This window comes from Bos taurus, chromosome 2 (assembly GCF_002263795.3).
Source record: "Bos taurus isolate L1 Dominette 01449 registration number 42190680 breed Hereford chromosome 2, ARS-UCD2.0, whole genome shotgun sequence".
NCBI lineage: Eukaryota > Metazoa > Chordata > Mammalia > Artiodactyla > Bovidae > Bos > Bos taurus.
This window is the reverse complement of record NC_037329.1, coordinates 75,590,883-75,735,061: the sequence shown is the minus strand read 5'-3', so window position 1 is coordinate 75,735,061 and position 144,179 is coordinate 75,590,883.

The following is a 144,179-nucleotide window of genomic DNA, read 5'->3' as shown; positions in this document are numbered from 1 at the left end:
TCACCAAAAGTCAATCTAATTCATTTTCAGAAATCTAATTAAGAGAAAAAGTCAGTGGGACCACCAATTGGCTTAATGTCACAAAAGCCAGATGTGCCCAGTGACACTGCATTGAATTATGCTGATGTTTAAAAAAAAAGTATATTGCTAGAAAATTTCAGGCATTGTAAAGATAAGTGAAGTCGCTCAGTCATGTCCAACTCTTTGTGACCCTGTGGACTGTAGCCGACCAGGCTCCTCCATCCATGGGATTCTCCTGGCAAGGATACTGGAGTGGGTTGCCATTTCCTTCTCCAGGGGATCTTCCTGACCTAGGGATCGAACCCGGTCTCCCACATTGCAGGCAGACGCTTTAACCTCTGAGCCACCAGGGAAGCCCGAAAAGATAATAGATAAGGAGCTGATTGTTATGGAATAGATAGTTTTCTGAGCTTAAAAATCTTACAAGAAGAAGGATATATCATGTCATGATTGGGGGGAGGCAGGAGGCAATTGGGGAATTTCCAGGGTTGTTTCTGAGGCAGATAGAATGGGAACATTTATGGGCAAGAGCCTTTATTGTAATTTCCACGGCAGAGGTAAGGGAAACAGATGAGATAAGATAAGAAAACTCAGGATCAACTAATTTGGATAATGGCACAGGCTCTCTGGCCATAAGGGTTGCCTCGAGTTGTCTGGTACCTTGGCCTAGGTGATCAGTTAAGGTGTATAGTGGCTGGAGTTTGAGAGCCTAACAGAGGAGGTGGTTGGGGATGTGGAGTCCAGTTAAATGCTTTTATTTGAATATCATGCCCTCTTGTGGAAGGCTCCTCCAAAAGAGAAAGGGAGCCCTAAGGGAGCCAAGCCAGCTGACTTAATATAACACCAGGTTTTCCCTGAACATGTGTGTCTGGCATATGCTTGTACAGCAGATGCTAGAGCATCTAGTTGACAAAATAGAGATAAGGCTCATATCCTATTGTTTACTAGGAATGAAGCAAGTTGGTTGAAGGACTACTGAGACATAATACCCAGATTCAATCAACTGAAAGTTTCCCTTTATATTTGCATGACAGTCATGGAAACCACTTCAAACTTTTCATTTACTTTTTAAAACATTCACAAAACTATATACGGTGGAGAAAAGAAACATAATTATATTTTTATTTCTTCACCTTACTTAGTTTTTACAACATTCAGTTCAATTCAGTCGCTCAGTCATGTCCGACTCTTTGCGACCCCATGAATCGCAGCACACCAGGCCTCCCTGTGCATTACCAACTCCCGGAGTTCACTCAGACTCACGTCCATCGAGTCAGTGATGCCATCCAGCCACCTCATCCTTTGTCGTCCCTTTCTCCTCCTGCCCCCAATCCCTCCCAGCATCAGAGTCTTTTCCAATGAGTCAACTCTTCACATGAGGTGGCCAAAGTACTCGAGTTTCTGCTTTAGCATCATTCCTTCCAAAGAAATCCCAGGGCTGACCTCCTTCAGAATGGACTGGATGGATCTCCTTGCAGTCCAAGGGACTCTCAAGAGTCTTCTCCAACACCATAGTTCAAAAGCATCAATTCTTCAGTGCTCAGCTTTCTTCACAGTCCAACTCTCACATCCATACATGACCACTGGAAAAACCACGGCCTTGACTAGATGGACCTTTGTTGGCAAAGTAATGTCTTTGCTTTTGAATATGCTATCTACTTTGGTCATAACTTTCCTTCCAAGGAGTAAGCATCTTTTAATTTCATGGCTGCTATCACATTCTACAGTGATTTTGGAGCACAAAAAAATAAAGTCTGACACTGTTTCCACTGTTTCCCCATCTATTTCCCATGAAGTGATGGGACCGGATGCCATGATCTTCGTTTTCTGAATGTTGAGCTTTAAGCCAACCTTGCACTCTCCTCTTTCACTTTCATCAAGAGGCTTTTTAGTTCCTCTTCACTTTCTGCCATAAGAGTGGTGTCATCTGCATATCTGAGGTTATTGATATTTCTCCCAGCAATCTTGATTCCAGCTTGTACTTCTTCCAGTCCAGCATTTCTCATGATGTACTCTGCATGTAAGTTAAATAAGCAGGGTGACAATATACAGCCTTGACGTATTCCTTTTCCTATTTGGAACCAGTCTGTTGTTCCATGTCCAGTTCTAACTGTTGCTTCCTGGCCTGCATATAGGTTTCTCAGGAAGCAGGTCAGGTGGTCTGGTATTCCCATCTCTTGAAGAATTTTCCGTAGTTTATTGTGATCCATACAGTCAAAGGCTTTGGCATAATCAATAAAGCAGAAATATATGTTTTTCTGGAACTCTCTTGCTTTTTCCATGATCCAGTGGATGTTGGCAATTTGATCTCTGGTTCCTCTGCCTTTTCTAAAACCAGCTTGAACATCTGGAAATTCACGGTTCACATATTGCTAAAGCCTGGCTTGGAGAATTTTGAGCATTACTTAACTAGTGTGTGAGATGAGTGCAATTGTGGGGTAGTTTGAGCATTCTTTGGCATTGCCTTTCTTTGGGATTGGAATGAAAACTGACCTTTTCCAGTCCTGTGGCCACGGCTGAGTTTTCCAAATTTGCCAGCATATTGAGTGCAGCACTTTTACAGCATCATCTTTCAGGATTTGAAATAGCTCAACTGGAATTCCATCACCTCCACTGGCTTTGTTCATAGTGATGCTTTCTAAGGCCCACTTGACTTCACATTCCAGGATGTCTGGCTCTAAGTCAGTGATCACATCATCGTGATTATCTGGGTCGTGAAGCTCTTTTTTGTACAGTTCTCATGTGTATTCTTGCCACCTCTTCTTAATATCTTCTGCTTCTGTTAGGTCCATGCCATTTCTGTCCTTTATCAAGCCCATGTTTGCATAAAATGTTCCCTTGGTATCTCTAATTTTCTTGAAGAGGTGTCTAGTCTTTCCCATTCTGTTGTTTTCCTCTATTTCTTGGCATTGATCACTGAGGAAGGCTTTCTAATCTCTTTTTGTTATTCTTTGGAACTCTGCATTCAGATGCTTATATCTTTTCTTTTCTCCTTTGCTTTTCGCTTCTCTTCTTTTCACAGCTATTTGTAAGGCCTCCCCAGACAGCCATTTTGCTTTTGTGCATTTCTTTTCCATGGGGACGGTCTTGATCCCTGTCTCCTGTACAATGTCACGAACCTCAGTCCATAGTTCATCAGGCACTCTATCTATCAGATCTAGGCCCTTAAATCTATTTCTCACTTCCACTGTATAATCATAAGGGATTTGATTTAGGCCATATCTGAATGGTCTAGTGGTTTTCCCTACTTTCTTCAATTTAAGTCTGAATTTGGTAATAAGGAGATCATGATCTGAGCCACAGTCAGCTCCCGGTCTTTTTTTTGTTGACTGTATAGAGCTTCTCCATCTTTGGCTGCAACATAATCAATCTGATTTTGGTGATGACCATCTGGTGATGTCCATGTGTAGAGTCTTCTCTTGTGTTGTTGGAAGAGGGTCTTTGCTATGACCAATGCATTTTCTTCGCAAAACTCTATTAGTCTTTGTCCTGCTTCATTCCGTATTCCAAGGCCAAATTTTCCTGTTACTCCAGGTGTTTCTTGACTTCCTACTTTTGCATTCCAGTCCCCTATAATGAGAAGGACATCTTTTTTTGGGTGTTAGTTCTAAAAGGTCTTGTAGGTCTTCATCGAACCGTTTAACTTCAGCTTCTTCAGCGTTACTGGTTGAGGCATAAACTTGGATTACTGTGATATTGAATGGTTTGCCTTGGAAATGAACAGAGATCATTCTGTCGTTTTTGAGATTGCATCCAAGTACTGCATTATGGACTCTTTTGTTGACCATGATGGATACTCCATTTCTTCCGAGGGATTCCTGCCCGCAGTAGTAGATATAATGATAATCTGTGTTAAATTCACCCATTCCAGTTCATTTGAGTTCACTGATTCCTAGAATGTCGACATTCACTCTTGCCATCTCTTGTTTGACCACTTCCAATTTGCTTTGATTCATGGACCTGACAGTCCAGGTCCCTATGCAATATTGATTGTTACAGCATCAGACCTTGCTTCTATCACCAGTCACATCCACAGTTGGGTATTGTTTTTGCGTTGGCTCCATCCCTTCATTCTTTCTGGAGTTGTTTCTCCACTGATCTCCAGTAGCATATTGGGTACCTACTGACCTGGGGAGTTCCTCTTTCAGTATCCTATCATTTTGCCTTTTCATACTGTTGATGGGGTTCTCAAGGCAAGAATACTGAAGTGGTTTGCCATTCCCTTCTCCAGTGGACCACATTCTGTCAGATCTCCCCACCATGACCGGCCCATCTTGGGTTGCCCCACGGGCATGGCTTTGTTTCACTGAGTTAGACAAGGCTGTGGTCCTAGTGTGATTAGATTGACTAGTTTCCTTTGAGTGTGGTTTCAGTGTGTCTGCCCTCTGATGCCCTCTTGCAACACCTACCGTCTTACTTGGGTTTCTCTTACCTTGGACGAGGGGTATCTCCTCACCGTCGCCCTTCTTGACCTTCAACATTGGATACCTCCTCTAGGTCCTCCTGCGCTGAGGCAGCCACCACTTCTTGGACGTGGGGTTGTTCCTCCCAGCCTCCACCCCTGGCCTCAGGTGTGGGGGCGTGGGGTAGCTCCTCCTGGCCGCCACCCCTGACCTCGAACGCAGGGTAGCTCCTCTTGGCTGCCGCCCCTGACCTCGGACTTGGTAGCTCTTCTCGGCTGTTGCAGCGCCCTTGCAGCCTGGCACACTCGGCCGCTGACCCTGACCTCGGACTTGGGGTAGCTCCTTTTGGCCGCCACCCTTCGGGCATGGGGTCCTCCCAGCTTCTGCCCCTGACCTCGGATGTGGGGTAGCTTCCCTCGGCCGCGCAGCCGCCCGCGCTGAAGTGCGCGGGTCGCAGCCGCCCGCGCTGAAGTGCGCCGGTCGCAGCCGCCGCGCTGAAGTGCGCCGGTCGCAGCCGCCCGCGCTTAAGGTGATTTACAACATTACTATGACATATAAAATCAGTTTTGCAAATGAAGACACTAAAACTCAGTATGATTAATTGATGTACCCCAATTCATATGGTGAGCAGTAACAGAGTCTAGCAAGAAAATCTGACTTTCTGTAGCATTCTGTCTCCTGCATTCTACTGTTGCAACCAAAAGAGCAACATATGGTCTCTTAGCTTGCAGAACATCCTCTGCCTTCCATGAGTAGTATGTTTAGAGTGCTATCTTAGGTGAAAGAGAGAATTCAAAGGAATTTAAAATAAAAATTTCATTCACAAAGAAAATAGAGTCCATATGGAGGACAAGGTATACATGTGACTTTTATTGTTAAATCACCTGATTTTTTTCATATAGTGTAGAAAAGTAAAGCTATATATCATCTTGAATTAATGTTCAGAATGTCTTTCTGTTTTAGAAATATGATTAAATGATGCTTGGAGAAAGAGGTACAACTTTAAGTACATAAATTATCTCTCATCTGGACAAGGAAACAAATAAAGATTAATAAAAGAATAAATCATCTGCATGAGAAATGAACAGGTACTGGAGCCGGGGAGTTAAGAGAGAAGATTAAAATATGGAAGGAGAGAAGAGGACATGCAAAAAATCTATAGTCCAAATTTAGGAAGTGAGACTGGATTTTTACTCATAAAATGACTGATATTTACTTTAAATTTTTTTGGCATTGCTGCAGTATAATTTCTCATATCCAGAACTAAAAAGAAGGACTGATTGGAAAGGAGCCATTTGGGACCTAACCTTGACCTTACACTCAAGTTCTGGATCCAGCAGAAACAAAACTCAGAACAGGATGAATGCAGAAACAGAAACTTATTGGAAACTATGGAAATGAAGGAAACTTTCCTAGTACCTCGGATGGTAAAGAATCTGCCTGCAATGCAGGAGATGTGGGTTCAATCCCTGGGTTGGGAAGATCTCCTGGAGAAGGAAATGGCAATGCACTCTAGTATTCTGGCCTGGAGAATCCCACAGACAGAGTCTGGCGGGCTACAGTCCATGGGGTCCCAAAAAGTTGGACACAACTGAGCAACTAACACACATGGAAACTAGGAACTTTTCTACAATGTATAGAATGGGGACAAAAACATCAGAGTTACCTTGTTTCACTATAACCTTGGCAATACATTCCAACAGTTCTATGATGAATTTTAAATGCTTTTCAGATGAATTAAGTCTTCAGTTGCCCTCTGTATTGCTGAATTTCCCCAAAATCAAAATGCTAGATGAAAGTGATTAGTAATAGTACAATATAAAATTTCAGGTCATCTCAGCAGCCCATCCTCATTCATGGTCTATGAATATTTTGATCCTCCTTCACTAATGAAAATATTAGATGTAAGGAAAATCTTCACAGTTATTCTCACAGACTAGAGGCTCTGCCTGGAGAAGGTAATGGCAATCCACTCCAGTACTCTTACCTGGAAAATCCCATGGACGGAGGAGCCTGGTAGGCTACAGTCCATTGGGGTCTCTAAGAGTAGGACAGGACTGAGTTACTTCACTTTCATTTTTCACTTTAATGCTTTGGAGAAGGAAATTCTCCAGTATTCTTGCCTGGAGAATGCCAGGGACAGAGGAGCCTGTTGGGCTGCCATCTATGGGGTTGCACAGAGTTGAACACGACTGAGCAGCAGCAGCAGCAGAGACTCTGCCAGACCAGGCTGCTTCCTGAGGATAATGGAGGTATCTTAGTCACTGCTGAGTTCTCATTGCAGAGCAGAATGGCAGATACCTGGCATAAAAGAGTGGTCGTGAGAAAGAAAATAAGATTCCTTTTGATTAACACGCAAAACTTAATCTTCCTTTTTGGCACTTTTATTCAAAAGATTATTTTAAAACTTAATTAGGGATAGGCCAGAATCTATTTTTCAAAGCTGTTTTTGCTGTTTTTAATTTAATTTAAATAAAAGATTGCAATTGTTTACTACTGTAATTGCAAAATTTCACAACCTAGTCCTTGTTAGTACATGAAGTGGGCTGTCAGTAATTATGCAATATTCACTTCATCAAGCAGTCTCAGCATTAGAAAGAAAATGTTATTTTATGAATGCTACTATTTTCAGTGACTGCAGCCACGAAATTAAAAGATGCTTGCTCCTTGGAAGAAAAGCTATGACAAACCTAGACAGTGTAATAAAAAGCAAAGACATCACTTTGCCAACAAGGTATGCATAGCAAAAGTTATGTATATTTTAGTAGTCATGTACGGATGTGAGAGTTGGACCATAAGAAGGCTGAGTACTGCGGAATTGATGCTTTTGAATTGTGGTGCTGGAGAACACTTTTGAGAGCCGCTGCTAGGTGGTAAAACCAGTGAGTCCTAAAGGAAATCAACCTTGAATATTCACTGGAAGGACTGATGCTAAAGCTCCAATACTTTGGCCACTGGATTCAAAGAGCCGACTCATTCAAAAGACCCTGATACTGGGAAAGATTGAGGGCAAGAGGAGAAGGCGGCAACAGAGGATGAGATGGTTGGATGGCATCACTACCTTAATGGACATGAGTTTGAGCTAACGCTGGGAGATAGTGAAGGGCAGGAAAACCCGGTGTGTTGCAGTCCACGGGGTCACAGTGTTGGACACAACTTAGTGACTGATCAAGAAAAACAACAGAGCAGGAGGTTAGAATAACAGAGAAAGAAAACAGGTATTTATTAACTATTGTGAAATGAAAATATCTTCTGCCATCTTAATAAAGAAGAAATGTCACAGACATCAGTGATTTCTGGCTTTCAAATGTGAAAGAAAGTGAAGTCTCTCAGTTGTGTGCAACTCTTTGCGACCCCATGGACTGTAACCTACCAGGCTCCTCCGTCTATGGGATTTTCCAGGTAAGAGTACTGGAATGGGTTGCCCTTTCCTTCCCCAGGGGATCTTCCCGACCCAGGGATCGAATCCGTGTCTCCCGAATTGCAGGCAGATGCTTTACCTTCTGAGCCACCAGGGAATGAGGGATCCCTGGGATACAGCAGATGCTGCCAGCCCCCAAAGTGATTGTTGAGGGAGTGGGGGAATGCAAGAGGCAAGGGGAACAAGGAAACAAGATTGGCCCCAGATAGTGCTTAGGAAAGGAATGAATTCAGTGAGTCCAGAGGTTGCATCTCCCCTACAGAGAATGCTAAATTCTTTATCTTGATACCTAATCTTTGATGTTCAGACTGCGTGCTCCTTTTGTCACAGCCTTGCATATAGCCTGACTTCCCATCCTGCCTTCTTTGAGCAGTTTTCTCAGAGCCACTGAGATGCTGTCTCCTAGGCTTAGAGCCCAAACATTCCCACCAAATAAAATAACTCTCTACTTTCAGGTTGTGACTATATTTTTTAGTCAACACTGTTGACTCCATACAGACCTCTTATTTTAAATACTAAATATTTTAAATGCATCTTCATTATGTTTATCAAAAATGAGTCTATGTTGGATATTCATAATGGTACTATATTTCTTATTTCATTGACTTCTCATATAATCTTTTTGTCTCTTTTTCAGATGAGGAAACTAAAGACCGATGCAATTAAATTTAGTTCAGTCACTCAGTCCTGTCTGACTCTTTGTGACCCCAGGGATTGCAGCATGCCAGGCTTCCCTGTCTATCACCAACTCCCAGAGCTTGCTCAAACTCATGTCCATTGAGTCGGTGATGCCATAAAACCATCTCATCCTGTGTCGTTCCCTTCTCCTCCTGCCTTCAATATTTCCCAGTATCAGAGTCTTTTCCAATGAGTCAGTTCTTCACATCAGGTGGCCAAAATATTGGAGTTTCAGCTTCAGCATCAGTCCTTCCAATGAATAATTAGTAGGAAGTAAATTTGGAGTCTTAACCAAATCTATCAGATTTGAAAACAATTATAATTAATACAGCTAGAATTTTACTGAGACCTTCCTTTCTGTCAAGCACATTTCTAAGTATTTTACGTGAATTATTCACTGGTCTCTTGTAAAAATTCCTTTGATCTAATTACTATTGATATGCACTTAACTTACAGGTGAAGAAAATAAGGTACAGAGAAGGGAAGCAACATTTCTAAAGCCACACATTAGGTCAGGGAGTCAATCTCAGTCTGATTTCAAAACTAAAAATCAAGCAACACTGACTTCTTGGGGAAAGAAGTTAGCTTTAATACGTTACATTGTGAAGGCTTTTCTGCCCATCAGTTCAGTTCAGTCATGTCCAACTCTTTGCAACCCCATGGACTGCAGCACACCAGGCCCTCCTGTCCATCACCAACTCCCGGACCTTGCTCAAACTCATGTCCATCGAGTCAGTGATACCATCCAACCATCTTGTCCTCTGTTGTTCCCTTCTCATCCTGCCTTCAATCTTTTCCAGCATCAGGATCTTTTCTAATGAGTCGGGTCTTCTCATCAGGTGGCCAAAGTATTGGAGCTTCAGCTTCAGCATCAGTGCTTCCAATGAATATTCAGGACTGATTTCATTTAGGATTGACTGGTTTGATCTCCTTTCTGCCCATAAATCTCTCCAAACCTATGCTGTCTATAATCCCCAAAACGGAATGATTAGATTTTTGTACTTTTTTTCTTCTTAAAGCATGAAAGTGTTTTCAAGAGCTATGTACTAACAAGAACTATGTCTCTAATGACTTAGCAAATAAGATCTCAAGTATAAAGAAAGGAATACAGATGATAATGTGAAACCTGTCCAGGAACTCTGCAAAGCAAAGCAGTGTCTATAAGCTTAAATTTACATCAGAATTATGTCTTATTTGCATGAGAATTTTGGCATAGGTGATGAGGGTAAGCAAGGACAGTGTTGAGGGGAGAAGGACTTTCTGTAACAATGAGGGATGCCAAAGATTGCAGACAGATGTGGATCAAATCAAGAAATACATTTACAGTAATTCTGATGGGTGAGATAGGGTAGAAAGGGGTAAGGAGCATGCTGTTTCTCTAAAGATTTTTCTAAAATCAAAACAAATAAGAGCAAGGGGCAAAAAACCATGATGTCTTCGTTTTGGACATCACTTCAAACAGCCATCTTTACAACCTTGACTTATTTTCTTTTTTTTTTTTAATTTAATTTTATTTTATTTTTGAACTTTACACTATTGTATTGGTTTTGCCAAATATCAAAATGAATCCGCCACAGGTATACATGTGTTCCCCATCATCTTTACAACCTTGACTTATTTTCTGAAGCAGACAGGAAGCGGGATTACTAAGGTCCTTTCCACAATAGCCTCATCAGTACACTGCAAGTGTCATTGTAGTTAAGTATCAACTATAAAGGGAGTCCTATAATTTTCTTTATTAATACACAAAGAAATAGGCAGAGTAAGTTTAAAATCTCTACTTGAAGGATGGTAGAACCAAGTGAATAGTGGAACAATTCTATTAATGCTTGAATTTTTCTCATGAGTTTAATTTTAAAGCTTTTACACAAAGACCCTTTAAACCATAAACACTGAAAAATGTCTCTTTATGTCACATTATTATTCCTACAGAGCTACCTATGTAAGCCCAGAATGGAGGAAGAGAGAGCAGGGTTTATGTTGAACCTTTTTCACATTAAAGGGTTTCAGAATGATTTCGGAAACTGTCAGTTTAGAGCTTAAGTCTTTAACTACAGAGAAACAGGATGAGCTGTCAAGGAATTGAATCAGGCATGGATGCCAAGAAGTGACTGTACAAATGGAATTCTATATATTCAATCCAATACATATTACCTGACCATCTAGAAAAAGACTGCTTTGCACTGCACCAGATACAGAGGAGAGAAGGTTGGACAATCCATCAAGACACAGTGGTAGAGCCCAGCCTGCCACTTGATACATTCAGAAGACACATTCTCCCTCACCCCCTGCAACTAATCACATGCACACTGTTCACATTTATTTTTTATTTCTCTCTCTTTTTAAAATACAAGTCTAGACTAGTGGGCTTAAATTTAAGACTTGTGAGTTGAATCTAGTCCACTGAATTTATTTAGCTGATACAGGGTTTGATTGTTTCAGTTGGAATTCTGTTAAGTGGGAAACCCATTCTTCATTTATAACATCATCCTATAGTTCAATTATGTTTTTTCTTTCTTTTTAAATTTTAACGGAAGGCTAATTACTTTACAATATTGCAGTGGTTTTTGCCATACGTTGACATGAATCAACCACGGGTGTACATGTGTCTCCCTGTCCTGAACCCCCCTCCCACCTCCCTCCCCATCCCAACCCTCTGAGTTGTCCCAGTGCTCCTGCACTGAGTGCCCTGTTTCATGCATTGAACTTGGAATGGTCATCTATTTCACATATTGTAATATACATGTTTCAATGCTATTCTCTCAAATCAACACACCCTCACCTTCTCTCAGAGTCCAAAAATCTATTCTTTATATCTGTATCTTTTTTCCTGTCTTGCATATAAGGTCGTCGTTATCATCTTTCTAAATTCCATATATATGCATTAATATACTGTATTGTTGTTCTTCTTTCTGACTTACTTCACTCTGTATATGGGACTCCAGTTTCATCCACCTCATTAAAACGGACTAAAACACATTCTTTTTAATAGCTGAGTAATATTCCCTTGTGTATACGCACCACAGCTTTCTTATCCATTTGTCTGCCAATGAAAATCTAGGTTGCTTCCATGTCCTAGCTATTGTAAACAGTGCTGTGATGAACACTGGGGTACATGTGTCTCTTTCAATTCTGATTTCCTCAGTGCATATGCCCAGCAGTGGGATTGCTAGGTCATATGGCAGTTCTATTTCCAGTTTTTTTAAGGAACCTCCACACTGTTCTCCATAGTGGCTGCACTAGTTTGCATTCCCATCAACAGTGTTAGAGGGTTCTCTTCTGCACACCCTCTCCAGCATTTATTATTTGTAGACTTTTTGATAGTAGCCATTCTGACCAGTGTGAGACAGTACCTCATTGTGGTTTTGACTTGTATTTCTCTGATAAAAAGTGATGTTGAGCATCTTTTCATGTGTTTGTTAGCCATCTGTATGTTTTCTTTGGAGAAATGTCTGTTTAGTTCTTTGGCCCATTTTTTGATTGGGTCATTTATTGAGCTGCATGAGCTGCTTGCATATATTGAGATTAATTCTTTGTCAGTTGCTTCATTTGCTATTACTTTTCCCCATTCTGAATGCTGTCTTTTCACCTTGCTTATAGTTTCCTTCATTGTGCAAAAGCTTTTAAGTCCCATTTGTTTATTTTTGCTTTTATTTCCATTATTTTAGGAGGTGGGTCATAGAGGAGCCTGCTGTGATTCATGTCAGAGAGTGTTCTGCCTATGTTTTCCTCTAGGAGTTTTATAGTTTCTGGTCTTATATTTAGATCTTTAATCCATTTTGAGTTTATTTTTGTGTACAGTGTTAGAAAGTGCTGTCTGTTCAGTTCAGTCACTCAGTCGTGTCCGACTCTTTGCCACCCCATGAATCGCAGCATGCCAGGCCTCCCTGTCCATCACCAACTCCTGGAGTTCACTCAGACTCACATCCATCAAGTCAGTGATGCCATCCAGCCATCTCATCGTCTGTCTTCCCGTTCTCCTCCTGCCCCCCAATCCCTCCCAGCATCAGAGTCTTTTCCAATGAGTCAACTCTTCTTATGCGGTGGCCAAAGTACTGGAGTTTCAGCTTTAGCATCATTCCTTCCAAAGAAATCCCAGGGCTGATCTCCTTCAGAATGGACTGGTTGGATCTCCTTGCAGTCCAAGGGACTCTCAAGAGTCTTCTCCAACACCACAGTTCAAAAGCATCAATTCTTCAATGCTCAGCTTTCTTCACAGTCCAACTCTCACATCCATACATGACCACAGGAAAAACCATAGCCTTGACTAGATGGACCAATAGTGCTCTAGTTTCATTCTGTTACAGGTGGTTGACCAGTTTTCCCAGCACTATTTGTTAAAAAGATTGTCTTTTCTCCATTATATATTTTTGCCTCCTTTGTCAAAGATAAGATATACATCGGTCCTTGGATTTATCTCTGGGCTTTCTATTTTGTTCCATTGATCTGAAAAATGTCTTTGTGCCAGTACCATACTGTCTGGATGATAGTAGCTTTGAAGTAAACCCTGAAGTCAGACAGATTGATTCCTCCAGTTTCATTCTTTTTTCTCAAGATTGTTTTGGCTATTTTCCATTTTCTGTATTTCCATATAAATTGTGAAATTATTTGTTCTAGTTCTCTGAAAAATACTGTTGGTAGCTTAATGGGGATTGCATTGAATCTATAGACTTCTTTGGGTAGTATACTCATTTTCACTATATTGATTCTTCCAATCCATGAACGTGGTGTATTTCTCCATCTGTTTGTGTCCTCTTTTATTTCTTTCACCAGTGTTTTATAGTTTTCTGTATATAGGTCTTTTGTTTCTTTAGGTAAAGAAACTGGCTGCAGTAACCATTTGCAGTGATTTTGGAATCCAAGAAAAGAAAACCTATCACTGCTTCTACTTTTTCCCCTCATTTGCCATGAAGTGATGGGACCAGATGCCATGATCTTATTAATTTTTTTAATGGTGAGTTTTAAGCCAGCTTTTTTACTCTCCTCTTTCAACTCTTATCAAGAGGCTCTTTAGTTCCTCTTTGTTTCTGCCATTAGAGTGGTATCATTTGCATATCTGAAGTTGTTGAAGCTTTTCCCAGCAATTTTGATTCCACCATGTGACATATCCAGCAGGGCATTTCACATGATGTACTCTATATATAAGTTAAATAAACAGGATGACAATATGCAGCCTTGTTATACTCCTTTGCCATCTGTGAACCAGTCTGATGTTCCATGTAAGGTTCTAACTCCTGCTTCTTGACTCGCATACAAGTTTCTCAGAAGACAGGTAAAATGGTCTGGCATTTCCATCTTTTTAAGAATTTTCCACAATTTGTTATGATCCACGTGGTCAAAGACTTTTTCATAGTCAATGAAGCAGAAGTAGATGTTTCTCTGGAATTCCCCTGCTTTCTCTATGATACAACAGTGTCGGCAATTTGATCTCTGGTAACTCTTCCTTTAAGCCAGCTTGCACATTTGGAATTTGTCAGTACATTTACAGATGTAGTCTAGCTTGAAGGACTTTGAGCATGATGTTACTATGTCAAAAAGCAACAGTTAGAACCAAACATGGAACAACAGACTGGTTCCAAATAGGAAAAGGAGTACTTCAAGGCTGCAATTTGTCATTCTGCTTATTTAACTTATATGCAGAGCATATATCGCAAAATGCCAGGCTGGAAGAAGCACAAGCTGGAATCAAGATTGCCAGGAGAAATATCAATAACCTCAGATACGCAGATGACACCACCCTTCTGGCCAAAAGTCAAGAGGAACTGAAGAGCCTCTGGATGAAAGTGAAAGAGGAGACTGAAAAAGCTGGCTTAAAACTCAACATTCAAAAATGAAGATCATGGAATCTGGTCCCATCCTTTCATAGTAAATAAATGGGAAAACAGTGGAAACAGTGACAGATTTTATTTTCTTTGGGCTCCAAAATCACTGCAGATGGTGACTGCAACCATGAAATTAAAAGACATGTGCTCCTTAGAAGAAAAGCCATGACCAACCTAGACAGCATATTAAAAAGCAGAGACATTACTTTGCTGACAAAGGTCTGTCTAATCAGAGCTATGGTTTTTCCAGTAGTCATGTATGGATGTGAGAGTTGGACTATAAAGAAATTTGAGCACTAAAGAATTAATGCTTTTGAACTGTGGTGTTGGATAAGACTCTTGAGAGTCCCTTAGACTGCAAGGGGATCCAACTAGTCTATGCTAAAGGAAATAAGTCCTGAATATTCATTGGAAGGACTGATGCTGAAGCTGAAGCTCCAGTACTTTGGCCACCTGATGAGAAGAACTGACTCACTGGAAAAGACCCTGATGCTGGGAAAGATTGAAGGCAGGAGAAGAAGGGGATGACAGAGGACAAGATGGTTGGATGGAATCACTGACTCAATGGACATGAGTTTGGTGATGGACAGGGAAGGCTGGAGTGCTGCAGTCCATAGGGTCACAGAGAGTTGGACATGACTGAGTGACTGAACTGAACTTACTAGTTCAGGAAATGAGAGACATTATCTGGTAGTTTGAACATTGACTGGAACTGTTCTTTGATGTTGAAATGAAAACTGACCTTTTCCAGTCCTGTCCCACTGATGAGTTTTCAAAATTTGCTGGCAGACTTAGTGCATCACTTTAACAGCATCATCTTTTAGGGTTTAATAGCTCAGTTGAATTACATCAACTCCACTAGCTTTGTTCTTTGTAATGGTTCATAAGGCCCCCTTGACTTCACACTCCAGGATGTCTGGCTCTAGATGAGTTACTTCACCATCACAGTTAGCCTAGTCATTAAGACATTTATGGTACAGTTTTCTGTGTATTTTTGCCACCTATTTTTAATCTCTTCTGCTTTTGTTATGTCCTTAACATTTCTGTCCTTAATCATGTCCATCCTTGCATGAAATGTTCCCTTGATATCTCCACTTTTCTTGAAGAGGTCTCTAGTCTTTTCCATTGTATTGTTTTCTTCTATTTCTTTGCATTGTTCATTGAAGAAGGTCTTCTTATCTCTCCTTGCTATTCTCTGGAACTCTGCATACAGTTGGGTATATCTTTCCCCTTCTCCCTTGCTTTTTACTTCTCTTCCTTCCTCAATTATTTTTTATAGCTTTCTCAGACAAGTGCTTTGCTTCTTGCATTTCTTTTTCTTTGAGATATTTTTGTTCACCACCTCCTGTACAATGTTAAGAACCTCTGTCCATATTTCTTCAGGCACTCTCTCTACAAGATCTAATCCCTTGAATCTATTCATCACCTCCACTGTATAATCATAAGGGATTTGATTTAAGTCATGACTGAATGGCTTAGTGGTTTTTCCTACTTTTTAAATTTAAGCCCAAATTTGTAGTAAGGAGTTGATGATCTGAGCTACAATCAGCTCCTGGTCTTGTTTTTACTGACTATACAGAATGCCTTCATCTATGGCTGCAAAGAATAAAATCAATCTAATTTCTGTATTGATCATTTGGTGATGTCTATGTGTAGAGTCATCTCTTGTGTTGTTGGAAAAGAGTGTTTGCTATGACTAGCTTCTTCTCCTGCCAAAATTCTACTAGCCTTTTCCCTGCTTCATTTTGTACTCCATGGCCAAACTTGCTTGTTACTCCAGTTATCTATTGACTTCTGACTTTTGCATTCCAATCCCCTATGATGAAAAAGACATCTTTTTTTCTTTTTTGGTATTAGTCCTAGAAAGTCTTATAGATCTTCATAGAACTGGTCAACTTAAAATTCTCAGCATCAGTGGTTGGGGCATAGACTTGAATCTAGAATTCAGCATCTATTCTGATGTTGAATGGTTGCCTTGGAAATGAACCAAGATCATTCTGTTATTTTTGAGATTCCAACCAGGTACTGAATTTTGGACTCTTTAGTTGACTATCAGGGCTACTCCATTTCTTCTAAGGGACTCTTAACCACAGTGGTAGATATAATGGTCATCTGAGTTAAACTCACCCATTCCTGCCCATTTTAGTTCACTGATTCCTAAACTATTCCTAAACTGTCTATATTCATTCCTGCCATTTCCTGCTTGACCACATCTAATTTACCTTGATTTCATGGACCTAACATTCCAGGGTCCTACAAAATTGTTAATTACAGTATTGGACATTATTTTTACCACCATACACATCCATAAACAAGCAGTGATTCTGCTTTAGCCCACTGACTTCATTCTTTCTCCAAGGTCAGTGCCCTTGACCTTGCCCTCTCTCTTCCCCAGTAGCCTGTTGGACACCTTCTGTCCTGGGGGAACTCATCCTTAAGTGTCATATCTTTTTGCCTTTTTATACTGTTCATGGGATTCTCACAGCTAGTATACTGGAGTGGTTTGCCATTCCTTCCTCCACTGGACCATGTTTTGTCAGAACTTTCCAGCATGACCCATCCATCCTGGGTGACCCTGCATGGCATGGCTCATAGTTTCATTGATTATGATTATTCATTGTCATTATGCAAATCTCTTTGCCATGACAAGGCTGTAATCCATGAAGGGAGAAAAATGTCATACCTGCAAGAATAAAATCTCAACTTATTAAAAACTGTTTTTTCAGTTAACAAATAAAGGGAAACAGTACTATTGTAAGAAAGTTGTACATTGTTGAATTCTTAAGGAAGAGAGATATAAGAGTTGGTAGATAGATTAGGACTTCAATATGAACCCAGAGAAGGCTTCAGGGAGGAGCCTTGAAGAGTGAGAAGGATTTTTATTGCCAGAATCTCAGAATAGATCTTCTGTTTAAAACAAAATGAAAATACATAGAAGAAACGAGGGTAAATCTAATTTTAAAGGGAATATTTGGCTAAAAGTATGTGTCTTATAAATGAACATGCATGCGTGTGTGCTCAGTCGCTTCAGTCGTGTCTGACTCTTTGCGACCCCATGGACTATAGCCTGCCAGGCTTCTCTGTCCTTGGGATTTTCCAGGAAAGAATATTGGACTGGTTGCCATGCTCTCCTCCATGGGATCTTCCCAACCTTCAGATTGAACCTGAATGTTTTATGTCTCCTACATTGGTGGGCTAGTTCTTTACCACTAGTGCCACCTGGGAAGCCCCAAAATGAGCATATATGAACATTATTATATGCCTGAAGAGCCTTCAGATATTTACTTAAACCTTATAAGAACGTTCTGAAGTAGGTACTATCTTCATTTTACACTTGAAAAGCTAAATTGCAGAGTCCTTAAGTGTGTGCTTAAAATTACACAGTAAACATGGGGACACTGAAATTTGAAACCAGGGATCCAGGTGCTTTATACCTCACAATTATTACAACAACTCTATAACATAGGCACTCCTCTTATACATTTTTCCACATGAAAATTGATGATTAATTTTTCCAAAACCACATAACCAAAGAATGGGATTTTTTTGGTTTATGACCAGAGCTCCTATGCCTTATCACTATTGGCCAAATACACTAGAAAAGATGATGGGCAACTTTATGGGAGAATCTATGATTGTGAGGGAAAGAAGATTCAACCTTTTTCTATTTGTAATGAAGACTTATATTTTATTTTGAGTGGACATTAATTGGTTGCTGGTTTAGAGAAATTAATTTGACAGGATCTTGGGGAAAAAGATCTGGACTTGGGGAAGTCCACCCTAAAGGAAATCAGTCCTGAATATTCATAGGAAGGACTGACGCTGAAGCTGAAACTCTAATACTTTGGCCACCTGATGTGAAGAACTGATTCATTTGAAAAGACCATGATGCTGGAAAAGATTGAAGGCAGGAGGAGAAGGGGATGACAGAGGATGAGATGGCTAGATGGCATCACCAAATCAATGAACATGAGTTTGAGTAAACTCCTGGAGTTGGTGATCGACAGGGAGGCCTGGCATGCTACAGGCCATGGGGTCACAAATAGTCAGACATGACTGAGCCAATGAACTGAACTGAACTAAAGAAGAATGGATACTTGTTAGAAGGCCATCTCTCTAAGGCTAACCCTTGTGAAAAGAGGGCCAGAAGAAGGTTATAGCAAAAGGATTGGAGGGCAAAAGGGAAATAAATTTCCTCTCTTCTACACAGGCCCTTCTACAGCACTGAAGAGCCTTGAAGAAATGGCACAAGTTGAATACAGAATACAAGGGAGAAATAGTATGAACAATATATTGAAGCTTTGCTTTCAGGCTATTGGCCTATATATGAATGACATTCTGCTAAATACTATGCTGAGAATTATCTTTATACATTCATTATTAAGTGCACAAAGAAATATAAGACACTCAAAATTCTTGCCCTCTTTTCTTCTCTCTTTTTTTTGTCTTTCATTTTCTTCCATGGCTCTTTCCTTTCTCCCTTCTTTCATTCCTCATTTGCTTAATTTCACTTCTTCTCTTTTTCTTGGTTTCCTTTCTTCCCTTCTTTTTCTTTCATTCTTCCTGAACAATATATATGATTTTTATATATTTAATTATATATGTTAAATTAAATATATATTTAATGTATTTTTATATTTAAATATTTATGTATATTATTATATTCATCTGATGTGAACAGATGACTCATTGGAAAAATCCGTGATGCTGGGAAAGATCAAGGGCAGAAGGAGAAGAGGAAGTCAGAGGATGAGATGGATGGATGGCAGCACTGATGCAATGAACATGAACTTGGGCAAACTCTGGGAAATGGTGAGGGACAAGGAGGCCTGGTGTGCTGCAGTCTATGGGGTGGTAAAGAGTTGGACTCAACTGGGTGACTGAACAGCAACCACAACAATATTAATACGTGTGTGCTATGTCACTTCAGTTGTGTCCAACTCCTTGTGAGCCTATGGATTGCAGCCAGCCAGGCTCTCTGTCAATGGCACTCTCTGGGCAAAAATACTGGAGTGGGTTGCAATGCCCTCTTCCAAGAAGTTTTCTCATCCCAGAGAACAAGCCCATGTCTTTCATAGCTTCTGTTTTGCAGGCAGATTCCTTACCACTAGCACCACTTGGGAAACATGCATTAATTGTTGTTGCTTTCAGTCGGCCCAGACCTGTCCAGCACTTTTTAACCCCATGAACAGTAGCATGACAGGCCTCCCTGTGCTTCACCATCTGATGAAGTTTGCCCAAGTACATGTTCAGTGCTTTGGTGATGTCATCTATCCATCTTACCCTCTGACACCTCTTCTCTTTCTGCCCTCAATCTTTCCCAGTATCAGGGGCTTTTCCAATGAGCCATCTGTTCACATCAGATGACCAAAATACTGGAATTTCAGCTCCAGCATAAGTTCTTCTAGTGAATATTCAGGGTTGATTTCCCTTAACATTGACTGGTTTGATATACTTCCTGTCCAAGGGACTCTCAGAAATCTTCTCCAGCATCACAGTTCGAAGGCATCAATTTTAGGCTTTACGGTCCATATTTCACAACAGTATGTGACCTTTGGGAAGACCATAGCCTTGACTGTACGGATCTTTATCAGCAAAGTGATGTCTCTGCTTTTCAGCACACTGTCTAGATTTATCATAACTTTTCTGCCAAGAAGCAAATGTCTACTGATTTCATGGCTACAGGCACCATCTGCACCATTTTAGAGCCGAAGAAGAGAAAATCTGTCACTACTTCCACCTTTTCTCCTTCTGTTTGCATGAAATAATGGATCTGGATGCCATGGTCTTGGTTTTTTTAATATTCAGCTTTAAACCAGCTCTTTCACTCTCTTCCTTCACCCTCATCAAGAGGCTCTTTAGTTCCTCTTTGCTTTCTTCCATTAGAGTGTTATTGTCATAATATAAAATAATATGTAAATATTTTCAATCTCTGTACCAGCCATTGTTTAGTTTCTGGGAATTTGGAGGTAAAAAAGACAAGACATTCATGTCTTTATACAGTTCAATTCCTTGAAAAAGATGAAAGATTAGTAAATTAAATAATTCAAAAACCAAATAACCAAATTTCAGGCACTGAGATATACTTTGAAGGGAAAGAAAGAAGCATATGCATAAACACAAAGATAAGGACAGAAGAGATTGATGTGGTTATTTTAGATAAGTTGGTTGGGAGAAAGTTCCTTGAATTTTAGGAATAACTCTCCCATAGTTGCAAATGTCCAGTTGTATAAGTGGCAAGTGGGAATTAGTGATTCCTGACAAGTTTTCTCTTTGTTGTTGTTATTGTTGTGGCAACCCTCTTAAGACCAGGTAAAAGATTTCAGGTCCAATTATTCCTCTCTTAATACATTTTAGGGAAGAAAAGTTGATTGATGCCAGAGAATTGAAGAGGAGTCTACACAGAGCCCTCTCTCAGTATTCACAAGAGATTGGTTTCAGAACAAACACCCTCACCTGTCCAAATACCAAACTTTATGTACTCTTGTCAATATTAAGTATCTTCCTTTGAAAAAATGTTCATTTGATAAAGAGAAGCCTAATGTTATTTTAATTTGCATTTTCTCTATTACTATAAAGTTCTATATTTTTTCCACATTTTTGGCTTGTACTTTTGTGTGCATTTCGCACACGAATATCTTTCTTCTTTTTATTATGTAATGTATTTCCTATGATTTGTAATATTGACACATATGTATTACCACGTGTAAAATAGCTAGTGGGAAGCTGCTGCATAGCACAGGGACACCCCCAGGTCTATAGTGACCTGGGTGTGAGTGGTAGGAGGGAGGGCCAAGAGGAAGGGGACATATGTATACATGTAGCTGAGTCACTTCATTTTACAACAGAAATTAACACAGCATTATAAAGCAACTATAAAGCAACTATATCCCAATAAAAATTAAGAAAAAAAAAAAAGAATAGTAACTTTGTTTTTTACATATTACCAAACATTTTTCCTAGGGTCTCTTCTTTCATCTATAGTACCTTTTGACACAAAGATTATTTTCTTTATTATGTAAGAAATAAAATAAAATATAACTTTGTTTAAAAATAGTAAAAATGTATGCATAATGAATGAACATAAATAGCTAAGTTTTCTTGCAGTTGTAAAATCCTTCCATTTATAAACAGAAGAAAAAGTACAACTTCTGAAATCATCTGTTTTTAGATAGGGTAATAATCACTCACTCAAAATATGTATTATTAAACAGCAACATGGGGATCACAAGAAATTCAAGACTGCTCTCCTATCAGAAGTAGTGGAAAAAGATATTTTTTATTTTCATGAAGCTTATGTTTAGATTAATTTTTGACCAACACAGCTCCCAGAGCTAGAGTGAATCTCAAGGTAAGCAATGTACCTATACTAAGGCCTCGGAAATGGTACCATCTGCAAATTAGGAGGCAATCTGGCATACTTGACATGCCAATAATCCTTTTAACTTTGATGAATTATTTTACATAAGTTGTAGGTGTATTTGAACTCCACAGGACAAAACTGAATTAGAAACACTAACTTAAGTATAATCTTCTGGAACGATTTCTACAGAAGCATCATAACATGATCATTTTTTTGCTATATCCCTATACACCTCAGGGTCACCTCAGAGAATTCACTGTGTCTGTTACAGAGCAAACAAAAGGAAACCTTGGAATGCCCTTAGTATTTATTTTTAATTGCAAATACTTTCTATATTTCAATATTCCAGTCCTGCAGAAGTGGAACATTTTAGACAAGAACTATAGAAATAAAGCCAAACTTTTCTCTTCCAGAAGGCTGAGGCTAAGATAAATTACTCATATGTATCTAAATTACTGAAAGTTAACAGTGAGTGAAATCCCAAGTCCTTAGGAAAGCTAAGGATCTATTTGGGAAACCATGGATTTTGAAGTTAGGAGGATATTGTTTCCAGTCAAGGTTGTATGTGATATTAGACAAGTTTTTTTTTTTTTTCTTAACTAGAAAATAAGATATTTCTCAAAAATGCCCTAAAAATCAAAGGCATATATATTATTCAACAACTCAATAAAGTAGTTGGAACTCAGTATTGGTGATTAAACAATAATTTTAATCAAATTAAGGTTGAGACTGGATCAGAGAAGGAAAAAAATAAAAGTCAAGTCAGAAGGGTTCAGGGCAAATATTTCTAATGGAGATGTGTCTTCCTAATCTTTATTATCCTTCAATCACATTTCCTATAGATGGTTAGGCAAGATTAATGGTGGGCATCAAGCCCAAATTGTTCAAACTAATGTGGTCCTAGAAAGCTATGTTTCAATCAAGAGCAAGGGGGTGTGTGTGTTTATGTATTATATATATATATATATATATATATATATATATATATATATATATTTGTGTGTGTATATTAGTCACTCAGTCATATCCAACTCTTTGTGACCCCATGGGCTATAATCCACCAGACTCCTCTGTCCATGGAATTTTCCAAGAAAGAATACTGGAGTGGATTGCCATTCCCTTCTCCAGGGGATCATCCCAACTCAGGGATTGAATCCGGGTCTCCTGCATTGCAGGCAGACTCTTTACACTCTGAGCTACAGGGAAAACACCCACTTAACAAAAATATTCACTAAATATTTGTTGAAATAAAAGGCTTGAATGAGTATATTTATTAATATATGCATATATAATATATAGTACATATCATATACAATATATATTTATATGTTGTTGTTAAGTCCTCAGTTGTGTCCAACTCTGCAGCCCCATGGACTGTAGCACTTCAGGCTTCCCTGAACTTCACCAACTCCCGTAGCTTGCTCAAACTCATGTCCATTGAGTCAGAGATGCCACACAACCATTTCATCCTCTGCTATCCCCTTCTTCTGACTTTTATCTTTCCCAGCATCAGAATCTTTTCCAATTAGTCAGGTCTTTGCATGAGGTGGCCAAAATATTGGAGCTTCAGCTTCAGCATTCCTTCTAATGAACATTCAGTGTTGATATCCTTTAGGATTGACTGGTTTGATCGCCTTGTAGTCCAAGGGACTCTCAAGAGTCTTCTCCAACACCACAGTTGAAAACATCAATTCTTCAGTGCTCAGCCTTCTTTATGGTCCAACTCTCACATCCATATGTGACTACTGGAAAAACTATGAATGTGAAAATGAAAGTTAAGGTCACTCAGTCGTGTCCAACTCTTTGCAACCCCATGGGCTGTACAGTACGTGGAATTCTCCAGGCCAGAATACTGGAGTGGTTAGCCTTTCTCTTCTCCAAGGGTATCTTCCAAATCTAGGTATCAAAGTCAGGTCTCCTGCATTGCAGGAGGATTCTATACCAGCTGAGCCACAAGGGAAGCCCATAGCTTTGATTATATGGACCTTTGTTGGCAATGTAATGTCTCTGGTTTTTAATGCACTGTCTAGGTTTTCCATAGCTTTTCTTCCATGGAGCAAGTATGTTATAATCTCATGGCTGAAAGAGCATCCACAGTGATTTTGGAGCCCAAGAAATTAAAGTCTTTCACTGTTTCCATTGTTTACCAATCTATATACCATAAGGTGATGGGACTGGATGCCATGATCTTAGTTTTTTTAATTTAGATGTGTTAATATACAAAATTAATATATATTAATATACTCATAAGCCTTGTATGTATATATTAATATATACATATTATATAATGTATATTGTATATTATACATATAATATGTACAGAATATACATATACATACACACATATCTTAATATATGTTACTATATAAAAGTAATAACATATTAATATATTAATTAATATATATATATATATACGACTTATGTGTATAGAAAGTAAAGTCGCTCAGTAGTATCCGACTCTTTGTGACCCCGTGGACTGTAGCCTATCAGGTTCCTCTGTCCATGGGATTCTCCAGGAGAGATTACTGGAATGTGTTGCCATTTCCTTCTCCAGGGGATCTTTCCGACACAGCGATCAAACCTGGGTCTCCCACATTGCAGGCAGATGCTTTAACCTCAGCCACCAGAGAAGCTACTTACGTGTATCAGTTCAGTTCAGTTCAGTCGCTCAGTCATGTCCAACTCTTTGAGACCCCATGAATCACAGCACGCCAGGCCTCCCTATCCATCATCGACTCCTGGAGTTCATTCAAACTCACGCCCATCGAGTCGGTGATGCCATCCAGCCATTTCATCCTCTGTTGTCCCCTTTTTCTCCTGCCCCCAATCACTCCCGGCATCAGAGTCTTTTCCAATGAGTCAACTCTTCACATGCGGTGGCTAAAGTACTGGAGTTTCACCTTTAGCATCATTCCTTCCAAAGAACACCCAGGGCTGATCTCCTTCAGGATGGACTGGTTGGATCTCCTTGCAGTCCAAGGGACTTTCAGGAGTCTTCTCCAACACCACAGTTCAAAAGCATCAATTCTTGAGCGCTCAGCTTTCTTCACAGTCCAACTCTCACATCCATACACGACCACTGGAAAAGCCATAGCCTTGACTAGACGGGCCTTTGTTGGCAAGGTAATATCTTTGCTTTTGAATATGCTATCTAGGTTGGTCATAACTTTACTTCCAAGGAGTAAGTGTCTTTTAATTTCATGGCTGCAGTCACCATCTGCAGTGATTTGGAGCCCCCAAAAATAAAGTCTGACACTGTTTCCACTGTTTTCCCATCTATTTCCCATGAAGTGATGGGACCGGATGCCATGATCTTTGTTTTCTGAATGTTGAGCTTTAAGCCAACTTTTTCATTCTCCTCTTTCACTTTCATCAAGAGGCTTTTTAGTTCCTCTTCACTTTCTGCCATAAGGGTGGTGTCATCTGCATATCTGAGGTTATTGATCTTTCTCCTGGCAATCTTGATTCTAGCTTGTGCTTCTTCCAGCCCAGCATTTCTCGTGATGTACTCTGCATATAAGTTAAATAAGCAGGGTGACAATATACAACCTTGACGTACTCCTTTTCCTATTTGGAACCAGTCTGTTGTTCCATGTCCAGTTCTAAATGTTGCTTCCTGATCTGCATATAGGTTATGTGTATAGCAATATATTAATATGTACAAATTATATAGTAGGACATATAAATATATATTATATTATTAATATATATATACAAGTGTAAGGATTTTATTTCAGTAAGTACTTATTAAATTTTTTGCAAGATGAATATTTTCTTCAATTCCTTCTTAAGTTTCTTTGGATTGTTACACAGGAAGTTGTATAAAGAAATGGCCATACACACAGGCATGCATGAACACATACATGCGTGGACAGAAATGCCAATATATCTGGAAATGGAAATCAGATTTGGTTTTACTTGCTTCTTTCAGAACTTTGAGCTAATTTCTATCAAAATTACATTTTCTATCACTAAGAATGCCCTGTGATCCCAAATAATAGTTTTGGACAACTAATCTTGCATCTAACTGAGCTACATTGCCTTGAAGTTAGAGAAAAACATGAAAAAGCTTGACTCTCATCTAACACATATCATAGGAAATAATTCCCTAACTAGAGGCCACAACCTTACCTGTGCTACTGAATTAACCTAAGTGGCTGGTGGAAGATGAAGTTCTATGCAATGAGGAATCTTATTTATAGGAGAAAATTATACTTTTTTGGATTTTCAAGAGGGTCTGTTCACAGTCGACATTCATCTGAGGTTTCTAAATCTATTATTTTAAATCACTTAGAAGAATACCTACCAGCTGAGTTCATTGCAAGAACAATTTCAGAAAGCAAGTGCTGAAGGGACAACTGATTATTATTGGTTATTTACAGTAGGAACTATCTGAGCTGACTTCAATTTAATAATCCACTGAGAATGGACCTAACAGAAGCAGAAGATATTAGGAAGAGATGGCAAGAATACACTGAAAAACTCTACAAAAAAGATCTTCATGACCTAGATAACCACGATCCTTTCATCACTCACCTAGAGCCAGACATCTTCGAATGCGAAGTCAAATGGGCCTTAGGAAGCATCACTAAAAACAAAGCTAGTGGAGGTGATAGAATTCCAGTTAAGCTATTTCAAATCCTGAAAGATGATGCTATGAAAGTGCTGTATGCAAGCAAATTTGGAAAACTCAGCAGTGGCCACAGGACTGGAAACGGTCAGTTTTCATTACAATACCAGAGAAAGGCAGTGCCAAAGAATGTTCAAACTACCACACAAGTGCACTCATCTCACCGCTAGCAAAGTAATGTGCAAAACTCTCCAAGCTAGGCTTCAATACTATATGAACCATGAACTTCCAGATGTTCAAGCTGGATTTAGAAAAGGCAGAGGAGCCAGAGATCAAATTGCCAACATCCATTGGATCATGATGAAAGCAAGATAATTCCATAAAAACATGTACTTCTTCTTTATTGGTTATAGTAAATCCTTTTTGAATATATAGATCACAACAAACTATGGAAATTTCTTAAAGAGATGGGAATACCATACCACCTTAACTGCCTCTGAGAAATCTGTTTGCAGATCAAGAAGCAACAGTTAGAACTGGACATGGAACAACAGACTGGTTCCAAATTGGGAAAGGAGTGCATCAAGGCTGTATATTTTCACCCTGCTTTTAACTTATATGCAGAATACCTCATACAAAATGTCAGGCTAGATGGAGCACAGTCTGGGATCAAGATTGGTGGGAGAAATATCAATAACCTCAGATAAGCAGATGATATCACCCTTATGGCAGAAAGTAAAGAGGAACTAAAGGGTCTGCTGATGAAAGTGAAAGAGGAGAGTGAAAAGGCTGGCTTAAAACTCAACATTCAAAAACCGAAGATCATGGCAGCCAGTCCCATTACTTCTTGGCAAATAGATGGGGAGTTGGACTATAAAGAAAGCAAGTGATGAGGAATTGATGCTTTTAAACTGTGGTGTTGGAGAACACTTTTGAGAGTCCCTTGGACTTCAAGGAGATCCAACCAGTCCATCCTAAAGGAAATCAGTCCTGAATATTCACTGGAAGGACTGATGCTAAAGGTGAAATGCCAATACTTTGGCTACCTGATGTGAAGACCTGACTTATTGGAAAAGACCCTGATGCTGGGAAAGATTGAAGTCAGGAGGAGAAGGGGATGACAGAGGATGAGATGGCTGGATGGCATCACCAACTTAATGGATATTAGTTTGAGCAAGGTCTGGGAGTGGTGATGGACAGGGAAGCCTGACATGCTGCAGTCCATGGGGTCACAAAGAGTCTGAAATGACTGAAGGATGGAACTGAACTGAACTGAATTAAACTACACTCCAGAAACCTTACAGACCAATGCTAATGGAATCCTGAATACTCCCTGCTAGTAAGTTCTTGTCTAGTATGGCTGGGCAATCCTCCTCTCACTGGATATGCTTCTTTCCAAAATTTTTGTGCTTTAAATAATTTAATTAAATATTACATGAACAAATTTGAAATAAGTGCAGTAAAGAATACCTGTCTTTCCTTCTGCATCTCTCTCCCTCTCCTCCCCACCTCCCCTTTATGCCATTTTCTTCATATTTGGAAAGCCTTCACGGTATTTACTGGCTAGAAAATTTTGTCTCGTTCTTTGTCTTCCCTGTTGGGGTGTAGAGTTTCTTAGACTTATACTCTTTTGTTCTTTGGGTATCTATTTTATCCAGCATCATTGGTCCTCAGTATGATATTCTGGAGTTAATTATGGATTAAAGAATGATGCTTGGGTTTTTATATTCTATTATTGTAACAGCACCTCATAATTAATTTATTTCATTTTGGTTTCACATTTATGTTCTAATTTCATATTTTTCTTCTCACTTTCCCTTTCCCCTGTTAGGCCCTTCTTCTTCCTTCTCTGTCTCCCTTTCCCTCAATTCCTTCTTTTCTTTTGTATGAAAGTTTTTTTTTTTTTTTCTGCTGTTTGTCAGTGTTTTGAGGACTCTACATTTCATTGTGTTAAACTAGTGTGTTTCTAAAGAAAGCTCCAGACTATAAGACAAAATTTTCTGTTATGACTCCAGGCAAGCCAGGTAACTTCTAATGTGTAGAAGTACCTTACTTCTAAAATATGGAAGGCAAATTATTAATCTTTCCAGATACTCTACAGATTTGACATGTTAGCAATTTAAGAAATGTGTAATTAAGAAGGAGTCACTGTAAGCCAACTATTTTTCATGCTACAGAGAAGCAGATTGGGTCAGAAACTGAGTAAGGGAGAGATAGCTCTTCTAGGATAGAACTATTAAATGAAAAATCTTGTGTATTCAGCTATCTCAAGAGCTGAGGAACTTTGAATTTGCCTTCAGTGATTGGAAAATTGAACAGATGGTGTCTAAGGCATTAGTGTTCTGGGGCTCACTGCCTCACCGTTTGCATGGATTTTTAGATTTATTGGGTTTGAATTCCTGTATGGCTGCCTGCCACACACCTACCTGATGATTCAAGTACTATTTTCCTTGCTAGTAAGGTCTGCATTTCATTGTTCCATCAACACTGAACAGACTGAAATGGAGCCAGGAGCCAAATTTAAGGCCCATGAAAAACATTTCCAGGGATGACAGGATCAGGCTGGTTCTATCTGTATTTTATTATCTCTTGCCATTCTTCACAATTACAACATTTCTGGCAACAAAATGAAACTCCTAAATTCAATAAATAAACCTAGAGAGAGTTGTTGGTAGTCAGTCTTACAAGTACATAGTGAAAGGACTTGGATGAAAAAAATACATCCATTTAATGGAGACAGGAGAATTTCAGTTTTTTCTAAAATGACCAAAAATTGCTTTTGCAATTGCTACATATCTAGGGAAACATCATTCCTGTGCTGTTTTACATCCATAATTTATGTTGCTTATAAACATTGCCCAGGCTTCAAGCAATAATAAGTTGGAGACACACAGGTTAAAGAGATAATGCTTTGAGGTTCTGCTAATCGATGCTTTGAAACAATAAGGGATAAATAAGCATATATCTTTGAAAATTTTTAATTCTTAAATTCATGAACACAAACATAAACACAAAATCACAGAGACAAATTCTGTATTATCATATAGGTATTTCTGATAAAATGTAAGGACACGGACAGTGCAAATCTAGGATATTCTTATCTACAGGTATTTAATAATCACAATAATCAAAATTGACTTAAAGACTGTAGACCAGATGCCTTCCAGAAGACATTTCCCTTCTGATTTTTATCTTTTCTTCTTCTTCTTTTTTTGCCACATCCTGGTAAATGGGATCTTGGTTCCCAGACCAGAGACTGGACCTGTGCCCCTGCAGTGGAAGCAGAGTCCTAACCACGGGACCACCAGGGAAATTCCCTGCTTTAAACAAACTTTCCTGGGAAATTCTTTTCTGCTGCTCTGAATTCTTCTCTGCTCTTACTAACAGTACATACCTACCATTAGTTTATATTGTTTTGTAATTAGTGAACTTTTTCATTTTAATTACAGAATTAATGCATGCTTATGGTAAGAATGATATATAAAACAACAGAAAGAGAATTATACTTTCTCTTCAGCTCCTTTTGTATTTTCTCAAGCCAATTCTCCCTCTTCATACACTAATTTTAGAGGTAACCACTGTTAATAGGATTATATCTTTCCAAACTTTTGCTCAAGGCACATATGGGATCTTGGTATTCATATGTTCTACCACTAGGCTTTTTACTGGCATATTAAAGCTTACCTAAATTTCTGTGTCAATATGAGCAGATTTAAGCCATTCTTTTTAATAGCTCCATATTAGTCCTAAAAACATACATGTTATAATTTATTTTTCTATGCTCAGTATGTTCTCTGATTATTTCCAATTTTACTGTTACAAACAGTGGGGTACGTTATACATATATCCATGTTTACCTGCATACATATTTCCCTAGCTGAACTTTGAAAAATAGAATTTCTGAGTTCAAAGGCTATGCATATTTAAAATTCAAAGAGACTGAACTAATTTTTGCTCTGTATCTGTAATTTATAAAAATAGCCACACAACCTCCGCATCTCCATGGCAAACTTCAATATTACCAAATTCTGAAAAAAATGTATCAATTTGCATAACATTTACAACTTCAATTTGCTTTTCTTTAATTGCTAGAAAAATTTGGCATCTTTTCATTTATCCACTCACCATATGAGGGTCTTATTTTATAAATTTTCAGTTTCTATCCTTTGTTAATTTACCTTTTGAGTTATTATATTTATTATTTTTATTTGCAGAATTATTTTATAAGTTTAGATATTAATTTACATAGATGTTAGCTGTATAAAAAGAAAGTATTTTATTCCAGTATATGGCTTCTTAATATATTTATAGTACCTTTCACTGCTCAGTTCTTTTAGATTTTTATAGTCAAATCTCTTCATCTTTTTATGGTCTCTAAAATTTCATCTTACTTGCCATGGCCTTAATTATACTCAAGCTCAATGTGCAATTTGCTAAATTTTTGTCAATTTTTTGATTCTGTTTTTTACATTAGAGCTTTTGATCCATCCTATTTAGAGTACGGATAAGGTAAGTGACACATTTTTTTTTTCTAAATATTTAGCCAAATATCTGAATGACATATATTGAATATATCAATCTACTTGCCACTAATTAGAATTGTTACCATTATAATGCAACAAATTCTGCATATTTTAGACTCTCTAATCTGTTCTATTGATGAAATCGTCAATTTTTGAATCATATCTCACAATTTAAATTAACATAACTTCATTGTGTGTGTTAATATTTGAAAGTACAATTCTTCTTATTATTATTCTATTAAAAAATTCAGATATTCCTACAATATAATCGTAAAAAATTCGTAAATGAATACTACAAAGGTTTAAAAGGGAACAGAGAAGGCAATAGCACCCCACTCCAATACTCTTGCCTGGAAAATCCCATGGGCGAGGAGCCTGGTAGGCTGCAGTCCATGGGGTCGCTAAGAGTCAGACACGACTGACCGACTTCACTTCCACTTTTCACTTTCATACATTGGAGAAAGAAATGGCAACCCACTCCAGTACTCTTGCCTGGAGGATCCCAGAGACAGGGGAGCCTGGTTGGCTTCCATCTATGGGATTGCACAGTGTCGGACACGACTGAAGCGACATAGCAGCAGCAGCAGCAGCATACATTTATAGATTTTGAAATTTTAACATATTTTAATTGAGCTTTTTAATAGAGGAATATAATTACTTTTCTGTTTATTAAGTTAGTTTTTTGTCTTTACCGTGTTTATTAGTGCTTTACCTGCTGGCTTAGATGGTTAAGAATCTGTATGCAATTCAAGAGACCCAGGTTTGATAGGGGTAGGGAAGATACTCTGGAGAAGGAAATAGCTACCCACTTCAATATTCTTGCCTAGAGAATTCCATGGACAGAGAAGCCTGGCAGGCTACAGTCCATGGGGTTGCAGAGTTGGACATGACTCAAACAACTAACACCTTCACTTTAGATTTTTTCAATTTTATTGATAGGCAATTTTTAACATCTGTTAACACTGATGATTTTAAATTCACTATACCTTGAATCCTTTTGAAGTTAAAACTTCTAATTGATTACTTTAGTGAGCGCTTTTGATTCTTCTAAGATTTATCTTGTATCCTGGTAGTTTTAGATACTCATTAGTTCTAATAGTTGATAGCTTATTGTCTTGAATATTTATAGATGACTCTTCATAATGATATTCTTCTCTTACCAATATTTAAACTCTATTTCTCTCTTTCTTAAATCACATTGGCTTGTGCTGCCAAACTATTGAAATATTTATCTTAATGAATAGATCCTTCCTTATCTTTTTCTTGAGTCTCTAATGTTGTTTAATTTAGTATAAATTTAGAGTGCATTTCAAAATTTAGGATAATTTTTGTCAAGTCAAATGAGGTTTAAAATATCAACTTGAGTCACTGATGAGTAAGAAACTGATAACTCCCACAAAATTAAGCTTAAAAATACATCTTAGACTCTGCCTTAAATACCCTTGAATTAAACTTACTCATCAACACACATGAGGAGTGAAATGGGAAGTGAAAAATGGTGAAAAGAGAAACAAAAAAGGAAAGAACTTGTTTGTCCAAAACACATGCATTTCAAAAAAGGCAGATATGGATCACATGTGAACAATGATTACCATTCAGCAAAATTGTCCTGAGTGCTCAGGAGGAGTCAGGCATTCTTTTGGATACTGAGCTATGGTGTTGACAGAAAGAGGGTAACAGCATTGAAAAATTATTATCCTTTAATTAAAATAAATTAAACAAATAAGATTATAAAACCTCCTTGCCTGCTTAAAACTTTCATGTTAGAGAAGATGGTGACATTAAAGATAGTTACATGTTATATTAACAGATAAATATACATGATGGGGGATAATTGTGAGAGAAAAACAAATATGAAACAGCACAAAGACATGTATGTCAATGGAGAAAATTTTTATTTTGTAGAGAATTTTCAGGGAAGATTGATCTAGTAAGATGACATATGAACAGAGATCTGAATAGATCCAAAAGTGAGAGAAAAGCAAAATGGGAGACGAAGGTTCTCCAAGTTCTCATTCCCACACAGACATTTTGGGAAAGATCAATTATCCAGGCAGAAAATTTCCAAAGTAACTGTTTTGAAAGTCTGTACTAACTTTGAACTCTGACAGCTTCTAAGGGAAAATTTGGATGGGAAATTATAGTTAATACTGGTCAATTTCAGTCTTCAGAGTGCTGGCAGCTACACATTCCTTTCCCCACAGGCTTGGGGCAGGTATATTTGGGGATAGAAATCATGTTTCTGGCAAGGCTTGCTGGAGGAAGCATGGACAATAAGGACTGTGTCCTCTAAATGTTAGAGTTTCATGCTCTGGCTGCAGAATCCTGCTTCTGATCATGAGGGGTGCAGATATAGAGGCAGACTGGCACTGTGCTAACCAACACTAACCAAAGTGACTTCCAGAAGATTTATGAATGTCCGCCTGTTTTAGTGGATATTAAAAAACATCAATGCTTATATTATAAAGTACTGTATGTGTTGAGGAAAAAACATAGGCTCAGGCTGATCCTTACAACAGTCAACAAAACAGCAAATTCTTATGAACAGGGAGAATCTGATCTCAAGAGTTACCACATTATAAGAGTCAAATGTCCAGTTTGCAGTATAAAATTACAACACATACAAAGAAATAAGAAAGTTTGGCTCATTAAAAAAAACAGGGTCAAAAGAAAGTGTACCTGAAGAAACAGTAACATTGGACTTTCAAGACAAAGACTTCAAAACAATTTTTAAAAGACATTCAAACTGCTAAAGGAAGATATGGACAAAGACAAAAAAAACCAAAAGACATTTTGTATGAACAAAATGATAACATCAGTAAAGATTTATAAATTATTAAAATGAGCTAAAATGTAATTTTGGAGCTAAAAAGCACAATAACTGATATGGAAAATATGTAAGAGGAATTCTAAAGAAGTATAGAGAAACCAAAAGAAAGAATCAAACATTAAAGTAAGATGATAAATAAAATTACCACATCTGAAGAACAGAAAGGGAATATAATGAAAAAAAGTGAAGATAGCCTACTTGACATGCATAATTCCATAAAGAAGATGGGCACACACATTGTGGGGATACAAGACAGGAGAGAAATAAAGGGACAGAAGAATATTTGAAGATATAATTGCTGATAACTTCCTCAATTTTATGAAAGGCATAATTATTGAAATTCAGTAACCTCAACAAATTCATATAGAGTAAACTCAGAGATACCTACACCAAGAAACATAATAATCCAACTTTCAAACACCAAAGAGAATCTTGAAAGTAGCAGGAGAAAAATGATTCACATACAAGGGGTTGTCAATGATTTTTTCAGTTAGTTTTTCATCATAAAACCTAAAGACAAGAAGGCAGTGGGATGATATATTTAAAGTACTAAGAACTAAGAGGAAAAAAAAAAAAAAAAACTCTGTCATTGAAAACTCTATATCCAACAAAACTGTTCTTCAAAAATGAAGAAATTAAGATAATCCCACATATACAAAAGCTGAGTGAGTTCAATACCACTAGATCTAGTCTAAAGGGAGCCAATCAGTTTGAAACGGAATAATGCTGGGCAATAACTCAAATTCATATAAAGATCTATAGTAAAGATAAATATGTAGGCAAATTTCAAAAAGTGAATATTATTAAATTTAGTTTTGAAAATTCACTTTCTAATTATTATGAAATTTAAAATACAAATGTGTTGATATAAAATAATTATAAATTAAAGAATATTATTCAGTCTTAAATATGCAAAAATTCTGATACAAAATGATAAACATGAACTTTGAAAACATGTGCTAAATGAAATAAATTAGACACAAAAGGATACTTATTTTACGATTCCACTTCTATGAGTTACATAGAAGAGATAAATTTATAGAGGCATAAAGTTGAATAGAGAATGTGAGCTCCTTGGGTAGGAAAGTTGTAGGGAAGTATTATTAATTTATGCAGAGAAAGACAATGACAGAGAATGTTCAAACTAGCACACAATTGTGCTCATTTTACATGCTAGAAAGATTGTACTTTGCAAATACAAAGGGTCCAGGTAGCAAAGCAATCTTGAGAAAGTAAAACAGAACTGGAGGAATCATCTCCCTGTCTTCAGACTATACAACAAAGCAACAATATTCAAAACAGTATGGTGCTGGCAAAAAAGAAAAAAAAAAAGCCAAAATACAGATCAATGGAACAGAATAGAAAGCTCAGAGATAAACCTATGCACCTACTGCTGCTGCTAAGTCGCTTCAGTCATGTCCGACTCTGTGCGACCCCATAGATGGCAGCCCACCAGGCTCCCCCGTCCCTGGGATTCTCCAGGCAAGAACACTGGAGTGGGTTGCCATTTTCTTCTCCAATACATGAAAGTGAAAAGCTATGCACCTATGGTCACCTAATTTATGACAAAGGAAGCAAGAACACAAAATTGGGAAAAGACAGTCTTTTCAATAAGTGATGCTAGGAAAACTGGACAACTACATATAAAAAAAATGAAATTTGGGTACTCTATCAGTTCCATTAAGTCATTCAGTTGTATCTGACTCTTTGCAACCCCATGGACTGCAGCACACCAGTCGTCCTTGTCCATCACTGACTCCGGGAGCTTATTCAAACTCATGTCCATCGAGTCAGGGATGCAATCCAACCATCTCATTCTCTGTCATCCCCTTCTCCTCCTGCCTTCAATCTTTGCCAGCATCAGGGTCTTTCCCAATGAGTCAGCTCTTCACATCAGGTGGCCAAAGTATTGGAGCTTCAGCTTCAGGATCAGTCCTTCCAATGAATATTTAGGACTGATTTCCTTTAAGATTAACTGGTTGGATCTCCTTGCAATCCAAGGGACCTTCAAGAGTCTTCTCCACCACCAACATCAATTGTTCAGTGCTCAGCGTTTTTTATGGTCCAACTCTCACCTGGCTTAAAACTCAACATTCAAAAAATAAAATTATGGCATATGGTCCCATCACTTCATGGCAAATAGATGGGGAAACAATAGAAATATTGGCAGACTTTATTTTCTTGGGCTCCAAATATACCAGCAGCTCATGCAGCTCAATATAAAAAAAAAAAAAAAATCAAGGAATCCAATCAAAAAATGGTGGAAGACCTAACCAGACATTTCTCCAAAGAAGACATATATATATATCTAACATGTGAAAATATGCTCAACATCACTAATTATTAGAGGAATGCAAATCAGAACTACAATGAAGTATCATTTCATACTGATCTGAAGGGCCATCATCAAAAAATCTACAAACAGTAAATGCTAGAGGGGTTCTGGAGAAAAGGGGACCTTCATGCACTGTTGGTAAGAGTGTAAATTGATACAGTCACTATGCAAAACAGTATGGAGTTTCTCTAAAAAAACTAAAAATAGAACTACTATATAACCCAGAAATCCCATTACTTGGCATACACCAAGAGAAAACCGTAATTCAAAAAGACGAGTGCTTCCCAATGTTTATAGCAGCACTACTTACAATAGTCAAGACATGGAAGCAACCTGAATGTCCATTGACTAAGGAATTGATAAGAAAGATGCACTGCATATACAGTCATTTGTAGAGATGTGGATGGATCTACATAGTGGCACACTGAGTGAAGTGAGTTAAAAAGAAAAATATATATATCATATATTAGCATATAATGTGGAATAGAAAAATGGTATAGATGATCTATTTGCAAAGCATAAAGAGAGACACAGACATAGAGACCAAATGGATGGACACCATGGGGTAAAAACAGGGGATAGGAATAATTAGTAGATTGGGGCATACACATATACACTTTTGATGCTATGTATAACATAGATAAATGGGAGCATACTCTATGGTGCAGGGAATTGTACTTAATGCACTGTGGTGACCTGAATGGGAAAGAAGTCCAAAAATAGGGGATATATGTATATTTATATCTAATTCATTTTCTGTACAGTAGAAACTAATACATCTTTGTAAAGGAACTGTGCACCAATAATAATTAATTTAAGAATATAAAAGCAAAACAAAATAAAGCAGCAAAAAGAAACAGAAGAATGCTGATCATATGTTGAGAACAGAGTATAGGGTGGCCATGTTGGAACCAGAGAGAAAAATTTGGATATTATTGCCAACAGCCTGGCAAGGGTTGACAGAAGTGATAGAATATGTAGAGAGAAGTAAATGGATGGAGGACACACTCTGAAGTCAAAGTTAACAGGTTTTGCTGGTGGTTCTGATGTATGATAAGAGAGGTAAAGGAATCAATGATTCCATTGTTCTTGCCTTTGAACAGCTGGCAAGGCAGAATTGTCCTTTACCAAAATGGGGAACCAAAAGGAGAACTTTTAGAGACTTTCAGAACTTGTAAACTTTTATCTATTGATGCTTAGAGATTCCAAACCATCATTTTAGTCACAAGACCTTCTGTTGTGAAGCTTGATTAAATGTTAGAGCAAGGGGCAATATATGGTCATTATTACACTTTCTAGTTAGCCTCTCTGAGTTCATGTGACCTCCACAGTTTTGCAATTCTGGAAAAATTTCTCAGGAGCTTATAAGAGCTATCTACCTAGACAGAAGGGAGTTTTTTTTTTTTTTTTTTTTTTTTTACTGAGGAAAAAAAAAAATAGTATATAAGAAATAAAGAGACAGAGACAGAGATGTCTTACCCAAAAGGCAGAACATGTTACTTGTAAGATGTGGCAAGTAGGAGTGGTGAGCTGTCTATAGCGTATGTACGTGCATACTCTGTCGCTCAGTCATGTCCAACTCTTTGCCACTCCATAAACTGTAACCTGGAAGCCTCCTATGTCCATGGAATTTTTCCAGGCAAGAATACTGGAGAAGGTTGCCATTTCCTACTCTAGGAGATCTTCCACACCCAGGGATCAAACCTGTATCTCTTGCATCTCCTGCATCTGCAGGTGGTTTCTTTTCCACTTGTACTGTCTGGGAAGTTCTTCTATAGCATCCAGAATGCTAATTTAAGTCCTGAAGATGCCTGCATACAAGTGAAACATGAGAATATTACTGTATATACAGGTTATACAAAAAAAAAAAAAAAAAGGTAGGCAGTCAGTGTCAGAACCTAGTGCATTCTGACCGCAGGTAGTCAGAGTTCAATCAACCAAGTGGAAGTTGAGAGTGAGGATGGGAAAATGGGGCAGGTTCTGAATAGAGTTATGACAGGCATCCTTATAAAGGAGGGTATGAAAACAGACAACCCGGGACAAAAACAAGGCTTTGGAGTCCTTGAATTTTCAAGGATCTCTAACCTCACATAATAAAAGAATCCAATTTTCTTGAAGAAATGGAGTGGCCCTCATAGTCAACAAAAGAGTCCAAAATACAGTACTTGGATCCAATCTCAAAAACAGCAGAATGAATTCTTTGTCACCAAGGCAAACCATTCAATATTATAATAATCCACGACTATGCCCTGACCAGTAATGCTGAAGAAGCTGACATTGAACAGTTCTATGAAGACCTACAAGACCTTCTGAACTAACACCCACAAAAGATATCCTTTCCATTATAGGGGACTAGCATGCAAAAGTAGGAAGTCAAGAGATACTTGGAGTAACAGACAAATTTGGCCTTGGATTACAAAACAAAGCAGGTCAAAGGCTCACAGAGTTTTCCAAGAGAATGCACGTGTAATAGCAAACACCCTCTTCCAACAACACAAGAAAAGACCCTACATGTGGACATCACCAGATGGTCAATATTGAAATCAGATTGATTATATTCTTTGCAGCCAAAGAAGGAAAAGCTCTATACAGTCTGCAAAAACAAGACTGGGTGCTGACTGTGGCTCAGATCATGAACTCTTTATTGCCAAATTCAGACTGAAACTGAAGAAAGTAGGGAAAACCACTAGGCCACTCAGGTATGACTTAAATCAAATCCCTTATGACTATGCAGGGAAGTGACAAATAAATTCAAGGGATAAGATCTGATAGACAGAGTGCCTGCAGAACTATGGATGGAGGTTCATAACATTATACAGGAGGCAGTGATCAAAATCATCCCTAAGAAAAAGAAAGGCAAAAAGGCAAAATGGTTGTCTGAGGAGACCTTACAAACAGCTGAGAAGAGGAGAAGCTAAAGGCAAAGGAGAAAAGGAAAGATATACCCATTTGAATGCAGAGTTTCAAAGAATAACAAGGAGAGATAAGAAAGTCTTCCTCAGTGATCAATGCAAAGATATAGAGGAAATCAATAAAATGGGAAAAACTAGATATCTCTTCAAGAAAATTAGAGATACCAAGGAAACATTTCATGCAAAGATGGATGGGCACAATAAAGGAGAAAAATGGTATGGACCTAAAAGTAGCAGAAGATATTAAGAAGAGGTGGCAAGAATACACAGAAGAACTATACAGAAAAGATCTTCATGACCCAGAAAATCACGATGGTGTGATTACTCACCTAGAGCTAGATACCCTCGAATGCAAAGTTACCTGGGCCTTAGGAAGCTCTAAGAGGCTTCCTAATCCACTACAAACAAAGCTAGTGGAGGTGACGGAATTCCAGCTGAGCTATTCCAAATTCTAAAAGATGATGCTGTGAAAGTGCTGCACTCAATATCCCAGCAAATTTGGAAAACTCAGCAGTGGCCACAGGACTGGAAAAGATCAGTTTTCATTCCAATCCCAAAGAAAAGCAATGCCAAAGAATGATCAGACTACTGCACAATTGCACTCATCTCACATGCTAGCAGAGTAATGATCAAAATTCTCCAAGCCAGGCTTCAAGAGTACATGAACTATACTCTTAAAGATGTACTTCCAGATGTTCAAGCCAGATTTAGAAAAGGCAGAGGGACCAGAAATCAAATTTCCAACATCCAATGGATCATTGAAAAAGCATGAGAGTTCCAGAAAAATATCCTCTTGTTCCTTATTGACTACACCAAAGCCTTTGACTGTGGGATCACAACAAACTATGGAAAGTTTTTTAAAGAAATCAGAATACCAGACCACCTGAGAAATCTGTATTCAGGTCAGGAAGCAACAGTTAGAACTGGATGTGGAACAACAGACTGGTTCCAAATTGGAAAGTGACTACATCAAGGCTGTATATTGTCACCCTGCTTATTTAGCTTACATGCAGAATACATCATGTGAAATGCCAGGCTGGATGAAGCACAATCTGGGTTCAAGACTACTGGAAGAAACATCAATAACCTCAGATATACAGATGACACCACCCTTATGTCAGAAATTGAAGAAAAACTAAAGAGCCTCTTGATGAATACGAAAGAGGAGAGTGAAAAAGTCGGCTTAGAACTCAACATCTGTAAAACTAAGATTATGACATCTTGTCCCATCACTTCATGGCAAATAGATGAGGAAATAATGGAAACAGTGAGATACTTTATTTTTTTGGTACTCCAAAATCATTGCAGATGGTGACTGTAGCCATGAAATTAAATGACACTTGCTCCTTGGAAGAAAAGCTATGACCAGCATAGACAGCTTATTAAAAAGCAGAGACATTACTCTGTCAACAAAAATCCATCTAGTCAAAGCTATGGTTTTTCCAGTAGTCATGTATGGATGTGAGAGTTGAACTATAAAGAAAGCTGAGCAGTGAAGAATTGATGCTTTTGAACTGTGGTATTGGAGAAGACTCTTGAGAGTACCCTGGACTGCGAGGAGATCCAACCAGTCCACCCTAAAGAAGGTCAGTCCTGGATGTTCATTGGAAGGACTGATGCTGAAGCTGAAACTCCAATACGTTGGCCACCTGATGTGAAGAACTGACTCATTGGAAAAGACCCTGATTCTGGGAAAGACTGAAGGCAGGAGGAGAAGGGGACAACAGAGGATGAGACAGTTGGATAGCATCTCAGACTCAATGGACATAGGTTTGACTAAGCTCCAGAAGTTGGTGATGACCAGGGAAGCCTGGTATGCTGCAGTCCATGGGGTCACAAAGAGTTGGACACAACTAAGTGACTGATCTGAACTAAACTGAATCTTGTTCCCTGTTACCCCTTTCCTTAGTCCCTTTTCTCAGAAGTTCATAGAACTCTATGATTAAATAAAGCTGATGACTGACTTGATAGGAAAAATAACATGAGATATGTGTCCATGGGAAGAGGAATCATAGTCATCTTAGACTGAGAGAGAGTATAAGGGAGTCTTGGGAATGTTAATGAGGCATGCATGGTAAGTCCCTTCAGTTGTGTCTGACTCTTTGCAACTTCATGTAGTGTAGCCTGCCAGGCTCCTCTGTCTGTGGGATTCTCCAAGCAAGAATCCTGGAATGCATTGCCATTCCCTCTTCCATGGGATCTTCCTGTCCCAGGGATCAAACTTGAGTCTCTTACATCTCCTGCTCTGGCAGGAAGGTTCTTTATCACTAGCACCACCTGGGAATCTGCCTGCAATATGGGATGCCTGCGTTCAATCCCTGGGTCAAGAAGAGCCCCTGGAGAATATGGCTTCTCACTCCAGTATTCTTGCCTGGAGAATTTCAAATACAGAGGAATCAGGTGGGCTATAGTCTATTTATATTTGGTAAATGAGAGAGCAGAATAATCTCTGAATCCCCTGGAAGCAAAGCATTGAAAGGTGCAAATAAGAGATGGTTTTGTGTACTAATCCATTTTCATGTGCTTTATATTTACCTAAATAAGTCTGGTGATAAATCACAGGCTCTTTATCTATTTGACCATTGATATAGGTAATTCTATTCTTAAATATTCTTTACCATTTAGACTTCTCAATTATAACGGTTAGTGCTTTGTGCCTTTGTATGTATGGTATGCATGTGATCTGACTACCTTCATTTATTTTATTGATGTTTTATTTATAATGGGGTGTTTATTTTCTTATCTGCAGAATGCAGATGCTGTGCATGGAGCTGGTTTGCCCATCCACTACAGATGCATCTTAACTCCTTTTCCTAGAAATAAACAGTGTGGTGTTATTAATGACAGCAGTATATTCTTGCCATTTTTCCTATGTGGATACCAGTGTAAAGGAAAAAGAGTACTGTCTTTCAGTGGCTGTTGGGGCTTAAGCCCAGGATCACCACACAACCAATCTCCAGAGAAGCCTGCTGTGTCAAATGCCAGTATGTTTGTGGAAATTTCATAGCTGATCTTTCTAATGACAAGAGAAATGAGCCAGTGGGCACAGCAGTTAAGGTTATGCAGCTGTTTCTGATATTACATGGCTCTGAACTGCTGTTTCTCATTTGATGTCTGGCTGTGTCCCTGCATTAACCAATGAAACATCAACTGATTCAATTTTATATATCGCACTATTGGGTTTGTTTCCACCTCATCTGCCTCAGCAATATTTCTCTTTCTGCCAGGCATGAAGTTAGTCAGCACCGTTTATTGAGTTTCCACAGTATATATAGACATTTGGAGAGATATATGGGTATTAATCGCAGCAGACTTCTTTGAAGAAGGTACTGAATAAATTATTATTTAATTAAAGCTAAAATCAAGGCTTATAATAAAATGAATGTCTGGGCAGTTGGATGGTCCCTGCCTGAACCAATTGGACTATAATTATATATGGCCATGGACAAATCAGTTCACTGGGACATGGATACCCGTAAAAGTGACCGACCCCAACTAATGGCTGTTATAAATCAAGGGATGGTGAAATCAGATGGAGGTCTTCCCACAGCGGGGAGTTAAAGTTTTGTGAAAACAATCCCCAGCCCTGGCTAAAGTGAAGATAGATTGTGTTCTTTCTAAAAGTATCATGTATGAAGCCTTGAGCAATGTCACTTTGAGTTTCCTGTTTGGCACTGTGAAACACTGGCTTATGAATGGATGAACAGTGAATCAGTGATTCCAAGTAGAGAGGAAAGAAAACTTGGAGTCACACAGATGCAGATTTGAATCCAGGTTTTGCTAGTTAATTGCAGTGTGATCCCAGGTAAGTTGCTTAATGTTTCTGAGGATTTGTTTCCACATGTGTAGAACACATAATCATCTGCTTGTGAAATTGAATATAGAATATGTAAAGCACTTATATTAGGCTCTAAATGCATAGTGTTGATTTCTACTAGTTTAAAAATTAAATTATTTTTAATTAAAAATAGTCTAAAATTGCTACAATTTTATTTTGAAGCTCTAGAGATTGGGGGCTTATTTAGAATAGCACCTAGAGCTTTAACTTTAACCAATGTGCTTTAATGAAACTCATATTAACATTTGTAATTTTTTTCAGCTATCACTTTACTCTTTGGGGCAATTTTAGATTCACAGAAAAATTGAAGAGAAGATACAGAGACTCCCTAAATCATCTGCCTCTACACATGCAGAGTCTCCCCCATTTTCAACATTCCTCATATTGGTTACAATTGATGAACCTATGTTGGCACATCGTAATCACCCAAAGTCCAATCTTGGTATTGTACATTCTATGATTTTGAATAAATGCATAATAACATGTATTCATCAAATGGTATCATACAGAGCATTTTCACTGCCTAAAATTTCTGTGTTTCAACTATTTATCACTCACCTTCCACTCCTGCAATGCCTGGAAACCACTGATTTGCTTTTTGACTATCTCTATAGTTTTGCTCTTTACAGAATGTCATATTGTTGGAGTCATACAGCATGTAAACTTTCCAATTAGCTTATTTTACTTGAATATATATTAAACATGTTATGTTATTTTTATTGCTACTATACATTTCATTAAAATTTGTTAAAATAATTGGATAAGCACCCTCACACAAATGTTAAAAAAGATCATAGTTTGATATTCAAATACAACCACTTTAACTTTATACATAATTAGGTTCACATGTAATTATTATCAGATATGAATGACCACAATCAACAACCTAATAGTTCATTGAATTACATGCTCTTATAAATTTTTGTTAGACATTTAGTTTGTTTTTAGCTTGTACTATTATTAATAATATTGTCAATACTTCTGAGTTTAATTATCATAAATGTTTATTTTTGTGTATAGAAACTGTCACTTAGTTGTTAAATCGTGTCCCATTCTTTTGCAACCCCATATACTATATAGCCTGCCAGACTCCTCCATCCATGGCATTTCCCAGGTAAGAATAATGGAGTGGGTTGTCATTTCCTTCTCCAGGGGATCTTCCTGACCCAGGGATTGAACTCATATCTCCTCCATTGGCAGGCAGATTCTTTCTCACTTAGCCACCTGGTAAGCCTGTATAAAATAAGCATATAATTAAATCACAGTTTTCTGGGAATGTGTTAGCTTAGGTTACAGACTCTTACTGTTACTAAGGAAAATGCTACAGATAGGATTCCATATCCTTTAGAGCTACTTTCTGCTGCTTGTGCTCGTCTCTCTACACTTTCTCAATCTCTACATGGCAATCCCATTCACAAATTTCCTGGTTTTCTGCCCCTTCTTCACATGTAGCTTTGTTTCCTATGATATGTCTATTTTAAAGACTGTAGTTGACCCCGAAAACATTTTCAACTTTAATTTCATAAAGCCAATGTTTTAGCAATGTTTCTAATGAGTTTTCAGTATTTAATAATTGTTTTCCTCTTTTCTATGGCTGAGTAATATTCCATTGTGTTATTAACAAACTTTCTTTATCCTTTAGAGATTATTATACTAACTGAAATAAGTCAGACAGAGAAGACAAACAGCATATGATATCACTTATGTGTGAAATCTAATAAAAGATGATACAAATGAACGTTTTTTACAAAACAGAAATAGACTCACAGACCTCAAAATCAAAATTGTGGTTACCAAAGGGGAAAACTTGGGGGATGTGATAAATTAAGAGATTTGAATTAACATATACACACTGCAATGCATAAAATATGTAACTAATAAGGACCTATTGCATAGCACAGAGACCTCTATTCAATATTCTGAAATAATCTACATAGGAAAAGAATATGAAAAAGAATGGATGCACACAAACATATATATATATGTTATGAATCAGTTATATGCATAACTGATTCATTTTCTGTATACCTGAAACTAATATAGCTTTGTAAATCAACCATACTCCAATAGAAATTTTAAAAGAGTCCTTCCATAATACATACTATTATTAAAGCTATATTATAAGCATAAAATTATATTTATTACTGGATAGTTTATTTTATCTAGATCCTTGTTTTTATTACTTACATGCCAAGAAAGGTAAAGAACATACACTCTTATTTTTCCTGTATGTGAAAGAAGACTCTAATAAACTAGAAGAGCAGATACATTTTTCCAAATATGTCAAAATGTTCCATTTTCTACAAGTATTGAAAAATGAGACAGGTCTCATTCCTTTGTGTACTTTGCTGCTGCTACTGCCAAGTCGCTTCAGTCCTATCCGACTCTGTGCAACCCCATAGACGGCAGCCTACCAGGGTCCCCCGTCCCTGGGATTCTCCAAGCAAGAACACTGGAGTGGGTTGCCATTTCCTTCTCCAATGCATGAAAGTGAAAAGTGAAAGCGAAGTCACTCAGTCGTGTCCGACTCTTCGCGACCCCATGGACTGCAGCCTAGCAGGCTCCTCCGTCTATGGGATTTTCCAGGCAAGGCTACTGGAGCGGGTTGCCATTGCCTTCTCCGTACTTTTGTGAACTTTAGGGCACCACAATCTTAGTTTGGGTACATTGCATAAAGCAGAATAGGCAAGGGATGCCTTTAAATTGCACGGTTCTGTTCAGTTCAGTTCAGTCGCTCAGGCGTGTCCGACTCTGCGACCCCATGAATCGCAGCACGCCAGGCCTCCCTGTCCATTACCAGCTCCTGGAGTTCACTCAAACTCACGTCCATCGAGTCGGTGATGCCATCCAGCCATCTCATCCTCTGTTGTCCCGTTCTCCTCCTGCCCCCAATCCCTCCCAGCATCAGAGTCTTTTCCAATGAGTCAACTCTTCACATGAGGTGGCCGAAGTACTGGAGTTTCAGCTTTAGCATCATTCCTTCCAAAGAACACCCAGGACCGATCTCCATTACAATGAACTGGTTGGATCTCCTTGCAGTCCAAGGGACTCTTAAGAGACTTCTTCAACACCACAGTTCAAAAGCATCAATTCTTCGGCGCTCAGCTTTCTTCACAGTCCAACTCTCACATCCATACATGACCGCTGGAAAAACCATAGCCTTGACTAGACGGACATTTGTTGGCAAAGTAATGTCTCTGCTTTTGAATATGCTATCTAGGTTGGTCATAACTTTCCTTCCAAGGAGTAAGGGTCTTTTAATCATGAGCAGCCTGCCTGCTGTGGCTGCTTATGGTTGTGCCTGCTTCCATGCTTTCTTTCATTGAAAATAAAATGAAAAATAATTTTCAAAGAAGCACACCTCATAGAATTTAATGGTTTATCTATAGTTTATAATAAGCATTTATATTAATTTATCTAGCCCATTTAAGATTAATAGTTATAATCTACTAAATGAGTAATATATAAACTGATTTTCCTTAAAGTTCTAAAAATGACATCTTTCTTAAACCATTTTCTACAGTCACCATATATCTCTACCTTCTTCTCAATGTGACCTAAAATTATTTTTCCCCCAAAGGATTATTTCTTCAGAATGTCTCTGTTCATGGGAAAACTTTCTAACAAATTAGAATGGTACTTTGTATCAGGAACAAGAATATCTTGTACATTTCCACAAATGTCAGAAGATTCTGAACTGATCTCTCAGTGTACAATTATGTTCAGAGTGATTAGGCCAAAATATGGAATCCTTGAAATTTACCCCATTTTGCTATGAAAAGCAAATACTAAATTTTCTTTATCATCATTACTGTGTTCCACCTAAAAAAAAAACAAAACAAAACAAAACTTTTTTTTATTTATACAAATATTAATTTTTGTTCTGACAAGTTTTTATTCTATCAAAAATCAAACAATTCCTAGCATTTCGATAATCTAGACATCATACTGCAATGGTTTCAACATATGAACCTGTTTTATTTTGTACCAAGCTACTTTAAATATCATTACAGTACTGATGTAGGTTAGATCTTTTAAGAAATCATGATAAAAATAAGATGCATAGAAACACATGGCAAAAATTAGAATCTAGAAATAATAGGATTCTGGAGGTATAGTGACACTGAATAGTGACACTGAATTTTATGCACACTAATAAAAAAAAAAGTTCTGCTCACTACAGAAGATCAGAGTCATTATAATTTTTCCTTTATGATGAGGTACATTAAATTATGAAGATTTGGGGAAATTTTATCAAACTTTAATCAAAGTTGCTAATAACCAAAACCTTCACAAATGACTCAGAAATATAATGAAGAAATCTGTTAATAATGATGAAAGGATATATAATGTATAAAAGAAGGGTTTATTTACACTTTGCCATTTTATACTTAGCACTTTAAGTAAGAAGCTCAAAGAATGTACAGAAAGCCAGAAAAAGCAAAACACATTTTCAAACATTTTTAAAATGTTTTAAAAATTATCAGAATTATCAAAATAAAGAGTAAACATCAAAATAGGCTTTAAGACAGAGCTAAGTCAACCCAATGAATTACTTTGGATTACAGTCAAGTCCAACAGTAACAAAGAATTTCTCTGCCATGGTTTAAAAATTGGAATGGAATCAAAATAACAAATAAAGCATTTAAAGGATATATAAAAGGGGTAAAGTCAGTTTTAAAGGCCTTAAATTTTCAATTTTTTTGCAAGTGAGGAAATCAATCGATAATATAGCTAATGCTAAAAAGTTCATAAAGATCCATCTTTTGGAAAGTCTTGGGTTGAAGTAGATGAGTCTCCTTCCTTCCATCTCTGCAGTAAATGCAAAAACCAAAAAAAGTGAACATAAATAGGTCTGGTCACTATTAAAAAGTAAGCAAGGGTGATAGTCACATGCCACTACCATGAAGAAGGACACAGAGACTTCCTTCCTATGAAGTCAGCTTAGATGTGTGGGAAATAACTAAAAGATGTGTTGGGTTCCATGAGTTCTCTACAGTTTGGAATGAACAGAGAAGAAACTGAGATGCCTGGAGAATGTGCCACTAGGCTTTAATGAATGAAAGAGCCATAGGAGTGGTGGGCTATGGCAACAAGTGAAGGTTACCCATAGTTGAAATGTGCTTCCCTGGTGAGCAGGCAGCAGCACTTGGACGAATACCAGTCAGATTAGAGGAGTATAGTACATTGATGGTCCAAGGAATGGGTGGCTACACCTAAAATCAAGGTGCCAACTATAGCTCTTAGTGGGGAAAAGGACATATATTCTTGTCCTTTGCATATCAAGTGTCAGTATTAAGAGTGGGGCTAAGAAGTGTGTGCAAAATTCAGTAGCTCCAGAGACAGTAGGTCATACCATAGAGTGTCTCCCATAGCATCTTCAGAGACATGATAGTATCTTTCCTGTTGAGACAGTGCTATCACAGGGAGGAATCCACCAAGCAAACTTGATGAAAGGAGTGGAAAATTGACAGGAATTTCTTTATAAAGAGTACATGCTATTCTTTGATATGGAAGGCGACAATAGTGAGAAAGCATGTAAGTCTCATTAGACTCCGTGCCCAACAGGGTAATTAATCCCGCTACTGCCCCACTCAACTTCCTGTGTTCCTGGCCCTTTGCATATATCCTGGGTTGCTGAATCAGCTCTCCACTTTCCAGATTCCAGAGGAGTGGTACCTAAATGTAAACACAACATATCAAAGACAATTATCCATCCTTTGTTTTAGGAATAGGCATTAAATTTTAGAGTTGTCTCATTTTAAAAGGATGAATAAAGATGGATAAAAAATAATATCAAACTCAAGAAAATCTGCTGTTATGTCAGAAACAAGACATAACAATAAAAGGCAGAAAGGCATTTTTTTCCCAACAGATTCACTGTAGGGAAAAGGAATAAACTTTAAATAGCATCCATTGTTATCTTAGTCAAATTTATGGAGCATGTATTCCATATAATGAGAGATAAGATAGGATAACAGTGTGAGGTGAAAAGCTAATTGAAAATCAAGAAGAAATTTACAACAAGAAACCTAGATAGTGTGTAGAATGCTATAAAATCAAATATTCATCAATGTAATAATAAAGAGTACACAGTAAACATAAGGGAAAAGGATAATTCAAAAGGTAAATGAGTGATATAATGGATGTATGTGTGTTTGTGTGTATGTATGTGTGTATTTGCTTGTCTAGCCAAAAAGCATCCTTTAAATTTGGGGATATATCAAAATGAGAAGGAGGCAAAACACTGCTCCCCTTCAATGTTTCATATTTCCCCCGTTGTATAACACATAGTAGAGTCATGTGGCCCAAGTTTGGTGAAGTAGATAGCACAGCTCAGTAACTAAAGTGAGACACTGTTTCACAGAAATGTTAGGGAATTTTGAAGAGACTTCTAGAAGATCTAGCATTCAGCAGTGTGGAAACAAGTGTCCTTGAGAGTAGGTCCACAGAGGACAATTCTGAGTGACTAGGATCAGGCAATAGTGACACAGGTGAGTGTCCAGAGGCAGTGGTGTCTGAGGTAGATGGTTCTTGGTGATGTTCTCCTCTTCCTTTCCACCATCTATCCTTGCCAACTATCTGAGTCTGGTTCTGCAGCTCATTCCCTACTTCAGAGAAAAATTTAAGTGTTTGGATATGCTTCCTACATATGTATTTTCTACTGAGTAAGTGCAAGTCCCTTTTGTTGTCTAAAACCAAGAAATTTTGGTTCTTGTGATTTTGAGAATGAACTTCATAAAATTATAGATATGTACAAGGAGGGAATGATGTTGGGAATAAAGGAAAAGAAAGGGGTATCAAAAATGTTTCTCAACAGATAAGAACCAAAATAGAAGCAATATAACAAAGCTTTTCTGCTGAAACATAATATGAGATTTTATATATTAGAAAAACTCAAAAGGTATCATAAAAATGACTTAGAAGATATCAATATTTATAAAATATCTCCTAAAAGAATTGTTGTCTCAAAGTAACAGTGAAGAACTGTTTGAATATATTTAGAGTCTGAAGAGCATTGGATAGAGCAGAATCGTCCAGGCTCCTTTACTGCTGGGCTTCTCAGAGACATGCAAGTGTTCACAGTGGTTCTTAAGAGAGGATCATACAGTATATTCCACTTACCAAACGATTGGACCCTAAACACTTTGTTTTTCAAATACATTGCCTGGGTATATTGTTTCATTGTATACATTGACATATCCTGGTGAAAACCATGAACATTAAAATTAAGTAATGAGTTCTTTGGAGAAGGCAATGGCAACCCACTCAGGTACTCTTGCCTGGAAAATCCCATGGACAGAGGAGCCTGGTAGGCTGCAGTCCATGGGGTCGCTAGGAGTCGGACACGACTGAGCGACTTCACTTTCAATTTTCACTTTCATGCATTGGAGAAGGAAATGGCAACCCACTCCTGTATTCTTGCCTGGAGAATCCCAGGGATGCGGGAGCCTAGTGGGCTGCTGTCTATGGGGTCCAACAGAGTCAAACACGACTGAAGCGATTTAGCAGCAGCAGCAATGAGTTCTTTAAGCCTGTCATCTTTTCAAGTTCCCTTTGGCCATCTGTATGTATTCTTTGAAGAAATGTCCATTAGGTCTTCTGCCCATTTATTTATTTATTTATTTATGTTTGGTTGGTTTATTTTTTTTTCCTTTTTTAAAATTAATTATTATTTTTTTTTTACTTTACAATATTGTATTGGTTTTGCCATACATCAACATGCATTTTTTACATTGAGCTGCATAAGTTGTTTATATATTTTGGAGATTAATACCTTGTCAGTTGCTTCATGTGCAAATATTTTCTCCCATTTTGAGGGTTGTCTTTTTGCTTCATGATTTTCTTTGTTGTGTGAAAAACCTTTTAAGTTTAATTAGTTCCCATTTGTTTATTTTTTTTTTTCTTTTTCATTACTCTGGGAGTTAGGTCGGAAAGATCTTGTTGTGATTTATATCATAGTGTTCTTATGTTGTATGGTCTTACACTTAGGTCTTTAATCTATTTGGAATTTACTTTTGTGTATGGTGCTCGGTAATGTTCTAATTTCACTCTTTTACGTGTAGCTGTCCAGTTTTCCCAGCACCAATTATTGTGAAGATATACAGATGGCCAATAGGCATGTGAAAAGATTCTTAGCTTCACTAATTATTAGAGATATACAGATCAAAACTACAATGAGGTATCACTTCACACTGGTCAGAATGGCCATCATCTAAACATCTGCAAAAATAAATGATGGAGAGGATGTGGAAAAAGGGGAATCTTCTTTCATGGTTGGTGGGAATGTAAATTGATTCAGCCTCTGTAGAGGGCATTATGGAGGTTCCTTAAAAAACTAAAAATAGAACTACCATATGACCCAGTAATCTGCCTACTGGCATGTACCCTGAGAAAACTCACAATTCGAAAAGACACATGCACCTCTATGTTCACTGCAGCACTATTACAGTATCCAGAACAAGGAAGTAAATTAAATGTTCATTGACAGATGAACGGATGAAGAAGATGTGGTACACATATACAATGGAACATTACTTGGCCATAAAAAAAGAATGAAATTAGATCATTTGTAAAGTGAACTTAGAAGGAGAAAAAGAACATATTATATATTAAGGCGTATATGTGGAATCTGGAAAATAATATAGATAAACCTATTTGCAGAGCTGGAATAGAGATATAGATGTAGTAAATGGACTTGTGGTCACAGGGTAGAGAAAGGGGAGAGTGGGATAAATAGGGAAAGTAGCACTGACATATATATACTACCAAGTGCAAAGTAATAGCTAGTGGGAGCCTGCTATATAGCAAAGGGAGCTCAGGTTGATACTTTGCAGTGATCTAGATGGGTGAGATGGTGGAGATAGGAGGGAGATCCAGCAAGGAGGGTATATCAATAGCTGACTTACTTTGTTGTACAGCAGAAACTAATACAACATCATAAAGCAACTATACCCCAATTTTTTTTAAAAAAGCACCAGTCAATAAGCAAAGCTCAGAGAGGAAACATTACTGCAACATTATAGTTCTCTATAGCATCATTTTCAGGAAAGCAATGAATTGGTTTATGAATTTTCAAAGGAAAATGACATATCTCAAAAATGCTTTATCTTGCCAAGCTTTCACACATATGAGAAAGTTACATAAGGAGATTCTCAGATTTGATGGTCCCTGGTAATACAATACCCAAATACCATCCCATGTTTTCTTCCTATCTATGAAAGTTATGCACAACTCATTCTAGAAAAAGAATGACCTCATATGACTGCATAAAATTACAATAAGTTATAGGATGCAATGTATTCTACAGTGATGGGGAAATTGGGAATGTTTGAAAACATCAAAGGGCTTCCCTGATAGCTCAGTTGGTAAAGAATCCGTCTGCAATGAAGGAGATCCCGGTTCAACTCCTGGATCAGGAACATCTGCTGGAGAAGGGATAGGCTACTCATTCCAGTACTCTTGGGCTTCCTTTGTGCCTCAGCTGGTAGAGTCCTCCTGCAACACGGGAGACCTGGATTTGATCCCTTGGTTGGGAAGATCCCCTGAAGAAGGGAAATGTTACCCACTCCAGTATTAGGCATCTGTGTGTACCTTGTCTTTCACTTGGACTTCACAAAATTGGACAGTTCACATGGTCATGGCTAAGAGATGAATATGGTAAACATCGTACATTTTAATAGTTAACAGCTTGTGTGTGATTTTAACAACCCCCAGGACGCCTCTAAAAGGGCCTGAAGATTAATGCCCCCAATATGGGTTTGCTGCTGGCCAAATTTGCGAATCACACTGTGCTGAGTTCTGTGGAAAACTTGAAAGAGTTTGAAAGCAATTCAGGGCCACTCTCCTGGGACATTTTAAATTTTGGAGGATTTAGAGGCTAAATCATTGTAACCATTTCCCATATAAATTACATTTTAACTGTTTTAAATGATGTGGAAATACATAGACTCTTTCTAAATTGATAAAATTACAAGTTTGTCAGCAGTGGAGTGCTGGTTTGTAAGCAGATGGTTTGAGCACAAAGTTGTGAGCAGTTCTCTTTTTTTAACAATCTCCTGACCATATGCAATGATCTTTCCCAGTTCTCTGTTTTTATCTTGTTTTAACGAGCTATGACAGTCATAACAGACTTGTTTATCCAAACTGCTTCATCAGAGTCATGATTGAGTGTAACAAGGTTAGGCAGGATTTGGTGTTGCCAAAAAGATTGGAAATTAACAATATCTGGCTTCAGATGATGCAAGGTGTATAACAATAATTCTTTTTCTCCATTTTAAATTAATTTAATTAGATATTTTGACTATTTTTCTTGCTCTGATTTGGATAATCATGCTATTAGTTTGTTATAATTATATATCACAGAGACATAATCTTTTATCTAAAGTTCTAGGAACCAGAAATATTTTGAATTTCATATATATATATATATATATATATATACTGCATTTTAGAATTCATTATATATATAACATTTTAGAATGGTAATGCAGTGTGGGTATGTTATATATCATATACAGCATGCATATGATATATATTTTATTGTATACTCACCCTATATTAAAAAGGAAATTAGCAAAAATATAAAGATTACCTAAGTGGGAAAATTTAAAATAATATTTCATATCTATTCAACTTTGTCTCAAATGAGTCCAAATAAGGTGAGTTTATTCTATTACCAATTTTTTTTTCTTCTGAGGTTTATGGATTTCAGAATTTTATTTAAATGGTTGTGGGCTTATATTACCTATTGGAAAACTCTTTCATATTTGTGAGTGTACACATATACCTCATTTTATGCAGCAACTGTGCCAGTAAAAAGTAGTATACATAAATATTTTTATACTCTAAAAATATCAACTCAACTGCAGTCAGCACAGTTGAACCAGGTACAAGTTATAGAGATTCTCTCAAAGGGTCTTTAAAACCTTTTTCACTTTGTTTGTAGAGTGTTCCTCTGTGATACAAAACTATGCATGGAATCACTCTGCTTAAAATATGTCCATGAAAGTGAAAATGAACGTTTCTCAGTCATGTCTGACTCTTTGCAACCCTGTGGACTATACAGTCCATGGAATTCTCCAGGCCAGAATACTGGAGTGGGTAGCTGTTCCTTTCTCCAGGGGATCTTCCCAACCCAGGGATCAAATCTTGGTCTCCTGCACTGCAGGTGGATTCTTTACCAGCTGAGCCACTAGTCCCTAATTCTCCATAAATTCCAGGAGGGAGACTCAACATCTCACTCAGAACACAGGACTGTACTCTCCTGCTGCTGGACCACAACCCACACCCCTCGGCCCCAGTCAGTTTCCTCTGTCATGCCTTTCCACAGGATGAGCTTTAGTTTTTCTTTCCAACCATTCTTAATCACATTTTTAAAATCATTTTTTCAATATCAATCTAGTCACTTCTGAACTTCTCTAGGATATTGAAAATACATTTGTCAGAACACTTTAACATTCAGCTAAAATCTTGTTTTTGCTGTTCCTCAATTATTTCCAATTTTACTCATACTATTATACGTGTGCAACTAATGAAGGTTACCATATACCAGAAACTTTCTACAGAATTTAATGATTTTTTTTTGTGTGTACCAGTTTTGAAGTCTTTATTGAATTTGTTACAATATTGTTTCTATTATACATTTTGGCTTTTTCATCATTAGACAGGTGGGATCCTAGCTTCTAGACCAAACCCACACTCCATGCATTGTAAGGTGAAGTCTTAACCACTGGATTGCCAGGGAAGTCCTTCTATAGACTTTTAAACTTTATCCATAAGAGAAATTACTATTTTTAACTTCCCCATCCTATTGTGAAGATGAAAGAAAAAGTCAAATAACAATACATATAATCATGTACCAAACAAGCAGATAATACAAGACACGAACCCATGTAATGTGTATCTTAATCTTGTGACTTTAACTACTATGCTTCTTCACAAATATTTTATTACTTGATTGATATTATTAACTAGGGTATGTGGGAATTGGCAAAATGAAATTGTCCTATGTATATAGTTGCTAGAAAGATATTTAAAGCTATATATATCTTAGTATATATATATATATATATATATATCAGATCAGATCAGATCAGTGACTCAGTCATGTCTGACTCTTTGCAACCCCATGAATCGCAGCACGCCAGGCCTCCCTGTCCATCACCAACTCCCAGAGTTCACTGAGACTCACGTCCATCGAGTCAGTGATGCCATCCAGCCATCTCATCCTCTGTTATCCCCTTCTCCTCTTGCCTCCAATCCCTCCCAGCATCAGAGTCTTTTCCAATGAGTCAACTCTTCGCATGAGGTGGCCAAAGTACTGGAGTTTCAGCTTTAGCATCATTCCTTCCAAAGAAATCCCTGGGCTGATCTCCTTCAGAATAGACTGGTTGGATCTCCTTGCAGTCCAAGGGACTCTCAAGAGTCTTCTCCAACACCACAGTTCAAAAGCATCAATTCTTAGGCACTCAGCCTTCTTCACAGTCCAACTCTCATATCTATACATGACCACAGGAAAAACCATAGCCTTGACTAGATGAACCTTTGTTGGCAAAGTAATGTCTTTGCTTTTGAATATGCTGTCTAGGTTGGTTATAACTTTCCTTCCAAGGAGTAAGCGTCTTTTAATTTCAAGGCTGCAGTCACCATATATAGTGATTTTGGAGCCGAGAAAAATAAAATCTGACACTGTTTCCACTGTTTCCCCATCTATTTCCCATGAAGTGATGGGATGTCTTATTGCTAGAAAGATATTTAAAACTGTATATATATGTGTATATGTATGTGTGTGTACTTTAGTGAATTAAACAATTTCTTTGTTTTAGGGTAATATGATGGATTATAACCTCTTTGTGTGGTCCCCTTCCACATTGAGATGGAGGTGACCCTTGAATTTTTTGGACAATAGAATGTAACAATATTGTCGTGAAAATGTCAAGATTAGGCCTTAAGAGTAGTTGAAGTTTCTGCTTTTTCTCTCTCACTGCTTTGAGATTTCATGTAAAGGAGTCTTCTAGAAGGTGAGAGGCCACATACAGAGAGAAGTGCTGGAGAGTAAAAGTCCACAAGAATAAAGAGAGGAACAGCCAGATTCTAAACAAGCCAGTAATCCTAGGTGATGCAGCAGATATGTGAGTGATACCATTTTGAATGCTACAATCACTAGAAAGGCTTGAGTGAGCCAAGTGGAACAGAAAAAAGACACCCAGCTAAGTCCAATACTGAGTGGAAAATTATGAAAATATAAATGGTAGTTTTGAGATGTTTTTGTATACCATTACAATAGTTAGTATCATGAAATAGAGGACTACCTTAACCAAAACTTAAAATGGGCTTTGTCTTTGGTACCAGGAAGTGGGTGAAAGCTGGAAGAGTAATAAGAAGAGTGTTATCTGAGACTGGAAGAGGGACATCTGGAGTTAAATGGTGGCAGAATAACTGTCAAATATCTTATATAAAAGCTTGGAAGATTAAATGTGTGTCTTATGAATGTGTTAAACTGACTAAAGAGATTTTCAGGCAGATTTCTGAAAGTGGAAACTGACTTTTTTTGGATGCCTATTATAAGGTGTGTGAAGTGGAAATGAACTAGAAAGGAAATACTTAGTTTTCAAGCATAATTTAGGAAAAAATCAAGAGGATCCAATATCTGTTTGAATTTGAAATAAAGTTTTTCTCATCTTCATCTTCTCCAGCCAGCCCTCAAGAGATTCCAAAGTAAGAATCTATGGCTGATTCATGTTGATGTTCAGTATAAACCAACACAATACCGTGAATCAATTATCCTTCTATTGAAAAAAGAAGAAGAAAAATTAGACATGAGAAAAAAAATGCAGAAAACTCTTTGCTAGCACTTCTAGAAGGTTTAAAAAAATGCCTAGTAAAACTTCAGACTTCAAAGTAACACATGACCCAAAATAGAGAAATTACTGTTTCCAAAACAATCATAGATGGATTTACTGAGGCATGAGGAAACTATAATCAGATACCTAGGAAACTCATGTTCAAAATTAAGTTGAATTTATGAAAGCAGAGACATTACTTTGCCAACAAAGGTCCATCTAGTCAAGGCCGTGGTTTTTCCAGTGGTCATGTATGGATGTGAGAGTTGGACTGTGAAGAAGGCTGAGTGCTGAAGAATTGATGCTTTTGAACTGTGGTGTTGGAGAAGACTCTTGAGAGTCCCTTGGACTGCAAGGAGATCCAACCAGTCCATTCTGAAGGAGATCAGCCCAGGGATTTCTTTGGAAGGAATGATGCTAAAGCTGAAACTACAGTACTTTGGCCACCTCATGTGAAGAGTTGACTCATTGGAAAAGACTCTGATGCTGGGAGGGATTCGGGGCAGGAGGAGAAGGGGACAACAGAGGATGAGATGGCTGGATGGCATCACGGACTCGATGGACATGAGTCTGAGTGAACTCCAGGAGTTGGTGATGGACAGGGAGGCCTGGCGTGTTGTGATTCATGGGGTCGCAAAGAGTCGGACACGACTGAGCGACTGAACTGAACTGAACTATGAAAGCAGTGTGCACTTAGATGAAAAGAAACTAAGATATTTCAAAATGAAAAGAGGCCTCTTTTCACTAAATTTACATTGTCATAAAGCAGGATGCAGGAGGAGGGCATGGCAACCCACACTGGTATTCTTGCCTAAAGAATGCCATAGACAGAGGAGCCTGGTGGGCTACAGTCCATAAGGTTCCAAAGTGTCAGACGCAGCTGACGTGACTTAGCATGCATGCGTGCAAAGCAGGCTGAGAGTACAAAAGTGTAATAAGCTTAGGCTGTTTTCTTAGTAAAAACCAAACTGCCTTAGGAGGTAGCACCAAGATTCAACCGGACAGAGCCAAGAGATATTTGGAAAAATGCCCCAGAAAAGCTCTCACAAAAGACTAAAAACAATACCTTATCAATGACCATACCCTGCTCCCAGCGTAGAGGCAACTGACTATATGTGCTTGACTGAATTTCAGAAATGCTATGAATCATTGATTCCTGTGTTCTCACAGTCTTTCCCTTTTTTAATATGAGGGTCTGATGATTATTCTGTTCCTAGCCAATCATCATGTACTGGGGAATGGAGTGATGTAGATAATTTGCCTTTACAATTTATAGGTATTTGTATAAAGAAGACTCATTTATATATGAGCCAGATTCATAAGATACTAGGTTTTGAGCTTAATGTCACAGTTAGATGAAACTTTGGAAGTCTTGTGAATAGATGAGTGAATTTTTAACAAAGAGGAATTTAAATAATTGTAGTAAGAGAGAGTCAAAAGTAGACTGCAAAATATGACCACAGATTATTCCCAATTGATTATGCATGGCTATATCAGTGTTACTTTGCCATTTCTTTAATACAGAGGTGGAGTATCTTTCCCCATTTCTTGGATATGTGCTGTTTTGTGTGATTTACTTTGATTGACCAACACAATTTAGTAAAAGTGATATCACACAGTTTCTAAGACCTTAATGAACTTACATCTTCTGTTCTCAATTTCTTGAAATGTTTCCATAAACAGAAGTCAATCTAGCCACCTGAGTATGAGAAATCATGTGGAAGAGAAATCAAGACTTATTGGCCAACAGCCAGCACCATCTTTTGAATATTGAAGTAAGGTCATCTTTCTAGACTTACCCTTCAGTAGCAGCATGAATAAACAGTAGAAACCTACAGAGGATCTTTCCAGCCAACTGAAAAAATTATAAGAGTTTGGTTTTTGTTTTTTCATTTTTTTCCCTAATGGGTAGAGGGAATACTATGCAGTAGATATTACTGCCTAAAAAAGTGGCATCATTTCCTGGCTGAAAATCACTGAGGGCTCAAGAGGTGTTACTAGTAAGAGAATGACAGGCATGTGAAACAATGTTGGAAGTTAGGAAATGAGCTGATGACTACTGATGATTACTGTAGCATACTGTGCCACTGAATGCTGTTAAAGGACCTAAATTAATACTATTTCAACATTAAAAACTTATATATGATCATTTCTGCCAAGTACTTGCTAAATGGGTACTCACAGAACTCAGAGTTATTACCATGCATCCTGCTTTTTTTTTTTTCAGGACACATTTAGTTCTTTAAGTCTCACATGGGATTTCATATAGGAATTCTTGGCATCTACAAATATCACAAATGTCAGAAAATTGCTTACACATGAGGGGACAAAACAAGTAAAACCACCTAATATAAGAATTGCTAGTTTTATTTTCCTTCTTACTTCTCAAGGAGGAAATAAAAATATTTGTGAGAATATTAAAGAATAAAACAGGTTGAGACTTTCAGTGACAGACGATTGCGATGTCACATGATAGAAAAATTTAATACCCAATATTTACAGTGATACTGGGCACAAAAGACATCACAAAGCTTACAATATCAGTTTAAGTAGGTAGACATTAAAAACATGCTTTGGTGCTGGTGATGGTTTTATTAAAAGAATACCATCATAATTCTTGTTAATAATGAAAAATTATTTTAGAAAATGATTGTCAACAGATATCAAGGCCTTAAAAAATCAATAATTTTAATTTTGAAATTCAACCTTTATAAACCTGTTTTTAGATATTTAAATTTGCAGAGATTTTTTTGTGCTTTATTTGTAAGCATCTCTGTCACTTTGTTTAAGCATAACAGGGAAAAGTCAGATCCAACACAAATTCCAAAAGCCTTAAAATGACTACTTCAAGCATGGTGTACCAATATTAGTAAATGCTATGCAAATGTTGCAAACTATATTCACAAGGATTTAATATTATATCCTACTTTTAAAAGGATACATTTATTTTTAGCATAAATTAAAATATATTAAACTTGCACAGAAAAAGGAACTATAAAGACATCCCCCTCAAATAATGATAGATCCTCCTGGATTATGAGATCATTAAGTATTACTTGTTTCTTTACACAAATTTAAGAATTAATATACATCTTTTCCATAATCAGCATTTCATTGAATTGACTTAGCTAAAAATAAGTGAATGACTTCTAGTAGTTATGGTGATGATAAAACTGACTTTAAAAACAGCACACCCCCAAGAACCTGGAAACATGCCCAAACATAAGAAAGAGTAGGACCAAAATTTTATTAAGAATATAATTCTTCTTCTTAAAAGGGGGTATATTATACAGGAAATAAGTATACAGATTTAAGAAAAAATAATAACATGACCAGGATGGATGTACAGAATTGGAGTCAAGGATGGTACATGGAGAAATCCAGTATTAATGGGAGATTCTTATAGGTGCAGAAAATAACTTAGTGGGAACTATCTTCACAACTATAGACAAAAAGTAACAAAGATGACTACATGCAAAATAATATTAATATATGTTATCCTCAGTAGAAGGGCCAGAGATTCTGATATTTTCCTCACTCAGCTTCTCAGAAACATGATTGACTCACCTCAATTCCAAATATATGGATAACTTGAATTGTAGCAGAAGTGATGGCTTATACAAAAATTTTGTCTATCAGTCCCATGTCATGGCATTTACTGACAGACAGCTGCCGATGTAGGAACTACAGTTTCCTGGCCCCTTCCTAACTGAATGTTATCATGTTACTAATTTTTGCTAATGTTATGTGGACAGAGGTGATGCATCAATACCAGCTCTGTCAATGATCAATTTATTGTCTCTCATTGATAAATTCATATATTAGGCTGCTTTATCATAAGAGCTGAGCACTGTAAATATTTCTCTTTGCCAGGAGCACAATGCCAAACCTTGTAATAGAAATTGGAAGTTTTGGCCACAGCAATCAGAGCAGAAAAAGAAATAAAAGGAATCCAAATTGGAAAAGAAGAAGTAAAACTCTCACTATTTGCAGATGACATGATCCTCTACATAGAAAACCCTAAAGACTCCACCAGAAAATTACTAGAGCTAATAAATGAATATAGTAAAGTTGCAGGATATAAAATCAACACACAGAAATCCCTTGCATTCCTATACACTAATAATAAGAAAATACAAAGAGAAATTAAGGAAACAATTCCATTCACCATTGCAATGTTTAATAAATACTTAGGAATATATCTACCTAAAGAAACTAAAGATCTATATATAGAAAACTATAAAACACTGGTGAAAGAAATCAGAGAGGACACTAATAGATGGGAAAATATACCATGTTCATGGATTGGAAGAATCAATATAGTGAAAATGAGTATACTACCCAAAGCAATCTATAGATTCAATGCAATCCCTATTAAGCTACCAACGGTATTTTTCACAGAGCTAGAACAAATAATTTCACAATTTGTATGGAAATACAAAAAACCTCGAATAGCCAAAGCAATCTTGAGAAAGAAGAATGGAACTGGAGGAATCAACCTACCTGACTTCAGGCTCTACTATAAAGCCATAGTCATCAAGACAGTATGGTACTGGCACAAAGACAGAAATATAGATCAATGAAACAAAATAGAAAGCCCAGAGACAAATCCATGCACCTATGGACACCTTATCTTTGACAAAGGAGGCAAGAATATACAATGGATTAAAGACAATCTCTTTAACAAGTGGTGCTGGGAAAACTGGTCAACCACTTGTAAAAGAATGAAACTAGAACACCTTCTAACACCATACACAAGAATAAACTAAAATGGATTAAAGATCTAAACGTAAGACCAGAAACCATAAAACTAGAGGAGAACATAGGCAAAACACTCTCTGACATACATCACAGCAGGATCCTCTATGACCCACCTCCCAGAATATTGGAAATAAAAGCAAAAATAAACAAATGGGACCTAATTAAACTTAAAAGCTTCTGCACATCAAAAGAAACTATAAGCAAGGTGAAAAGACAGCCTTCAGAATGGAAGAAAATAATAGCAAATGAAGCAACTGACAACTAATCTCAAAAATATACAAGCAACTCCTACAGCTCAATTCCAGAAAAATAAACGACCCAATCAAAAAATGGGCCAAAGAACTAAATAGACATTTCTCCAAAGAAGACATATAGATGGCTAACAAACACATGAAAAGATGCTCAACATCACTTATTATCAGAGAAATAAAAATCAAAACCACAATGAGATACCATTTCATGCCAGTCAGAATGGCTGCAATCCAAAAGTCTACAAGCAATAAATGCTGGAAAGGGTGTGGAGAAAAGGGAACCCTCTTACACTGTTGGTGGGAATGCAAACTAGTACAGCCACTATGGAGTACAGTGTGGAGATTCCTTAAAAAACTGGAAACAGAACTGCCTTATGATCCAGCAATCCCACTGCTGGGCATACACACTGAGGAAACCAGAAGGGAAAGAGACACGTGTACCCCAATGTTCATCGCAGCACTGTTTATAATAGCCAGGACATGGAAGCAACCTAGATGTCCATCAGCAGATGAATGGATAAGAAAGCTGTGGTACATATACACAATGGAATATTACTCAGCCATTAAAAAGAATACATTTGAATAAGTTCTAATGGGTGGATGAAACTGGAGCCTATTATACAGAGTGAAGTAAGCCAGAAAGAAAAACACCAATACAGTATACTAACACATATATATGGAATTTAGAAAGATGATAACGATAACCCTGTATGCGAGACAGCGAAAGAGACACAGATGTATAGAACAGTCTTTTGGACTCTGTGGGAGAGGGAGAGGGTGGGATGATTTGGGAGAATGGCATTGAAGCATGTCTAATATCATATATGAAATGAATCACCAGTCCAGGTTTGATGCACGATACTGGATGCTTGGGGCTGGTGCACTGAGTCGACCCAGAGGGATGGTATGGGGAGGGAGAGGGAGGGGGGTTCAGGATGGGGAGTACGTGTATACCTGTGGCAGATTCATGTTGATGTATGGCAAAACCAATAAAATACTGTAAAGTAATTAACCTCCAATTAAAATAAATAAATTTATATTTTAAAAAAAAGAAAGCACAGGAGAAATACTAGAGGAGGAAAGGGTTTGTCAAAGAGAAAGAAATATTCCTTTATCCTCCTAGATTTCTTGGATGGTCTAAGAATTAAATTGACATGAGACAGCTTCACATGAAAAAAAATCAAACAAAAGTTTGATAATCTATATACATGGGAGAGATCCAAGAAAGCTAAGTAGATCACGGAAATGGCAAAATCCCTTACCTTAAATACCATCTTCAGCTAAAGATAAAAAAGAATGTTAGGGCTAGTGGCTTGGGACATCAAAAGGGGTGGAGGCAATTCACATGGAGCTGAAAAAGCAAATTTTGAGTAAACAAATGTTTGTTGAGCCAGGCGGTCAATGAGATACAGATTGGGCTCTGAGATCTAGGCCCTGTTCTCCCCACCACAACTGGCTCATATTCTTTAGAAAAACATCTAATGATAATTTTATTCTGGGAACAGCCATTCTATCTAATACTTTAGGCTTTTAGGGGGCAGGTCAATGTTTCTTCCTGAATCTTTCGGATATGGCTTGTTTTCAGTTACAAACAAGCCACATGGCAAAAAACATTTGGGTGTAGCAGATTTTGTCCTCATACAGGTTTTAGAGTAGCTTGCACACTACACTCCTGCAGATAACACTTTTGCTGCACTGCAGGACCCCCTTCAGTTCTAGGTTCTCTCCTACAGACCACAGCTTTCTCTGAACTAGGTGGAAACAGCATAGCCAGTAGCCCTGGGAAATGAAAGCTCATGCCCTGAAATCACTGTTCCTCATACCCTTTTCTCGGCATGGATAACAGAATCGTGGATGTTAAAATTAGAGGCCTGTTCCAATGAGGCCAAGTATAATAATTGGTAAAATATTTGCCTACTATACCTTAGAAGGCAGGTTAGATTAAAGGCATTGCCTTCTCATTATGGCCTATTTCTTTTAAATGACCCTGTGACAATATCTAGTAAGTTAACCAAGTCCCATAAGGTGAAAAAGCAAAATAGTTTGAGACCTTTGTTTAGGTCTAGGTGATAACTTTTAAGGTGATTTCTGAGACATTGAAAGAATTCGATGCAAAAAGATCAGAAGCCTACATTGTCCCCCAAGAAAAAGGAATTATCAAAGAGAACATTAACCAAGTGTAAAAATCCTGTGATTTAATGGGAATATTCTACTATGTTCTAAGAATGGCCATTCCAGGCATGTATTCAGTAAATGGAAAAATAACCACAGGAGTGATAAGCAGACCTACTAATCATGTCCTTATTTGAACTTGGGTCAAAATTTCACCATAAGCCTCATTTTAAACTGTGAACCACAGTAACAAGGACTTGGTCCCCAGGAATTAGTAACATAGAGCCAGAATCTAGTAATCTCTGAGAAATCTACATAGTCTTTTCCCCAAGGCACTATTGTTCAAGTAATTGGTTACAATTTCCTTAGATCTAGGCAGAGAGGATGATTTACAGCGACAGAGCTGCAGAGTTTTTATTCAATGGAAATCAGCCTGTCTTTCAATCAAGAGACTCTGATCTGCAAACCAGCTTAGCTTTAAAAATAAGTTAAGAAAATATGACCCTCCATTGTAGTGAAGAGCTCATATTTCTGGCCACCAGACAGAAGTTGTGTTGTTATTTTTTGGTTGTTGTTGTTATAGAAGGAAATACTAATCTATTTCTTTCCTGAGACAACTATCATAAATAAGCTAGTGATCAAGACCCTGCATTTTAAGATTCTGATAGAGATTTAGTCTCTGCTAAATATTAAGATAAATGAACATGCCTCATCTTTAATAAACCAACCTTATCATTTGAATTATGCTGCTTTGGGTTCTTTTCAGTTTCATTGAGTCACAAAGTTTAATGGTAGCCTTTGCCGTTGTCACATCTGGCTGGAACAAGACAGCACTGCAGAGCCTCTCCTTAGTAGAATTTTCAATGCCTTACTGGAGAAAGTGGTCTCTGGACTGTCTTGGGGAGAGGTAGTAGGATGTATATGATAAATTCACTCCAACATTTCTATCTTCATAAACTGTAAGATATGTTCTTCTTTTTCATTTTTTAAATTAATTATTATTTCAGTATTGTTGATTTATAATGTTGTATTGGTTTCAGATGTACAGTAAAGTGAATCAGTTATACATATACATATGCTATGCTATGCTAAGTCACTTCAGTCGTGTCCGACTCTGTGCGACCCCATAGACGGCAGCCCACCAGGCTGCCCCGTCCCTGGGATTCTCCAGGCAAGAACACTGGAGTGGGTTGCCATTTCCTTCTCCAATTGAAAGAACACTGGAGTGGGTTGCCATTTCCTTCTCCAATGAAAGTGAAAAGTGAAAGTGAAGTTGCTCAGTCGTGTCCAACTCTTAGCGACCTCATGGAGTGCAGCCCACCAGGCTCCTCCGTCCATGGGATTTTCCAGGCAAAAGAATAGATATACATATACATATATCTATTCTTTTTTCTTTTTTAGATTCAATTCCCATGTAGGTCATTACAGAGTATCAAGTAGAGTTCTCTGTGTTATACAGTAGGTCCTTATTAGTTATCTATTTTATATATAGTAGTGTGTATATATCCATCCCAGTTCCCCAATCTATAACTTCCCCTCCTTTCCTCTTGTTAAGCATAAGTTTGTTTTCTACATTTGTTTTGTAAATAAGTTCACTTTGGATATCTTCATCTATGCTTGCAAAGGAGTTTCTGATATTTCAACCTCATTAAATATTAATGTTAATCCTGAATGCAACTAACCAAATAAAAGAAGAATCCATTCCCAGTATCTTTAGTAAGTACATCTATATCAAAACAACAGCAACAACAACCACAAACACTAGTTCATTGTTGTATTCTGCTCTCCCTGATCTAGTATCCTTTCAATGAGACTACCTATTTCTCAGGTTTCTGCTTAATTAAATTAACAAAATCCTGCAATACATAAGTGTAAGTTACCTCCTATGGGATTGGAATGTGTAGATCCTTGGAAATGATAATATCTGACTATATTTGTGGGCCCCAAAACAGCAAAATTGTTTGGGGTGAGATGGAGATCTTTTATATCCCTAAATAAAGCAACTCTTTTATTATAGATGTCCTATAGGATTTTAAGGCAAAGGAAAACCAGTCTTTTCAGACTTAGTAAGAAAATCTGTTCCTATATGCAACTGATGCTCAGAGTGACTTGGAGCTCCAGGATTCTGAACTTCATCTCAATTCTACCAGAAGTCCCTCTTCCAGGTTCCAAGAATGCTTTAATATCTACATGAAAGATTGAAGAGGATATTGATTCAGATTTCACTGTAATACTATAGTCCAAGCCATTAAATTTTGTTTTAATTTTCAGAAATATTTATCTCTGGGGCTATAAGGAAAAAAAGAAGAGAGTGTTTAAGGTTTCCTTAGAAGAACTCTGGTTCTCTGTGACATGAATAGAAAGTTTAATGACCTGAGATCTTGTAAATTTTTCTCTGTAGATGCTCCAGGATAATCAAGAAAATCTGTCCCATGACAAGTGTTGTAGTCATCATGACTGCCAGGAATTAATATAGCAGTCTATCTGATCACCTCACACACTTTCCTTAGTTGTACTTTATCACAAAAAATCAACCACAGGTGAAAATTTGGTTAATCATGGAGCTATGATATTTCATGGATTAGGGAGAAACCCATTACCCACTAGCAAGGAACCATCAATATCCAGTCCCAAAGATTCAATCCAACTAATACCCCAGGCCCCATTTTAGGATTTTTACTTCCTAGTACCTCTGCTGGTATCATTATCTGTATCAGCTCAATTGTACCAGTCCAATCAGGAAGTAGAAATCATCATAGCTATTTAAAGAATTACCAACCAGATATAAAGACACCTAGATAACTAAAAAATCAAAAAGATTGTGAGGCTGGGGTTAGCAGATATAAGTTATTATATATAGAATGGGTAAACAAGTTCCTACTGTATAGCAGAGGGAATTATATTCAATATCCTGCAATAAACCATAGTGGAAAGAATATGAAAAGAATATATATATATATATATATATATATATATTTATATATATACTCTTTTAATATTTTCCATTCTTTTCCACTATGTACACCAGAGAAGTTAACACATATTGTAAATCAACTATACTTCAATAATTTTAAAAAATTAAAAATATACTAAAAAAGAAAACAAGACTAAGATATTTTAGAAGTAGTCACTTCAAGAGACAGCTTTTGTCCCTAGGCTGAAGAAACAAAAGGAAGAGTTTGAAGTGATAAAATTTTAGATGTTTCAAGGAGGGGCTCCATACCTGTGAGACTAGGTAACTGCTGGGCTAGTGTTTGTGTTTCTGAGGGATGTGCAATCAACTTAGATCTGCAAGTGTGCTGCTATATAGGAAGAAGCTATTGCAGCTGTGGTGAAAAAACATTGCTGGGATGAAAATAGAAAAGAGAAAGTCTCTTCACCCTGCTTTTCCCAAACAACTTTCCTTTAGTGCCCCTATCGTCAGAGATTAATAGGGAGCCAGCTGGCAAAACAGAGATGTGGTTTGCATTGTGCCAGCATCAATATCACAAAGCAGAAGATGGAAGACTGTTTGGACTGTGAAGCAACTGCATAATAACTGTCACAAGAAGGGAGCCCAAGAAGACTAAAAACCAGACAAGGAATCATAACCTAGGGACAAGGTCAATGGAAGAAACTTGGAAGAGAAGTAGAACCAGCATCAAAACAAGGAGCTTCCCCCATTGCAGGGCAGAGGCTTTCGTAACACCTGTTGAGCAGATATTTATCCTTCCCATGGAAACATGATACTCAGGTTTCTTGATTTTCTCTTTTCTAAATGGGAGTTTTTATGGCAGTCATCTTGACATTTCTTACTGCTATATCAGAGGATAAGGTGACTTGTCAAGACTACAAACAGACTCATCCAGAAATGGAGGGAGCTGCACATCACCTGAGAGCCTGAACTCTGAGCTAACTGTTGTGACTACATATAACTTTGGGTTGTTTTCCTTGGAGAGGAGTGGATATATTAGTATGTGAGAAGGATGTTCACTGGTCATCAGTGGTCAGAGGAATAGAATATGGCAGATGTAGTAGCTGTCCATCAATATGACTACTCTCCTTTCCATATACAGAGGTACAGAGACATAAAGAGGGTTCCCAGGCAGATATCATATTTACCAGCCCCCCACCAATTTATAGATGACCATGGGATGATTTTGTCAATACAGTGCTGACAAATGCAATGGATGTTACTCTGGGCCAGAGAATTTTAAATAGCAGGTGAATTTTCTGAAAAAATGCATACTAGTGGATAGTATGGCTTCAAGATGGAAGGGGCCTTAATTCCTTAATTACTTCAGACCAGGAATGCCAACATTGGATTGTTATGTAATCAGAAAATGAACTTCAGCTCTGTTAAGCTACCAAAATGTGGGGCTTTATTGTTACAGCTGACAGTGTTTTCCTAACTTAAAAATCTGTGATACTTGTCTTTGATCTTGATTCCCAAAGAGCTTATAAAACCATTTTAAAAAAGAATAGAAAAAATCATGTGTATTTTCAGAGAAGGATATTCATAGCTTGGAACTACGCAATTCTAGGAAGAAAATAATTTTAAACAGAAACTACTCTAGAAGAAAATAATAAAATAAAAGGGAAATAATAAAAAGTAATAAATGAAACAATAGCTAAAAGTCATGATGTTAAGAGTGTAGACTAAAAATGTATTTATATGGGCAAACAGGAGAATACACATATACGTATAACATGATCACAGAATTTAATATGGAATCAAAACTAATGAAGTTATTTCAAGGAAAACAGACAATGGAAGGTTAAATTTATAAAGTTTGAATTTCTCAAACAAAAAAATATAATAATGAAAAGGGCAAGCTTCCAAGATGAAATGGGAGAAAAAAATTCTTGTATTAAAGGAATTTGTTAATAAACATCTTCTAGTGATTTCCCAAAGTAAGTGGCTAAAAGGTATGAGTCATATTTTGAGTACTTACTTATTTTTTATGTATACTTTTAAAAATTCTATAACTATGAAGACTGGACTTAAGTATCAAAGGAAACAAATATTTGCTCTCAGACTTCTATTCAATAGCATCTTCATATTTCAGAATAAAATAGAATATAATCCAGTGTAGAAGAGATATCTGTGTTGAATTGAGTTTCCATATCCAATTAAGTTGTTTTACATATGTGAAAATGAAGTTGCTCAGTCATGTCCGACTCCTTGGACGGTAGCCTGCCAGGCTCCATGGTCCATGGGATTTTCCAGGCAAGAGTACTGGAATGGGCTTCCATTTCCTTCTCCAGGGGATCTTCCCAACCCAGGGATTGAACCTGGGTCTCCTGCATTGCAGACAGACGCTTTACCGTCTGAGCCACTAGGGAAGCCCACTTTACATATGTGAATCCAACACAAAAACATTGTCAGATGTAAAAAGATTTAATAGCTTGGCATGCAAACTAAGTCAGCTCACTTACATCCAACTTTGTGCGACCCTATGGACTGCACACTGGCAGGGTCTTCTGTCCATGGGATTCTCCAGGCAAGAATACTGGAGAGGGTAACCATGCCCTCCTCCAGAGGTCTTCTCAATCCAGGGATTGAACCCATGTCTCTTACATCTCCTGCATTGGCAAGCAGGTTCTTAACCACTAGCACCACCTGGGAAGGCCTTTAAAAGCTTTAATAACACAGATTTTTTCCATGGGGGAGGGAAAAAAAAAAAAAACAACCAAAACAACATACAGAAAACAAAACAAACAAACAAAAATTATCAAAAAGGCTTTCAAGATATGATCAAAAAGTCTATTCAGAGAAAATTTAAGAATTTTCTTGCAAAGTAACTTACAGGGAACATTTTGTCCATTTAAAAATGGAACCAAGCTTATATAATTGTGGTACATTACAATACATAGTATAAATATTGTAATTCTCAAAATATTGGCCATATGACATAAAAATAATTTTAAAATTATCACTTTCACAAAACTACCATTTGATGCCCATAAAACCAGCAGGTTTGGGGGTGGAAGGAAGTATAAATATGCTAATTTTTTCATCTTTCATGAGGGGGAGTAAACCACCACTTTTGAAAATGATAAATGTAGAAACATGAATTTAAAACATCCTTCTCAAAAAAAATATCTATTTTAATTCTGAAAAAAAAATGAGTACTTTGGTTACATGGTTGGCAGACTGGAAAAATACTGAATTATCTTCTTTTAGAATTGGGTTTTGATACATAGCATGACACAAACTGTCATTTTGATTGATCAATTGATTTCATTTAGATGAGGTCAGTTGATCATAATAAAATAAATTATAGCTAAAATTTCCCTTTTCCACAGATTTTCCTGGCACTCTTTTAAGCCCTTTCTATCTCTTTGAATAATACTGCCAGACTGAAGAACTAACACTGGCAAGTATTAGCTCATTACACTATTTTAGTGACTTTTTCATTTCTTGATGAATTGCATTAATTTTGTAAGTTTTTGCACCCAGGCTTATTGAAGTATGATTTCCTAACATCAATCCTGAAAAGATATTAAACAAAAGTGTGAATATTACATGCATGACTTGCCTGAATCACTGAATCTGGCTCTAGGACTTTTAAGTCGATTCAGTGTACCCTAGGATTATATCCTTGTCAAAGTCTAAGGAATTGTTTGCCTTTTAACCTGTTTAATTTTCTGACTCTTATCAACAATTCACCCTCATCTATTTCTACATTTATCCCAATTGCTGCCATTCTTTCTTAACAACCTCTAGATTTTTGCATGAGTTTGGGCTCTGTGTGTTTTCCTAGTCCTGGAGACTACACTTCCATGAGCCTTGACCAAGCAGTTCTCCTAAAGGGTACTCTATCACCAAAAACAGGAAGAAAAAGAGAGAAGAGAGATAGTGACAGAAAGATGGGACAGAAGGAAGGAAGGGAAAGGAAGGGAAGAAAGTAAGGAACAAATTCTTTAGCTAAACAAAAACAATCTCTAATATAAGAATTTTGTTCTGTAGGGTTCCAAAGATTCAGTTTCTTCTAAAATTATCCAAGTACACAGGAGTAAATACCCATCAATTAGTCTTCTTTAATTACTTCTTGCTAGAGGATAGATTAAGAATTTTATCCCATGATTTGGTTTCAGAAAGATGAGGATATAAACACTTGTTCTGATACAGTACAGTTTTATAAAAGTTGTATATTTTTAATCTCAATTTTCTATGTTAGAATGTAGGGGAAACATTAATTATCACATTGCAAAAATTAACAACTATCAGAGTGAAGGTTAAATCTTGTCAACAGATATGCTTTGTTGGACTTGAAAGGTTGTTTTTTTTTTTTTTTCCTCTTTCCTTTGATATTTTCTCCTTCCTTTCAAAATTTCGTTTGAAGAAAAAACATAAACCATGGTCATTACAAATCTGGCCTTTTAATAATATATTAATATCTTATTTCTTGTAATACTTTTTCAGCCTTACTTGGACTCCTAATATATTTTCATGCTACCAGAAAATAATTACTATAGTGCTCCTCTTTTCCTACATATAAACTTTAACTTCAATTTCTTGTTACATGGCTGGAAACAATGTGTTCTTATTTTGAATTGTTAATAGAATTATTTTCACGCCTCATGACTAAGTTTAGTGTTGTATTCTGGTGTGTATTAAAATAGCTAATAATTTTTATGACTTTTCCTATATTTTCAGAGATCTAGATTTCTCAAAGTAATCTCATTTGGTCATGGACTACATTTTTAATATACAGCTGGACTCCAAAGGCTAATTATAGATTTAGTTTTATTGTATTAATACATATTCATAAGTAGGTTGGTTTGCAGTCTTCTTAATGTGCTTTCTTAAAGCAATCTGTCCAGGTGTCTTCTTCTTCTCAAAAAATTAAATTGTATGGAAGCATCTTGTTTTCTTGTAGATGCAATCAGTTCAGTTCAGTCGCTCAGTAGTGTCCGACTCTTTGCAACCCCATGAATCGCAGCATGCCAGGCCTCCCTGTCCATCACCAACTCCTGGAGTTCACTGAGACTCACATCCATCGAGTCAGTGATGCGATCTAGCCATCTCATCCTCTGTCGTCCCCTTCTCCTCCTGCCCCCAATCCCTCCCAGTATCAGAGTCTTTCCCAATGAGTCAACTCTTCGCATGAGGTGGCCAAAGTACTGGAGTTTCAGCTTTAGCATCATTCCTTCCAAAGAAATCCCAGGGCTGATCTCCTTCAGAATGGACTGGATGGATCTCCTTGCAGTCCAAGGGACTCTCAAGAGTCTTCTCCAACCCCACAGTTCAAAAGCATCAATTCTTCAGCGCTCAGCCTTCTTCACAGTCCAACTCTCACATCCATACATGACCACAGGAAAAACCATAGCCTTGACTAGACGAACCTTTGTTGGCAAAGTAGTGTCTCTGTTTTTGAATATGCTGTCTACATTGGTCATAACTTTCCTTCCAAGGAGTAAGCGTCTTTTAATTTAAATAAGTCTTTAAAAATATATTGAGTTGAAATACCCACAATTTAAAATTAACCATTTTAGAATGAGCAATTCAGCAACACGTAGTACATTTACAGTGTTGTGTAATCATCACCTCTATTTAGTTCCAGAAGATTTTCATCACAGAAGGAAACCCCATACCCCTTAAGAAGATGTTGACAAAGAGAGGATATATGCCTAGTTGCTTCATTTTGCTGTACAGCATAAACCAAGACAACATAGTAAAGCAACTAAACTCAAATAAGAAAAATTTCTATAACTCCTAAAGAAAGAAAAAAAGAAGCAGCTCACCATTTTGTCCCATCCTTAGCATTTGACAACCACCAGTTTGTATTGCATCTCTCTGAATTTACCTACTGTGGAAATTTCTTAGAAATGGAATTATACAATATGTAACCTTTTGCTTGGTCTCATTCACTTAACATATTTTCAAGTCTATACTTTTATTTCTTTTCATGGCTGAATGATATCCCATTGCATGTATACAGCGTATTTATCCATTTATACATGTTATGGACATTTGGACTGTTCCCTCTGTTTGGCTGTTATGAGAAGTGCTGCTATGAACATATGTGTACGTGTATTTGTTTGAATACATGTTTTCAATCTTTTTTCCTGGGAATGAAATTGGAGGGCCATATGGCAATTCTAAGTTTAACTTTCTGAGGAACTGCCAAATGGTTTTCCCTAGCAGCTAAATCATTTTATATTTCTACCAGCAATGCACAGAGTTCCAATTTCTCCAGGTTCTAACCAAATTTTGTTACTTTCTGTTTTAATTTTAAACCCACAGTAGTGGGTTTAATTTTAAACCCACAGTTCTAATGAGGTGGATGAAACTGGAGCCTATTATACAGATTGAAGTAAGCCAGAAGGAAAAACATAAATACAGTATACTAACACATATATATGGAATTTAGAAAGATGGTAACAATAACCCGGTGTACGAGACAGCAAAAGAGACACTGATGTATAGAACAGTCTTATGGACTCTGTGGGACAGGGAGAGGGTGGGAAGATTTGGGAGAATGGCATTGAAACATGTAAAATATCATGTAAGATACGAGTTGCCAGTCCAGGTTCGATGCACGATACTGGATGCTTGGGGCTAGTGCACTGGGATGACCCAGAGGGATGGTATGGGGAGGGAGGAGGGAGGAGGGTTCAGGATGGGGAACACATGTATACCTGTGGTGGATTCATTTTGATATTTGGCAAAACTAATACAATTATGTAAAGTTTAAAAATAAAATAAAATTAGGAAAAAAAAAATAAAAATAAACCCACAGTAGTGGGTCTGAATTGGTACCATAGTATAGTTTTGATTTACATTCCCGTACAAACTAATAATGCTGAGCATCTTTCATCTGTTTATTGGCTACCTTTATGCCTTCTTTGGAGAAATGACTATTTAATTTGTATACCCATTTTTCAATTTAAAAAATTATTCTTGTTTGGTTGTATGAATTCTTTATATAGTCTAGATATAAGATCTGCTATAGTAAGCTTGGGCAACTAGAGCAAAATGCCATAGCTGGGTGACTTAAATACCAAGCACTTATTTCTCACAATTCTGAAGGCTAGGATGTCCAAAATCAAGACACAAGCATAAGTGGGATCTGGTGAGGGCTCTTTTTTCTGATTTGCACAAATATATCCATTGAGATTTGATAGGCATCACATTGAATCTATAAATTGTTTTTATAATCTTGCCACCTAAACAATATTTTCTTCCAATTCAAGATATCTTTCTATTCAGTTCAGTTCAGTTCAGTTCAGTTCAGTTGCTCGGTCGTGTCTGACTCTTTGCGACCCCATGAATCACAACACGCCAGGCTTCCCTGTCCATCACAAACTCCCGGAGTTCACCCAGACTCACGGCCATTGAGTCAGTGATACCATCCAGCCATCTCATCCTCTGTCGTCCCCTTCTCCTCCTGCCCCCAATCCCTCCCAACATCAAAGTCTTTCCCAATGAGTCAAATATTCACACGAGGTGGCCAAAGTACTGGAGTTTCAGCTTTAGCATCATTCCTTCCAAAGAAATCCCAAGGCTGATCTCCTTCAGAATGGACTGGTTGGATCTCCTTGCAGTCCAAGAGACTCTCAAGAGTCTTCTCCAACCCCACAGTTCAAAAGCATCAATTCTTCAGCGCTCAGCCTTCTTCACAGTCCAACTCTCACATCCATACATGACCACAGGAAAAACCATAGCCTTGACTAGACGAACCTTTGTTGGCAAAGTAACGTCTCTGCTTTTGAATATGCTATCTAGGTTGGTCATAACTTTCCTTCCAAGGAGTGAGTGTCTTTTAATTTCATGGCTGCAGTCACCATCTGCAGTGATTTTGGAGCCCAGAAAAATAAAGTCTGATGCTGTTTCCACTGTTTCCCCATCTATTTCCCATGAAGTGATGGGACGGGATGCCATGATCTTTGTTTTCTGAATGTTGAGCTTTAAGCCAACTTTTTCACTCTCCACTTTCACTTTCATCAAGAGGCTTTTGAGTTCCTTTTCACTTTCTGCCATAAGGGTGGTGTCATCTGCATATCTGAGGTTATTGATATTTCTCCTGGCAATCTTGATTCCAGCTTGTGCTTCTTCCAGTCCAGCGTTTCTCATGATGTACTCTGATTCACTGGGGTCTTTTAACTTTCTATCAGCAATGTTTTATCATTTTCACTGTACAAATATTTCACCTCCCTGTATATATTTAGTCCAGAGTATTTTATTCTTTTGTATGTCATTTTAAATAGAATTATTTTCCTCTTTTCCTTTCTGGTTTGTTCATTGCTGGTATGTAGAAACACAACCATTATTTGCATTTTGATCTTGTACTCCACAACTTTGCTGAACTTGTTTTTTAACTCTGCTAGTTATTTTGTGAATTCTTTGGGATTTTCTATATAGAATCATATCATCTTAGTATATAAACAGTTTTAACTCTTGCTTTCATATTGGGATTTTTAAATATTTATTTTTCTTGCCTCATTGCTTTGACTAAAACTCCAATGTGATGCTGAATAGCAGCGGTGAAAGCAAGCATCCTTTGATACTTGTTCTTCAGGGTAGAGCTTTCAGTATTTCACCACTGTGTATCATGTTGGCTGTGTCTACATAAATATTTTTCTATAATGCCCTTTATCATGTTGAGGAAGTTTCCTTTTATTGCCAGTAACACATATTCTTGATTACTATGGATTTTGTACACTATATTCCCTATTAACAAACCTTCAGGTTGTAGACTTTCAAAGATGTGAACATGCATCCTCATGTCCAGTCATCTAAGTTGTTAGTTCATGTATCTGGTGTACATTGTCATGTGTATGTACCCTCTACAAGTCATACTTTTGTGTACTTTGTTGAACAGTACTTTATAGACTACAGTATTACAATATCTTTATTTCAATCCAGGATGTCCAGAGGCAAGCATAAAAGCAATGGTGGTGTAGCTGATACTGCTAAGAAGAGATTCACAACAAAGGAAATGAAAAGAGGATTTTCTTTATTTGAGGAGGTGCAGTTAGCTTTTGAGCCAAAGGACCCAAATGTATAATGGTACAAAAAAGGTTGCCGCAGCTGTTCAGAGTGCAATCCCGTGCTACCATGCCATCTATGATGAAAAAGGAAGAGGTTCTATCCAGACATCACTGGATCCTTTTTTTCAAGAAGATATTGATAGATATAATTGAATTCAAAAAGGAACAGAACTTGTGCCGTCAGTGTCAGGTGTGAGTGAAATTGATCTTGGCTCTGTCTCCAAGCTGATGATCCATCATTTCTACCATCTCCTATCACCTCTCCCTCCTTTAGTCATTAACTGTTTTGGCCTGTTCACTCAATGCCAGCCCTTGTATGCCAGTTATTGTACCGGACTACTGTGCTTTTCAAGGTACTGTACTGTAAGATGATTTTTTTTTCTTTTTTGTGTTTGTTTTTATGCATTATTTATATGAAGAATATTGTAAACCTATTACAGTACAGTATTTATAGCTAATTGTGTTAATTGGGTACTTGGGCTAACTTTGCTGAATTTATGAAGAAATTGGACTTACAAATTTGCTCTCTGAACAGAACTCATTCATATGTATGAGACTTGCTCTATTAGTTTTCTGTGGCTGTTTTAACAAATTATCTCAAACTTTTTACTTTAAATAACAGAAATTTACTCTCTCATTGTTTTGAAGACCAGAGATCTTTGGCTGAAATCATAATTTGGGCAGATTACACTCCCTCCAGAATGTAATTCTCTAGTGGAGAATCATTTCTTGCCTCTTCGATCTTCTAGTGGCTTCCAGCATTCTTTCACTTGTAGCTATACCACTCTAATCTTGTTTTCTATCTTTACATTACTACAGAATTACATTATTTGTCTCTGCTTGTATCATACAAAGATACTGTGGTGGCATTTATCAACCACTCAGTTAATCAAGTGTAATTTCCTCTCTCAAGAACTTTACATGGATTAAATCTGTAATGAACCTTTTTTCAATTAGGGTAAGGTCGACAGATTCTAAGAATTGGGACATGGATATTTTTGTGAGGAAGTGGGCATTTTTCAGCTTACAATAGCTTTATATAATAAGTCTTGACCCTTTACCCTCCCCTCTCACTTAAATTACCACATGCAATTTGGAATAATAAAGAAGAAAATGAAAGCTTCTTGTATTTACTATAGTTTTACAGGCTCTTTTTTCCATTCTTACTTTTCAAGATCCTCTTTTCCTAAATCATTTTTTTTTCTGTTTAGAGAATTTCTTCTTGCCATTATTTTAGGGTAATTTTGATTACACATTCTCTTAGGTTTCCTTCATTTTGAGGATATCGTTATTTTGCCTTGATTCCTTAACAGTATTTTCACTGAATATAGAATTTGAGGTTAACAGTTCTTTTCCTTCATCAGTTGAAAAACATTGTGCTACTTCACTCTGACCTTCCAAGTTTTATGATTAAAAGTTTCATATCATTCAAATTGCTTTTTTCTATGAGTAATGTGTTATTTATCTGATTGCTTTCAAATTTTATTTTCATTTTTTCATAAATTTAAATATTAAGTGTCTTGGTACATATTTATTTGAGCTTATTGTGTTTAGAGTTTTCTTACCTTCTTATATCTATAGGTTTATGTCCCTTGTAAATTTGGGAAGTTTTCAATTTTGCATCAAGTGTTTATTTGGCCTGGCATAATTTCTTATTTAGTTCTGGGGCTCTGATGACTAAAACTGTGAAATATTTCCTTACAGTCTCACAGGTCTCTGAGGCTTCATTTTACTTTTTTCCAGTCTGTTTTCTCTTTGTATTTCAGATTATATAATTTCTGTAGTTCTGTCTTCAAATTCACTGAATCTTTCCTCTGTATCCTCCAATTTTCTGTTCACCTGTTTAGCATTTTTTATTTTGGTTACTTTAATTTTTAATTCAAACTCATCACTCTTTTTTTTTAACATATCATCTATTTATTTCCTAAAATGTTCTATGTACTTTCTTAAACTTTCTATTTTTTTTAGTTTTTTTAATACAATTTTAAAGACTACACTCCATGAACAACTATTACAAAATACTGACTATGTTCCTTGTGTTGTACAATACATTCTTGTAGTCTTTCACCCAATAGTTTGTAACTCCAAGCCCAACCCCATCCTTACATTGCCTTACCACTGGCAACCTCTAGTTTGTTCTCTGTGTCCGTGAGCGTGCCTCTTTTTTTGTTGTATTCACTATACTTTGCCGTATTTTTTAGTTTCCATGTATCAGTGATATCATGCAATGCTTGTCTTTGTCTGACTTACTTCACTCAGCATAATGCCTTCCAAGTCCATCCATGTTGCTGCAAATGACAAAATCTCATCATTCTGTATGGCTGAGTAGTATTACACACACACACATATATATACCACATCTTTATTGATTCATCTATTGATGGGCACTTAGGTCACTTCCATATATTGATAATCATAAATAATGCTACTATGAAAATTGGGATGCATATATTTTTTAAATTGGTTGAGTTTTTTGTTTGTTGTTTGTTTTCCCAGATATATACTCAGGAGTAGAATTGCTAGATCATATGACTGCTTTGGACAAGGAAGCCTGATGTACTCCAGGCCATGGGGTTGCAAAGAGTTGGATTTAGTGACTGAACAACAGCAACACAATGGCTGCTCTACTTTTAGCTTTTAAAGAAACCTACATTCTCTTTTCCATAGTGGCTGCACCAATTTACTTTCCCAAAAAGAGTGCACAGGGGTTTTCTTTCCTTCACATCATCACAAACATTCGTTATTTGTGCTCTTTTTGGTGATAACCATTATGATGGATGTGAAGTGATATCTTATTGTACTTTTGACTTGCATTTTCCTGATGATTAGGAATGCTTAGCATCTTTTCCCGTGCCTATGCTTCCTTTGAGCCATCTGTATTTCTTCTTTGGAAACAAATGTCTATTCAGTTCTTCTGCCCATTTTTAAAATCAGGTTCTTCATTGTCTTATTGTTGAGTTGTATGAGTGTTTACATATGCTGTATTTACTTTTTAACTTTTCAGGCATGTTTGGAATGTCTTGTGAAGACATGTGTTGTGGTAGCTCCTTTAAAATATTGTCAAATAGTTGTAATGCTTATATCATCTCATTGATGGCATGTGCAGATTCTCTTGTTGACTCCACTTTCAGATCTTGTTTCTTGATATGATGTATATTGTTTTACTAAAACCAGTATGTTTTGGGAATTATTGATTAAAACTGACTCTTTTGCAACTATATGCTTAAGCACGTGTCTTCTAATAGTACTCAGATAGACTTAGGGGAGTTACCATCACATCATTTTCAGGTGAGGAGTGAAAATCCAGGTTTTATCAATCAGTTCAGTTCAGTTCAGTCTCTCAGTCATGTACGACTCTTTGCGACCCCATGAATCGCAGCATGCCAGGCCTCCCTGTCCATCACCAACTCCTGGAGTTCACTCAAACTCATGTCTATAAAGTTGGTGATGCCACCCAGCCATCTTATCCTCTGTCGTCCCCTTCCCCTCCTGCCCCCAATCCCTCCCAGCATCAGAGTCTTTTCCAATGAGTCAACTCTTCACATGAGGTGGCCAAAGTACTGGAGTTTCAGCTTTAGCATCATTCCTTCCAAAGAACACCCAGGACTGATCTTCTTTAGAATGGACTGGTTGGATCTCCTTGCAGCCCAAGGGACTCTCAAGAGTCTTCTCCAACACCACAGTTCAAAAGCATCAATTCTTCAGTGCTTAGCTTTCTTCACAGTCCAACTCTCATATCCATACATGACTACTTCCACCAATACCAGGGAGTGGGCTCCTTTTGACTGATGAGTAGGAGCAGGACATCACTTCTTGCTGGGTGTGTCTCCTGGCTCCAAGGAGCAGGGGCTTCTTGTTATTGCTCATCATAAGGTTCTCACTGACACTGTTGAGGGGAGAGGTGGTCTTGTTAACACTGAGGGAACAATTTGAATCTTTCATTCCCATCAGGCCTTCCCTCATACCATCTCAGTGGGGGAGGATGAAAGGATGAAGGTCTTCTCACTACTATTGGGTGGAGACGGTCATACATAATCCCCACAGAGTCTCTACTGATGATGGGGGCAAGGTGCTCATTTTTGAATGAATGCAAAAGCCCTGGTTCTCCAGAAGGCCTCCTTTAGGACTACTCCTTTAAGGATGTAGAGGGACACCTCATCATCATTTAAGAGTGGAAATTGGGCTCCCCACCTAGTTTCCACAGATAGTGGTAGGAGGGGTATCTCACTACTGTTTGGCAAGGTTAGGGATCTAGACTTTGCTAGTGTGTGTGTTGGAGGGAGAGGGCTCATGTGAATGTGTGTATGTATGTGTGTGTCCTATTTCACTAAGATCTCAAAGTGTTTTGTCCTTCCCCCTTTCCCAGTCCTTTGGCTACAAAGAGCAGACATTTGGAGGAGTGGCGGCTTTTTCCATCTGTGCCATTGGGGTTTCTGGGTTGCCAGCTTCTTCAGTATCTAGTCTTGGATATATGAGGCTGAAAGGAAAACAAGGAATATACCACTATGTTATTATTTGACTGCCAAGATCCCTATTACGATTGACTTTTTCTCTCCACCTATTTGTTTTATCTATAATTCCAAGGACTTTCATTGTACTTAATGGAGGAACAGAGAAAATACATATATTTCATCTTTCCAGAAGCAGCAGTTCCCTGATTTTTAAATTAAATAGTGGGGATTTTTGTGGGGTCTCCATTACTGACATTTCCATAGTTTCTAATATATAACTTTCTAATTTAGATTCTAAATATTCTGTGCTTGTGGTTTTCTGATTTTCTGTTTACTTAATTACTTAGAGTTCTGACCACTGACATTCTACCAATGACATTCCCTCACTGATAATCCAAATGATATAGTATTATGTCACTATAAGAAAGAATAAGTAAGACTAAGAGGTTCTACTCTAGAATTATCTTTGGGGTACCAAGGTATAAACATAATAATGAGTTTTGTGATAATATTCTTCTGAAAATAGTTTCTTCAAGTAGTGCAGGGCAGGTTATTTGCATTAAACCTTCAGCCAAAATCCAACCAGAAATTTTTGAATATATATATCTTACATTTTTACTCAAGATACTGAAGAATCAAAAGATAGTCTGGGTCAACTGTCCAGAAGAAAAAGGAAATTTTGAATCCAGAGTGAGAAAATTACTCTGGAATAGGTTTTACTCTACTGGCATTTGCTGATCTGACAAGTAAGAACTTTGTTTATAATTGTCACAAAGTATACAAGAATTAAAAGGCACTTACTCCTTGGAAGGAAAGTTATGACCAACCTAGATAGCATATTGAAAAGCAAAGATATTACTTTGACAACAAAGATCTGTCTAGTCAAGGCTATGGTTTTTCCAGTGGTCATGTATGTATATGAGAGATGGACTGTGAAGAAAGCTGAGCACCAAAGAATTGATGCTTTTGAACTGTGGTGTTGGAGAAGACTCTTGAGAGTCCCTTGGACTGCAAGGCCAACCAGTCCATGCTAAAGGAGATCGGTCCTGGGTGTTCATTGGAAGGACTGATGCTGAGGCTGGAACTCCAATACTTTGGCCACCTCATGAGAAGAGTTGACTCAATGGAAAAGACTCTGATGCTGCGAGGTATTGGGGACAGGAGGAGAAGGGGATGACAGAGGATGAGATGGCTGGATGGCATCATCGACTCGATACACATGAGTTTGGGTGAACTCGGGGAGTTGGTGATGAACAGGGTGGCCTGGTGTGCTGCAATTCATGGGGTTGCAAAGAGTTGGACATGACTGAGTGACTGAACTGAACTGAACTGAACTGAACTGAATACAAGAATCAGAAGTCAAGGTCTTAGGTCACTCCAAAGTTAGCCAATTGGAGGTCCTCCTACAATAAGCTGGAGACACAAAGGGGCTATAATATAGGGGCAAAGATAAACCAAAAGTAAACTTTCTTCCACATCACAAGTATTATATCCCAGAACTGAATAGGATAGAAACATTCATTTGAGATATTAAAACCAGACTGATCTTACATGGTTCAGAAAGAGGAACAAAAATTCAAAACAGAAATAAAATATAAAACTTCAAGCCATGAATTCAGTGTAAAATATTCCAAATGGTAGCTCCACCATGTGCTTGTTAGAATATCTCAAATTCTGAATTTAGTTTCAAGGTTCTCAGATATTTTAGAGATTATAGAAAACTGTTTAGAAGAAGAAGATTTCATCCCAGGCCTCAACTCAAACTATTTTGATGACAAGGACACACATGGAAAAAAAAAAAAAAATCTAAGCAGACAAAGGAAAGCCTCTAAGAGAGATAATGACAAACTAATACACATGCACATACACACACACAAACATAAATACATAGATACATATGTATGGTAGAATGCATGTTGCAGAGACATGAGTTATGAAACAACTATGATTACTCTGTTAAGAGAGAAAACAGGGACTTCCCTGGTGTCCAATGGCCAAGACTCCATGCTCACAAGCCAGGAGGCCTGGGTTCCATACCTGGTCAGGGAACTAGCTACCACATGCCTCAGCCAAAGATCTTGCATGCCACAATGAAGAGATCCTGCATGCTGCAACAAAGACCTGGCACAAGCAAATATATAAATAAGAATAAATATTTTTAAAAGAGGAGAAATAGAGAAGCCTAGCTTGAAATTTTCCCTAGGCACACAAGACTATAAGATGTGACATGATAGATTTGAAAAACAAAACACCCAATTGATCTTCTAAAAAATGCAGTGCTTAAAATTAAAAACTCAGTGAATGATTTAAACAGCAGTGAATGTTCAAGAAAGAATTTGTAAAGTGTATCAGAAAAAATCTTCTGGATTGCAGCATAGAAAATGAAAAGATGGGGAAAAGATAAAAGGACATGGAGAAGAAAGCAAGGGAATTGAAGAGAGGCAATATGTGAAGCCACAATGGATGAAAAAAATTATAGAAGCAATTAAGTAATTACAGTTTAAGTTAGCCCTACAATCCAACCAGGAAAAATATAAAGAAAACCACGATGAGGCATGTCTAAGGGAAAAAAAAGAAAGGTAGAGAAAATCTTGAAAGGATCTGGAGATAAAAAGACACTTTCATTTTAATGATAGAGTGACAGCAGTGATGACAGCTAGCAAATAATAGGAAAATATTTATTATCTTCCAAAGAACCCATTGACTTGGAAATTTATATTTAGGAAAAATAGTTTTTAGAAGTGGCAACTTAAAAGACAACTTAAAACCAACAAAACTAGGTAGTTTGAAGACAGTAGAACCTCATTAAAACATTCAATAAAAATTAGATAGAAGGAAATGTGATCTCCAATGCAAAACCTATGATTTAAAAAGAATGGTTCTTAGGAAAGAGCTTAACTGGGATTAAATCTTGAAGCAATGAACATTGTTTGGATAAACAGTGAAAATAATGTCATACAGAGTGTTTTAAATAACTAAGTGAAATAATTTAAATACCATGGGAGTAATTATATAATTTGCAAGTAGTTAAAATATAATCAATTTTGAAGTTCTTTTTACATCTTTTGTTTTATATATTTCTTAATATATATTTCTTAATCTCTCTGGGGGATAAATTATGGTTTAAACAGAGGTATCTTAAGTAAATGTGTTGAATATTCTAAGACAACCAATGAAAATATGATTTCCCAAGTTAGTAGAGGGAAAATAGAGTGATGTAATATAATAGTTAATGCAAAATAACGTCAACAAAGATAATAACAAGGGGGCACAGAGGAGTATAGGTTATTTGCAAATAGGTGGTGAGAATTTTCAGGACAAGCTGGAAGATGAGGCAACAGTATCTATAAAAGTATAAAGGAAATTGATCTTGTGATCATAAATATGGTTATAACATGTTATTGTTCAGTCACTAAGGCATGTCTGACTCTGCAACCCAATGGGCTGTGGCATGCCAGGCTCTTCAGTCCATCACTATCTCCTGGAGGTTCTCAAAATCATGTCCACTGAGTCGATGATTCTATTTAACTATCTCATCCTCTGCTGTCCACTTCCTCTTTTGCCTTCAATCTTTCCAGCATCAGGGTCTTTTCCAATGAGTTCTTCTTGTTAGGTGGCCACAGTATTGGAGCTTTAGCTTCAGCATCAGTACTTCCAATGAATATTCAAGGTTGATTTCCATTAGAATTGATTGTTTTGATCTCCTTGCAGTCCAAGGGACTCTCAAGAGTCTACTCCAGTAACTCAATTTGAAAGTATCCATTCTTCAGCTCTCAGCACTCTTTATGTTTCAACTCACATCCATACACGACTAATGGAAAAATCATAGTACTGACTATACAGACCTTTGTTGGCAAAGTGATGTCTCTGCCTTTTAATATGTTGTCTATGTTTGCCATAGATATTCTTCCAAGGAACAAGCATGTTTTAAATTCATGGCTGCACTCATTATTCACAGTGATTTTGGAGTCCATGAAAATAAAATCTGCCTCTGCTTCCCATTTTTCTCTTCTATTTGCCATGAAGTGATAGGAATAGTTGCCATATCTTCATGTTTTGAATGTTGAGTTTTAAGTCAGATTTTTCACTCTCCTCCTTCAATTTCATGAAGAGGATCTTCAATTCCTCTTCACTTTCTGCCATTAGAGTGGTGTCATCTGCATATCTGAGGTTGTTGATATTTCTCCATAAATCTTTTTTTTTCTCTTTTCCTCTCTCCCTTTTCAAATGATGTGGTTCATTTATTTATTTATTATATTTATTTATTTTTATTGGAGGCTTATTAATTTACAATACTGTAGTGGTTTTTGCCATACATTGACATGAATAAGCCATTGGTATACATGTGTCCCCTATTCTGAACCCCCCTCCCACTCCCTCCCCAGTCAATCTTGATTCAAGCTTGTGATTCATCCAGCCTGGCATTTTACATGGTGTAATCTGCATAGAAGTTAAATAAGCAGGATGACAATATACAGCCTTGACGTACTTCTTTCTCAATTTTGAACCAGTCAGTTGTTCCATATCTTGTTCTAGCTGTTGCTTCTTGACTTGCATACATATTTCTCAGGATGCAGGTAAGATGATCTGATACTCCCATCTCTTTAAGAATTTTCCACACTTTGTTGTGATTCATATCATCAAAGGATTTAGTGTCAATAAGGAAGCAGAAGTAGATGCTTTTCTGGAACTCCCTTGCTTTCTCCATGATCTAATGAATTCTGGCAATTTCATCTCTGGTTCCTCTGCCTCTTCAAAGTCCATCTTGTACATATGGAAGTTCTTAGCTCATGTACTGCTGAAGCGTAGCTTGAAAGATTTGGATCATAACCTTCCTAGCATTTGAAATGAGTGCGATCGTACAGGAGTTTGAACATTTCCATTCTTTGAGATTTGAATGAAAATCAAAGGTCTTCTGACCTTTTCCAGTCAGATGACCATTGTTGAGTTTTCAAAAGCTGCTGACATATTGAGTGCAACAGTTTAACAGCATCATCGTTTATGAATTGAAATAGCTCAGCTGGAATTCTTAGCTTTTTTCATGACAATGCTTTCTAAGGCCCACTTAACTTCATATTCCAGGATGTCTCGCTCTAGATGAGTGACCATACCACTGTGGTTATTTGGGTCATTAAGACCTTTCTTGTATACTTCTTTTGTATACTCTTTCTACCACTTCCTAATCTCTTCTGCTTCTGTTTGGTCCTTACAATTTTTACCTTTATTGTGCCCATTCTTGCATGAAATGTTCCCTTGGTATCTCCAATTTACTTGAAGAAATCTCTTGTCTTTCCCAGTTTATTCCTTTTCTCTATTTCTTTGCATTGTTCACTTAAGAGGACCTCCTTATCTCTCCTTGCTGTTCTCTGGAACTCTGTATTTAGTTGAGTATATCTTTTCCTTTCTCCTTTGCCTTTGCTTCTCTTTTTTCCACAGCTATTTCTAAGGCCTCCTAAGACAACCACTTTCCCTTCTTGCATTTCTTTTTCTTGAGGATGGTTTTGGTCACTGCCTCCTGTACAATGTTATGAACCTTCATCTGTAGTTCTCCATGTCCTCTGTCTACTAGCTCTAAATATTTGTATCTATTCATCATCTCCACTGTAAATCATAAGGGGTATGATTTAGGTTATACCTGAAAGGTTTAGTGGTTTTACTCAATTTCTTCAATTTAAGCCTGAATTTTGAAATAAGAAGCTCATGATCTGAGCCAGACAGTTCCTGGTCTTGATTTTACTAACTGCATAGAGCTTCTCCATCTTTGGTTGCAAAGAACATAATCTATCTGATCTCGGTATTGACCATCTGGTGATGTCCATATGTACAGTCATCACTTGAGTGTTTGGAAACAGGTATTTGCTTTGACCAGCCTATTCAGTTGACAAAACTCTATTAGCTTTTGCCCTGCTTTTTTTGTACTCCACAGCCAAACTTGCCTATTATTCCAAGTATCTTTTGACTTCCTACTTTTGCATTCTAATCCCCTCTGATGAAAAGGGCAACTTTCTTGGTGTTAGTTATAGAAGTTGTTGTAGATCTTCATAGAACCAGTCAACTTCAGCCTCTCAAGCATCAATAGTTGGGGCATAGACTTGGATTACTGTGATTTTGATTGTTTTCCCTTAGAAAAAAACTGAGATTATTCTGTCATTTTTGAGATTGAACCTAAGTGCTGCATTTCAATGGATTTTTTGTTGACCTTGAGGGATACTTCATTTCTTCTAAGTGACTCTAGCCCACAGTAGTAGATGTGATGATCATCTGAATGTAATTCTCCCATGCTCGTCCATTTTAATTCATTGATTCCTAAGATGTTTATGTTCAATATTGTCATCTCCAGCTAGATCACATCCAATTTACCTTGATTCCATGGACTTTACATTCTAGATTCTTAAGCAATATTGTTCTTTACAGCATCAGGCTTTACTTGCACCACCAACACACCCACAACTGAGCATTTTTCCGACTTTGACCCAGCAGCTTCCTTCTTACTGGAGTTATTAATAATTGCTGTCTGCACTTCCCCAGTACCATATTGGATATCCTCTAACTGGGGGGCTTATTTTTTGGTATTATATAATTTTGCCTTGGGATTCTCCAGACAAGAATAATGGAGTGTGTTGCCATTTCCTTCTCGGTGGACAACGTTTTTTCGGAACGCTTCATTATGATTCACCCATCTTGGGTGATCCCATACAGCATGGCTCATAGCTTCATTGAGTTGAGCAAGCCCCTTCAACATGACAGTGTTTTGACCCATGAAGTGGGGTTATAACATAGGGGTTTGTTTACAGCAAATGCTATATACAGACTGATAAAGAAATGAGTTGAAGGAGATAAGACTGTGAGAAATCTCATCTAGTTTTCTGACATATGCACTTCTTTTTAAAGATTCTGCATTTCTTTTTTTTTTTTTTGACATAACAAATAAAATATCTACACCAGTTCAGTTCAGTCCCTCAGTCATGTCCGACTTTTTGCAACCCCATGGACTACATCATGCCAAGTTTCCGTGTCCATCACCAACTCCTGGAGATTAAATTGCCAACATCCATTGGATAATAGAAAAAGTGAGAGAGTTCCAGAAAAACATCTACTTTTGTTTTATTGACTATGCCAACACCTTTGACTGTGTGGATCATAACCATGGAAAATTCTTAAATAGATGGGAATACCAGACTATCTTATTGGCCTCCTGAGAAATCTGTATGCAGGTCAAAAGCAACAGTTAGAACTGGACATGGAACAACACACTGGTTCCAAATAGGGAAAGGAGAATTGTCACCCTGCTTATTTAACTTATATGCAGAGTACATCATGAGAAATGCTGGACAGGAAGAAGCACAAGCTGGAATCAAGATTGGCAGGAGAAATATCAGAAAGAAATATTAGAAAGCTAAGAAGAACTAAAGACTCTCCTGATGAAAGTGAAAGAGGTGAGTGAAAAGTTGGCTTAAAACTCAACATTCAGAAAATGAAGATCATAGCATCTGGTCCCATCACTTCATGGCAAATAGATGGGGAAACATTGGAACCAGTGACAGAATTAATCTTTTTTGGCTCCAAAATCACTACAGGTGGTGACTGCAGCCATGAAAGTAAAAGATTCTTGCTCCTTGGAAGAAAAGTTATGACCAAAATACCTACACATACAGATGTAAATAAATAAACAAATAAATTATACGTATAGATTTTTTCTCATTACTCCATTTTTACTTTCAATAATATTTTGGCTTTATCTGGAATTTTATCATAAAACCTCTGGGCCTTTTTCATATATTAATGGATAATGTAACGTAAAAATAATAAAGGTATTCAAGTTTTGTCCCAAAGTTAGTAGATTCTTATAATTAACATTGAAGCAAATGAAATTTGTAGAAATGAAATCAACATTTCAACCCTTGAGAATTAGCTTTAATGTAAAGACCTTAGCAATGTAATCATCTGTCTACCCAGTATTTACAATGTGAGAGGCTGGCTGATTTGTTCATGTGAGTATTTTTGTTATGATAAATGTGATTAGAATGAATTCTACCCCTGGGTGCCCTTGTTCACCATGAACTAGAGATACACTGACTACTATTAAAAAGCTTAAACCTATAAATAAATTTAGAGTTACAGAAAATATTGGGCACTGTGAACATTTTATTATTCAATATGTTTTTTGCTCGTGGCATATCTACTTATTCCAAAAGATCCATGTTTCTCTGAACCAGGCAAACATTTAATATCTAATACTTTAAAGCTTCCTTCACATAAGCAAATGTCCTTAGACACTTAACAAATAAAGAATGTATATCTTTGCAGAAAACATAAGAGCATAAGATGTTAAAAAGAAATGCACCCAGGCTCTGGAGGGAATCAGGGAATATCAAAGGGGAAACAGTCTGTGTTTTTCTCTTATTTTTTTCTTTCCTTCTTTCCTCCCTGCCTCCCTCCCCTTCTCCCTCCCCTTCTTTCCTTTTTCTTTCTGGTCTCTCTCTCTCTCTCTCTTTTTTTTTTTTTAATGCAACAAACCTTTCAGAAAAGTATTCTGTTGAATATTACAGAGATTTTAAACAAAAAAATAATTCTGACTAAAAAGATGATCTGGCAGTCAATTTCAATGATGTAATGGTGAAAATAAATGAACTATTCCAAAGAACAAAACTTGATACAACTTAAAGCTAATGTTGTTATTGATGGCTATAAACACATTATCAATGCAGTGAGAGATTTGGCCATTGTGTAAGCATATTGTAAGGTTTGAAAAATTGAGGAGAATTAAGGACAAAAATGAATTTTCTGCTAATCTGTTAAACACAGTAAATTTTCCCAACCCACATATACATGCTCCTCAGAACTTGATCTTAGAGAATTCACCTGCACACCCTTATAATATTATAGAATTAATTTGTACATTTTGAAGAAAGAGCTTGCCCATTTGTTACTGAATAATTGCCAGAAGCGTTGTTCTGTGATAATTGTCCATATTTTCAAATATTTTGGCTAGGAAATATCACAAGTCTCAAAGTTATAATCTTAGCCACTAGGTAATGACTCACTCATGCTGTCTCTTTTTTTTTTACATCTTTCATTCACATTGGGTGTTGTTAGACTCATTTAAAGCTATGATAATTTGCCTTTTTGCCCTTTGTTGTCCTGACATTCTATCTGGCTTAGCAGATAGAACAGTTTTGGACCATGAGATATATGGTCAGCCTATGAATTTAAGCACAATTCAAATCACAAAGTCTGGCACCCAAGATACTAATTACATGTTATAAAAAGAATGTGTTAAATAACTAACAATCTTAAGGGTTCTTTGGGACAGGCTATAAATACACTTGAATTTATTGCATAAAATAGATAGGTTTTCACATGAGAAGGGCTGCAGGGCTACAGGAATTGCACAGCAAGATGTACACTTATTAAATATAAAGATTAGCTACAAAGTCTCCTGACTTTTTAATTAAGAAGCTGTGTGACTTTGACCACATCACTTTACAATTTACAGATTAAGGAAACTTGTTCCTTAATCTGTAAATTATAAAATCTGTATGACTGAGTGGAAGTTACATGTTTGGCACTTTCAAACACTGTGTTCTGTATCTGAAATGGCCTATTGAATTAAACCCAAGTATCCCCATTTTACAGCTAACTAAAATGATGGAAACAGTGACAGACTTTATTTTCTCAGGCTCAAGAATCACTGCAGAACATGACGGCAGCCATGAGACTAAAAGAGACTTGCTCCCTGGAAGAAAAGCTATGACAAACCTAGGTAGTGTATTAAAAAGTAGACATCACTTTGCTGACAAAGGTTTGTATAGTCAAAGCTATGCTTTTTCCAGTACTCAAGTACTGGATGTGAGACTTGGACCATAATGAAGGCTGAGCACCAAAGAATTGATGCTTTCAAATTTTGGTGCTGGAGAAGACTCTCGAGAGTCCCTTGGACTGCAAGAAGATCCAACCAGTCAATTATAAAGGAGATCAGTCCTGAATATTCATTGGAAGGACTGATGCTAAAGCTGAAGCTCCAATATTTTGGCCAACTGATATAAAGAGCCAACTTATTGGAAAAGACCCTGATGCTGGGAAAGATTGAGGGCGGGAGGAGAAGAGGGCAACAGAGGATGAGATGGCTGGATGACATCATTGACTCAATGGAGGGGATTTTAAGTGAACTCCAGGAGATAGTGAAGGGCAGGGAAGCCTGGCGTGCTGCAGTCCATTGGTTCACAAAGAGTTGGACACAACTGAGTGACTAAACAACAACCAAAAAACTGAGGCTTACACACTCTCTTTACAATCATCAGTTCAGTTCAGTTCAGTCACTCAGTCATTTCCAACTCTTTGCAACTCCATTGACTGCAGCATGCCAGATTTCCCTGTCCATCACCAACTCCTGAAGCCTACTCAAACTCATGTCCATCGTGTTGGTGATGCCATGCAACCATCTCATCTTCTGTCTTCCCCTTCTCCTGTCGCCTTCAATCTTTCCCAGCATCAGGGTCTTTTCAAATGAGTCAGTTCTTCACATCATGTGGCCAAAGTATTGGAGCTTCAGCTTCAGCATCAGTCCTTCCTATGAATATTCAGGACTGATCTCCTTTAGGATGGACTGGTTGGATCTCCTTGCAGTCCAAGGGACTCTCAAGAGTCTTCTCCAACACCACAGTTCAATAACATCAATTCTTTGGCACTCAGCTTTCTTAGTCCAACTCTCACATCCATACATGACCACTGGAAAAACCATAGCTTTGACTAGACAGACCTTTGTTGGCAAAGTAATGTCTCTGCTTTTTAATATGCTGTCTAGGTTGGCCATAGCTTTTCTTCCAAGGAGTAAGTGTCTTTTAATTTCATGGCTGCAGTCACTACCTGCCATGATTTCGGAGCCCCAAATTATAGTCTCTCACTGTTTCCATTGTTCCCCCATCTATTTCCCATGAAGTGATGACATATACATTTTATATGTGTCAGAACTGCTATTCAGACTCAAATAGTGCAGTGGTAAAGAATCTGCCTGCCGATGTAGGAGACACAGGAGACACACATTCGATCCCTGGGTCAGCAAGAGACCCTGGAGAAGGAAATAGAAACCAACTCCAATATTCTTGCCTGGAAAATCCCATGGACAGAGGAGTCTGGAGGGCTATAGTCCATGGGGCTGCAAAGAGTCAGATACAACTGAGCACACAGCACACATGCATGGAAACTAAGGCTTACACACTCACTTTATGGTCACACACATTTAATATATGATACAGCTGGTATTCAAACCCAACTCTTTCTGGTTAGAGAGTTGTTATTCTTTCCTGTATGTATGAATCTACATCCAAAAATGAAATGAAAGTATACAAAAGCATATCTTTATTATGTAGGTTATACCAATTACTGTGCTACGATCTTTGCTGGATAGAGTCATGACTGCATCTATGCTGTTATGTGTACCCTCTCTTGTTAGGGAAATAAGGCATCATTAAATGAATAAGTAAATAACAGAAACACACGAGAACTTCATCAGCAGAGCAGGTGGAATATCATATTGCATTCGGAGACTCAGTGTGTGACTCATACACAAGAAAGGCAAACAGATACAGCTTTCAGGAATTTATAAATAATTTTTGGACTATAGTCACTTTACAGTGTTCTCTTAGTTTCTGCTGAAAGTGAATCAGCTCTGCATATACATATATCCTTTCTCCTTTGGATTTCCTTCAAATTTAGTCATCATAGAGCACTGAGTAGCATTCCCTGTGCTGTACAGTAGCTGCTATTGTTGTTTAGTTGTTAAGTCATGTCTGACTCTTTCATGACCCCGTGGACTGTGGCCCACCAGACTCTTCTGTCTGTGGCATTTCCTAGGCAAGAATATTGGAGTGAGTTGCCATTTCCTTCTCCAAGGGATCTTCATGACCTAGGGATCAAACCTACATCCACTGCATTGGCAGATGGATTCTTTACCGCTTAGCCACCAGGAAAACTTGTGCTATACAGTAGATTTTCATTAAGGATTAAAAGTTTAGACCAGAGTTTAGCACGGAAAAGGAAGACGAGTAGAATGCTAAGGCTGAAACTGTATAAAACACTCAATGTAGAGATTATTCAAAAAAGGCACACCAATTTTTCCATTCTTTTGGTTTCTGTCAGGAAATTTGGATTTAACAATGAACTGAAAAAAGACCTAACTTTACTTTCCTCTAAAGTTTAATATGACCTTTGGAAATGATTTTTCATTGTTTTATGAAAGGACCGAAGATTGTTTTACATAAATGGGAAGAAGAAGCAAGGTGGCTATCTGTAACATAAGTATAAATTCAATGATAGAGCTATGTCAGGAAAAAAGCAAAACATTCTGTGTGTGTGTTTGTTCCTAAGGGAAAGTAACTAATATTGATTATCATTTTATACATATTACTCAAGGTACTCATTATAACCAGCAGAGTATTTCTATCATTATTTTACAGAGGAGGAAATGAAACTTTCAGTGTGGCAGATCTGCCATCTACAATAATAATCACCATGTCCACGTGCTTGTGTGAACACTCGGATGCCAGGCATTCATTATGCAGGATATATTGCAAGATGAACTTTAATTTGCCCAAGTTTGCAAAAAAGATAAAATATTTTGCCAGGTGAATTTTTAAAAGGACTCAGAATGAGTAAGGCTGATCCCCAAATCCATGTTCTTCCCCTAAACCATGTTTATTCTTGACTGTGAAATAGTAAGGATAAGTCAACTGTTCCCATCTAACTTTTCACCTCTGTTCCTCCCCTAACCTATATCTTAAGAAATAGTTTGAGATTTGTGTTCCTTCTCTGTCTGTCTGTCTCTTTATGCATGCAAATATACACCAAAGAAAACAGACACCCAGATGCACACACACACACATAATATTTCATTCTTTCCCCAAATAACTTGATTATTGAAGTTATACTTATCTCACAGCCACATAACTGCTTCTTCTAATTTATGTAAAATAAGCAAACACAAACAACAACACAATTCCTGTAGTCTATTTCTTATTAAAGTCTCATGACACAGATAACAGAATTTATTCTGAGAATAAATTTTATTCCATCAAATCACGGTGCATAACAACATGGCTGCCACAGATCGTCCATCTTTTGTGGAAGAAGATTTTGCCTTGGTAACTCAGCTGTGAGCTTCCCCAGGTAGCGCTAGTGGTAAAGAAACCGCCTACCAATGCAAAAGACATAAGAGATGTGGATTTGACCCCTGGGTTGGGAAGATTCCCTGCAAAACAGAATGGCAACCCACTCCAGTATTCTTGCCTGGAGAATCCCATGGACAGAGGAGGCTGATGGGCTACAGTCCATGTGGTCACAAAGACTGAAGTCAGACATGTCTGAAGTGACAACATGCACACACCTCAAGTGTACTAGATTTTCTTTCTCTACTTTGTTTCCTAGATCCATATGAAATTCACATCTATAATTCATTGTGGTGACCCCTGGTTTGTGAATTTCTTTTTTTTCCTGTTAAAAGACTGCATAACTGTAAATAAAATTTGCTTTTGCTTTCATGTGTTTTGAATTTTGAAAAATATAATATTTTTTCTTTAAAAAACATGTGTACACTCATGGCAGTTTCATGTTGATGTATGGCAAAACCAATACAATATTGTAAAGTAATTAGCCTCTAATTAAAATAAATAAATTTGACTTAAAAATAAAAGAGATAGCAAAACACAACTTTTATTTGGTTGCTTTTTTGGTTTGTTTTCTGGAGAGAGTGTCATAACTCTATGAATAGTATACTGTTTGTTAAATCCAGTTTTGTAAATATCTGGATCCAAATTAATTATAGAATTTGCAACAGAGGTTTTATTTTAGGGGATGGTGGAAGATTTTAAAAGCTGGTAATATTGTATTGGTTTTGCCTTACAATATTATAAAGTTAAAAAATAAAATTAAAAAAAGACAAAAATAAAAGCTGGTAATATTACTTGAATATCCAATTCTGATAATTCTAGTTTTTTCACAAATACTCATGAGTCCAGAAAGCAGAGATTTTTTGGAATGAGTATGAGCAGAAATGAATGTCAGACAGAAATGAATTTGGATCCTAACTCTGAAGCATATGGGAATTTAGTAAAATTCCAAGTTATTATATTATTTGTAAGAAGTCATTTTTTTAATTTTCAAAATAGAGATAAAACACTTTTTTAGTAGTAAGAAAATCTGTAGTCTGGGGGCACATGGACATAGGAAATATATGCTTAATACAGTTTGCAAATGCCAAGTCAGTGAATGTAGTTGTACTGCAGAAATGAATAATGAAATTTCTTGAAACAACAAAGAGTTATTTCTCACTCGTGTGTCATGTCCACTGAAAGTGACCTGGGGATTCTGCATCATGTCATCAACATTCTAGAACCAGGTCTGTTAGGGCAGCCTCTCTTTGGAACATTCCCCATCTCCATGGCAAAAGGAAAAATAATGGACTATCACTATCTACAAACAGTTGAAATCCTGTTGTTGCTTCTGCTTACACACTCTGGACAAAGCTTTTAGACAATAATGGGAGTATAATCTTACCACGTGCTTGGAAGGGAATGAATTGCAATATTAGAGGAGCTGTAAATATTTTCATATCCCATTTCTCCATCATCCCTTGATTTTAGGAATCAGAGTACGATGGAATTACAATTATATTGGCACAAACTATTACTGCCAGAAAGTTGGACCCAAATCCCCCATCATTATCATGTTTATATGAATAACTACTCTACTGTTTTGCAGTACATTTTACCTCTGCACAAAATTCATGTTAAAGAAAAGACACTTATGTTTGCAATTCAAACTAACATGAACTTTAAAAAAAAGTCAAAAATCACATGATCATTTCAATAGATGCAGAAAAAGCTTTTGAGAAGATTCAACAACCATTCATGACAAGAATTCTCACCACAGCGAGTATAGAGGAAACATATCTCAACATAATAAAAGCTACCCATGACAAAGCCACAGACAGTATACTTAAGGATGAATAGCTGAAAGCCTTCCTGATAAAATCTGGCACAAGACAAGAATGCCCACTGTTACTTCTTTTCAGCATAGTATTAGAAGTTCTAGCCACAGCAATCAGACAACAAAAATAAATAAAAACTATGCAAATTGGAATGGAAGAGGCAAAATTGTCATAATATGCAGATGTTGTGATATTACATATGTGTGTGTGTGTTAGTTGTTCAGTTGTGTCTGACTCTTTGTGACCCCATGGACTGTAGCCTGTCAGGCTTGTCTGTCCATGGGATTTCTCAGGCAAGGATACTGGCTGCTACTGCTGCTGTTAAGTTGCTTCAGTCATGTCCAACTCTGTACGACCCCATAGATGGCAGCCCACCAGGCTCCTCCGTCCCTGGGATTCTCCAGGCAAGAACACTGAAGTGGGTTGCCATTTCCTTCTCCAAAGTATGAAAGTGAAAAGTAAAAGTGAAGTCACTCAGTCGTGTCCTACTCTTAGCGACCCCATGATCTGCAGCCCACCAGGCTCCTCCATCCATGGGATTTTTCCAGGCAAGAGTACTGGAGTGGGTTGTCATTTCCTTCTCCAGGGGATCTTCCTGACCCAGAGATCAAACCCAGGTCTTCTGCATTTCAGGCAGATGCTTTACCGTCTGAGCTACTAGGGTTTCTATTACATATAGCAAACCCTAAAGACTCCACACAAAAACTGGTAGAATGGATATAAATTTACCATAATACTAGAATTCTTTCCAAAGTTGTGCATGTTCTGCATACAACTTAAGTTTCTTGATCATCAAAATGAAAAACATTTTTGCTCCAAAGTACATCATAAGAAAGAGAAAAATTAATTAACAGACTAAGAAAAAATTATTTGGAAATCATTTATCTGATAAGGGACTTATATTTAGAATACATAAAGAATGCTTACTACTTAATATTAAAACTTTCAACACCATTTAAAAATGGGCAAAAGTTTAAATGTATAAGTGACCAATAATACACTAAATAACACTTACCATAACTTTATTAAGGAAAAATCAAACCTGCAATGAAACACCACTTCACATCCACTAGGTTAGCTTCATATTAAAAGAAAAACAAGAAAGAAAGAAACAATTGTTGATAAGATACAGAGAAATTGTAATCCTTTGAATGTATAGGTAGATATATAAAATGATACCACTTTCAATGGTACATTGGAAAATTTGATATTTTCCCAAAATGTTAAACACGGAGTTACAATAAGATCCAGCAACTCCACTTGTTAATATCTACCCAAGAGGAAGAAGACATATGTCCACACAAAACACAAGTACATATACACTTATAGCAGCATTATTCAAAACAGCCCCAAACTGGAACAACCCAAATGCCTATCAACTGATAAATGGATAAAAATAATGTAGTATATTTATACTTGGGGTATTACCAAGTCATGAACAAGAGTGGAGTACTGATATATTCTACAACACAGAGTAATTTTAAAAAAATTATGGTTAGTGAAAGAAGCCAGTCATAAAAGACCACATAGTGTATTATTCCATGTCCAAGAAATGTCTGGAAAAGTCTAGTCTATAAAGATAGAAAGTGAATTAATTATTCCCTCAGGGTAGGAAGGGGTTGAAGTAGGGAATGGAGACTAACTGCAAATGAGCATGACATTACTTTTTGGAGTTCTAAAACTATGTTGTAGTGATGATTTGTGAACATGCTAAAGCCCATTGTACCCTTAAAACAGATAAATTGCATGGTGTATAAATTAAACCTTAATAAGGTTTTAAGTTTGCAGAGGTTTTCACTTTTGTAGGGGGACTCCTTTGTATCATTTATTAGTATGCAAGTGAAGTGAAAGTCGCTCAGTCGTGCCTGACTCTTTGCAATTCCATGTATTTTATAGTCCGTTTATTAGTATATCTACTCATTAAATGGGCTTCCCAGGTGGCACTAGTGGTAAAGAACCGGCAGAAGACATCGGAGATGCAGGTTGGATCCCTGGGTCAGTAAGATCCACTGGAGGAGAGCATGGCAACCCACTCCAGTATTCCTGGCTGGAGAACCCATGAACAGAGAAGTCTGATGGGCTATAGTCTATAGGGTCACAAAGAGTTGGACACATCTGAAGCAAATTAGCACGCACATACTCAGTAAATATCAACCCTGTTGGATCCCCATATAATAATATGCAGATTTTTTCATCTCAACTATTTGTGGTTTCTGAAACCATAATTTAAAAACTACACATGAAATGGCACTATCTGAATTGGTTGACCCAGAATAATCTGATAGGAAGGACACTGTTTAAATGAAAGCTGAATTTATCCACAGAATATTATCAACTTGCTTTATGAATGTTAACATATCACCATTGAATTAGAGTACTGTTCATTAGCATGTTAATTAGAAATAATACAGAAGTGTGAATGGAAACCCCTGAGGAATTCATGAATCAGCCTTCAATATTTATAGGAACCTGCTGTGAATTTCAGAATCCTATAAAAGAAAGCAGAGGATAATTTCTTTTAATCAATTCACAATTTTACAAAATATTTTTACCATTATTTTGAGACAGTTTCTGGAATATTAGTTCTAGCTTGTCCCCTAGCATCAATGACAATATAAACTTCTCTTAAATATTGTCAGCTATGGATTTTCAGAAATAAAGGACTAGTACCTCCAAATATTAGTTATTTTGAATGTATAATACCCATGTTGACAGCCATCTAAGTGAAAAAGATATACTGAAAGACACATAAGATATCAGGAAAATATTGACTGATTGAAAATCATAGGTTTCTGACTATATCATTAAGGTAAGCATCTTTTATCTTTTGTTGTTGTTGTTGTTATTATTTATACTGTAGATGCCTCTTACTCTGGTAAATGATACTAGAAAATCAATTAAATTTGCCTTGACCTATATCACCAACAGAAGCAGAAGATATTAAGAAAAGGTGGAAAGAATACACAGAAGAACTATACAAAAAAGATCTTCAAAATCCAGATAATCACGATGGTGTGATCACTCACCTAGAGCCAGACATCCTGGAACGTGAAGTCAAGTGGGCCTTAGGAAGCATCATATGAATAAAGCTAGTGGAGGTGATGGAATTCCAGTTGAGCTATTTCAAATCCTGAAAGATGATGCTGTGAAAGTGTTGCACTCAATATGCCAGCAAATTTGAAAGCTCAGCAGGGGCCAAAGGACTGGAAAATGTCAGTTTTCATTCCAATCCCAAAGAAAGGCAATGCCAAAGAATGCTCAAACTACCACACAATTGCACTCATCTCACATGCTAGTAAAGTAATGCTCAAAATTCTCCAAGTCAGGCTTCAGCAATATGTGAACCATGAACTTCCAGATGTTCAAGCTGGTTTTAGAAAAGGCAGAAGAAGCAGAGATCAAATTGCCAATATCCACTGGATCATCGAAAAAGCAAGAGAGTTCCAGAAAAACATCTATTTCTGCTTTTTTGACTATGTCAAAGCTTTTGACTGTATGGATCACAATAAACTGTGGACAATTCTGAAAGAGATGGGAATACCAGACCATCTGACCTGCCTCTTGAAAATACTGTATACAGGTCAGGAAGCAACAGTTAGAACTGGACATGGAACAACAGACTGGTTCCAAATAGGAAAAGGAGTATGTCAAGGCTGTATATTGTCACCCTGCTTATTTAGCTTATATGCAGAGTACATCATGAGAAACGCTGGGCTGGATGAAGCACAAGCTGGATCAATATTGCTGGTAGAAATATCAATAACCTCAGATACGCAGATGACATCACCCTTATGGCTGAAAGTGAAGAAGAACTAAAAAGCCTCCTGATGAAAGTGAAAGAGGAGAGTGAAAAAGTTGGTTTAAAGCTCCTCATTCAGAAAACTAAGATCATGGCATCTGGCCCCATCATTTCATGGCAAGTAGATGGGGAAACAGTGGCTGACTTTATTTTTTTAGGCTCCAATTCACTGCAGATGGTGACTACAGCCATGAAATTAGAAGATGCTTGCTCCTTGGAAGAAAAGTTATGACCAATCTAGATAGCATATTAAAAAGCACAGACATTACCAATAAAAGTCCACCTAGTCAAGGCTATGGTTTTTCCAGTGGTCATGTATGGATGTGATAGTTGGACTATAAAGAAAGCTGAGCACCGAAGAATTAATGCTTTTGAACTGTGGTGTTGGAGAAGATTCTTGAGATCCAGCCAGTCCATTCTAAAGGAGATCAATCCTGGGTGTTCATTGGAAGGACTGATGTTGAAGCTGAAATTCCAATACTTTGGCCACCTGAAGTGAAGAGCTGACTCATTTGAAAAGACCCTTATGCTGGGAAAGATTGAGGGCAGGAGGAAAAGGGGACAACAGAGGCTGAGATGGTTGGATGGCATCACTGAATCAATGGACATGAGTTTGGGTAAACTCTGGGAGTTGGTGCTGGCCAGGCATGCTGCAGTTCATGGGGTCACAAAGAGTCAGAATTGACTGAGCGACTGAACTGAACTGACATCACCTACACATAGCTTAACAATATTTTTAATTTGAAAAACTTCTAAAATTTATTTTTAATTTTGGTTTTAAAATTATCTTACAGAAATAATAAATTTGTATATACTTTAATAAATTTCAACACACCTATAAATTCTTATTACCATCCCATAATCAAGAACCAAATCATGGTCACCACCCCAAAAAGACACCCCCATGTTATTCCTTAGTAGTTGTACTGTCCTTCTCACTCAAAACCTCTGAAAACAACTGAGACTGTCACATAAATGAAAACATACAGTATATAAGGTTTTGAAGCTGACTTTTTTCACTCAGCGTGTCTTTGAGATTCAATTAAGTTGTATATAGCCATAGTTTTTTCTGATGTTCTTCCTTGGTAGAATTGAGGCAGGAGGTAGATACGCTTCCTCCTCCACAGGGAAAGCAGCTGGGCTTCATTCCTTGTGGATAGAAACTCCAAAATATCAATATCAATAGCAGGAAAATCAAGAGAGTAGGCTGGATCCTGCCCAGATAAGAGACCACATAATTCTCATTCTCAATTCAAGGAGATCTTTCTGAATAGAAAGATCAGAAAGGAGGTCAAGAGGAGAGTAATGCTAAGTCTACCCACAGGCCTCTTCACTGGAGTCCAGCTTGATGAGAGATACACACACAAATGGGAAAATCCTGAGATAAACCAAATGCAAACTCAGAAACAGGCAAAGCAAAATGATTGGCCAAAGGAAACTTGGAAGAAATGCCCCATAAAAGTGATTCAAACTACCATGGGGGTGTGACTCTCTCTCTGAGTCCTCCAGTGTGTGTCCACACACACTGTACCCTTTTTCCTCTTAATAAATATGTTTCATTGTTTCCATCTTTGAGGAAATTCTTTTCTGCAAAGTTGAAGGGCCAGGGCCTCGTCACTGACCACTAGTCTAGTGACTAGAATTTGGCACTCTCATTACCATGGCTGACCTCAATCTCTGGTTGGGAACCAAAATCTTGCTTCAAGACACTGCAGGCCAAGGCCATCCAACATCAGTATTCCATTGTACAGATCACCACAGTTTACCCTTTCAACCGTTGAAAGCCATTTAGTTTATCTCCACATGGGATGATCACGAATAGAGGTGCTACAGCGTTTATGTAGTTTTTGTGCAAATATAAGTTGTCTTTTCTCTTGAGTAAATATCCAGGAGTAGGCTTGGATGGGTCATATGGTCATTGTATGCCAAACTCTGTAAGAAAGTGCCATCTGTTTTATAAAGTGGCTGTAAGATTTTACTTCCTCACCAGTAATTTATAGTTTTCCAATTAACTTTCAGCATTCCAGTATTTGGTACTATCAGTATTTTGCTCCTTCTCCAGGTTTGCCATTCTAATAGGTTGACTGAGTAAAAGTCACTCAGTCGCGTCTGACTATTTTGTCATACATGGACTATAGCCCATCAGGCTCCTCTGTCCATGGAATTCTTCAGGCAAGAATATTGGAGTGGGTTGCCATTTCCCCTCCAGGGGATCTTCCTGACACAGAAATTGAACCCGGGTTTCCTGCATTGTAGACAATTTTTTTTTTTACATTCTGAGCCAACAGGGGGCCCTCTAATAGGTTACACATAAGCCAATTATTGAGTAGGCCAAAATATTTGTTGGGCTTTTCCCATTGGAAAAATCTGAACAAACTTTTTGGCCAACCCAATATCGTACGTTGAACTTGATTTCAGGATGTGTGTTATCAGCTTTCCTATGAACCTGGCTCCCTTTCCCAACCTTAGTTTCTATATGTGTCAAGGGGGAATTGAGATAATTTTTATGATTCTTATATAGTAGTTTGTGGAGTTGAATTAGAAAGATATGAAAACATTTTACAAAGGATAATGTATTCATATAAGGTTAATTCAGTTCAGTTGCTCAGTTGTGTTCCACCCTTTGTGATCCCATGGACTGCAACACGTCAGGCTTTCCTGTCTGTCACCAAATCCTGGAGCTTGCTCAAACTCATGTCCATTGAGTCAGTGATACCATAAAACCATCTCATCCTCTGTTGTCCCCTTCTCCTCCTGCCTTCAATCTTTCCCAGCATCAGGGTCTTTTCTGAGTCAGTTCTTCACATAAGGTGGCCAAAGTATTGGAGCTTCAGCTTCAACCTCATACTTTCCAATGAATATTCTGTACTGATTTCCTTGAAGATTGACTAGTTTGATCTTCTTGCTATCCAAGAGGCTCTCAAAAGTCTTCTCCAACACCACAGTTCAAAAGCATCAATTCTTCAGTGTGCAACTTTCTTAAAGGTCCAGCTCTCACATCCATACATGACTACTGGAAAAACCATAGCTTTGACTAAACAGACCTTTGTTGGCAAAGTAATGCCTCTGCTTTTTAATATGCTGTCTAGGTTGGACATAGCTTTTATTCCAGGGGGCAAGTAACTTTTAATTTCATGGCTGCAGTCACCATCTGCAGTGATTTTGGAGCCCAAGAAAATAAAGTCTGTCACTGTTTCCATTGTTTCCCCATCTATTTGCCATGAAGTGATGGGACTGGATACCATGATCTTAATTTTTTGAATGCTGAATTTTAAGGCAGCTTTTTCACTCTCCTCTTTCACCTTCATCAAGGGGCTCTTTAGTTCCTCTTCACTTTCTGCCATAAGTGTGGTGCCATCTGCATATTTGAGGTTATGGATATTTCTCCCGGCAATCTTGATTCTAACTTGTGCTTCATCCAGCCTGGCATTTCGCATAACGTACTTTGCATACAAGTTAAATCAGCAGGGTGACAATATACAGCCTTGATGTACTACTTTCCGAATTTGGAACCTGTCTGTTGTTCATGTCCAGTTTTAACTGTTGCTTCTTGACCTGCATACAGATTTCTCAGAAGGCAGGTAAGGTGGTCTGGCATTCTCATCTCTTAAATAACTTTCCACATTTTGTTGTGATCCACACAGTCAAAGGCTTTAGTTTATTCAATGAAGCAGAAGTAGATGTACTTCTGGAATTCCCTTGCATTTTCTATGATCCATCAGATGTTGACAATTTGATCTCTGGTTCCTCTGCCCTTTATAAATCCAGCTTGAACATCTGGAAGTTCTCGATCACGTACTGTTAAAGGCTAGCTAAGACAATTTTGAGCATTACTTTGCTAGCATGTGAGATGAGTGCAACTGTGCAGGAATTTGAGCATTCTTTGGCATTGCCTTTCTCTGGGATTGGAATGAAAACTAATCTTTTCCAGGCCTGTGGCCACTGTGGAGTTTTTCAAATTTGCTGACATAGTGAGTGCAACACTTTCATAGCATCATCTTCTAGGATTTGAAATAGCTCAGCTGGAAATCCATCACCTCCACTATCTTTGTTCATAGTGATGCTTTTTAAGGCCCACTTGATTTCATATTCCAAGATGTTTGGCTCCAGGTGAATGATTACACCATCATGGTTACCTGGCTCATTAACATTTTTTTTGTAGAGTTCTTCTGTGTATTCTTGCCTCTTCTTAATATCTTCTGCTTCTGTTAGGTCCATACCGTTTCTATCCATAATTGTGCCCATCTTTGCATGAAATGTTCCCTTCGTATCTCTAGTTTTCTTGAAGAGATCTCTAGTTTTTCCCATTCTATTGTTTTCCTCTATTTCTTTGCACTGATCACTGAACAAGGCTTTCTTATCTCACCTTGCTATTTTTGGGACTCTGCATTTAGATGGATATATTTTTCCTTTTTCTCCTTTTCCTTTCGCTTCTTTTCTCAGCTATTTGTAAAGCCTCTCAGACAACCATTTTGCCTTTCTTTTTCTTGGGGATGGTTTTGATCACCACCTGCTCTACAGTATTATGAACCTCTGTCCATACTTCTTCAGGCACTCTTTCTATCAACTCTAATCCCTTGACTCTATTGGTAACTTCCACTGTATAATTGTAAGGGATTTGATTTAGTTCATACCTGAATGGTCTAGTGGTTTGACTTACTTTCTTCAAATTTAATTCTGAATTTTGCCATAAGGAGTTCATAATCTGAACCACAGTCAGCTCCTGGTCTTGTATTTGCTGACTTTACAAAACTTCACCGTCTTCGGCTATAAAGAATATGATCAATCTGATTTTCTTATTGACCGACTGGTGATGCATACATATGTGTGCATACATAGCATCCATACATATGCATGCTACATATGCATATGAGATATTTATTTTATAAAAATGCTTTCAATTTTAACTCTCAGTTCTTATTTTAAAGTAAAGAGAATATCAGTGGTTAACCTTTAAACATGTCTAATGAGATTCTATGATCTTGAGGAGATGGGTAGTGGAAGGTCTAACATGATTTTATCATATTTTATCAGGTTTTTATTAAATTGGGAGTGAATAAATATTCTTAACATGTGCCAGCATCTAAACTGGATGGTGTTAAATATAACCATCAGGGGTTTACAAGTTTTAGGAATTGGAAATCAAAATAAGAAGACTACTTAAAATGCAAACTATTTGTTTAAATTTTAATTGTAAATAATTGCATCTTAAGAGATCAGATGCATACTGCCTGTATTGTTCCATTAGGTTGCAGGGGAAAAAACTATGTACACACTCTGTAAAACTTTGTTCTTTTTTATTTTTCTTTCCATCAGGTATATTTCTAAGTGAAGAGCTGAGGGATTTAATTTCAGAAACTTCATATTTTATTTTGAGATTTTACTGAAGAGGAAAACTTAAGAACTCACTGCCATTTTAACCTGCATGACAATTCTTAATAAAGAAAATAAGAGGCTTAATAATAGTATACTCTGCAAATATGAATTTAAGGGTCAAATAGAAAAAATAGATGGTGCAGATATTTCATTGATTGGAATGGACTATATTTATAAATATTTCACTCCTGTTTTTAAGCACTGTTTCTCCTTTATGCTTATGTAGTTTTATCATGAGAAAATGTTTTTAGCAGAAATTTGTCACTTTCCAAACTTCCACTTGGGTACTACAATTTAACCAATATGTCATTTATCTCATTCCAAAGTTCATTTTCATATTGTCAGAAATGATGCACATCCTGGTGATGAAAGGTTTGAATTTTGAACAAAATTTTAGAGCTTTTTTTTTTATTATTAGTCTCATCCAGCCTACTATTTCCCCTTATTTTTGCTTATGACAAAAAAATTTACTATCCAAAATTCATCAAATCATGGCAGGTACAGAGAGTAAGAATTTTCTAGAAATCTGTGATTATTGTAGCCACAGTTTCCAATATTTTGTGGGCAAACTTTCTATCTCAAATTGTCTATATAAATTCTTCTATCAGGTACCTATGCTGTTTAGAGTAGAACGTATAATTTGAAGTCTGTAATATAATGCTGGCTTGATCAAATACCTGAATTCACTAATCTTAACCATAAATGGGAATGACAACAAAATATTAGCAGCTTCTATTCCACAGATCTATAGCAATGATGAAAAACATATGACATATATCAAATTGTATTAACTGCAAATTATTTACAACCTTGGATATAATTATTACTATAACATTATATCATTAAGTCAGCAAATATTTATGAGGTTAAAATAATTACAAGAATAATACTATGAGAACCTTTATTTCTGATAAAGCACAAACAGTATCCTTCACCTACTCCACTCTATCTTCTTCCCATACTCTCCAAAATTCTTGGTGTGTGAAGGCAGTAGTTCTGACCAGCATAACTTGATAAAAACATTCTGATTCTTTGTCCCTCCTTTGTTCCAAAATCTTTGGATTCAAGACAATTTTTAAATTATAAATAATTTCAAATCCCTTTGGATCTCCAAAATGTCATCTCTGTTTATCCAAATAGCAACATAAATTAACTCTGTGAAAAGTTAACATATAATCCTATGACTATTACCTGAATGAATGGAATGTTTGGAGTTATAGTTTTGAAATTCCCTAACTCAACAGGTCTACTGACTTACTTGTCTGAAAGTGAAAGTGAAAGTCGCTCAGTCCTGTCCGACTCTTTGCAACTCCATGGACTGCGTAGTCCATGGAATTCTCCAGGCCAGAATACCGGAGTGGGTAGCCTTTCCCTTCTCCAGGGGATCTTCCCAACCCAGGGATCGAACCCAGGTCTCCCACATTGCAAGGGGATTCTTTACCTGCAATGAGTAGAGGGAAGCCCTCTACTCTACTCGTTAGAAAGAGTGATCAAAAAAGGATGTCAATAGGCTAGTGGCAAGGCTTACACAGAACAGTTCACTGAGCAATATAAGTTATCAACCTTGGCAAGAGCCTATGCTGCTTGCACAAAACAATCCATCTATGTGTAATGAAAGGAGGGGAGAAAACAATAAACACGCAAATGCACTCCCATTCTTTAAAAATAGATTTATATATTTTTTAGTAGAAGAATAGCAGAAATAGGTAATAGAGAAAAACAAAGTTTAACATTCTCTAAGATGAAAAAAGAAAAAATCCACATATTATAAGTCTGAAAGTATTTCTTAAAAATATAAACCCTCAGAGTAACAAATTTCTGTGTAGGATACAATCAATTATTAATCATTTGTCCCACATTATAAATTTCAGAAAATAATACTACTGTCATTCACAAAAGCTTAAAACAATAAAAGAAAATTTAGTAAGAACGACTAACATTTTTATCCTGTAAAATGTATTCAAACTTAACAGAAAATTTTCAACACATAAAGTGGCAAATTCAATAAACAAAATATTTTTAAAATGGAAAATGATAAATTAAGAAACAGGAGAACTCTCAGTGGCAATCAAAAAATAATGTTTTACATGTTATTATCCACTAATCAAACTAAGCACTGAAGAATAGATTTTAAAATGGATGTTGTAGGGGAGTGATGTCAACACAATGGCACACTAGAAAACCCCAAGCTCTTGTTATAGTACACAAGCATCAAAGGAACAAACAGATGTCATCTGAATCATTTTGTTAGAAGTCTGGAATATAGTCAGAGGTTTTCAATATACACGCAAATGCTCAATCAAAAGAAAAACATCAGTCTCCAAAACAGAAAGTTTTATGGCACTTTTAATCACCATTGCCCTGTTATCCCCCTGGGCTTCAGTGAAGCAGCTTGACTCTGATTGCTCTTCTGTAACAAAAAATAGAACAAACCCGATTACTTCTTTGGCTCTAGCTTTTGTGCTCTGTTTTCAATTATTAGTTTTGAGGGCTCAGCAACTTTGCAAAATAATGTTGTCTATAGCCTGAAAAATGCATGATATACCATTCACAAGGCTCTCTCTCCCACTTTTCCATTCATAAAGAGATAAAAATTTGCAGAATATAGAGTAAGTTTTGTCTTCTTGGAGATTTATAGAAACAGCACAACCAGACCTTCTTGCACAGCTAGCTGCAAGAACAAAGGACTATGGCATTACCTTAGGAATCTGGCCAGCACCAAGAAGTTTACAACAATCAGCACATCTCTTTCCTTTAGTATAAAAGAAGCCTGAATTCTAAGTTTCAGTCACATGGATCTTTGGGACATTAGTCCATCATCTTCTTGGTTTGCTGGCTTTCCAAGTAAAGTCACTATTCCTTGCTCCAACATCTCATCTCTCAATTTATTGTCCTGTCATGCAGCAAGGAGTTCAAGCTCGGACTCAGTAACACATCCCTCAACCCAAGAGAGCAGAACAGATCTTATTTGGAAATTATCATGCAAATCTTTTCTCATTTTACTGGTAAATATCTAAAAAACTGAAGTGAGGTAATCATTCCCTTTTGTACAACTCAGAAAATATAAAAGAAATATGGTCATTCTCTCTCTTTTTTTCATTTTATAGTAGTTTTTGTTTGTTTGTTTTTCCTTTAGTCAACTTCTGGGACTAAGGAAATCTCTTTACATACACTAGCTAAATATGAGCCAAAGCAACAGAGACTTCAGTTGTCATACTTGACAAGCAAGCCTTTGCACACACACACACACACACACAAATTCAGAAGTCTCAAAATAAAAGGATCATCACTACAGCCTTTGATAATATGAACAGTGAAAACCATTAAACCCATAAAAAGGAAATCCAATTTCCATAGTTAGCATATTGTCACAATTAAATGCTCAATTTTAAATAAAATGTATAAAATAAATAAATAAGAATACATAGTTAAGACAAAGGAGCAAAATATGTTGACAGAAATGATCTTTGAGGAATTCTAGACAGCTGACTGATTTTTAATCATTTGTACCAAGTGTTCTAAAATAGCTAAGAAAAATTGAAAACCAAAAAAACTAAAGGAAATGTGAAAGTGAAAGTTGCTTAGTTGTGTCTGGCTCTTTGCAACCCCATGGAACTGTAGCCCATAAGGTTCCTATGTCCATGAAATTTTCCAGGCACAAATACTGGAGTGGGTATCCATTCCTTTCTCCAGGGCATTTTCCCAACCCAGGAAGAAAAAGTACAAAAACTGAGATGAAAATTACAATAACTGAAACTAAATATTAGCTAATTTAGTTAGTTGAAATTAAATACCAGCTAATATTTAAATCTTAGCAGAAAATTTAAGAAGGCAGAAGAAACAGACAACTTGAAGCTATAAAAATAAATATTCATGAGTCTGAGATGCAAAAAGACAAAATACTGAAGAAACCTGAACAGATTGTAAGGGACTTATGGGATACCAACCGTATATGTACTATGCAATTTCCAGGAGAAGAGAGAGATAAAGAGACAGAAAGATTACTGGAAGAAATATAGCTGAAAATCCCCAAAATTTGAGAGAAAATTTAAAGTTACTAATTCAATAGCTCAGTGGGGGATAAATTCAGAGATCCACACTGAGATATCTTATAACCAAACAGCCAAAATCCAAAGGCACAGAGAAAATCTTGAAAGGTACTAGAAATCACCTGCTGGTACTGGTAAGTCACTTCAGTCGTGTCCGACTCTGTGCAACCCCATAGATGGCAGCCCACCAGGCTCCCCCATCCCTGGGATTCTGCAGGCAAGAACACTGGAGTGGGTTGCCATTTCCTTCTCCAATGCATGAAAGTGAAAAGTGAAAGTGAAGTCGCAGTCGTGTCTGACTCTTCGAGACCCCATACTAGATAACCCAAAAAAGTGATCATCAATAATATCAGCAGATGTTTCATCTGTAACTTCAGGGCCCAGAAGGCAGTGTGATGATATGCTTAAAATGCCAAAATAAAAATATAGGTCAACCAAGAATTCTATATCTGCTAAAAATGTCCTTTAAAAATGAGGGAGAAATCAAGATATTTCTATATAAACAAATCCTGAGAAAGTTTTTCACTATTTGATGTGACCCATAAGAAACACACATGCACAAACAAATTCCTTGAGGTTGAAATGAAAGAACACTAGAAAACAACTCCAATTTATATGAACATAGAAAGTTCTGTGGTAAAGGCAAATACAAGGGCAAATATAAAAGCTAGTATTATTAAAATTTTAATTTTAAACTTCATTTTAAATTTTCTACAAGTTATATGTTGTATAAAAGCTTTATAACATACAGAAAACAAATAGCAAGGTGGCAGAAGTAAATCTTTCCTTATTAGTAACTGAATTCAAAATATAAATTGATTAAAGTCTCCAATCATAAGGTAGAGATGGGTGAGGAGACAAAATACAGGATCCACTACCTGTATTGTAGGTAGATATATTACCTACAAGTGATTCACTTTAATTCTAAAGATACAAGTAGGTTAAAACTGTAAGAATGAGAAAATGTATTTTGTGCAAATAGTAATCAAACAGCGTAGAGGTAGCTACACTAATAGACACTTCAGACAGTAAGGTAAAAACTGTTGTGAGAGAAAAATAATCATATTATATGTTGATGAAAAAGACAGGTAACCAAGAGGCTGTAGCAATTAAATATAAACCAAACATCAAAGCCCCCAAATATATGAAACAAATGTTGCTAGAATTGAAGGGAGAAATACATATTTATAATAATATTAATAGTTGAAGCCTTAAATACTCTAACTTCAACAATGATAAAATATTTACACAGAATATCAGTAAGTAAATACAGGACTTAAACAACCCTATAAACTAATTGGACCTGAAAAACACATACAGAAAACTTTAGTTTACAAGCATCTTTTTCACATGCACACTGTACATTCTAAAAGTTAGACCATATGTTTAGCCACAAAACAAGTTGCAAGAAAGTTAGAAAGAAGATTTGAATTATGAAAAGTATCTTTTCTAATCACATTGAGACAAATCTATAAAAAAAACAGAATGAAAATTGAAAATACACAGGTAAGTGAAAATTAAACAACACATTCAAATAACCAATGAATCAACAACAAAACATAAAGAAAATTAAGAAATGCCTTGAGATAAATTAAAAGAAAAACATAGCATATCAAAATTTATGCTATGGTGAAATAACTACTAAGAGAGAAAGTTATAGATGGAAATACATGAATTGATAAGTAAAAGAGATATCAGAACAACAATCTAATTTTATATCTAGAAAAAGAATAGCAAACTAAACCTAAACTTTGCAGAAGGAATGATAATAATAATAATAAGGATTATAGCAGAGATAAATAAATTATACAATAAAAAAACATTAGAGTAAACCAATAAAATCAAAAGTTGGTTTTTGGAAATATTATGTTACCCAGGAAAAAAAGAGATAAAAAGTTCCAATTACTAAATCAGAAATTAACATGAAAATGTTTTGACAGAATTTACAGAAATAAAAAGATTATAAAAGAATACAATGAATAATTGTAAAATTGTATAATAATATAATTGTATATATAATTATATTAATTATTTATTACAATTATATAATTATATTAATATATACAATTGTATATATATAATACAATTATACAATTGTATTATATATATACATATATATATTGTATATATATATATATATATACAATATATACAATTGTATATATATATAATTGTATTATATATATACAATTGTATTGTATATATACAATTAAATTTATTTATTAGAATTATATACAATTATATTAATATATACAATTAATTAATTGTTATATATAAATTATAATTAATTAATTATACTATAATAATATAATTGTATATATAATAATTATAATTATTATAATTGTATAATAATTGTATAATTGTATAATAATTGAATAACCAAATGACATGGACAAATTTCTAAAAACTTTCAACATTACAAGACTAAGTTACAGTAAGTAAAAAACTGAATAGACTTATAACTAATAAGTAAACTGAATTAACACCACCCTTATGGCAGAAAGTGAAGAGGAACTAAAAAGCCTCTTGATGAAAGTGAAAGAGGAGAGTGAAAAAGTTGGCTTAAGGTCAACATTCTGAAAACGAAGATCATGGCATCTGGTCCCATCACTTCATGACAAATTGATCGGGAAACAATGGAAACAGTTGGGCTCCAAAATCACAGCGGATGGTGATTGCATCCATGAAATTAAAAGACGCTTACTCCTTGGAAGGAAAGTTATGACCAACCTAGATAGCATATTAAAAAGCAGAGACGTTATTTTGCCAACAAAAGTCTGTCTAGTCAAGGCTATGGTTTTTCCAGTAGTCATGTATGGATATGAGAGTTAGACTGTGAATAAAGCTGAGTGCCGAAGAATTGATGCTTTTTTTTTTTAATTTTATTTTATTTTTAAACTTTGCAATATTGTATTGGTTTTGCCAAATATTGAAATGAATCCACCACAGGTATACATGTGTTCCCCATCCTGAACCCTCCTCCCTCTTCCCTCACCATACCATCCCTCTGGGTCGTCCCATTGCACCAGCCCCAAGCATCCAGTATCGTGCATCGAACCTGGACTGGCGACTCATTTCCTACATGATATTATACATGTTTCAATGCCATTCTCCCAAATTATCCCACCCTCTCCCTCTCCCACAGAGTCCAAAAGATGCTTTTGAACTGTGGTGTTGGAGAAGACTCTTGAGAGTCCCTTGGACTGCATGGAGATCCAACCAGTCCATTCTAAAGGAGATCAGTCCCGGATGTTCTTTGGAAGGAATGATGCTGAAGCTGAAACTCCAGTACTTTGGCCACCTCATGTGAAGAGTTTACTCGTTGGAAAAGACTCTGACGCTGGGGGGGATTGGGGGCAGGAGGAGAAGGGGATGACAGAGAATGAGATGGCTGGATGGCATCACCGACTCAATGGACGTGAGTTTGAGTGAACTCTGGGAGTTGGTGATGGACAGGGAGGCCTGGCGTGCTGCAATTCATGGGGTCACAAAGAGTCGGACACGACTGAGTGACTGATCTGAACTGAACTGAAATTGAATTAACAATTAATTCTTCTTAACAAAAGAGCAGCCCTGGAGCAGGCGCTTCACTAATAAAGTTACCAAACTTTTAAAATGAACTAAATAAGGAAATACTCCTTAACTTATTCATTACAGTCCACGTAACCCTGATAGCCAGCTTAGACAAATATGCTAAAAGAAGCTATAGGCCTAGACTCCTTAATAGTATTAATACAAAATTCTCAACAAGAAATACCCACAAACAAAATTCATCAGTGTCATAGGGTTATAAACCCTAAGCAAGAGAGATTTATTCCCAGATTGTAGGAAAATGTCAACATACAGAAGTTGGTTGATATGTCAAATTGATAGAATGAAAGGGAAAAAAATCATATCAATATAGAAAGAAAAATCATTTAACATAATTCAGCATCCTTTCATGATAAAATTACTAAATGAAATAGAACTAAAAAGAATATTCCTCAACATGTTAAAGCTCATATATGAAAATCCCACAGCTAGCCTCATAATTGTGAAAGATGAAAGCTTTTTCTATGGTCATGAGAAATAAATGGCTACTTTTCCTATTTCTATTCTACCCTGTACTGGAAGCACTAGCCAGAGCAATTAAGCAAGAAGAATAAATAAAAATCACCTAATTGGGAAAGGAAATGGTAAAATTATTCCTTTTCACTGATGACATAATCTTACATGCAGAAAATCCTAAAAGAGTCCACACCTAGATAAAAAAAAAAAAAACCCTATTATAGCTAAGTGCATTCAGAAAATTTGCAAGATATAAAATAACACAAAATTAAATTAATCTGAAGTGCACACATTAACAAGGAGCATACCAAAAAAGAAATTAAGGACAAATCAATTTACAGTAGAATAATAATAAATAAAATACTTAGAAATAAACTTAACCAAGTAGGTAAAAGACTTGCACACTGAAAACTACAAAATCTTACTGAAAGAAATTAAAGAAGACATAAATAAATGGTCAAAATCCCATGTTCCTGGATTGGAAGATGTAATATCATTAAGATGGCAGTACTAGTCAAGACTATCAATTGGGTCAATGCAATCCCTATCAAAATTCTAAAGGCATTTATAGCAGATGTTTACAGGAGGATTAAAATATTTCCCTTTGTTCTACCTCAAAAACTATTCTCCTAATAGACAATATTTATGTAAAGTAGAAACAATAAAATAATTTTAATGTTTCTTTCATTTGATATATATCCTGTTTTGGAAGCTGTCATTAACAAACAGGCAAACCTAAAGTATTAATAATTTCGCAAAAGACTTCTGTCCAATCAGAACTATATGCATAAGTCACTCACTCTGATAGTCTTTCTGAGGAGGCTACATAATGTGTTATGTAATTACTAGTTACTTAACACATTAATTAATTAGTAATTACTAATAAAAAATACTAATAACTCAGTAAGAAGCAAGCAGCTGGGTCAAAGAGGAAATAACGCTTGGCTGTGGATGTGTCTAGTGGTGAAAGTAAAGTTCAAGGCTGTAAAGAACAACAGTGCCTAGAAATCTGTAGTGTTAGGTCAATGGACTCAAGGTAAAATGGATGTGGTCATGCAGGACTTGGCGAGATTGAACATCAACATCTTAGGAATTAGTGAACTGAAATGGACAGGATGGGAAAATTTAATTCTGATGACTATTGTGTCTACTAACTTAGGAAAGAATCCCTTCAAAGAAATGGAGGAGCCCTTAGAGTCAACAAAAGATTCTGAAATGTGGTACGTGTGTGCAGTCTCAAAAATGACAGAATGGATTTGTTTCATTTCCAAGGCAAATCATTCAACATCACAGTGTTGAGGAAGTTTGTAATGTCCTCCATTCTGTCTCACCACAGCAAAAATTTGAAACGGCAGAACACTGTTACAGCTTGCTTACAGCTCAGTTTTATTTGGCAAGGAAAGGATAGTACACCCTGGAGGTGTGAGGGTGGCCGACCCCAAAGCAGAGGCCTCAATCCATCTTGGCTTCCACCTTTTATACATTTGTCTCCCCCTCTGAGCATGTCGCATGTGGGAAGGCTGTTTGTTTTACCTGAGGTTCTCACTCCAGCCCTCAGATTTTCTTTTGTTCCATTTTAGCGGGCTTTTTCCTTTCTTTGTCTTTTAGCCACTGCTATTTCGGACTCCTTTTTCCTATTCTAACTACCTAACAACAATAAGCCAAGCCTATGCCCCAACCACTGATGCTAAAGAAGCTGAAGTTGACTGACTGTGTGAAGACTTACAACACCTTCTAGAATTAAAACCAAAAAAAGATACGTTTTTAATTAAAGACAATTGGAATGCAATAGTAGGAAGTCAAAAGATTTTGGGAATAACAAGCAAGTTTGATCTTGGAGTACAAAATGAAGCAGAGCAAAGGCTAACACAGTTTTGTCATTAGAACATGCTACAAACACCTTTTTTTTTTTAACAACTCAAGAAACTTTTGTATATGGACATCACCAGATGATCATTATCCAAATCAGACTGATTATGTTCTTTGCAGCCAAAGATGGAGAAGTTCTATACAGTCAGTAAAACAAGACCTGAAGCTGACTGACCCAGATCATAAACTCCTTATTGCAAAATTCAGCTTAAATTGAAGAAAGTAGGGAAAATCACTGGACCATTTAGGTATAACCTAAATCAAATCTCTTATGATTATATAGTGGAGGTGATGAATAGATTTAAGGGATTAGACCTAGTAGACACAGTGCCTGAAGAACTATAGACAGAGGTTTGTAACAATGTACAGGAGGCAGTGACTAGAACCAGCCTCCAGAAAAGACATGAAAGAAGGCAAAGTAGTTATCTGAAGAGGCTTTACATAGCTGTAAAAAGAGAAATGAAAAAGGGAAAGATATACCCAACTGAATGCACAGTTTCAGAGAATACCAAAGAGAGGCAAGACAGACTTCTTAAACAAACAATGCAAAGAAATAGAGGGAAAAAATAGAATGTAAAAGACTAGAAATAACTTCAAGAAAATTGGAGATATCAAGTGAACATTTCATGCAAGGATGGACACAATAAAGGACAGAAATGGTAAGGACCTAACAGAAGAAGAAGAAACTGAGAAGCAGTGGGAAGTATACACAGAAGAACTAATCAAGAAAGGTCTTAATGACCTGGATAACCATGATGCCGTGGTCACTCATCTAGAGTGGATAGCCTGAAGTGTGAAGTTAAGTAAGCCTTAGGAAGATTATTACAAACAAAGTTATTGCATGTGTAAGATTATTGCCTTTTCTCATGTCTTCTGAGAGTTACATGAAGTCAGAACTTTGGTCTGTGGTGACAAGCTATGCAATGCATTCAAATAAGATTCATTTTTTAAATTCATTTCTTTAATATACTTCTGGTTCTGGCTTTAGCAGTTTCACTTCCTTTGCCTTTCAGTAAGAAAATGCCTTTGCTGTGCTGGTATGCCTGTCTAGTTGGAAATGTCTCACTTTACACTCTGTCTTGGTCTCTGCTTCATGCTCTGACAAGAAATCAGTGGGTTTGACCATTTTGAAATATTTGGCTTGAAAATCATACTCTATATGATTTCAAGTTCCATTTCTCAGCTACTTCAACACTGAATTTTGAATTAGTGATAAAAATCAGATAGGATTATTAAACATGTAAAGTATATTGTGTTGAGAAAGTTTTACTGACACTTACCTTCTTTTTACACCATTCATCTTTTTCCTATTGTTTTTCTTTTTTCTTTTATGCCTTTTTATTTTTATTTTTTTTAAATTTTATTTTATTTTTAAACTGAGATGTCTAGTTGATGACCATTGAATCTCCTTAATTGAAGATATTGAATGTTATCCCTGGGTATTTCTAGAGGAAAAATAAAATACAGCCACTACTCATATGTGATGACATTAAGCATAAATGCCATTAGATTATTCTGGAATAATTTTATCAGATTTGCATTCTGCTATTAAAAGCTATTATGATTGTGCATTGTACAATCTTCAGGATATAACTCATTTTCAATGGCTGAGACCAGCCAAATCTTTAAAAGATCCTAATCTAGATTTGAGACTAGATATTAAATGGTTAAGTACAAATGGATGATTTTACAAAAACTATCTAATTTTCAGAAATTCTCTGTCTAGTAAGAATTAGAATTTACAAGAAGCAGCCTTCTAATGCTTGTGAGACACGAGAATTATTTTGTATCTAGGCTTCATTTTAATTCACACGAGTGTTCAAGTCATTTTAACAATGGAGGGCATGTATTATTTCAGCAATATGTATTTCGATTTAACTAGGTCTGTTCAAATCATTGGAGAAGGAAATGGCACCCCACTCCAGTGCTCTTGCCTGGAGAATCCCATGGACGGAGGAACCTGGTAGGCTGCAGACCATGGGGTCGCTAGAGTCAGACATGACTGAGCGACTTCACTTTCACTTTTCACTTTCATGCATTGGAGAAGGAAATGGCAACCCACTCCAGTGTTCTTGCCTGGAGAACCCCAGGGACTGGGGAGCCTGGTGGGCTGCCGTCCGTGGGGTCGCACAGAGTTGGACACGACTGAAGCGACTTAGCAGCAGCAGCAGCAGCAGTTCAAATCATAAAAGTAATGGAATTCCTATGGGGTGTGTGTGTGTGTACATACAAGCACAAAACAAACTTGATAAAGCTCTCTAGCATAATGCATTTGTCATTATTATTACATACATCATTGCCCAAACTGTAGTGGTTTGAAACAACAGCGATTATTATTTTACTGTTTCTATAGATCAGAATCCAGTGTGGCTCAGCTGTGACTCTCTGCCTCAGGGGCCCTCAAAGGTTACAGTCAAGATTCAAAGGGGACTATGGTCTCATCTCAAGGTTTGGCAGTGAAAGGATCTGCTTTCAAGCTTACTCCTGTCATGTGGTTACTGACAGGATGTAGTTTCTTGTGAGCTGCTGCACTGAGGGTCTTATTTATTTGTCTGTAGACCAAATGCTACCTTCAGATCCTTGCCACATGGGCTTCTCCTTGTAGCAGCTAATTTCATTAGAGCTAGTAAGCTAGGAGCCGGAGAGAGGCAGAGAGTTAAGAAAAAGTTTAGTCTTTTATAAACCACTTTGAAAAGTGACATTCTATCACGTTTTTCTTACTTTATTGCCCACAGAAGCAAGTCACTGGGTCTGGCCCACATTCAAGGGGAGGAGGTTGCACAAAGGTGTGGCGATCAGGAGGCAAGCATGCAGGTGTCATCAAGAGTTATGTCCGATGCTGTCAACTATAAGCAATATTTTTTTTCAAATAGACATAGTTAAAAATGTGTTAGATTTGAAAATCTAATCATCTGAGAGATATTCACTATTTATTATTCTTTAAAAACTTTTTTTTTTAACCAGACTGCTGATATGTATTAGGAACACGAAGATAAGTAAAACCTATGGTTCTTATCTTCAAGAAATCCATGGCTTAGATGAAGAAGAGATTTAGTCATAGATCATCATAATATCACAGCAAAAGTGCTAGGACAGAAATAGTCACCAGAGACAAAAAAGACATCGTTCTAACTAATTTGCAGTGTGTTAGAGTGTGTGAAGCCTTCAGAGATTTGGAACACTTTGTAAAAGAAAAGTAGAGAAATAGAATTCATTTTCTGACTCCTCCTACCAAAATATCTATATCCATATTGAGGAAAAGAGAGAGAAATGGGCAAAGTCATGAGTGTGAAAACACTAAGGTGGATACAGAGAAATCCAACTGGGAAACAACTATAAACTTTATAAAGTTGCTGAAGAATCAAATATACAGCTGCAGTTGAAAGTGAGTGATGAGGTAACCAAGAGCCAGAGAATGGATATGTGTGTGTGTGTGTGTGTGTGCATGTTTTGTGAAGTGGTGGAGGATGGCCCATTTGTAATGCCAACTAACAGTTGAGACCACATCTTTTACATGATGGTGAATCACAGAAAGAGTTTAACCAGGAAAAATATCAGGATGGTTTAACTAGTATGATCAGATTTGCATTTTGGCAAATAATTTTATATACAAAGTACTTTCAAAACCTGCCGAGTTGTGCAACAGTCTGTTATGATTTTGGTCTTTTTCCTTTCTTTTTTTCTCCCTTTATAAATACAAGCATAAATGTTTTCCTTTATAAATATAAATAAATGAAAATAATTTAATAATCCATTAACTTCCTTTCATAAACTGTCTTGTTCTCCTCCCTTTCCTTGTGTGCCACATCTTTGAGTTTGACTTTGAATCCACCTGAGATAACCTAGGGCTCTTCTTTGAAGAGGAAGAGTTTCATGAAAATTAAAGGATTATGAATTCAAAACCTGCTCTGCTTCATACTACCTGTGTGACCTTAGCATTAGATTTCTCATTCATGCAATAATGACAAATAATGTCCACTTTACAGTGCTATGAAAATTGAATAAGTCATGCAAATACCTATAAATATCTTCAGTTCCTTGCAAACAGCATTAATCTCTCTTATTCATCTTTTAAGCTCTGTGTTCCAAATGCTTCTCTGTTTTCCCGGCCTACAAACTGCCCTTTTAATGAACATAGGGAATATGTTTGAAATCCATGAAAATTTACATATATATTTTTATGAATATTTGTTAAAAATTTTTATATGCATTTACTTAATTATAAATTCCTAAAGAGCTTCTTTTATTTAAAAATCCTTATATGCTCACTCCTTGAAAGGTCACTCACAGCTATCTCACATAAAATAAACTTGCCCCTTTCACCTTTTTACACCCATAAATATATAAATAGAAAGAGAGAAAGTAGACTATTGAACAGATCATAAGTAAATAATCACGTATTTAGACAGGTAGATAGTTCATCTAAAATACATACATATTTAAAGTGGTTGCTATGTGCCAAGCATTAAGACAATTAACAAGTGGATATAAATATATCTCCTAGTTTGTAACTGTCTTTTATTATCTAGGGATCAGATGGATATTGACTAGTCGTATCAGATGACAGCAGCTAATATTTAGTCCTAACATGGAATTTACACTTTAACAACGATATAATGCCTAAACTCAAGGATTACATCTTGAGTACTAAGAGAAGTATTCTGTATATAATTTTCACAGCACGCCAAGGTGGGTATTATCGTCTTTTATGATTTGTGAAATTCTAACTTGAAGAAGGGAAAAGGCCAACTCTTCCATTATGACTTTGTACAAATAGAGCAGGAAAGAGTTCTTTGCCGGAGGCACCATTTTGTCTTTTTACTAACTTTAAACCAGGTACCCCCATGCTCCACTCATCTCCAGCCCCAGCACATCTTTCATTCTTCTAATCACACAATACCTTGACTAATTTGTGGGTTCTTTCCATAGATTAAAGAAGTAGAAATGAAGAATAAGAAATTAACAGATGACTGGATCTCTTCCCTAGCACCCCCTTCAGCAATCTCACAAAGGGGCTGTGTGAACAAGATAACATCTAAGGAAAGATCACAAGGAGTATGCATACAGTGGAGTGTGGTGACCATTCTGACCCTTGTTTCAAGGACTAACTGAGATTATTTCCCTCTTTCCCTTTTACGAGGTCAAGAAGAATCTTCAGAGGTGATTCTTTAGGGACACTGAGTTACAGTCTCCCCAGTTGCTGGAATTCTGATTAAAGGCAACTCTCTACCAACAAAGAGGTCCAATTCAGTAACATGTTCTCCCATCACAATGAGAAGGCCTGAGCCAGGTGAGTCTGGTGGCAGAGAGGCTCCTATCTCTGCAGGGTTAGACAGGCCCAAAGAGGAGCACATGGATGAAGTGCATCGTGCTGCTGACAGGCTGCTGTGTAGCTCTAGTTGAAAGCATGGGCGAGATGGGTTCTGCGTGCTTTGTGTGCTGTGATCCTCCTTACCACCTTGGCTTGGCATTGGAAATCAAGATTATGCATGGTGGTTGTTTTGGGTAGATCACAGATAATATGATTTATTTATCTAAGTCAAGATTGTCATTAGAATAAAGCACAGACACAACTGAAGCAAGGCAAAAGAATAAATTAACATGTTGGCAGAATGGTGAAACCTCTAATCCTCTAAAATCTCAGGGAATTTCAGAAACTGACAAAGAAATACAATGGGGAATTTTATCAGAGAAAAAGTCTTCTGTCACAGCCTGTGAGTAATATTTATTGACTTTACATATAATACAAGACCAAGGACAACCTCTGGGTTTATTTGAGGGAGAGAGGGGTTATGGAAGGGAGGTGAGACAAAGCAAAATAATTTTAAGAAATCTAGACTTGGAAAAACCTAGATTTAAATTCTCATTCTCTTGCCTTGTAGTTGTTTGACTTTGGTCTATTTTTTTCCAAGTTGATACTCCTGTTTGTCATTTGCAAATGAGTACAATGATGCCTACTTGCTGGGTTATGAGTATTTAATGACACATGGGATATGTAGAAGGTCCTGCACAGTGTGGGGGCACAGACCACAGGTTCAGTAAGAATTCATCCTCCTTCTCCTCCCCATGTCTCTCTGTGTTCACCACATACGTATCAGCATGAAAACTGACTTTACTAAGAACTGTTCAAATGGTATAGACACTGGACAAGCTCAGTGGTGTCAATAGGTGGAAGTCTCATCAATCTTGTTTGATGATGATGGCATGAGAAAGTTTGTGCTCTTGGAATCTCAGATTTGCATGCAGGTTGCCTTAGTTTTCAGGGAAGTGTGAACCCAAGTGTTTCCAGCTCTTTCAAAGAGAGACAGGAGGATGAGTAGACGTAGCAAGGCTTGCTGTGGTCATTTGTTAAAATGACTTTTTAATGATGGCACAGACTGTTTTTGCATATTAGGTACATAGCAGAAATGGAAACCTAAATAAATCACATTCTTGAGCTCTTGGCACAAAACCAATGAAAGAAGTAAATGACTTAAAAAGTGAGGAAAAGAGATGTAAAATTTACATTTAAATATGCTCACTGATTTTTTTCATTTGCATACCATTAGTTAACTAAAGAACCAAGGTTTCCAAAGGTCAGCAGACACTTTTTTACAAATGCAAAATTCCATTTTTCTAATAATTGCAGTTTTTAAAAATCCCAAATTAGTGATGAATATATGATTGATTAAATGTATTCTAAAATGAAACTTGGTGACTTCCACAAAGTTTGAAGGAGAAAACAAAAGCATTTTACTTCTCTTTGTTATTTTAAAGTGTTATTTTCGACCATTTACTAATATTTCAAAAACAAACAAACAAAAAATACCTTTTGAAAAAGATCTTTTTCAAGATCTACATAATTACTCCCCATTTCCATCACATTAAGGGAAGAGTACTGGCCTGGCCTGCCTTCCTGAACAACCTGATCAACTTAGATTCCAGTTTCATTTTAAGTGAGCTTTCTATGTGTCTCAACCTTATTGCACAGTTAGAGAAACCAGTGTCTCAAAGATGAGACACTGAAGTCATCTTTGTTACTGAATCATATCTAATTGCACACTGATGAAAAAAATAATATTTGCAAAAGGCTGAAAGGAAAGGAAAGTTGCTTTTAATCAGAATGTGAGCAATCTGGGAAAATGGACTCAGTGTCCCCAAAAAACAACCTCTGAAGATTTCACTCTGCCATAAAAATTTTTAAAGGAAAACAGGGAAGTCATCTTAGTTAATCATTGACATGAAGTGTCAGAGTGGTCACATCCCCCACTGTGTGCAGACTTCTGTGCAGGCTTATCAACTCCTCAAGACCTTCTCAATGTTATCTTTTGCACACAATTTGGTCACACGGTTTTGGGGGAGATTCCTGAAAGGGAAGCTAGGGAAGAGATCTTGTCATCTGTTAATTCAGTCACTTCAGTTCAGTTGCTTAGTTGTGTTTGACTCTTTGCGACCCCATGGACTGCAGCAGACGGGGCTTCCCTGTCCATCACCAACTCTTGGAGCTTGCTTCAAACTCATGTCCATCGAGTCAGTGATACTGTTGTGGAATCCAGAGTCACAAAACACACCTCAGAGGACACTCAAGACAGTGGAATACAGTTTATTACTCCAGCGGATTCAAGGGGAATCAGTTCCCAACAAAGACCCTGATGTTTCTGGGAGGCCCAGTTTTATACCTCCCACTGCATGACTGGTTACATGGTAGCAATCTCTTCATTGTATATGACTGAGTTTTACAAAAAATAAGTGCTAGGAGAACAAAAAATTAAGATTAAAAGGTGGGGGGAACAATGATTATACATCAATGGGGGGATGTCTCCATGGTTAATCTAACAGGGGCAGCCTGACCTCAACTACAATCTCCGTTTGTCATGGGTAGGGAGGGAAGTCTCCAGGAGACCTGGATTTCATTAGTGAGTTTCCTCACTCTTGGGCAAGGTTCATGCCCACTTCACATCTGTCTTTAAGATGGATGACGGGCTTCAAGATGGAGTCTGTCTTGCTTTTCTCACACTGGCCCCAACAATGGCATCCAACTATCTAATGCTCTGTCATCCCCTTCTCCTCCTGCTTTCAATCTTTCCCAGAGTCAGGGTCTTTTCTAATGAGTCAGTTCTTCGCACCCAGTGGCCAAAGTACTGGAGCTTTAGCTTCACCATCAGTCCTTCCAATGAATATTCTGGAAAAATTTCCTTTAGGATTGACTTGTTGTATCTCCTTGCAGTCCAAGGGACTCTCAAAATTCTTTCGCAATGCTACAGTTCAAAAGCATCAAATCTTCAGTGCTCAGCTTTCTTTATAGTCCAACTCTCACATCCATACATGATAACTAGAAAAACAATAACTTTTACTAGATGGACATTTGTCAACAAAGCAATGTCTCTGCTTTTCAACGTGTTGCCTAGGTTTGCAATGGCTTTTCTAACAAGGAGCAAGTGTCTTTTAATCTCATGACTGCAGTCACCATCTGCAGTGATTTTGGAGCCCAAGAAAATAAAATCTGTCACTGTTTCCATTGTTTCCTCATATATTTGCCATGAACTGAGGGGACTGAATGCCATGATCTTTTTGAATGTTGAGTTTTAAGCCAGTTTTTTTCACTCTCCTCTTTCAATTCATCAAGATGATCTTCAGTTCCTCTTCACTTTCTGTCATAAATGTGGTGTCATCTGTGTGTCTCAGGTTATTGATATTTATCCTGGCAATCTTGATTTAGCTTGTGCTTCATCCAGCCCAGCATTATGCATGATGTAGTCTGCATATAGCTAAATAAGAAGGGTAACAATATACAGCCTTGACATACTCTTTTCCCAATTTGGAACCAGTCTATTGTCCCATGTCCAGTTCTAACTGTTGTTTTTTGACATGCATACAGATTTCTCAAGAGGCAGGTCAGGTATTCCCATCTCTTGAAGAATTTTCCACAGTTCATTGTGATCTACACAAATGCTTTGGCTTAGTCAATAAAGCAGAAGTAGGTGTTTTTCTGGCATACTCTTGCTTTTTCTATGATCCAGTGGATTTTGGCAATTTGATCTCTGGTTCCTCTGCCTCTCCTAAATCCAGCTTGGATAGCTGGAAGTTCATAGCTCACATACTGTTGAAGCCTGTCTTGGATAATTTCGAACATTACTTTGCTAGCGTGTGAGATGAGTGCTATTGAGCAATAGTTTGAACATTCTTTGGCATTGCCTTTCTTTGGGATTGGAATGAAAATTGACCTTTTTCAAACAATGCCACTGCTAAATTTTTCAAATTTGCTTGCATATTGAGTGCAGCACTTTCATAGCATCATCTTTTAGGATTTGAAATAGCTCAACTGGAATTCCATCACCTCTACTAGCTTTGTTTGTAGTGATGCTTCCTAAGGCCCACTTAACTTCACATTCCAGGATGTCTGGCTCTAGGTGAGTGAGCACACCATCATGGGTCTTGAAGATTTTTTTTGTATAGTTCTTCTGTGTATTCTTGCCACCTCTTCTTAATATCTTCTGCTTCTGTTACTGCTACTGCTACTTCTAAGTCGCTTCAGTCATGTCCAACTCTGTGCGACCCCATAGACAGCAGCCCACCAGGCTCCCCCATCCCAGGGATTCTCTAGGCAAGAATACTGGAGTGGGTTGCCATTTCCTTCTCTAATGCATGAAAGTGAAAAGTCAAACTGAAGTCGCTCAGTCGTGTCCAACTCTTAGCGACCCCATGGACTGCAGCCTACTAGGCTCCTCCATCCGTGGGATTTTCCAGGCATCAGTAATGGAGTGGGGTGCCATTGCCTTAGGTCCACACAATTTCTGTCCTTTGTTGTGCCCATCCTTGTGTGAAATGTTCCCTTGGAATTTCTAATTTTCTTGAAAAGATCTCTAGTGTTTTCCATTCTATCATTTTCCTCTATTTCTCTGCATTCGTCACTGAGGAAGGCTTTCTTATTCCTCCTTGCTATTCTTTGGAACTCTGCATTCAAATGGGTTTATCTTTCCTTTTCTCCTTTGCCTTTCACTTCTCTTCTTTTCATAACTGTTAGTAAAGCTTTCTCAGACAATCATTTGGCCTTTTTGCATTTCTTTTTCTCGGGGATGGTCTTGATCACTGCCTCCTGTCATGAATCTCCATCCATAGTTCTTCAGGCACTCTGTCTATCAGATTCCTTTAATCTATTTGTCACTTCCACTGTATAATCATAAGGGACTGGATTTTGGTCATACCTGAATGGTCTAGTGGTTTTCCCTACTTTCTTCAATTTAAGTCTGAATTTGGCAATAAGAAGTTCATGATCTGAGCCACAGTCAGCTCCTGGTCTTGATTTTGCTGACTTTTAATTGCTTGGTCTTCATATCTCCTTCTTTAATCTACAGAAGGACTCAACAGATTATTTCAAAAGAACAGAAAAGTGTGCTCCAGCCAGGGATGAGTAGAGTAGGATGCCTGGTTTAAAGTTAGTGAGAAGACAAAGGATCCTCCTGCAGAGATCCCTTTATGTCAAAACAGCTTATACCTCTTGTTTAGTCTCAGTGATGCTTTACTTTAACTCACAACTTTCTTCTTACACTATTTCAGGGCTTCTCAGATATGAATTCACCTGGAAAGGGAATGGATTGAAATTGATGTTATCCCTTTCCTTGTGAGGTTTTGTTGTAGTGACCCCAATTCAGATACACAGTCTACAAGAAGAAACTCTGGGATCATCAATATAATTCTTCCCTCTGTTGACTTGAAAAAAAATGTGCAAACTAAAAGTTAAAAATTATATTTGCAGCAGACAATATTGAGGACTTAAGCCAGAGATATAGCATCTCAGATCACTCTGAAGGACTACTCTGAAGAGGCAAGGGGGTAGCCAGGATATATAAGAATTTTTACAATAAAAGGTAGGTAATCTGAATATCAAAAGATTAATATTGATTAAAAAAAGAAACAGACATATCAAGTTAAGGAATTTAGTGCTTTTCTATGTATGGGAAGATGTAAGAGTCTGGTTTCACGGAAATCTTTCCTTTGATATGCGCCTCAGCTATATGGTGCCAATATCCTGAGCTTCTCATCCTGGGTCTCTTCTTGGTACACAGCTGGGGTTGGATACAGTGGCTGAGGTCTTGGTAGTGGGCAGCCCATTTATCTGCATACTGAGCTCTCCCTGGGATTGCCATCCAGGATGGCAGCAGTGGTTGATGACTGCAACATCCTTTGTTTACTCATATGACAGGTGACCATTTTTCCTTGGCATGTCTCACAGGAATCCAGGGAATCTTCTACTTACTGAAGTCAGAGAAATATCAATTATTTTTCTAAAGCTACTTATCATTGCCATGAAAAATAGGGGAGAAGTAGTGAGTAAAATTGATCATAATCTACCTTTATAATGACAATATTCATGTATGCATTAAAATGTTTTGGTGACGAATGTTGGGGTGCAAGTTTCTTTTTGAATTATACTTTTCCCAGTATGTGGCCAGCAATAGGATTGCTGGATCATATGGTAGTTCTATTTTTACTTTTTTAAGGACGTGTGGACATAGGTGGGTAGGGGGGATGAGATGGGAGATTAGGATTGACATATATAAACTGCCATGTCTAAAACAGACAGTAAGTAGGAAGCTGTTGTATAGCACAGGGAGTTAAGCTCAGTGCTATATGGTGACCTTGATGAGTGGGCTGAGGGTGGGTTGGGAGGGGGGTTGAAGAGGGAGGGGATATATGTATACAATGATTCACCTCATTGTACAGCAGAAGCTAACACAACATAGTAAAACAACAATACCTCAATTAAAAAAAAAAAAAAATGCTTTGAAGAGTACTGACATGTGGCCTTGCAGCCCCAAATCAAAGTCCTTGGTTCACGGTAGATGTACAGTATATTTTGGTTACATTCTCTTTCCATGATGGCTTAAGAAACACCAATCTTCATGCCAAGAGAAGGCTCTGGGCAAGAGAGGAGAGTGCTATTTAACCTGGGTGGAAATTGCAAGGAAAATTATAAAGCAGAAAGGAGTAAAGTTTTACACATTTTCTGTTCATCATCAGATATATAGCTAAAAATATTGTAAAACAATGATAAGTGGCATGTCAGTTTATGTTTTCTGGCAATTTACCCGTTATTTTTTCATCAGTTTAAAGGGGAACTATGGCAGAAAATGAAGAGGAACTAAAAAGCCTCTTGATGAAAGTGAAAGAGGAAAGTGAAAAAGTTGGCTTAAAGCTCAACATTCAGAAAACGAAGATCATGGCATCTGGTCCCATCACTTCATGGTAAATAGATGGGGAAACAGTAGCAGACTTTATGTTTTTGGGCTCCAAAATCACTGCAGATGGTGACTGCAGCCATGAAATTAAAAGACACTTACTCCTTGGAAGGAAAGCTATGACCAACCTAGATAGCATATTCAAAAGCAGAGACATTATTTTGCCAACAAAGGTGCATCTAGTCAAGGCTATGGTTTTTCCAGTGGTCAGGTATGGATGTGAGAGTTGGACTGTGAAGAAAGCTGAGAGCCGAAGAATTGATGCTTTTAAAGTGTGCTGTTGGAGAAGACTCTTGAGGGTCCCTTGGACTGCAAGGAGATCCAACCATTCCATTCTAAAGGAGATCAGTCCTGGGTGTTCTTTGGAAGGACTGATGCTAAAGTCTAAACTCCGATACTTTGGCCACCTCATGCAAAGAGTTGACTCATTGGAAAAGACTGATGCTGGGAGGGATTAGGGGCAGGAGGAGAAGGGGACAACAGAAGATGAGATGGGTGGATGACATCACCGACTCGATGGACACGAGTTTAAGTGAACTCCAGGAGTTGGTGATGGACAGGGAGGCCTGGCGTGCTGCAATTCATGGAGTCGCAAAGAGTTGGACATGACTGAGCAACTGAACTGACTGAACTGAACTGATACTAAATAAACCACATACTTTTAAACCAATCACAAGACATGAAATCAATATTTTCCACTAATCCAAGGAAGCATATCTTTGAAGCCACTGAATTAAGAAGTATGGCTGGTTTTTTAAAATATCCATAGGCTGGAAGCTATTCTGGATATCTTATCTTTTTATCAGATCAGACAGATTCTTTGCCCTGGCAAATTTCTTTGTATAGCCGGTGCCTCAAGGGGGCAAGGCTGGTAAATCATCAGCTGACTCAGACCATTTGGGTAAAAAATGAAGTTTGGACTAAAATAAAGAGGACAATGTATGGCTGGGTTTAGCTGCCTGATATTATTCATGGAGTTTGAGGACATTTTCAATCATAACAGAAATATTTCACTGAGATTGCAGTCTCCTATTCTGACTGTTTGAAGACCAGTGTATAGCACATAGTAGAGTCTCTCAGTAAACATTATGATAAGTCATTGAGTCAAAGTCAGAGGAGGATGAACTGTAAGAGCAATTGATGAGGATCCAAGGCACTTTCTACAAATGTTTTCTTAGATATTCGTAGTCTCAGAAAAGGTGGTCTTTCCAACTCCAAAGCTAACAATGGAGAATCTGCCTCTTATGGGAGATTATAATCCTTTTTGAGGGCTCATCTAATAAAGTCATGTCAACTCAGGAAAATCTCTCTATCTTGATGTCAACTATGTCACATAATATGACCTTCTCCTTGGGAATGACTCTCCAACCATCTTGACAAAACCTGGCAATTATACAAGGTATAATCCTATAGGATAAGACTTTTATACACTATCCTAGAATTCTGCTTTCCACAAATGAGACACTTGGATCACCTTCAATGATGATGTCATCCTTGTCCTCCTGGGCATTTATCAGACTGGCTATAGAAATAAGAGTCAGGAACTGTCTCTGTGACAGTCACATAAAAATGACTGATATATTTTTTAAAAGACAAAGCCCTTTTTCTTTTTAAATTGGGTTATAGTTGCTTTAAAATGTGTGTTACTTTCTGCTGTACAACAAAGTGAATCAGCTATATGTATACACATATTCCCTCCCTCTTGGACCTCCCTCCCAACCCCCACCCTCCATCCCACCTGTCTAGGTTACCACAGAGTATGGGATGAGCTCCCTGTGCTATACAACACCTTCCCACTAGCTATCTGTTTTACACACAGCAATGCAAAAAGGTCAATCCCAATCTTCCATTCATCCCACTCCCTCTTCCCCTGGGTCCAAAAGTCCATTCTCTAAGTCTGTGTCTCTATTCCTGCTTTACAAATAGGTTCATCTGTACTATTTTTCTAGATTCCACATACATGCATTAATGTATGATATGTGCTTTTCTCTTTCTGTCTTCAGTCCAGTTCAGTTCAGTTGCTAACTCATGTCCGACTCTTTGCGACCCCATGAATCACAGCACACCAGGCCTCCCTGTCCATCACCAACTCCCAGAGTTCACTCAAACTCACATCCATTGAGTCGGTGATGCCATCCAGCCATCTCATCCTCTGACGTCCCCTTCTCCTCCTGCCCCCAATCCCTCCCAGCATCAGAGTCTTTTCCAATGAGTCAACTCTTCGCATGAGGTGGCCAAAGTACTGGAGTTTCAGCTTTAGCATCATTTCTTCCAGTGAACACCCAGGACTGATCTCTTTAGGATGGACTGGTTGGATTTCCTTGCAGGCCAAGGGACTCTCAAGAGTCTTCTCCAAGAGCACACTTCAAAAGCATCAATTCTTTGGCTCTCAGCTTTCTTCACAGTCCAACTCTCACATCCATACATGACCACTGGAAAAACCATAGCCTTGACTAGATGGGTCTTTGTTGGCAAAATAATTTCTCTGCCTTTGAATATGCTAACTAGGTTGGTCATAACTCTCCTTCCAAGGAGTAAGCATCTTTTAATTTCATGGCTGCAGTCACCATCTGCAGTGATTTTGGAGCCCCAAAAAATAAAGTCTGACACTGTTTCCCCATCTATTTGCCATGAAGTGATGGAACCAGATGCCATGATCTTCGTTTTCTGAATGTTGAGCTTTAAGCCAACTTTTTCACTCTCCACTTTCACTTTCATCTTACTGCACTCTATATGACAGATTCTAGGTCCATCCACATCTCTACAAATGATCCAATTTTGTTCCTTCTAAAGACATGCACTCCAATGTTCACTGAAGCACTATTCACAATATCCAGGACATGGAAGAAACCTAAAAGTCCATCGACAGATGAATTGATAATGGGCATATGAATATTAGCCATGAAAAGTAGTTTTGTTTTGTTTTTTATCAGGTTTTGGGGATATGAGCTTTATAAATACTTTAAGCACAATGAAATTTTTTAGAATCTCCAAACTAAGCAAGCAAAAAAGCAATCCTCAAGGGCATCTAGGATGTTAATGAACAAAGGAGAGAGGAAGAAGTAAGTAAACCAAGGCTTTCTGCTGAGGCTATAGAAACAAAAACCAAAAGCAATGCAATTTCACAAAGGTGAGGGTTGCTTTGTGAAACTGGTAACTATATAGCAGAGGACTGAAGTGAAAGTGAAAGTCACTCAATCTTTTCTGAGTCTTTGCAACCCTATGGACTGTACAGGCCATGGAATTCTCCAGGCCAGGATACTGGAGTGGGTAGCCATTAGCTATTCTCTTCTCCAAGGGGATCTTCCCAACCCAGGAATCAAACCCATGTCTCCCACATTGCAGGTGGATTCTTTACCAGCTGAACCACCAGGGAAGCAGAGGATTACATGCATGTAAACAAGAGTAGTTGAGACTAGTCAAAATGCACACAACCACACTGCAATGTGGAATTTGACCCCATATTTTGATGTGTGACTGCTTTTTAATCCAATCCCTTCATTTTTCTGCTTGGGCTGTACATCTTGGAAAGATAAAAAGAAAGTCTGGGTGTTCTCCTTTGGAGCCAGTGAAAGATTCTAACCATAAAAGTCCCTGCTTGCCCATGAGAACCCTTAACTCCTAACCATGGTCAACAGCCAGGCCACTTTGCTTTCTTTGCTCTCTCAAGTCATTTTAGAAGTGTCTGAGAGGCCTATTCTCCTCTGCCTGATACCTCAATTATGTAAGTTTATTACTTACATAAAGTAATTAAAGCTGCTTTTCATAGCCTCTTGGTATTTGTATGATGTCCTCAATTTTGATGGATTTTGAGGGCTGGTCCCTCCTGATTTTGCAAAAGGACCATAGCACATAATATATGCACTTGGAATTTATTTGGTTAACTAGAGCTGGCTAGGAAAGAAACATACTTCAGTTGAATTATTGGAGCATGTGTTTGTTTGTTTGTTTTTTTCCCTACAAGAAAAGCCTTCCTTTTCTCCCTTCTCTCCTGACTCCTACAACCTAAAGATTGTCTAATCTTTTTTCTTTAAAGGTCTGCATATATTCTCATAAATATATATATACACACAACCAATTCATCTTGTTTTAAAGCAGAAAAGTGAAAGTCAAAGTGTAGTTGCTCAGTCGTGTCTGACTCTTTGCGACCCCTTGTACTGTAGGCCACCAGGCTCCTCCATCCATGGGATTTCCCAGGCAAGAATACTGGAATGGGATGCCATTTCCTTCTCCAGGGGATCTTCCCGACCCAGGGATCTAACCCGGGTCTCCCTCATTGCAGGCAGATGCTTTAACCTCTGAGCCAACAGAACTAACACATTGTAAAGCAACTATACTCCAATAAAATTAATTTTTAAAAATTCTTGATGAAGTAAAAATTAGTGAGAATTAATTAAGCTCAAAATTCTCCAAGCCAGGCTTCAGCAGTACATGAACTGTGAACTTACAAATGTTCAAGCTGGTTTTAGAAAAGGCAGAGGAACCAGAGATCAAATTGCCAACATCCACTGGATCATCAAAAAACCAAGAGAGTTCCAGAAAAACATCTCTTTCTGCTTTATTGACTATGCCAAAGCCTTTGACTGTGTGGATCACAATAAACTGTGGAAAATTCAGAAAGAGGGGGGAATACCAGAACACCTGATCTGCCTCTTGAGAATCCTATATGCAGGTCAGGAAGCAACAGTTAGAAGTGGACATGGAACAACAGACTGGTTCCAAATAGGAAAAGGAGTATGTCAAGGCTGTATATTGTCACCCTGCTTATTTAACTTCTATGCAGAACATCATGAGAAACTCTGGGCTGTAAGAAGCACAAGCTAGAATCAAGATTGCCAGAAGAAATATCAGATATGTAGATGACACCACCCTTATGGCAGAAAGTGAAGAGGAACTAAAAATCCTCTTGATGAAAGTGAGAGAGGAGAGTGAAATAGTTGGCTTAAAGCTCAACATTCAGAAAACGAAGACCATGGCATCTGGTCCCATCACTTCATGGGAAATAGATGGGGAAACAGTGGAAACAGTGTCAGATTTTATTTTTGGGGGCTCCAAAATCACTGCAGATGGTGATTGCAGCCATGAAATTAAAAAACGCTTACTCCTTGGAAGGAGAGTTATGACAACCTAAATAGCATATTGAAAAGCCGAGACATTACTTTGCCAACAAAGGTCCGACTAGTCAAGGCTATGATTTTTCCAGTGGTCATGTATGGATGTGAAAGTTGGACTGTGAAGAAAGCTGAGCACCAAAGAATTGATGCTTTTGAACTGTGGTGTTGGAGAAGACTTTTGAGAGTCCCTTGGACTGCAAGGAGATCCAAGCAGTCCATTCTGAAGGAGATCAGCCCTGCGATTTCTTTGGAAGGACTGATGCTAAAGCTGAAACTCCAGTACTTTGGCCACCTCATGTGAAGAGTTGACTCATTGGAAAAGACTCTGATGCTGGGAGGGATTGAGGGCAGAAGGAGAAGGGGACGACAGAGGATGAGATGGCTGGATGGCATCACTGACTCGATGGTCGTGAGTCTGAGTGAACTCCGGGAGTTGGTGATGGACAGGGAGGCCTGGCGTGCTGCGATTCATGGGGTCGCAAAGAGTCAGACACGATTGAGCGATTGAACTGAACTGAACTGAATTAAGTATGACTCAGTAGTACTGATTCATTTAATGTTTTGTTTGAGAAAAAGCAGAAAGGCACATAACACCTTTCTGTTTCATATTGAAATGAAATTGTTTTGTAAAGGGTAAAACGTGTGTACAATTCATTTTCAAGGTAAACTTGTTTCTTTTTTTTTATGGAATACAATTTTTATTTGAATGGTTGAGAGACAAAAGATGCTTATTCAGATTGGAAATTTGGGAGACACTTTGGTGAAAATAAACCAGGTGAGGTAATTACCTCAAGTATAGTAACTAAAAGTATTTGAATTTCAAGATTTCAAATAAAAATTAGATTTTGGAAAACTTGCATCAGCCAAAATAAATATGACTAATGAGGTGGATGAAACTGGAGCTATTATACAGAGTGAAGTAAGCCAGAAAGAAAAACACCAATACAGTATACTAACGCATATATATGGAATTTAGAAAGATGGTAACAATAACCCTGTATACAAGACAGCAAAAGAGACACTGATGTATAGAACAGTCTTTTGGTCTCTGTGGGAGGGGAGAGGGTGGGATGACTTGGGAGAATGGCATTGAAACATGTATAATATCATATATGAAATGAGTCGCCAGTCCAGGTTCGATGCATGATACTGGATGCTTGGGGCTTGTGCACTGGGACGACCCAGAGGGATGGTATGGGGAGAGAGGGGGTGGAGGATTCAGGATGGGGAACACATGTATACCTGTGGTAGATTCATTTTGATATATGGCAAAACCAATACAATATTGTAAAGTTAAAAAATAAAATTAAATTAAATTAGAATACCTCAAAAAATATGACACTTCACAATAGTTATCATTTTTCTTATGTGATTTATAATGGTATGAATCATTTCAGTTCAATTCAGTCTCTGAGTTGTGTCCGACTCTTTGCGACCCCATGAAGCACAGCATGCCAGGCCTCTATGTCCATCAACAACTCCCAGAGACCACCCAAACCCATTTCCATTGTGTTAGTGATGCCATTCTATCATCTTATCCTCTGTTGTCCCCTTCTCCTCTGCCCTCAATCTTTCCCAGCATGAGAGTCTTTTCAAATGAGTCAGCTCTCCACATCAGGTGGCCAAACTATTCGAGTTTCACCTTCAACACCAGTCCTTCCAATGAACACCCAGGACCGATCTCCTTTAGGATGGACTGGTTGGATCTCCTTGCAGTCCAAGGGACTCTCAAGAGTCTTTTCCTGGACTGGCAACTCATTTCATACATGATATTATACATGTTTCAATGCCATTCTCCCAAATCTGCACGATACTCGATGCTTGGGGCTAGTGCACTGGGACAACCCAGAGGGATGGTATGGGGACGGAGGAGGGTGGAGGATTCAGGGTGGGGAACACAATCATACCTGTGGCGGATTCATTTTGATATTTGGCAAAACTAATACAATTTGTAAAGTTTAAAAATAAAATAAAATAAGAAAAAATTCTATGAATTGTGAGCTTAAAAAGAATTTTAAAAAAAAAAGAGTCTTTTCCAATGGCACACTTCAAAAGCATCATTTCTTTGGCACTCAGCTTTCTTCACAGTCCAATTCTCACATCCATACATGACTAATGGAAAAACCATAGCCTTGATTAGACGGACCTTTGTTGGCAAAGTAATGTCTCTGCTTTTTAATATGCTGTGTAAATTGGTCATGACTTTCCTTCCAAGGAGTAAGAGTTTTTTTAATATCATGGCTGCAATCACCATCTGCAGTGATTTTGGAGCCCAGAAAAATAAAGTCTGACACTGTTTGCACTGTTTCCCCGTCTATTTGCCATGAAGTGATGGGACCAGATGCCATGATCTTCGTTTTCTGAATGTTGAGCTTTAAGACAACTTTTTCACTCTCCTCTTTTACTTTCATCAAGAGGTTATTTAGTTCTTCTTCACTTTTTGCCATAAGGGTGGTGTCATCTGCATATCTGAGGTTATTAATATTTCTCCTGGCAATCTTTATTCCAGCTTCTGCTTCTTCCAGCCCAGCATTTCTCATGATATACTTTTCATAGAAGTTAAATAAGCAGGATGACAATATACAGCCTTGACGTACTCCTTTTCCTATTTGGAACCAGTCTGTTGTTCTATGTCCAGTTCTAACTGTGGCTTCCTGACCTGCATACAGGTTTTCCAAGAGGCAGGTCAGGTGGTCTGGTATTCCCATCTCTTTCAGAATTTTCCACAGTTTATTGTGATCCACACAGTCAAAGGCTTTGGCATAGTCAGTAAAGCAGAAATAGATGTTTTTCTGGAACTCTCTTGCTTTTTCGATGATCCAGCAGATGTTGGCAATTTGATCTCTGGTTCCTCTGCCTTTTCTAAAACCAGCTTAAACATCTGTAAGTTCACAGTTCACATACTGCTGAAGCCTGGCTTGGAGAATTTTGAGCATTACTTTACTAGCGTGTGAAATGAGTGCAATTGTGCGGTAGTTTGAGCATTCTTTGGCATTGCCTTTCTTTGGGATTGGAATGAAAACTGACCTTTTCCAGTCTTGTGGCCACTGCTGAGTTTTCCAAATTTGCTGACATATTGAGTGCAGCACTTACATAGCATCATCTTTTAGAATTTGAAATAGCTTGACTGGAATTCCATTGCCTCCACTAGCTTTGTTCATAGTGATGCTTTCTAAGGCCCACCTGACTTCATATGCCCGGATGTCCAGCTCTAGGTGAGTGTGAGTGATCATACCTTCATGATTTTCTGGGTTGTGAAGATCTTTTTTGTACTGTTCTTCTATATATTCTTGCCACCTCTTCTTAATATCTTCTGCTTCTTTTAGGTCCATACCATTTCTGTCCTTTTTGAGCCCATCTTTGCATGAAATGTTCCCTTGGTATCTCTAATTTTCTTTAAGAGATCTCTAGTCTTTCCCATTCTATTGTTTTCCTCTATTTCTGTGCATTGATCACTGAGGAAGGCTTTATTATCTCTCCTTGCTATTCTTAGAACTCTGCATTCAAATGGGTATATCTTTCCTTTCCTCCTTTGCTTTTCATTTCTCTTGTTTTCACAGCTATATTTAAGGCCTCCTCAGACAGCCATTTTACTGTTTTGCATTTCTTTTTTGGGGGGATGTTCTTGATCCCTGTCTCCTGTACAGTGTCACAAACCTCCATCCTTAGTTCATCAGGCACTCTGTCTATCAGATCTAGTCCCTTAAATCTATTTCTCACTTCTACTGTATAGTCATAAGGAATTTGACTTAGGTCATACCTGAATGGTCTAGTGGTTTTCCCCACTTTCTTCAATTTAAGTCTGAATTTGGCAATAATGAGTTCATGATCTGAGTCACAGTCCACTCCTGGTCTTGTTTTTGCTGACTGTATAGGTCTTCTCCATCTTTGGCTGCAAAGGGTATAATTAATCTGATTTCTATATTGACCATCTGGTGATATCCATGTGTAGAGTCTTCTCTTGTGTTGTTGGAAGAGGATGCTTGCTATGACCAGTGCATTCTCTTGGCAGAACCCTGTTAACCTTTGCCCTGCTTAATTCTGTACTCCAAGGCCACATTTGTCTGTTACTCCAGGTGTTTCTTAACTTCCTACATTTCCATTCCAGTGGTATGAATGATTGTGACTTTTGATATTGTATGTTTTATATAATGTATCCAAGTTTGGAAAATATACATAAATCTACTGAATGGATAGTTCTAAGTAACAAAATCATGAATGGGATAAAAGATTACTCAAAATGCAGAAACCAATTACTTTTAGCATAGCAAAGTTTAAAAGTTCTTTGAAATATTTTCAAATGCTTCATTGTAACTAATCTTAAGAAAGCACAATTTGTTGAGTTATAATGTATCAAAGGTTATCCACATAATCTAAAATGCTTGTTAAATTAATTATGTATTTTCCAACTGCATGTCTGTGTGAAGAGAATTTTCTTCTATAGTGAAACCTAAGAAACATATTGTAATTGATTAAATGCAGATAAGAGAATGTGGCTTTCTTCTTTCAGACACTGAGATGATTTCAAAATGCAAGCCAATGACACTCTTTTCAATAAATTGTTCTTTTAAAAACTACAGCTATCTTTTGTGAAACTATATGTCTGCTATCATTTTTACATTAATTAAATAAATGTTTATATTTTAAAAGTTTATTTGGGTTTTACCATAAGATGTTATGGAAAAACCCAAATGATTTTTTGGACAACAAATTAACAATATTTTTGAAAATTTATTTTTATTGAATTGAATCTTTCGAATTGAATAAAATGGAATTGAATTTGAAACAAATTGAATATTATGGATTTTTATAGGTATAACTCACATAAACACTATTCAGGGTCTTCAATAAAAGTTAAAGAGTGTAAACAGGGCCTTCGGATTAAAAAAAAAAAAAAAAAACAAGAGAAACACTGTATGCATGACTAAGAAATAAGGATACTATAAAAGTTATCTAAAAATAACCATTTTGAAACCTTCTCTAACAAAGTTCTGGATGTGGTTTTTCCTCTTTTGTCACTTTGCATCTTATACATACATAGACATATTATATGAGCTTTTGTTTCACCATGCCAATGAAGTCATGAGCTTTTAGAATGAGCCCAACTTTAATTAATCATGTGACACTATGTTTAAAAGTGTGTGGCCTAAGTTCAATTCACTTCAGTTCAATTCAGTTGCTCTGTCATGTCCGACTCTTTGCGACCCCATGGACTGCAGTATGCCAGGCTTCCTTGTCCATCACCAACTCCTGGAGCTTACCCAAACTCATGTCCATTGAGTTGGTGATGCCATCCAACCAGCTCATCCTCTGTCATCCCCTTCTCTTCCCTCCTTCAATCTTTCCCAGAATCAGGGTCTTTTCCAATGAGTCAGTTCTGTGCATCAGGTGGCCAAAGTATTGGAGTTTCAGCTTCAACATCAGTCCCTCCAGTGAATATTCAGGACTGATGACCTTTAGGATGGACTGGTTGGATCTCCTTGCAGTCCAAGGGACTCTCAAGAGTCTTCTCCAACACCACAGTTCAAAAGCATCAATTCTTTGGCACTCAGCTTTCTTTATAGTCCAACTCTCACATCCATACATGACTACTGGAAAAACCATGTCGTTGACTAGAGGGACCTTTGTTGGCAAAGTAATGTCTCTGCTTTTTATTATGCTGTCTGGGCTGGTGATAACTTTTCTTCCAACGAGCCACAGTATTTAATTTCATGGCTGGAGTTGCCATCTGCAGTGATTTTGGAGACCAAGAAAATAAAATCTGTCACTGTTTCCATTTTTCTTCATCTATTTGCCATGAACTGATGGGACCTGATGCCATGATCTTAGTTTTCTGAATGTCGAGGTTTAAGCCAACTTTTTCACTCTTCTCTTTCAAATTCATCAAGAAGATCTTCAGTTCTTCTTTGCTTTCTGCCATAAAGATGGTGTCACCTGCATATCTGAGATTATTGATATTTATCTTGGTAATCCTGATTCCAGCTTATGCCTCATCCAGCCCAGCAATTTGCATGATGTACTCTGCATATAGCTAAATAAGCAGGGTAACAATATGTAGCCTTGACATACTCCTTTCCCAACTTGGAACCAGTCTGTTGTCCCATGTCCGGTTCTAACTGTTGTTTCTTAACCTGCATACAGATTTCTCAAGAGGCAGGTCAGGTATTCCAAACTCTTGAAGAATTTTCCACAGTTCATTGTGATCTACACAGTCAAAGGCTTTGGCATAGTCAACAAGGGAGCAGTAGATATTTTTCTGGCATTCTCTTGCTTTTTCTATGATCCAGCAGATTTTGGCAATTTGATCTCTGATTCCTCTGTCTTTTTAAATCCAGCTTGAACACTGGAAGTTCACGGTTCATGTATTGTTGAAGCCTGGCTTGGAGAATTTCAACATTACTTTGCTAGCGTGTGAGATGAGTGCAATTGTGAAGTAATTTGAACATTCTTTGGCATTGTGTTTCTTTGGGATTGGAACGAAAATTGATCTTTTCCAGTCCTATGGCCACTGCTGAATTTTCCAAATTTGCTGGCATATTGAGTGCAGCGCTTTCACAGCATCATCTTTCAGGATTTGAAATAGCTCAACTGGAATTCCATCACCTCCACTAGCTTTGTTCATAACTATGCTTCCTAAGGCCCACTTGACTTCACATTCCAGGATGTCTGGCTCTAGGTGAGTGATCACACCATCATGGTTATCTGGGTCTTGAAGATCTTTTTTGTACAGTTCTTCTGTGTATTCTTGCCACCTCTTCTTAATATCTTCTGCTTCTGTTAGGTCCACACAATTTATGTCCTTTGTTGTGCCCATCTTTGCATAAACATTCCCTTGGTATCTCTAATTTTCTTGAAGAGACTCTAGTCTTTCCCATTCTATTGTTTTCCTCTATATCTTTGCAATGATTACTGAGGAAGGCTTTCTTATCTCTCCTTGCTATTCTTTGTGTATTCTCTCTACTTCAAATGGGTATATCTTTCCTTTTCTCCTTTGCCTTTCACTTCTCTTCTTTTCACAATTATTTTTAAGGCCCCCTCAGACAACCATTTTGCCTCTTTGCATTTCTTATTCTCTGGGAGGGTCTTGATCATTGCCTCCTGTACAGTGTTACAAACCTCCATCCACAGTTATTCAGTCACTCTGTCTATCAGATCTAATCCTTGAATCTATTTGTCAGTTCCACTGTATAGTCATATGGGATTTGATTTAGGTCATACCTAAATGGTCTAGTGTTCTTCCCTATTTTCTTCAATTTAAGTCAGAATTTTGCAATAAGGAGTTCATGATATGAGCCACAGTCAGCTCCTGGTCTTGTTTTTGCTGACTGTATAGGGCTTCTCTATCTTTGGCTGCCAAGAATATAATCAATCTAATTTTAATATTGACCATCTGGTGATGTGCATGTGTAGAGTTTTCTCTTGTGTTGCTGGAAGAGGGTGTTTGCTATGACCACTGCATTCTCTTAGCAAAACTCTGTTAGACTTTGCCCTGCTTCATTCTGTACTCCAAGGCCAAATTTTCCCATTATTCCTTGTATTTCTTTACTTCCTACTTTTGCATTCCAGTTCCCTATAATAAAAAGGACATCTTTTGGGGTGTTAGTTCTAGAAGGTCTTATAGATCTTCATAGAACTGTTCAGCTTCAGCTTCTTCAGCAGTATCAGTCAGGGCATAGAGTTAGATTACTGTGATATTGAATGGTTTGCCTTGGAAACAAACAGATATCATTCTGTCATTTTTGAGATTGCAACCAAGTACTGCATTTCAGACTCTTTTGTTGACTATGATGGCTACTTTCTTTTTTCTAAGGGATTTTTGCTTATAGTAGTAGATATAAAGGTCATCTGTGTTAAAGTCATCCATTTCAGTCCATTTTAGTTTGCTGATTCCTAAAATATTCATATTCACTCTTGCCATCTCCTGTTTTGATTCATGGATTCCAATTTGCCTTGATTCATGGACCTAACATTCCAGGTTCCTATGCTATATTGTTCTTTACATCTTGGACTTTACCTCCATCACCAGTCTCAACCACAACTGGGTGTTGCTTTTCTTTTGGCTCTGTCTCTTCCTTCTTTCTGGACTTATTTCTCCATTGATCTCCAGTAACAAATTTGGCACCTACCAACCTGGGGAGTTCATCTTTCAGTGTCCTATCTTTTTGCCTTTTCATATTGTTCATGGGGTTCTCAAGGCAAGAATACTGAAGTGGTTTGCCATTCTCTTCTCCAGTGGACCACGTTTTGTCAGAACTCTTCACCAGGACCTGCCTGTCTTGGGTGGCCCTACACAGCATGGCTCATAGTTTCTTTGAGTTAGACAAGGCTGTAGTCCATGCATGGCCTAAAGGGTTTACTTATTGAAGATTTGCTGAACTCAGTTAAACTTGGTCATTTTTTCATCAGATTTATTTTGATTTTTTTGTGTCTTGTAGACACAGCCTCAAAGAATGAGTTCACAGTGGCGAAATACTCACTTTATCACCATAGTTAGCTCCCTTTTGTGCTATCCTTAAAGAGAAAGATTGCATACTCAGACCCTCTATTCTGAAGTATCATTTATTTGAAGTAATGACAATAGCTGCATGTCTGCACTTTTCGTGATTCTCTGGCTCAGCTCTGTAACTCAAACAGACCCAACTCCCTTTCTATCACCTCTTGCCTGTGAGGCTCCAAAGCACAAATAATGCAGTATCAATGCTGTTATAAACACAACCTACATGAGCTACATACAAGCACACAGAGGAGAAGGAATATAAGGAGACGGCATCATGATACAATCCTTGACACTGCAGGGTAGTACACAGTGGGGAGAATTTCCTCATTCAAGTTCAAGTCTAGAAGAAATTAGGGTCAGCATACTGGTGACTATATTTTCTATCTATGCTTATGATAAGAGAGAATAATGAATATAACATAATAAGTTGTTTGCTTTATGCTTTGCTCTGCTTCTATAGATAAAATAGAACCATCTCAGTGTTTTATCATAGGCTTGAGCACCCATGTTGGCCACTTTCTAAAGTTTCATGAGTTCAAAAACATATACAGCAAAAAGAGAGGAAACTCTCATTTTATTTATCAGTGTGTATTTGCTAAACATCTCTTCTGTACACAGCCCTGTTTTAAATACTGTAGGAAATGTGGAAGACAGAGGATATGACATAAATACATACACTTTTCTGCACATATTTATACAATGGCTATATCTACAACTATATCTATTTCTTTTTAAAGACTTTTTAAAAAAGTTTTCTTTTAATGTTTTTGTAATGGACAATTTTTAAATTATCAGTTTTGTTACAATATTGCTTCTGTTCTTTGTTTTGGCTTTGGCCAAAAGGTATGTGGGATCTTACTTCCCCTACCAAGGACTGAACCCACATCTCCTGCATTAGCAGGTCAAGTCTTGGCCACAGTAGCGCCAGAGAAGTCCCTATTTCTTTATCTATATATCTTTCTTTCTGTGTATGCTCATTTAAAATATAGATTTGCTACAGATGTATATGGATTAGTCTGTTAGTCACTCAGTCATCTCTGACTCTTTGCAACCCCATGGACTGTAGCTTACCAGGCTCCTCGGTCCATGGAATTCTCCAGGCAAGAATACTGGAGTGGGTTGCCATGCCCTTCTCCAGGGGATCTTGCTGATCAAGGATTGAACCTGGGTCTCCTGCATTATGGGTAGATTCTTTACCATTTGAGCCACTGTAAATTTATTGTTATTGGTATTGCACAAAAAGGCTTTCACAGCATTAAAAACAGGAAAAGTTCAGCTGATAAAACAAAAGGGAAAGAAAAACAAATATGCACACATAAAATACTCTCTATTGTAGGCACAGTAATGGCCCTCTAAGATGTCCATATCCTAACCCTAGTAATCTGTGAATATGTCAGTTTGCATGACAACAGGGATTTGACAAGTGTAACTAAAATCAAGACCTGGGAAGGAGGAGATTATTATGAATTATCCAGGTGGGATCAATTGAATTACATTAATCCTTAAAATCAGAACATTTTCCCTGAAGACAAGTCAAATATTTGGTAGGTTGAAGATGGAGGAAGGTGGGGACTATATACCAAGAAATCCAATTGGCCTTTGGAAGCCAGCATTAACAAGGATACAGAGAAATATAGTATCTCTCTCTTCTAGATACTCCAGAGAAGAATACAGACCTGCCTATAACCTTGATTTTACATAAGTGAAATTCATGCTGTCCTTCTCCAAGAATGTAAGACAATAGATTTTAAGTTATTTTAAGTCACTCAACTTGTACTTTGCTACAGTATCCATAAGAAAGTAATATACCCTTATTCCTGGCAGTTTGTGCAAACCCTATTATACCCTGCTGCTGCTGCTGCTGCTGCTGCTGCTGCTAAGTTGCTTCAGTCGTGTCAGACTCTGTGTGACCCCATAGATGGCAGCCCACCAGGCTCCCCGTCGCTGATATTCTCCAGGCAAGAACACTGGATTGGGTTGCCATTTTCTTCTTCAATGCATGAAAGTGAAAGGTTAAAGTCCTACCCAATGTGGTCCTAGCAAATGCATCCATTACTATACATTTATAAACTCCAAACTACCTACACTTTAATTAATCCCTTCTTTTGATCACTTCATGTTTGGTTCTTGCCTTTGCTTTAAAAAAATTTTTTTTTCAAGTTCGGCAGTATTTGTTTGTGTGTCAGTTACCTCTGTTGACCCCTCTGATGCTAGAATTTACTCTGGCTGTCACTTGTTATCACATAGCACAGTGTCTAGAACATGCACGTGTCCGAGTAATTATTTGGGTTGGCCAAAAAGTTCATTCTAATTTTTCTATAACATCTTACAGGTAAACCTGAACAAAATTTTTGGCCAATCCAATAATTTTGGTAAAATTAACTACATAATTCAGATCTTCCATATAACATAAAGTTTACATGCACTTATTATTTATAAATGAATTTATCAGTGTCCTCTAATCTGAATTTCTTATAGCCATTATTGTATTGTTTAGTATTGGAATCATTTGTAGTTTTAGTTTTTTTTCTAATTGGTTCAAATATCTTGAAAAAAATATGAAAATCTTCTGCATTACTGATATAACACAGTCACTATATTGGATTTTGATAACAGGTCAAAATGTCTTGAATTTCATCTGATCAAGAGTTCAATTTACCATGCATTTTCAGTTTCCACATAGCTCTTTGGCTTCATAAAATTGATAAACTCCAATGTTTTTGCATTATTTTTAAGCCCTTCCATACTAGGTTGTCAATCTATCTTCTCCGTGCTGGTCCCTCTTATGCAAAAAGGATATTTTATGAAGGAAGAATGGTCAAAGGTGATTTTAGGAAAGGAAAGCTATTAGGTTCTGGAACTAGCTAGACAGTTCATTCTTGAATGAATAATATTGTCAAGAAGGAACAATCATGGAGGGTGTTTGTGTTCAGAGGGAGGGGATTTGGGCTATTTTATGTCTTTCCCCAATAACCAGCAAATATATTCCTTCTGCAATAGAGGCCATGCATTTGCTTAATATTATTTTAGTATCTGAAATTGCCTAAACAGTATCTTAGATATAGTACCTAATCAGTAAACACCTGTTTCATAATCAATGAGCACCTGTTTAGCCTATGTAAATTGTTCTCTATCCACAGTTTTCAAAAGTTTTTATAGTGAGACTGGTATGTTTCAATGTCCATCTCTTTCAGTATGTATTTCATCGAGAGAAAATGCTTGGAAAATATAAGCCATGTGTTAGTGAATTGAAATAAAGTTTCATGCAGGAGAAAAGTATCTTGATTACATGGCTTAATATGGCTTGTGTGCTAAGTCACTTCAGTCGTGTCTGACTCTGTGCGACCCCATAGACGGCAGTCCACCAGGCTCCCCCATCCCTGGGATTCTCCAGGCAAGAACACTGGAGTGGGTTGCCATTTCCTTCTCTAATGCGTGAAAGTGAAAAGTGAAAGGGAAGTCATTCAGTCGTGTCCGACTCTTAGGGACGCCATGGTCTGCAGCCTACCAGGCTCCTCCGTCCATGGGATTTTCCAGGCAAGAGTACTGGAGTGGGGTGCCATTGCCGTCTCCGTAATATGGCTTAATTAAAGGCAAAGAAGAATAAACTGCTTCATTGAGTAGCATGGTAACACCTCAGGTGCTAACATACTGGGTAATCTTTGACAATTTGTTTAAGCTTACAGACTGATATGTTTAAGCAAACTCAATAAAAACATAAAGAACAATTTGATGGCTCTAGCAAAAGAAATAATCTATAGTGACCGTTGCCTAAAGAAGGGACATGAAATGATTTGCAGACAACTCAGTGTAACACAAATTTGTGCCGTGTTGATGTGTAACCCCAGGGAGAAAGAAGTGCTCATTATTATCTTAGAGTAGCATAACAGGGACGATATAGTTTAAAGGGAAACAGCTGGAGTGTGATCTAATCTCCATGTTCCAATTTACTTATGTATAAAACATGCATAAAAAATTAAACATCACTGAACAATTTGTCTGCTTTCTGTTCCTGGCATGCCTCAGCCCTGCCAGAGCAGCAGTTTGGCTTGAGAGAATCCAGAGATTTCTTTAAATAATAAACAGATTATTTAAAGATCATAATTTATGTAA